The sequence below is a fragment of the Suricata suricatta genome, chromosome 15, assembly GCF_006229205.1.
Source record: "Suricata suricatta isolate VVHF042 chromosome 15, meerkat_22Aug2017_6uvM2_HiC, whole genome shotgun sequence".
In the NCBI taxonomy this organism is placed as follows: domain Eukaryota; kingdom Metazoa; phylum Chordata; class Mammalia; order Carnivora; family Herpestidae; genus Suricata; species Suricata suricatta.
This window is the reverse complement of record NC_043714.1, coordinates 49,638,441-49,777,101: the sequence shown is the minus strand read 5'-3', so window position 1 is coordinate 49,777,101 and position 138,661 is coordinate 49,638,441. Positions and strand designations below refer to the sequence as shown.

At 36.4% G+C, this 138,661-nt stretch overlaps 1 protein-coding gene, 1 long non-coding RNA gene and 1 pseudogene across 2 annotated transcripts; all 3 read left to right on the top strand.

Moving 5' to 3' along the window:
- Positions 1-18,272: 18,272 nt before the first annotated feature.
- On the top strand, positions 18,273-63,567 carry EIF3E (eukaryotic translation initiation factor 3 subunit E). The gene is made up of 13 exons (XM_029923475.1): positions 18,273-18,388; positions 22,561-22,675; positions 24,077-24,194; positions 26,466-26,508; positions 27,958-28,062; positions 33,440-33,565; positions 34,223-34,347; positions 43,865-43,991; positions 45,062-45,163; positions 46,513-46,622; positions 62,117-62,219; positions 62,508-62,642; positions 63,383-63,567. Exons 1-13 carry the CDS (start codon positions 18,299-18,301, stop codon positions 63,419-63,421), a joined length of 1,338 nt encoding a protein of 445 aa, XP_029779335.1. The 5' UTR covers positions 18,273-18,298; the 3' UTR covers positions 63,422-63,567.
- A 276-nt stretch (positions 63,568-63,843) lies between these two features.
- On the top strand, positions 63,844-64,054 carry LOC115278837 (annotated as a pseudogene).
- Positions 64,055-65,973: 1,919 nt separating this feature from the next.
- LOC115279258 lies at positions 65,974-68,978 on the top strand. Its single transcript, XR_003903310.1, has 3 exons — positions 65,974-66,410; positions 67,856-67,903; positions 68,941-68,978. It is a non-coding gene; the product is annotated as an uncharacterized LOC115279258 (long non-coding RNA).
- Positions 68,979-138,661: the final 69,683 nt, after the last annotated feature.

The following is a 138,661-nucleotide window of genomic DNA, read 5'->3' as shown; positions in this document are numbered from 1 at the left end:
AAAAAAAAAAAAAAAAAAGAATGAGAGGCCACGAATTCTTGAAGGTGCTCTGCCCCTTAGTGAGTCTCTGCTTCTCTCTTTCCAACACAGAAACAGTCATATATTTTAAATAATAATACTAACAATAATAATAATAAATCTTATAAATACGTATCAGTAGAAATGACTACAAAATATGTTCAAACATAAAGTGTTACAATAAACTACTATACAGTTAAGAAAGCTGTTCTAAGGGGGAATCAGAGAATAGTTACGATAAAACTGATGATCAAAACATGTGAAATGTCTTAAGCTATTTGAGAGGATTTATTTTGAGGAAAAGAAGGGCAGATATATTTTCTCCTTAGGGTACTGTTTTTTCCACTTTCTTTCTTCTTTGCTTTTCCTTTCTCATCTTTCTTTCTTCCCTCCTTTCATTTCTTCCTTTTTTTTTTCCTTTTTCTGGTTGAGAGAGAGAGCAAACATGAGTTGAGGTGGAGAGAGGCAAGAAAGAGAGAGACAATCTTCAGCAGGCTCCACACTCAGTGCAGAGCCCTATGGGCCGAAATCAAGAGTCAGATTCTCAACTGACTGAGCCACCCAGGCACCCCTTTTTTTCTTTCTTGTAGAAGTTTTCATTTCTTCATATTCACAAAACAAAAACTCCATGAGTTTAAATGTACCTTTTACTTGAAACATCAACTTTCTAAGGAAATACAAAAGTTTAACAAATCTATAATAATGAATGTTATCTATATCAATGAAAACAAAATAGTGGCTTGTTTTTCAAATAAATTTGGCTATAAACTAGAGTTATTTTTCCATTAAAAAATAAGACTATTTTAACTAAACAAAGTAAAATAGTTTCCAAAATGACCAGTGCCTAAGTTTGCTAACAAAATGCAAAGCAATCTGCTTCAGAGCAACAGTAATAAATAAATTATGACTACTAGTGTTAATTGAAATTTGCTAAATTTATTTTGCTAAGGCAGTTATGTAGTTCCTAGCACTTTTTGTTTCTTTTTACATTTTTAAGTGTACACCTTGGTGAATTTTTACATGTTACAGCCATGATCCGCCAACTAGGTCAGGATAGGGAAGACTTAAAAGACAATGTTTCTTTCAATCTTAGGTATATAAACCTCCTCTGTGGATGCTGTTAAAAATGTAGATTCCTAGGCCACACTCCCAGAGGTTCATATCCATAGGTCTGGGAGAGAGACCTTGAGGTTGAATATTAAATAAGCACCTCCATTTGGAGAAACTCTACCCTTGAAGAAAGCTGAACTGGACTCAGAACTCTAGAAGTTTCATCCATCTCAACTTGAAAGATAATTTTACTAGGAAATCTAGGTGGTTTTCTACTGAGTAAGAGTATATAGGACTTTCAGTATCTCTGTGTAGTCTTAAGTTTTCAGCATTTTTTGAATTCTTTGAGTCAGCTGCCCATATAAAGTCTCCACTAGTCCATGGCAAAATGAAAATTACAAAGTCCCTACTGAGATTTTCATAACGTTAAACGCGCATAAAGGATTGTCTTTTATTTTGAGATTACATTCTTCTTACAATCAGGACTTTGAAATGTCATTTATTTTATGAAATAATTCTAACAGTAAAAGAGTAGAGTTTATTTTTAATTTAGAAGAAGAGTTAGACACTCTGTCTCCAAATTTCAAAAATGTGGGCTACCTAGCCTTTATGTCTGCCTTCTGAAATTTGAACTGATTGCCACCAGGGGAAGCAGAGTGCCACAGCCAGTACAACTCTAACTTTAAGTGGGGGATTTTTCTCTGCCAGAGTGTGTCAAATTTGACGGAAAATGTTCTACTGTTCCAAAAAACGACATTAGCATCTTTTCTCTCATTAAAAAAGTAAGATATGATCTCTGTAGAAAATTTTCAAAGACTGGGGGCAGAGAGAGGGGAACCCACCCAAACTATTGTTAATACATTGATTTGCTTTTTCTAATGTTTTTCTACATACAATTTTTAAAAAAGAATATATGTGTAAATATTATTGATCCTGCCATTACCACCACCTCCTATTTTTCTTCAGCATCTTCTAATGCCATCAAAAATCCTTCCTGTACTCCTTGTCTGGAGAGTACTCTATGTTATAAAAGTATCATAATTTATTTTATTACTCCACATTTAAATTTTTAAACAGGAGTTGTTTCTACTTTTTTAAAAATGCAACTATCACTCTGATTAACTTTTTGGTACATATTTTAATACTTCATTTTTAAAGATTTCTTTAAGATAGATTATTAAAGGGGCACCTGGGTGGCTCAGTCGGTTAAGCATCCGACTTCAGCTCAGGTCACAATCTCACGGTTTGTGGGTTCGAGCCCTGTGTCAGGCTCTGTGATAGCAGCTCAGAGCTTGGAGCCTGCTTGGGATTCTGTGTCTCTCTCTCTCTCTTCTGCCCCTCCCCAGTCGTACTCTGTATCTCTCTCAAAAATAAATAACCATAAAAAAGAAAAAAAAAGATAGATTATTAAAAGATATTGATATGGAAGGTATAGGCATTTTTAAAGACTTTTTTTAAACATTTTTATTGATTTTTGAAAGACAGAGAGAGACAGAGCACAAGTGGGGGAGGGGCAGAGAGAGGAGACACAAATCTGAAGCAGGCTTCAGGCTCTGAGCTATCAGCACAGAGCCTGATGTGGGGCTCGAACCCATGAACCATGAGATCATGACCTGCGCCAAAGTCGGACGCTCAACTGACTGAGTCACCCAGGCGCCCCTAAAGACTTTTGATATATGTTTCCATTCAATTATGTATTGTTATATAATAAAATAACTGCAAGTAGGTGGCTTAAAGAAACAAGCACTTCTTATTTCTGTACATAATATTGACTGGGATCACTCGTGTGATTGCGTTCAGCTGAAAGCTCAGGTGAGGGGGCAATATCTGAGATGACCTCAACTCATGTGTTTGGCACCTTAGCTGGGATAGTGGGAATTGTTGGGGTCTGGCGTGGCCTCTCTCTTTCTACATCATCTCTCATCATTCAGTTGTGTAGCCTGAACTTATATGGCAACTAGATTCCATGAAAGTGAAAGTGGAGGTTCCCAGGCTTCTTAAGACCTAGACCTAGAAGTCAAGACAAGTCATCATTGCACCAGCCCAGATTTAGGGAGAAGAGAAATCAATTCCAGTTTTTAATGGGAAAACTACAAAATGACATTTCAGAAGGGCAAGTGAGATTGGAGGTGTTGTGTGGCCAGCTCTGGAAACAATTGACAGTGTTATTATTTTGTAAAGCATCAGTTTATTATAAAAAGTGTAAACAAAACACTCCTCTGTCAGATTGGTATGAATTAAAAGGTGTCAGCAAGGATGTATATCAGTAGTAACTCCCGTATATTCCTGCTATGGGTATAATCTTGAATGCCCACTCTAGAAAACAACCTGGCATTAATTGTCAAAGGCCAGAGGAATATACTCTGAAGAAATGGGTGCACTGTTATAAGAAGATTTGTAGCAGCGTTATTCATAGTTCATTACAGCCCCAGACTGAAAACAACCCTATAGTTCATTGACTTTAAAACAGATTTAAGAAGGTGTAGAATATTATAGAGCAAGGAAAAGGAAAAACTATACAATCAGCAACATGGATGGATCCTTCCTATGTAATGTTGAGTATAAAATACAAGTCATAAAAAGATTTGTAGAATTTGATTTCATTTATATAAAGTTCAAAAACAAGCAACTGTAAATTATTTTAGGGATATATTTATAAATGAATATAATTCTAAAGAGCAGAAAAGTATTCACCATATTAAAGCCGAAGTATGAGTTTGGCCTGGTAAGGGGGAAGGAGGATGGAGAGGAGGATCCAGGCAGAGGAAATAGAATGACTAGGTGCTAGGAAGGAGTTGGCTGAATTTGAGAAACTTAAAGGAAATCAGTGAGCAAAAGGAACAGGAATTTAGAGGCCATTTTAAGGATTTTCAGACTTCCTGCTAAAAACAATGAAAAGTGACTGAGTAGTTTTTCTAAGTTCACTTATCTACTTTGAGAGAGGGAGAGAGATCATGCCTGAGGGCAAGTGGGGGAGGGACAGGGAGAGAGAGAGGGAGAGAATCCCAAGCAGGCTCTGTGCTGTCAGTGTACAGTCAGATGTGGGGCTTGATCTGACCTCGAGGAATGTGAGATCATGACCTGAGCCAAAATCAAGAGTCAGACATTAGACTGATTGAGCTGCCCAGGCGCCCTTGCTATTGAGTGGTTTTAAGCAGAGGACAAGCTGATCAGATTTTCATTTTCAAGGATTAATTTTGTCTGATGTATGTAAAACAAATTAGAGAAGGGCAAGTGTGGATACAGGACTATAGTTAGGAATCTATTTTAAATTGCTTTAGTGAGAGACTATATGGCTTCAAGTGGTGCAGTGACCCCACTAGGCCTGGAAGGTAGAATCAGTAAAACTTGATGACTGGGGAGCTTTGAAAACAGAGGAGGTTAGCATGACCCCTGTTTTCTGGCATGATCAACAAGGTGCCATTGATGAAGAAAGAGAACTCTAGTGGAAAGCTAGATATTGATTTTAGATTCCTGGGAGATATACAAGTGAAGATGTTACCCAAGTAGCAAATAAATGATCTGAAAGTCAGAAGACATATCTGAGCTGGGAAGAAAAAAATTTTTTTTCTTTAAACATACCAGGGCAGTAAATGAAATAGGACAAAGCTAGTACCAAGTAGCAAGTAAAACGACTCAGAAAGGACAGGTAGAAGCAAGAAGCAGTGATGTGAGGCACACAAAGGTAAGATGTGGTCCCTAGTTTACTGCCAACTGGAAGTGACAGACACTTTAACATATCACATGTATCTTACCTGGTCAATGACAAGAAGTACAAGATGCTGTAAGATCCAAGAGGAGGGCAGTGAAATCTGGAAAGTCATATAAGAATTAGCCAGAAGAGAAATGGCCGGAAAGGGGTTCCAAGGAGAAGCAATAAGATGCACAAAAGCACCTAGCATGAGACAATGAGACAATGTAGTCCGTGTGTGATGGCAAGCAGGCCAGTAGTCATTAAGCCACAGGGCTGGAAGGTTGCACAACAGGTTAGACAAGAGAAAGAAAAAGTCCCCAGTTATGGAGGGTTTTGCATGCACTGCCAAGGAGTTGGAACAGGGGAGTGACATGGTCCTATGTGCTCGTTAGGGAGATTACTTAAACCAAGCGTGGAGGTTGAGGACAAAGATGAACCCAGCATAACTGGCTAGCGAAGAAATAAGCTGCTAAACTTACACGGAGTGGTGACACGGTAACGAGGAAGCACAAATTTAGGACAGCTCTTTAATTCAAAGAAGGTCATATCTGGTTAGTCTCAGCTCTCTCTCAGCTTTAGATGCGTTTGACTGGAATTCGGGAGAGATGGTGGAAGCTCAGGTTTTAAGTTTTTGAAATCCTACAAAACTAACAAGCAAAAGCAAGCAAACAACCACAAAACAGAGTAACTACGTGGGGAAGCCAAAAGGCCTCAGTAAACCTGACAGCAAAGCTAGGGCACCCAAAATACAGCCGGGTGAGCCAAATCCCCAATAGTCAGATTCTCAAGGTCAGTGCGGGAGGAAAAAGGAAGCCAGCAGCCTGAGACTTTGAAAAATCAGACGCCCTGCGATAGCCTAAAGCAGGTGAGCTCAGGTGCCGACAGGTGCCGCCGCCACCGCGAGCGCGCAGCCCCTCCGGGCTCAGCAGCCGGGGGCGCGCGCAGCCGGATCGGCGCTCCAGCCCGCGGAACCGCAGGGGCCAGAGCAGGAGGGCTCCCTGGCACTCGCAAACCTGTGACTTGCCGCGGTGCACTGATCTGGGGCCGGGCCCCACACTGAGGAAAAGCTGCTGCGCGGAGAATAAATCTCAGCAGAGATTTTCCGAAAGAAAAGGTCCACGGGGGAGGAAATGGGGCCAGAGAATTCCAGACAGCAAGCCACAGGGTTTTGACCGTTCTGCAAGAACAGCCCAAGAGGAAGCATGCTGAAGTCCGAAAAGCTTTTCTCCACCAGCCTTACTGTGAATGTTCAGGAAAAATAACTTCCCTTAGAAATGAACATGAGGAGAGTATCGAGGGAAAATCCCATGCAAAAATATTATAAGAAAAAGGAATAAGGCGAAAACTAACATTCCTACGGATAAAGAAGATGTGCCCACAAAACAGCTCAAAACTGTAACCCACCATTTCAAAAAAAAAAGCCTAAAAGACACTAAGAAAATGATTCAAGATGTGAAACAGCATAGTCAATCAGAATTAGGAAAGCTCAACACTGAGGTGACAGAAGTTAGAAAAGAATTAGACAATCTATAAATTTAAAAAGTATTATGTTAATGCCTTAAAAATAAAGTGAAAAAGAATTTTTTAATTAAAAAAACAAATTATTTTAAAAATCAAAAAGAAATGAAGAGATAAAAAAAAAAAAAGGCAACCGCGAAGCTAGTACACAGATCTTTTCCAGCAGCTCACAGACCAGGAGCTCTGGGTTTTACCTGCTGCTGCTTTACAGCCTTCCTCTGAGCCATCTTTGGAACTTGTAGCCCCACTCAAGTCTTGTCACGTAACAGGCACAGAACACTTTGTTAAACAAATGGATCTTAATGCCTGTAACAATTCCCTCATTCCTGATCTCCAGGACTCAGAGAAGCTTTCAAAATAAAAATATCACTAGCCTAGCTCCCTCCTTTCATGACATGGAGTTAATTTCCCACTGTCACATAAGAGAATAAAAAGGGGAGATCTCCCTTTTAGAGGTCAAATTCCAGGAATCAAGGCATTTTCACATTCTTTCTTTATTATTATTATTATTTTTTTTAATGTTTTTTATTTTTGAGAGACAGAAAGAGACACCATGAGCAGGTAGGGTCAGAGAGAGAGGGAGACACAGAATCCAAAGCAGGCTTCAGGCTCTGAGCTGTCAGCACAGAGCCTGACGTGGGGCTTGAACCCACAAACTATGAGATCATGACCTGAGCCAAAGTTGGAGGCTCAACCGACTGAGCCACCTAGGTGCCCCTATTATTATTTTTTTAATGTTTACTTATTTTTGAGAGAAAGAGCACCAGTGAGAGAGGGGCAGAGAGAGACGGGGACGGAGGATCCAAAGCAGGCTGTGGGCTGACAGCAAGCCTTATGCTGGGAGGCCTGAATTCACAAACCCTGAGATCATGACCTGAGCCAAAGTTGGATGCCACCCAGGCACGCCACATTCTTTCCTTTTTCAATAGTTCTTTATGTCTATATGTATACGTCTATATGTGTATATATATACATGTGTACACACACACACACACATACACATACACACACACACCCCAGGATATAGAAGTAAGCTTTTTCTTATCATATAAGAAATTTTTAGGACGCAAATGTATTTGGCCTAAATAAAACAGATTAATTCATTCAAAGATTCATTCAGCAAATAGTTCCTAAGCAACAAATAGTTATCAAGCAGTAATGAAAAAGACCACAGATTAGGTTCCTGCCTTCATGAAATTACCTTGAGGTGAGAAAGACTTTAACCAGTAAACAAATGAACAAGGCCATTACAGACTGTGATAAGCGTTGGCAGGGAAATAAACAAGGTGTTGAAATGTTGGGGGAAGGTACTCTAAATAGCAAAGTCAGGTAAGACTTCGCTAACCACATCCATCGTCTCTTACTGTCTGGTTAGTTTGATACTGTTGAAATATTTAAATGCCTTCCCATGAATCCACTTGTTATTTCCCTTTGGGACTACCTACAGGTCTTTCCCCGTCCCTCTTTTCTTTATTTCTTCCAAAAGGTACACGGGTATAGACATAAATATGCCTCATTCCTGACCTTGTAGAACTCACAGTTTAGTGGAAGGGACAGACATGTAAACAAATCAAGTAAATACGATATGACAAAGGGTATACCACAAGAATGAACAGTGTTACTGTTCTCTTCCTTAACTCTTCTGCCTTGGGGCGCTGGAGTGCCTGGAAAACTGTGTTTTTTTGTTTGGGTTCCAGGCTGAAAATGCTGCCTGGCTCCCTACACCATCTCAATATTTACTTTTTATTTTTTGGCTAGATCAGCAGTAACTGGACTTGCATGCAATACGAGCTTAATTTCTTCATAGCCAGTAGATCCTAACATTGGCTTGAGATATATAACTCAAAGTAACATGGAAACTGATTTAAAAATTACTTATTTGAAGAGCCTATATTTTTTACCTCAAAATTTTCAAATAAATGCTAAATAGGATTCTTAGCCAGATAATTGAAGCTGGTTGTCATCACATAAGAGAATGTGTTCAAATAACAATTGTCATTATCAGAAGCCTGTATTGAATTTCGGTACATGTTTCTATCGGTAAGTATGTTAACCAACCACACTGGTCCAGTAATCAGGCAATAAGGGTTTATTTGAACTGCAAGAATTTTTAAAGACAGATAACACCAGCGCAGAATATTCTAAAAGACACACTGAATTAGAAGTATTTGAGCAGATACACAGGTTTAACTATGTTCTGAAGTGGCTAACACTTTATATTAGCTATCAACTCTTTTAGATTCATCACAATTCTTTCAGATTCCTCTGAGATACTCCCAACTACCGGTAATTGCTACTTTCCCCCCAAGAACGGGGTAGCCACATGCCAGGTCCTGGTGTTGGAGACAGATGAGAAAGAGCAGTGATGGCTCCCTTTGGCGAATATTCTTCAGTGCGCTTCTCACAAGATCTCAGAGTAGAATAGAATTAGCTGTCAATCCTGGCTTTATATGAGGTGGTAAGTGAAGAAAGAAGGGGATTTAAGTCCTCCAAAGGCACCTTCTCTCTCTGTGATACTTTAATGAGGATGACAGCAGGACCGAGGCTTCTGGAAGTTCTCACACAGGCATTAAGTAGCATCAGTACATAAGGAGTTATAAGGGGTCCCTCCAGTGCAAGAGAATAAGATCAGGAAAAAGTCATCTTCTGAAGACACACACTCTAAGAAGTAATAATTATTTGGGGGGGAGAAAAAAAAAGACTTAAAAAACACCTGAATGTAAGTTATGTCTGCACTTTCAGTCTAAAGAAATTACTCCATTAAATGCCTCCTGTTCATTTCTATCATTGCACTTACCACACTAAAGTATAATTGTTGGTTTATGTATCTGTCCCTTTTACTTAACTGTGAAACAACATTTTAGTTTTTTTTCTTCACAATCTAGCACTGTATCTAGCACAAAATAGGAACTGACCGAATGTGTGTTGAGTAAATGAACTGAAAATATAACTAAAGAAGGCAGACATTAAAATGCAATAGACATTTGCATGCAGTATGTAAAACGGTAACTGGATTACAAATGTTTAGTGTTATTTATAAATATGTAAGAGAGCTATTAAATCAGGAGACGTGAGCATTCTAAAAACTGTGTCTTCTGTAGTAGTGATAGGATTTCATTAAACTATTCCAAAATATGGCTGAATTTCTTTCAAGAACACATAGGTCTGGATATCCAGACACTATGTGTATTCATTCATTTCCATAGTATCTATTGAGTAATTGTTATGTGCCAGGAATTGGGACTGTAAGGACAGATATCATAGTCCTTATACTCAAGATCTGGATAGTATAGTAGGAGGAAAACAACGTGTAGAAAAAAAGAAAAAGGGGGATAAGAATGTTACAGGCCGAGATAAATGTCGTTCAGTCAAGAGGGGTAGAAAGAGGGATTAATTATTTCAGATATACTCTGCCAGTGGAAAACACAGACTATGGAAGATGATGCTTCATTTGAGTCTTAAAAAGTGAAAAGGTGGTCAATGGGATGGGAGGGGGCAGAAGGGCAGTTTAGTCTGAATGACCTGTTGGAGAGCAAGTGAAAAAAGAATAAATACATGGTTCCACAGATATTTTATTTAATTTTTTAAAATGTTTATTTATTTTTGAGAGAGAGAGAGTGTGAGGAGAAAGGCAGAGAGAGAGGGAGACACAGAATCTGAAGCAGGCTCCAGCTGTCAGCACAGAGCCCGACGCGGGGCTCGAACTCACAGACAGTGAGATCATGACCTGAGCCGAAGTTAGACACTTAACTGACTGAGCCACCCAGGCACCCCAGTTTCACATATATTTTAGAAAAAAATTTTTTTGCTTCTGTAAAATATTCTATTGGAATCTTGGTAGGGATTGCATTGAACCTATAGATGGCTTTGGCAGTATTGCTACTTTAACAACATTAATTCTTTTACTCCATCAATGTGAGATACTTTTCCATGTATTTGTGTCTTTCATCAGTGTCTTGTAGTTTGCAGAGTAGTGACTTTTCAAATCCTTGGTTAAATTTATTCCTGAGTATTTTGTTTTTGATGCTATTGTAAATGGGATTGATTTCTTTCTTTTTCAGAAAATTTGTTGTTAGTGTATAGAAAAACTACTGATTGTTATATGTTGATTTTGTATTTTGCAACTTTACTGAATTCATTGATTAGACCTAATAGTTTGTGGTTGAGTGTGCAGGATTTCATCTGCAAATAGAGACAATATTACTTCTTCCTTTCCAATTCTGATACATTTTTTAAAAAGTTTTTACTTGCTAGAGAGAGTGAGGAGAGAGAGAGAGAGAGGAAGCCTGAGCAGGGGAGAGGGGCAGAGGAAGAGAGAGAGAATCTTAAGCAGGTTCTACACTCAGTGCAGAGCCCGATGCAGGGCTTGATCCCACAACCCCAGGATCATGATCTGAGTTGAAATCAAGAGTTGGACACTCAACCGACTGAGCCACCCAGATGCCCCATAATTCTCATACGTTTTATTTCTTTTTCTCCCTTGATTACTCTAGTTAGGACTTCCAGGACTGTGTTGAATAGGAGTGGGTGAGAGCAGACACACTTGTCTTGTTCCTGATCTTAGAGGAAAATCTTTCAGCCTTTTACTTCTGAGTATGATGTTATCTTATGTTGATACATGCTCCTTCTATGCCTAATTTTATCATAAGTGGATGTTGAACTTTTCAAATAATTTCAAGAAAAAAAACCTTAAACACCTATATATATGTACATATACATACATACATATATATATGTAATAGACACTTTTTCTGTTTGTTGAGATGATCATACAACTCTTTTCTTTCATTCTATGAGCATGATGTATCACCTTGACTGATCTGCATATATTGGATCATCTTTTCATCTGAGAGATAAATTCCACTGACCATAGTGGGATCCTTTTAATGTGCTACTGAATTAGATTTGCTAGTGTTTTATTCAGTTTTTGCATCCATATTTACTTGGGAAATTGGCCTATAGTTTTTTTTTTTTCTAGTGGCATCATTATCTGATTTTCAGGATAATTAATGCTAGCCTCATAAAATGTTTGGGAGTGCTCCTTTCTCTTTGAGTTGGAGCAGAGTTGGTATTAATTCTTATTTAAATAATAAAGAGTAAAATCCACCAGTAAAGCCATTTGGTCCTGGGCTTCTTTTTGTTGGGAGAATTTTGATTAGTGATTCAATCTTCTTATGAGTAATTCATCTATTCAGATTTTCTGTTTCTTCTTGATTCGTTTTTGGTGGGTTGTATATTTCTAAGAAATTTTCCATTTCTTGGAGATTGTCTTTCATTAATGACTGATTTGGATCCTCTGTCTTTGTTCCTTGGTTTGGCTAGCTAAATATTTGTCAATTTTGTTTATCTTTTCATAGAACCAACTCTTAGTTTGGTTAATCTTTGTTTTTCTATTCTTGATTGCATTTATTTCCACCCTGCTCTTTATTATTTTCTTCTACTAACTTTGGGTTCCATTTGTTCTTTTTCTAGTTTCTTAAGGTGTAGAGTTAGGTTGTTATATTGTTTATTTGGGATTTTTCTTACTTCTTAATGTAGAGAAACAGTAAATGTGGTGGTCTATTTGAGCAAGCTTAGCATGGAAAAGTATAAGACTCTGGAGAGATAAGTTTCTAAAGAACTTTATATATAATATGCTAAGAAGTTTTGACTTTCACTATATGAAATAGGAAGTACAGAATGTATTGGTTTGCTAGGGCTGCCATAACAAAGTGCCACAGGTTGAGTGACTTAAACAACAGTCTAGAAGTCCAAGATCAAGGTGTTAGCAGAGTTGTTTCTTCTCAAGACCTCTCCCTTGATTGTAAATGGCTCTCTCTCTTCTCCCTGTGTCTTCACCTAGTCTTTCCTCTGTACATGCATGTGTCTAAATCTCTTCTTCATATTTGGATACCAGTCATATTTGATTAGGGCTCACCTAATGACCTCACTTTTACTTAATCATCCCCTTTTAAGACCCTATCTCCAAATATTGTTACATTCTAAGGTACTATGGGTTAGGACTTCACATATGAATTTTGGGAATTGAGGGCACAATTCAATTCATAACAAAGTTAGTTATATATTTAAGTCATCTGGATGGCAGAACGGAGGACAGGTTAGATGACTGTAGGACCAGGGACAGTGAGAGACTTTGAAAGACGATTGCAGTAGTCTATATGAGAGATGATCAGAGCCTGAACTAGAAAGGCAGAGGAAGAGGATGTGTCAAAGGGAGATGTTAAAAGAGTTAATCAGGAAGACTAACCTGCATGATAGAATTTAAACTTAGCATAGTCCTCAGTACCCCTGACATTTTAGCCCTGATCCCTCAATGCAGACTAATGTTCTGCCACTCAACATTATACATGGCACCCTCTAGGCATAAAGACTTTCTCAGTGTCTTTGATCACACTATGCTTTTTCTCAAGGCCAAGTCTGTGTTTCTGCTCAGCCCTCATTCTTTCCTCCTTTCTTAGCCAGCTGAACATCTATATATTCTGGTAGAGGTAGTCAAATGTTACCTTCCCCGTGAAGACTCAAATTCCTCTGGCAGCAAATCATTTCTTGCCCTGGACTCCCAACAGCACTCCAAATAGACTTTCTCACACTGTGCAACAATTATTTTATATTTTACATGCTTGTTACCACAGATAAACTGTAAGCTCCCGGTGGGCTGAGATTGCTTTCCTTTATTTGTTTCCATAGAACCTCACCTGGTGGTCAGCCAATGGAAAGTATTCAATCAATATCTAATAAATGAATGAGAATCAAATACCACTGAGTACGAGGTGAGGCTTTGCCTGTTCTTCTTTTGTGGAAGAACTAAAAACTAGGAAGATACTAAAGCAAGAAATTCAGATATTCCATCTTTGGAGCTAAATCTCTCATATAAAAAGAAACAAGATATTTTCACAAACCAGCAAGGAAAAATCCAGGGGAAAAGCCAGGCAAATCAGCAGAGTTTCCAATCTGTCACCACTTTAATCCAACTTGTATATCACTTCTAGTTTAATTTTAAAGGACAAACCATCACTGTCTTTATGTCTTTAATTTAATTTAATTTTTTATTTAAGAACTTAATGAGTGGCTCTCATTGCCTAGCTGATCAAATCCAAACTTCCCAGTCTGGTTTTGAAGAACTTCCACAGCCTGGCTGCATTTCACCCATCTATCCATATAACTGTCAGAATTATCTCCCTGAAACACATATAGGATTATTCACTCTCATTTTCAAAAATAGTTTAAAGTTCCTTATGACCTCAGACAAATTTCAAATTCCTCATATAAGCTTTCTTACTATTTGACCCTCATCTTTCTTTTTTGGCATATTCTCCCCTAGTCTTTGATCTTCAAGCACCTTCCCAAGCTGTCTTTCTCAAATGCTTCTTCCATTTTCCTAGTTTTGTGTTTCTACAATGGCCAAATTGTTCCTGAACCACCTGCAAAGCCCTCTCCTGTATTTGTTGTAAAAGTCAGCAGTCCCAATACAAAAGACAACCAACCCACCAACATTTCTCCATTTTCTCTACTCCCATTGAGAATCAATCCCTGGGGCCAGCCTAACTGGGACCCTTGCTTTCCTCATATTCCCTACAGTTTCTGACTAATGCTCTATCCTTCCATGACAGTCATATACATAAATATTGTATCATGTCAATCAGCATACACACATTGTAAAACACCTTCCCTAGACTCCATATCTACAGCTCTATTTCATTGCTTCCCTTTCTAGTAAAATTGCTCAAAAGATGTTTATATATGTTGTTTTACTTCTTCTCCTTCCATCTTTTGATCCCAATGTGGGGCTTCACACCATGACTTTGAGATCATGACCTGAGATGAAATCATGAGTCAGATGCTTAACTGAATGAGCCACCCAGGCATCCCAATAGTCTACATATTTTGAAAGCCAAAGGGTAATCCTCAGTTGTCTCCTTGAATTAGCAGCACCATTGGACATACTGCTCTTTGCTGCATGGGCCACTCTTCTCCTTTGGTGCCTGGCACACCACTTTCTCTTCTCTTCTTCTCTTTGCCATCTCCTAGCCCATCCTTCTCCAGCTTCTTTACTTGATCTATGTTGTCCCAACTTCTACACATTGAAGTGCCTAAGATTTAATCTTCCTCATGGCTTTTCCAAATGTACTCACACTCTGATATCATTCAGTAAATGTTTCTAAATTTCAACAATAAGTTGACAAGATCTAGTTTTCTGTCTCCAGCTTTTACCTATCTCCTGAATTCCAGATTCATATACACTACTGCCTAATCAGTACTTCAATTTAGATGTCTAATAGGCGTCTAAAACATAATTTGTTCAAAGCTAAATTCTTGTCTTCTCTCCTCTAAAACACGCATTTATCACCCTTTATTTTAGGAGATGGCCTCTCAGTTCTTCTAGACCTTGGAGTCATCTCTGGCCCTTTTCTTTCTCATTCAATCCATTAGCAAATTTTGATAGCTCTGCATTTAAAGTATATTCAGAATTTTGTTACTGTGCACAACTTTTTCAATGCTATCACTAAGCTGCCTTCATCTTTTGCTTGAATCATTTCAGTAGTCTATTAATTGGCTTCTCTGTGCATATGCTTGTTGCTCCCACCTCCCAACCTTTGAAGTGGTCATTTTAAAGCATAATTGTGATTATGCAACCTCTTTGCTCAAAACTCTCCAATACCTTCCCATCTCATTCAGAACAAAACTCAAAGTCTTGCCTGTGGCTTCCCAGACATTGTCATCTGTCCCACAGCACCCTCTCTGAACTCATCTTCTATCATACTTCCTTTTGCTCAATCAGCTTCTGAATTTCTAGTCTCTTTGCTATTTCTCAAGGACAACCAACTGCAGTTTTGATTCAGTACCTTTATACTTAATATTCTTTTACCTGGAATTTTCCTTCTTTAGAGAACCACAGGTTCCCTACTTCCTTCAGATCTATTTTCACATTCTAATTTATCAGAGAGGTCTTCCCTGACAACTTTATATCAATTAGAAGCCTTTCCTCACCATTCTCTAACTTCTACCTTTAACATTGTTCTTCAGAGCATTCATCACCACTGGACAAAGTATTTTATCTGCTTTTATCCAATCTCCTTCCCCTTGAATGTATGCTTCTTTAGAGAAAATTGTCAGTTTTTATAGTCCCAGGATATAGAACAGTGCTTTAGCACATTGTAAGTATTAAATTTATACAGAATGAACAAATAAATAACTGTCACCGATTAGATTGAAAGCTCCTATTTACCTTTACTGATAATATACTCCCCCTAATACCTAGCTGAGTACCTACCATGTGGTAAAAGTTCAAAATATTAGGCTGAATTGCATCTTATTTCTCTCTGCTTCTCAAAAATGCCCTATGTTCCTTAATGGCAACATTACCTTATACTACCTGATTGCTTCCTTTCTCTGTCCCCAGCTCACTTCCGCTAGAAGCTTTGATTGCTATTTCTTTAACTTCCTCTTTTTCCTGTCTATATTCTATTACAACTTTAGTCTCTGGGCTTCCAGAAAACTTTGTGCCCAAATTATAAATTAAGTTTTATCATAGGTATGTATGTACAGGACAAAGCATTGTATATATAGGGTTCAGTACTGTCCATGGTTTCAGGCGTCCATTGGGAGTCCTGGGATGTATCCACTCTACATGCATGGTAAGCAGTAACAACCATACCAACTGATCCAGAATAGTATCTCAACTTGCAGACTACACATTAGCACTTGGATGTCTAATAGGGATCTTATTCTGTCTGAAACAGAATTCCTGATTTTAGAACCCATACCTATTCCTTTACCATTCTGCCCCCATATACTAGTCACCAGTGAGTACCCAGTTTCTTATACCCAGAGTCTAGGAATCAGTTTTTTAAATTGAAATTTTATTCTGAGATAGTAGCTTCACAGGCACTGTAAGAAATAATACAAGGAGATTCAGTGTATCCTTTACTTAGTTTTCCCCAGTGTTAATATGCTGCAAAATTATAGTAGTCTGGCAGTTCCTCAAGTGATTACCCATAGTCACCACATATCCCTGCAATTCCATCTCTGGGTATATAACAAAAAAACTGAAAACATATGTCCACACAAAAACTTGTACATGAATGTTAATAGCAGCAATATTCATAGTGGTCAAAAGGTAGAAACAACCCAAATGTTCATTAGTGAATAAATAGATAAATCATATGTGGTATAGCAGTATAATAGAATATTATTTGGCCATAAAAAAGAAATGAAGTACTAGTCATGCTACAGCTTGGATGAACTTTGAAAATATTATGCAAAGTGACAAAAAGCTACATATTATATGATTCCATTCATATGAAAGTCCTGAAGAGAGAAATCTATAGAGACAGAAAACTGTTGCTTCAGGCCAGGGTTAGAGTGAATAAGAGGAGATGAAGATGAGGTCAGTGTAAGATAAAGAGGTTTGGATAGTCTTAAGCATATTTACATTTTAAAAGTCACTCTGGCTGCTTTGTCAAAATAAATCATAGTTGAAAAGAGGGCATGCAAGCTAATTAGTGAAGAAGCTACCCCAAAATCAAAGCAAGACATTGATGGTATTTGGACTAGGGATGTGACTTTGGAGGTGGTGTGAACTGATTAAATCTGGATATGCTTCAAAGGTTTGAACCAAAGTGTTTGTTGGTAAATTCAATGTAGAATGTAAGAGAAAGACCAAAGTCAAAGGTGAATCTGACGGGTCTGAGCAACTGAACAGACGGAACGAGCATTCACTGAGATGGGGAAGACTGCAAAACAAGCAGGTTTTGATGAGCTACATGGGAGACTTTTGTTCTGGACATGTTAATATTGAGTTGTTGTGTAGCCAGCTAAATATATGTGAGTCTGTGATTAACTAACAGTCTGTGTTGGAGCTATAATTTGGGAGTTGTCAAGGTATAGATTGCAGGTAAAGCCATTATGTTGAACGATATCAACTAGGGGATTAGCAGAGAAAAGCTCCAAGATCCCCGGGAATCCAAAATGAAGAGGCCTGAAAGATGAAAACGGACTAGCAAAGGAGACTTAAGAATAAAATCCACATTCCTTACCTTAATCATGACCTGGCACTTTTCAGCATCTTAAAAAAATTTTTGTGTGTTTTTAAAATTTATTTTTGAGACACCGAGAGAGACAGTGTGAGTAGGGGAGGGTCAGAGAGAGAGAGAGAGGGAGACAAAGAATCTGAAAAAGGCTTCAGGCTCGGAGCTGTCAGAACAGACTCCGACGTGGGGCTCGAACCCACGAACCCTGAGATCATGACCTGAGCTGAAGCCAGACGCTTAACCGACTGAGCCACCCAGGCGCCCCTCAGCGTCTTTTACCTCACTGTCTAGTCACACAGGATATTTAGCTTTTGGAATGTGCCAAGTCCTTTCCTGTCTCATGGCCTTTGTGTTTGCTAAGCCTTCCACCAGGCATAGTTTTAACCGTTTTCCATTTTAGTGGCTTCCTTCTGTCAGTACAAAATTGTTACCCTGAGTTTTCTCTACCTTCTCCCCGCCCCCTCAGTTAAACAGGCTCAGCCCGATCACCCCCACTAAATTATGGCTCTTACTATAAACTAAAATTATTTCACTAGTTTCCTGTCTAGAAACCCGTCTCACCTTTAACACACGATTACAAAATGATCAATATATGCCAAATGAAACCTCAGGTCTATTCCTTCTTGTATGCAACTTCCCAGAGAGCAAGGTCTTCATTATCTTGTCCTCTGCTGCATCACAATGTAATCGACAATCCCTCAGCAATCAGTTCTAAATTTTCAATATTTATTAGCGGAATGCATTGCAGGATACCTACAAACTTCCAAACCGAAGACATTATGCACGCCGCTCCGCCCAGCCTCAGAGTTGCCTACAGGAGAGGGGAATCCACACGCCTGCGCTATTATTCTCCGACCCCTTCGGGCTGAACTCCTCCCCTTTCCCTCTGACTTGTTGAACTGCTGCTCATGCGCAAACTGGGGCCTGTCTGTTCGTTTGTCGGCGCTATCAATAAAGTTTTAGTGAGTACAGCCTTTTCCTTGGCAAGATGGCGGAATACGATTTGACCACTCGCATCGCGCACTTTTTGGATCGGCATCTAGTCTTTCCTTTGCTCGAATTTCTCTCCGTAAAAGAGGTGAGGGGGGGCTTTGACCGCGAGGAATGCGTGGGAACGCGTGATATGCTGGGGAAGGCCGGAAGGCGGTGGCCCTAGCCTTAGGCCTGACACGTGTGAGGCTGCCGCGAGTTTGGTTCAGAGTCGGGCAGTAAGGATCTGCTGGTAGATTAGCGTCGTCTTAGTTGATTAGCATCGCATAAGTCGGTTGTGACTAGAGGTGAAATGACAGTAGGCAACTTTGGGGGAGAAAGAGGTCTCTGCTTCACTTCTTGAGGTGACGGCGCCGGAGGGACTTCCGCGTCAGATCCTCTCGGAAGTTGAGCGTTCGCCAGTGTCGCTGTAGTAACGCTTTCTTCCGAAAGCAAATTCGAGTTAGAGATTTTGATTTTTCTTTCAGAAACTGTGGGAAGGGTGTGCTTTGCTTTGTGTTTTTGTTTGCTGAAACTTTGGAATAATTTTCTTACCCTTAAGTGAAATACCAAGTACTTTAATTTCCATAAAGTTGTAATTTTTCCCATTGAGTTTTCTTGGTCTTTCGGGAAGTGGCCACTTCTAGAAGCCTGGCGTATTTTGTCAGATGGGGACGCCCACAGTCTTCCACCCTCCCCCCCCCCCAAATTGCACAGTTTTTACTTAAAAATGTTTTTTTTCCCCCAGTGTATACAGACTTCGAGTAATTTGAACGTTAACATTCATTTAACTACTCAAGATATCTTGAATTCATCTGTGATTTTGGTACCTTATTTCAAAATGTCTCAAACCTAAAATTTTGAAATACTGGGCTTAGTTATACCTTCGATTTGTTGGGAACCTTTCAGTGATTATAATAAAGTAATATGATTCGAATATTGGCCAGAAAAGTAGATGAATTCTGTATGTGAAAGCAGATGACAACATAAACCTACTTAGGGAACTCAGATTTGGGGAGTAGGTTTGTGTGTCCCAGCAGCAATAGAATAAAATCCCTTCAGATAAACATCATATTGTTTGATGACTTTTCAGATCTTCCTGGTAGTTAAGGTTCCTTAGGTATACTCAAATTCACCTAATCTTTTCCTAAATACATAACACAACTCAAAAGTTGTGAAATTAGGGAACAGCACAGTTCCCTTATGGGGGATTGTTAGACAAATTACATGACATAATGCATATAAAGTATTTAGACTTGAGGGACAAAGTAAGTATTCCTGAATATTTTGTATTAGGAGGTTAGGCCATCCTGTATGAGAGAAGAGTGAGGCAGCCAGTTGGGGTTTTGAGGAGTGAGGTAAGGACTAGAAATGGGGACTGAGAAAACTGACCAAAGCACAAGAAATGGTAAGTGTGGATGGCCCAACTGAGATTGAAAATTAGACATTTTTAAGAGCTGATGACCACCATTCTCAGATGGAGAGGAGCATTAGAAGATCACTGAAGTAGTGTAAACATGTTTGGAGGTAGGCTTGTAAATATATGTCATTTAGAGATGGATTGCTGATCAGAGAAAAATCACAAATGTCATTGAATAGCATTATTGCCTGCTTTGGAAACATTTTGCTAACATCCTTAGCCAGAATATAGAAAACAGAGGACTTTTTTTTTCTTCCAGATTAGGGATTGACACCAAATTGAATTTGGTTGGAGAAAATGGGTGGAATCAATGATAGTACTACTACTGAGGAAATCTTTGAAATAGCTAAAAAATGGTATCGAAACTAATGTGATGACGAGAAAGGGTAATCTAAAACTTAGAGCAGATAGTACAATGGGATGATGATGCATTTGAATGGTATTGGCAGCCAACATGGTGAATTTAAGTTGGAAGTCTTAGAGGTGAGGTACTAAATGAAAGTTAATGAAATTGTAAGGCTTGAGGTGTTGTGTTTTTTTTTTTAAATGTTTATTTATTTTTGAGAAGCCAGCGGGAACAGGAGAGGGAGAGAAAGGGTGGGGACAGAGCATCCAAAGCAGGCTCTGTGCTGACAGCGGAAGCCTGATGTGGTGCTCACATTGAGGATCTGTGAAATTATGACTTGAGCTGAACTCATACACTTAACCGACTGAACCACCCAGGCACCCCACGCATTGCGTTTTTAAAGAATCTTCAGTGTGGATGTTGGATTTGTGGAAGATGACAGCAGGAAGAGATATCAAAAGAACATTTTCAATCTGTTAAAAGTTGGAGCTGTTTTCAAGAATTGATAGACCAGGGATTGGCAAACTATAGCCTGTGAAGCAAATACATCCCTTTCTGCCTGTTTTATATGGTCTGTAAGTTAAAAATAATTGTAACAGATAAATATTGGCAAACATTTTCAGTTATAGAACACTAACTTTGTACCTCAATTAAGTGAAACAGTTCCTACCCAAAAAGACTATCATTCTCATTAGTAGATCTCTTAAAAAATTGTAGTTTGTTAATTTTTTACTTTGAAAAGAAATTGTGGAAACTCTTATAGTACTTCTATAGCATATCCTAGATATTTGCTTCTTGGCTTTAAATATTGGCTAAATGTTATCTACCCTTTAAATATTGGCTAAAGTATTATCTACCCTTTACAGAGTAATTGTGAGTATAAGGCAGAATTTAGAGAAGGTGATATAAGTGGATATAGATTTAAGAAGCAAGTAAGTTCTGGTGGCAGAGGAGGAATGCTTTGAAACTACAATAAATAGCGATGATACAAATTAAAAGCTGTTAATGGGGTGGCAAGAAGAGGTTGACATGCTAGGGAAAGATGTTTTCACTGAAGATTAAGTTCTCAATTTTTTTTTTTAAATGTTTTATTTGTTTTTGAGAGAGAGACCGTGAGCAGGGGAGGGGCAGAGAAAGGGAGACACAGAATCTGAAGCAGGCTCCAGGCTCTGAGCTGTCAGCACAGAGCCCGATGCGGGACTCAAACCCATGAACTGCGAGATCATGACCTGAGCCGAAGTCAGACGCTCAACTGACTGAGCCACCCACGTGCCCCAGTCCTCAATTTTTTTAAGTAAACTTTTTATCAGGTATAACATTTCATACAGAAAAGTGCCAAATATAAATGTCTTTTTTCAGAGTGAACCCACTATATGATTTACTTCATTCAACATTGTGAGAGTCATCCAGGTTGTTAGAATAACTGTAGTTATTTGATCCCCAGTGCTGAGTATTAATTTTTTATAGAATATACTACAGTTTATCCATTCTAATGTTGATAAACTTGGTTATTCCAACGAATACTGCTGTGAACATTCTTGGAAATGTCTTTGAATATATTCACCCATTTCTCTTGGGTATCAAGGAGCAGAATTATGTCTGATTTTAGGAGATAAAAACAGTTTTCCTAAGTGGTTGTACTTCTGCCAGGAGAGTAAGTGTTCTGTTACTCCACTTTTACACCGACACTAGTTTGCCAGTTTTTTGTTTGTGTGTGTGCATGCGTGCATGTGTGTTTTAATGTGGCTTTAACTTGCATTTTCTGTTTGATTAATGAAGTTGAGAACTGTTTTTGGTGTTGGGCCATCTGGTTATACGTTTATAAGGTGGCTATTAAAATTTTCAGCCATTTTCAATTGAATTATTTCTCATATTCTGTAGGAGTTCTTTGTATAGTTTGGAAGTTTCAGTTTTGATCTCATGGCTATACCATTTCACAGGCAGTGAAATGTGGACTCTTCCTATGTTTTTTCTTTCCTTGACAAAATTAAATTTTGTACGCAAATCTTTTGCTGAACCCTTATCTTGATGTTTACTTAAAAAAATTTTTTTTTAATTTTGATTACCGTCTCCTTGAATACTGTTGTATAGGATCCTTACATATAGTGCTCATTGCACTAAACTTCATGTTTTTGTGAGTTTGTGTCTGTTTGATCCCTATACTATGGATTAAATTATTTCTTGAATTCCTTGCAAAGCAAAAACCCGATATAACATGGTTGACTTAGAATGTGTGCTAGTTCTGTTTTAGTGATGTGGATCGGGAAGGATTATGAAGGAGTCAAATGATTTAGTGAAAAAAAATATGTGGGGGTAGAGGAGAACCCACCTCATGGATAGATAGGTAGGCATTATGTGGATGTGAGTGATAACTAAGAAGGTAAAAAATTTGAGTTGATTACTGGTGGTAGCAAGGAAAGCACTATATATGCTTATCAGTAGAGTTGATATGTATATTTAATATTTATTTGGGGGAACTTCAACATATTCATTAGAAAGTAATTTTCTCTTGCAGATCTATAATGAAAAAGAATTATTACAAGGGAAATTGGATCTTCTTAGTGATACCAACATGGTAGACTTTGCTATGGATGTATACAAAAATCTTTATTCTGATGATATTCCACATGGTAAGTTTTGTCATTTGGAACTACAGCTTGTCTTGTGAACTGAGGATGTATGTGTTAAAGTTTTGTGATTTATAAAAGAGTTTTAGCTAAGAGCCTTTAATAACTATTTCAGGTTATTATGGTTTAAAAGTTCTTTGGATGAAAGGTAATGTGAAGGTTACATGTCATCTACAGTATATTATTTTCTCACCACAAAAGGTGTGAGACTACTTTAAAACATGGTCTTTAACTATCTTCAGTTTATAGTATGTATCATCAAAATTGTGTTTATGAATGAGATTGTCTCCTTGAGATTATCTGAGAATGTGGCTGTTTTTGGTTTGCTAACTTTTTCAGTTAGCATCTGTGTGCCTTAGAGATTTGTTTTTTCATCTTGAAGCATCCAGGTATAGCTATGGTTCTCATAAATATTGTTCCCAGTCCCCACATTCATCAGTTCACCTGGGAGAGCTTGTTAGAAATGCAAATTTTGAGGTCATACCTCAGATCTACTTAATCAGAAACTGTTAGCTGAGGCCCAGTACTCAAATTCGAGAACAGCTGTGTTATGGTATTTTCCACATTGTTTTCTATGGTAATAGATGTTCCTTTAAGAAAAAGTTTTCCCATAAGTTTAAAAAATACTGTATTTTGGTGGTCGTGGTATTTTAAAAGATTCTAAGAATGCATTTAGTAGATAAATACAATTTACTTTGTTTACATTAACATCTCCATAATTTAATCACAGATCCCTTTCTATTTTTGAGAAACACTGTTCTAGTAATATTTTTTAATGTATAACAGATTATTACACTAAACATAATTACCTTTTAAACTTATATTACAGTGAATGACAGTAGCTGTTTAAATTTTAGTTTGTAATGAAAAGGTTAACTATTTCATAGTAAAAGTTTAAAACATGCCTGTAGTGTAGGTTATGTTCAAGTGTTCTGTGGCTCTTCATGATGCAATAAAAAGAAACTAGAATTAGGTTCCATAGATTACAAAACTAGGTTTATAGTGAAAAGAATTCCATTCAACCTAATTGAAAATCTGTAGTAATATATAAACCCCTCTGAGTCTCTGTTCAGGAAATCTGGATATAATCACCTCAGAAAATTCAATGAGAACAAGTAAAACACTAGGAGTGAAGTATTTGAAATGTGGGATTAGATCATTGGTTCTCAGCAGCCCCCCCAACCCCCCCCCCCCAGCTGTATTTGTATATTGTTCAGTTTTCCTTAAGAGTAAGAAAAGGGCTTCCTCTTTATGGATCTGGGAGACTTGGGGTGGGTGGCATGTGGATATATTGAGGGTAAAGAAATCTATGTATAACTTAAATAAATTGAAATTTTCCCAGAGACATCCTCATGGTGAGCAATATAGTTAAACATTATAGTACTCCTTTGCTTTTTTAATTAGCTTTGAGAGAAAAAAGAACCACAGTTGTTGCACAACTGAAACAGCTTCAGGCAGAAACGGAACCAATTGTGAAGATGTTTGAAGATCCAGAAACTACAAGGCAAATGCAGTCAACCAGGTAACCTCCTTCAGTTTGAGTTCTAAAAATACTCTTTTCTGGATTAATACAAATATTAATTCAAATTTTATTTAATATCCTATCATAAAAGGTCAGTGTTTGATTACTTTATCTGTTTATTTTCATTTATCCTTATTGTGTAGGGACCAGGAATACCTTACTAATATTAATACTAATGTTTTTGTTAACTTCTTTACCAGTTCCCCAAATCTGATTATGCTACAGCAGTTCTACCGTCTTGCCCTCTTCCTGTGGGACATTTGGCAATGTCTGGTGACATTTTTCATTGTCACAATTGGAGGGGTGCTTCTGACACCTAGCAAGGAGAGGCCAGGGATGCTGCTAAATACCCTACAAAGCATCAGACAGTACCCAAGCCCCCAGTAAAGAATTATCCAACCCAAAAATGTCAGTAGTACTCAGGTTGACACACTTGTGCCTGGGCAGTACCTAGAGGGAAATCTTAGCTCACTTTATCATTTGGCTACATTCTTTCATATCCTTCCAACTTCATTGCCCAGCCCAAGGAGGGAGGGTGGTGTAGAGCTGATAAGGTTATTTTATTCTTAACTTCTCCTGAACTAGAAATAAACCTATTACTTGGTTTCCAAAGAAACCATATTGCCTCACTCTGACTTAATATATATCATTAATTGAAGCCCTTTGAGTTATTAGAAAATTTTTAAAATAAAATCTCTTACTAAAATTGATTATTGCCATTGTGATAAATCTTAGCTGACAACATATTTACTAGAAGAATTGCTAAAGATTTTGCCATGTTGTATCTTTGGTTTATACACTATGTGGCCAAACCTGATATTTAGAGAGATTAATTCTAAGTTTTCGTTTGTGATTTGGGGAAGTGTTACTAGATAATTTTTAGCAAAGCAGCAAATACTACATGATTATTATACCATATTAATAAGTTTATTTATTTTGAGAGAGAGAAAATGCACATGTCTGCATGCATGCAGTCAGGCTGGGGAGGAGCAGAGAGAGGGGAACAGAAAATTCCAAGTAGGTTCTGAGCTGTCAGCACAGGGCCCAACACAGGGCTCTAACTGATGGACGGTGAGATCATGACCTGAGCCAAAATCAGGAATTGGAATGTCACCCAGTAGCCCCTATACCATATTACCGTGTAGTCTGCTATATTAGTAACATACACTATGTTATGCTACGTATATATATATATATACACACACACATTATATATACACACATACACAGAGATGGCTGTATCTTACAATCTTATATAAATCTTATATATAGTTATCTGTGTGTGTATGTGTATTATATTACTTATACACACTTCTAATGACTAAGATCTTCAGGTTACAGGTAAATGCCCACAAAGGAACAGCTGAAATAATTCAGCTGTTAGGGCACAGTCAAAAATTTAGAATTTAAATTGTAAATTTATTCCAGTCACTTAAATAATAGGAAGTAATGAGATTAGGGCATGAATAAAATGCTAGAAAGAGAGGACTCCTTGCAGTTTAATAGGCATGGCATTGAGATAAATGAAAGAATGGGATTGTTTTAAAAACTTGTCATTAAACTACTTATTTTCAAAGTAATAACCTCTTTCTCCCAATTTCTGTTTTTAAATTTTGTTGAACATTTAATATTGTACTTCTCATACTTTCCCAGAAATATCCAGTGATTACATACCTGAAAGGTACAAGGAGCGTAACACAAAGTTACTCACTGTGATCCATAAGAAGTGTTAAGTTTTTGTTTTTTTTTTTGAAATCCTATGTTCAAATTTTATGCATGGTCATATTCAGTATTATAATGCACCCATGTTCATTTTGGTGATGATATATTCCTTCCCCATTAAATCTTCAAGTAAAATTCTGCTCCAGAAAAACATTCCACAACATTCCCTCTTTTGATAAGTGTAAGAAAGTGTTTTCTATTTTGAAAATGCCCAGAAAGTAGGCCACTATGCTCGTGTGTCACTTGTTCCTTGGTGTCTTTGTCATCATTTTGTCTGTTACCAGCCTGGCAATATCTTAGTTATGCAAAGCTAATTTAAGAAACGTTACATTGGGTTGACACTGAGATGGATAATAATTATATAGAGGATGTAGCATAGATACAGAAATTAAGCATAATTGATTAATTTTGTAATCTTCTGTTTTTTTTAATTGTGGAAGTCTTATTGTTTCTAGTGTTTAAGTGTTCAGTGCGTGGGTAATAATGTTTGGATATGCTCATTTTGTTTTCTATGGCCTATAAAATCAGTAATTTTTGTTTCTAATTTAGAGATGGTCGGATGCTGTTTGACTACCTGGCAGACAAGCATGGTGTAAGTGGTATATAAGAATTTTTCTTCAGGGGCGCCTGGGGGATTCAGTCAGTTAAGTGTCCCAACTCTTGGTTTCAGCTCAGGTCATGATCTCAGTGGTTTGTGGGTTTGAGCCCTGCGTCAAACTCCCTACTGACAGCACAGAGCCTGCTTGGGATTCTCTCTCGCCTTCTCTCTCAAAATAAATAAATAAATAAAACTTTAAAAAATTCTTTAGTCATTCTGTATTAATAAGGCTAATTAAAGAATAGTGCTATAGAGGTTCGTGGTTTAACAAGAGCACAATTTCCAGATTAATTTATTAAATATAATATCTGATATGTTTTTAAAACTTCAGTTTTTAAAAATTGGTGCTGATAAGAAAATGAGATGCTTATACTTCCATTTATTTTTTTATAAATATTATTTTGAGAGAGAGAGTGCGAGTGCAAGTGTGTGTATGAGTGAGGTAGGGAGAGAGGGAGGGAGAGAGAATCCAAAGCAGGTACCATGCTCAGGTCAGCATGGAGCCCAACGTGGGGCTGGAACTCATGACCCTGAGATCATGACCTGAGGCAGTATCAAGAGTTAGAATCAGATGCTCAACCTATTGAGCCACCCAGGTGCCCCACTTAAACTTACTTTTAGATCACAGAAATTCTCAAAACTTTTTATTTTTTCTAGAATACTCAAGTCATAGGTACCATTTATTTTTGATGGATTAACAAATATAGAACTAAGTTTGAATTAGAAATGGCTTTGAGCAGTAGAATTAAGTAATACTTTGGCTGCCTTGTGGAATATAGTAGCTCTTGATTATCAAGGTCTTCATAAATACCCAATAAAGGAATTTTATTGTAGGCTTTTCTAGTCATCTCCCAGTCTTCCTTTGTATTAACTCAAAGTGTAAGGATTTGCATACAATTAATTCTTTAACTTGCATTCAAGTTTTATCTGTCATTTAACAGTTACTTTAATAAGAAGTATGCTGACCACTGTGCAAATTATTTTTTGGTTTCCATATAGAATGTTTGGTGTATTTGATAGTGTTCTAGTTTGGAGTCTTTCTCTTAGATTTGTTTGCTTTCACTTTGCTTGCATTGCTAATTTTAATAGTTGATGTAATTTGGGGGCCAGTTTTCACAGAGAATTGAAGTATTTGTACAGAATCACAAAATCTTATAGGGATGGATATACTTGGTAGTTATCTAAGCTCATTCACCAGCAGAGACTGCAATTCAAACTCAGATTGCAACATATTAACTCTTTGAGACCAGAATTATGAATGCTAAATCCACCAATTCCTACCGTATGTTTTAAGAGTCATAAGTATTTCAGATCGTGGTTTTTGTTTTTGTTTCTTATGACACTTGTTATACATCAGAGAATTGACTTTTGGAGTAAATTATTTGAATTTTAAAACTTGAAGTTAAAAATAAAACTGATGCTCTTCTTTTTTCCTTTTTTTAGTTTAGGCAGGAATATTTAGATACACTCTACAGGTATGCGAAATTCCAATATGAATGTGGGAATTACTCTGGAGCAGCAGAATATCTTTATTTCTTTAGAGTGTTGGTAAGTAAAATTTTTCTTTCAGATTTTGTAGGTTTTACTTGGTTTGTCAAAACATGTCTATAGATTTGAGTCTATATATTAAGTTTTCAAGAATCCTTGGTGAAAGGAAAAAAAAAACTTTTCCTAACAAAGAACAAATAGAGATAGGAAAGCTTATATCAGGACCTCAGAATTTGGAGGAATTTGTCCTTGAAATCCAAAAGTAGGAATCACTAATTTGTTATTTTATGTGTATTGTATGATTTTAGCATTGGCAAAATTCTTACAATCAACTTGTTAAGTTACTGTGCAGCACAGTGAGCAGCACTTTGTGGGTGCTTAATATTTAGCAAATAAATCGGTTTTTCCTAATTTTAATTTGTTATTATATGGTATAAATCTCCCTTGAGTTTGTTTAAACAACTATGGAATTCTGACGATATTTGAAAAAAAATTACTCCTTAATATTTTTTCCATTTACTTGTGTACTTAGCTATTAGAATATAAAACTCAGTGTTTCTGTGTGTGTGTGTGTGTGTGTGTGTGTTAATAATATAGGAGGTAGATGAGTAAATGGTATTTTTAGAGCAAATTTCTAACCATACGACTCCTCTTTGTTATTTTCATTTGGCTGTTTGACATGTTCCTAGATTTGCTACCTTTTTAAAAATTTTTAATGTTTATTCATTTTGAGAGAGAGGGACCAGGGAGAGGCAGAGAGACTCCCCTGCACACTCCATGCTGTCAGCACAGAACCCAGAAGCTGATGTGGGGCTTGAGGAACCATGAGATCATTACCTTAGCCGAAATCAAGAGTTGGACTCTTAACCAACTGAACCACCCAGGTGCCCTTAGATTCAGGGCTTTTGTTTGTGAAAAAGAAGAGTTCCATGAAACCACAGGAAAAAAAATCACTTTTGGATGGAAAGATTTCTTTCTCATTCTGTCTTCTGTGTAGGTAATTGTATTAATAAATGCCTTGTAGAGTTATCAAAATGTCCTTGTTTTAACTTTCTCATTTGAAAAATTACAATTTGTTACTCACTTTGGTTTAATAAGCAAGTACCTAAGTCTCTGATTTCTCTAGTTAATCCTAGGTGGTGGGAAATGATCTCTTAAGACAGGGACTTATTGTTTTCTAACCTTGGAAGAGTCACTTTCTTCTGTCTCTATTTTCTGGTGCCTTTCTTTCTTTTAGCCCCATATGTCTCAAAGAAAAGACTTAAGGCTGCTGTCTTTGGTTGTTTTCCAGGAAATTAAATTTCTTCTTTTGGGAGAGCAGGGAATGGGAAGAGATTGATATTTTATTAATTCAGGTAATTCCTATACTTAAAGTATTTAGATCACTTCATTTTTTAAAACTACCATCTTTCCTTCAAAGAAATAAAGATTTTCATTTTATTTCCAAGTTTGATTTGAAAAAAATATATTTTTCTCTTCTCCCATTTGTGAATATTCTTAATTTACAGCTTAGCTGTGGTTAGCTTGCAAGTGCATTGAAGGTAATCAGTGATGCTAAACTTGTAGTGGCTTATCAGAAAATTCCATCAGTTTTACTTTGAATATTATGAAGGATTTAGGAGAGCAAAAGTTGATTACTTTGGAAATGTAAACAGCTTAAACCAGGATTGTAAAATCAGAAGCCTGATATGATTACAGGTACATGAAAAGAGTTGGTTATTCATATCATTTGTTAATGCTGGGAGTGAAGTTTGAGAATGAAGATTTAGTGTCATGTTAGAGTTCTAGCACAGTAAATTTATTGTTGCTGGTCAGTGAGTGAATGTGCCATTTTGCTAAGACATGGAAACTTAAGGTAACTGCTGGAAATTCAGATATTGAAACTTCTAGCATATCCACCCTTGAAAGCAGGTTGGTATGAAGAGCCAACTGTAATGACATGGACTTGAGCCAGAGTAGTACGCATGAATCTTTGGGGGATTAAAAAACTTGCTATGCTGTTACAAAAAGCTTTTATCCTAACAAATACAACATATTCTAGTCTTAATAGTATATTATGTGTATGTAGTATGATTTTGTAATTAGTCTGAAAATTTCTACAAATGCTAGGTTTATATATGTAAAGGTTTGTGAAGTTTCTATGTTTATTTTTTTAATGTGAAGATCCAAGTTAGTTTCCTAACTTTAAAAAAATCCTGTTAATTTTGAGCTTTTGCATTACCTAACAGGTCTTGTGTTGGAACTCAAATGACATTTGTTAGGTGAGATTACTGTGATTTGAACACAAAATCAATGTTTTACCTTACTGTGATTTGAACACAAAATCAATGTTTTACCTTAAGAGCAGTTAAACTATAGTGATTAGATAGTGTTTAGAAATTAGGTGAAATTTATTTTTAAATTCATGTCTCGTCTGACAAAACACTTGAGAAGCTGGGAGTTGGTTACTTTCTGTTGGCATATTGATAGAGATTAACCAAGCTGAGTTTTTTAAAAAAATGGATAATTTTACGTCTCCCTTTTCTTTAGGCACTACTATAAAATCTATGGATAACGTGAAATCTGGTTAATAGCAAAGATTAAAAATCCTGGTTTTGACTTGGGATGAATAATGTCAATGTTTTATGTGTTATTTACTTTTACTTTTTTGTAATAGCCTTTTTTTTTTTTCATTTCTAAATTCTTGTCTGATGGTTATTCTTTTAAATCTATAGTTAGGGAAACATAAGATGTGAAAGAACCATTGTAACTATGATCTGAGATTAGAATTTGACTCTCCAGGTGACCTATTGTAGGTTGGTGTTGTGTAAATTAAAGCAGTGTGACCTCAGAATCTATCTTAGTTTTTTAAAAATTTGGTGGCTTTTAGGATACCTCAAGGAGTATTTACATGCATCCTGTTTGTATTATAAAAAATGCATTAATTTGAAATAAAATGCTTGGGCAGATTTGGTAGGAATTTTTGAACATTTTTGTTTTCAAAATTATTTTTAAAAAATGAGTAAAAGGTGTTAACTGTATTTTAATTATTTGTTAAAATCTGCTTTCTCTTGTGGCCTCTGATGCTAAAATATAACCCCTCCCCTCATCACTCAGAATTTTAAATTTATCTCCTTTAAGTACATGGCATTTGACTTAAAGGTACTTTTTTTTTGACTTAAGAAAGCTTAAGTAATGATGACTTCGGGAAGCTTTAGGAACTTGACCTCTGTTTTGGGTCTGATGTACCCATTTTAATGATGTTGATGTAAAAGATGTCTGGGGCACCTGGGTGGCTCAGTTGATTAAGTGTCCAACTCTTGATTTTGGCTCAGGTTATGATCTCATGGTTTAGTTCATGAGTTCCATCCCAGTGTTAGGCTCTACACTGATCGCATGGAACTTGCTTCGGATTCTCTGTCTCCCTCTTTTTCTGCCCCTTCCCTGCTCACTTGCATGCTCTCTGTCTCTCAAAAGTGAAAAGACGACCTTTAAAAAAATGTTTCATATTGATTTTCAGGTACATAATTTATCACATTTTAATGCCAGACTGGGGTATGTCTAAAATTGGTTGTGGTTTTGGGAACATAATTAATAGTGTATCTTAAAATTGATGGCATCTTAAATTTGATAAAATATTCAGATTTTTAAAATAAAGGTCAAACATCTTATCTTTTATAAATTGAACAGTGATATTATGGATTTTTGTAAATCAATTGTTAAATTTCACTGAATTTTGACAAGTGCATATAACTTGTACAACTACCACCAAATCAAGATAAAGAATATTTCTCCTAATGCAGAAAGACCTGTTATGCCCCATTGTAGTCATACCTTTCCCTGATTTCATCCGTTGATCTGTTGTCCATCCCTCTAAACTAGTTCTCTTTGTTGTAGAATTTTATGTAAGTGGGATGAAATATGTAAGCTGTGCCTGGCTTACTTTGACTAGCAAGTTTTTGAGTTTCATTTGTGTTACTGTGTGCAAAAGAGGTTGATTCTTGATGCACCTGGGTGGCTCAGTCAGTTGAGCATCTGACACTTGATTTCAGCTCAGGTCATCATCGCAGGGTCCTGGGATCTAGCCCCATGTTGGGTTCTCTGCTGGATGTGGTGCCTGCTTGAGATTCTTTATCATCTGCTACTCTCCCCCGCTCACATGCAAGTGCTCTCTTTCTCTCTTTTTCTTTCTCTCTCTGTCTTAAAAAAAAATCAAAAAAAGAAGTTTGAATTTTTTTTATTGCTGAATAGTATTCCATTCTATGAATATACTATAATTTGGATCACTTTCAGTTTTTATCTTCCTACAAATAAAATTTCCATGAATATTCAAGTATTAGTGGTGTTTTTTTTTTTGTGGACCACATATTCTAATAATAAATGGTGGTTTCATGGATATGTTTCAAAATTTAATTTATGAATTTAGTGTCAATTATAAGTTTGCTAAATGTTACTCAGTATATTTGAGTTAATTATTGCCATCAAAGTCCTTAATAGGTGTTTTGGGTTTGTGACTCTTTTCCATCAGTGGAAAGAAGAGGTAGGGTGCCCTTAGTCTTCTTTTTTTGTAGGTTTAGACTGTGGCATAAATTTACAGCTTTCATGATTAGAAGTATAATTTTGGGGGCGCCTGGGTAGTTAAGGCAGTAAAGCTTCAGTCTCTTGGTTTCCGCTCAGGTCATGATCTTGCCCGCGCCTGCCTCGGCACTGACAGGCACAGAGCCTGCGTGGTATTCTCTCTCCCCCTCTCTCTCTGCCCTCCCTGCTTGCATGCATGCTCGCTCTCTAAATAAATTTAAAAGAACTGTAATCTCGGGGAAATTACAGTTTCCATGTGTCAAGTTCCCCTCTTTAATTAAAATGGATAAAAAATATATATGCCTTTATAATGTTTTTATTAGGATTTTATGAAAATGAACATTTCTTGCTCAGTACATACTCCTTTGATATTGTTATTATACAGTAGACTTGCTTTTCTCTCTTTCTGACCCCTTTCATTTGTGTCATTATTTGGATATTTTTTGTTCTAAAAATAATTTTTTTAAATTGTAAATAAAATTCACAAGCCTTGATTTGCCACACATTCATTCCAGTGATTTTAACAATAGGTTACCTTTGAATCTAACTGGTTTCCAAAGTTTTAGGTGCCTAGAGTTTGATTAGTATATAAATACTGAAATTGGGTTAAACTAGAACACTGGTGCTGTATCCTAGTTTTAAGTTACTCTTTCTGATTCAGACTGAATATCAAATAGCTAAGTATCTTTTGTAAATTAAGTTAAATGGAAGCTGTTTGAATTAGTTTAACCAGTGTGAACCAATGACATAGATAATTATAGTTTGGGGTAGAAAGCTACAGGTCTTTTAGTAGGCTAGATGGATATGTAAACTATAAAATGTACAGCATCTTTTTTTTCCCAGAGTATTCAGAATATAATTATTATGATTGCTTAAACAGGTTCCTGCAACTGATAGAAACGCTTTGAGTTCACTCTGGGGGAAACTGGCCTCTGAGATCTTAATGCAGAATTGGGATGCAGCTATGGAAGACCTTACACGGTTAAAAGAGACCATAGATAATAATGTGAGTTACAATTTTCCGTGGTGATTCTCTGAAATTTCTCTGTGACCGTCATTCTTTCTGATGACGAAAACACTTAAAGGGTGGGGGAGGAAGGAAAACTAAAATGTTCAGATTAGCTTTTATTCATTTGACATTAATATCATAGTGGACTGGCTATAGTGGGTTGACACAGTGAGTTAGTTTCATTGAATCTCCTTGAGAGAAACTATCAAACTTCTTTTTGGCTCTTAGAGAAAACTCAGTTTTCATTTCTCTTATAGCTACTGTGCTTTTTTTATTTGTACGGTGAAAATGGCATAATACTGTTATTGCCACCTTAGTAATAGGTCATCAATAGGACAGTTTTCATCTACAATTATATCTAATAAAACCACTTATTATGGAGTATTTAGTTCAATCTTTGCTTTTACAATGTTTTTTAAATAGCTTCTGTAAAAATGGCTTAGGGGAATTACTGAATCTATCTCTCAGAACAGAGAGATAATTTCTAATGTCGAGATTTGTGCAGAGTAGAGGGTCCAGGGGTTAGGACTTTGATCATAATGGCTCCAGGGTATGCTTCAGAGGGTTCTTATTTTAACTAAAATTCTGAGATCAGCAGTGTTTATTCTTTTGCCTCTTTCTCATATAAAGTGTACTTATTTTTTAACCCTGTAGTCTGTGAGTTCCCCACTTCAGTCTCTTCAGCAGCGAACATGGCTCATCCACTGGTCTCTTTTTGTTTTCTTCAACCACCCAAAAGGACGTGATAACATTATTGATCTCTTCCTTTACCAGCCACAGTAAGTTATTTCACTGTATATTTTGGCTTTAGTCATATGAAATTATAGGATTTTTTTTTAAACTTAAAAATGTACTTCTAACATTTGAATTTGTTTTCAACCTTTTTAAACTTCATGTGGTAGATTTGCTTATTGTAAAAGATTCGATGTAACTCTTTAAATTATTTGAAAAAGGTATACTTTCCATCCATCGAAGTGCTACTTAGTGTGCTTCCTGGGCCAGCAGCATAGACATCATGTAGAATCTTAGGCCTCACCCTAGAAGAACTAAATCAGAACTGCATCTTAACACAATCCCAGGTAATATATTAATTAAAGCTTTAGAATTAGGACCCCTGCCAAATTATATGGAAGAAATCCTTTATATCATTATTGCTCCATTTCCCAGCTTTTGGTGAGAAGAAATTCACTGCTTTATGAACTGGACCATTCTGCTGTTAGCTACAAACCATTTTTTAAATGTAGTTTTGCAACTTTGCTTAGGTGACTTTGAATATTCTCATTTCTTATTTGGTTAGAACACCAGAAAACAATACTACTTTGTGAAAACACTTTAAGCTAAATATCTATGGTTTTATCAAGTATTTAGTTTTTCAGACTCTTTAGTATTTTGCTTGCCCTTCTTAGATAACTATGCCCATTTATCCATAGCCACCTTAAAATAAGGATCTTCAAAATTCTTAAGTTTTATAGGCTATAAGGGCAATATTAGGTACTTGACCTGTACATGTGCTTATATAAATATAGCCCAAGATTGCAATAACAGTTTAGCGTTTGCTTCATGGTCTGCCTTATATTGACTATATTGTTAGCTAAACTTGATATAAACACTCTTGAGCCATAGGTTTTGTTATATGTTAACCTAAATGTAGTTCTGTTATGTTTCACTTGATTTTTGTTTGTTGTCTGTCAAATTACGATTTTAACATTTTCCTCTAAAATGTATATTTATTTTAATTTATAAAAGTAAACCTTAGAAATAAGTGGTGTAATATCCTTCTGATACAAAACATCAGTGAAGATTGAACGCCCTGTTTTTAATTTTTGTAATTTTCAAAGTCTTGAAAATAATATCTGTGGCAATATTTTTGGATAAATTGATGAGATAACCTAAACTGAGTCACATTAATAAATGTGACTTTAATTAATAAATGTACTTTAATAATATACTTTAATTGCTCATTTTAGTAAAATTTTTAAGACTAAAATATTTGAGCTTCTTGAGTGAAATTGTTATCAAAATCAGTAGCACTTTGAATTTAAGAGAAATTAAATTGTTAGTGGTAATACAGATAAAAAATATTCAGCCAACTGAGAAATGCCAGTAAGTTTTTTTTTTGTGGAAAATCAGGGACCCATTTTTAAATGGTGTATATTCTGTTCTCTGCATTAAATGTTCCCCTGAATTTGGTAAAAAGTGTTTTTAACAGAAATAGGACTGTTATATTTTTCTTATTAACATTGCAGTACAAACTCAGTATTACTATATTTTGTCAGTATTTTAATGATGTGATGACCCAGTATGTTAAAACTAAACATGGTAGAAGAGTTTTTGAAACAGGAAATTATGTTTTTCTTTCCTTGAAAAAAAGAAAAAAACAGCTACATGGGAGTAGGTAAGATAAAAGGCTATTTGTGGTCTTGGCCTGCATCCTATTTTAAATATAAATGACAAGAGGTGGAAATTTATATCTTACAGCGTTATATTTATTTTTCTATTTGAGATATTTTATAGTATTTAAGTATGCCTTCTAGGTTCCCATTATTTACTAATGTGCTTATAATAGCCTCATTCTTAGCTGTTATTCCTTAAAGAAATCCTATTTGTGGGATTAAATTGTATATATACAGTTTTAAAAATTATAAATGTATTTGTATATTATTTGCTGTTTGGTGGGTGCCATGATTAATTGTTTGTAATCTGAAAAGTTATATAAATCATAGTCTGTATGTTAAAAGGCTAATGGAAAAGATGGGAAAAAAACAAAGTGCAAAACAACTGTAAATTAAGATCCTACAAGGGTGTAATACTGGTTCTGGCTTTTAGCATAGAAAGCTCAGCAGCTTTACTTGGTAGTATTTTAAAGGTAGATTTATGAAGAACAAAGCTGAACCATCCTCAGATTGATGTGTAAAACCAGAATGCCATCAGTAATTCATAATGAGAAGTGTAAGTGGTAAGAATTCTGACCTTCTAGGTTTAACACATAGGAAGCCATGTAATAAACATAAGATTGCTTAATGAGTACTTGGAATCAGAATGGAAAGTTAATTTTTGTGACTGGACTGTTAATGGCACCACCAGGTTAAGCTGGCCTAGCACATCTATCTTCACAATAGGACTATTCTTGCACTGGGACCAGATCATGAATATATTTGATGTGTATGTCGCTCTAAACATTTGGATGGGCATTTCCTAGATTTGCTCTTTTACTTCTCTTTTCTTGATTCCATTCCAGATCAGTACTTCTCACTATGCTCCTAGCCCCCCACTCCCTCTTCTGATTTAAGTATGTTAATGTCTTATCAAGTTTTATCTGGTAGCTTTCTCTTGCCAGAGATTAAACTGATTAATCTCTCTCTGCTGTGGTGCATTGTTTATGTAATCCTCTCAGGGCAGAGACTCTTGAGAGGTACTGTTTGAGAAGTACTTTTTAGCACAACCATTATATTTTAGATAAGGCTATTTTATTTGTGATACTGACAATTACAATCACATGCAATAATTGAGACACCAATAATGGACAAATCTGGAGTATCTAGAAAAGTGGCTAGTAAATCATTGCGAGAAATTTGGGAATGTTGGTTAGTAAAATAGCTACATACTTATTTTTAATGTTAAACTTATCCATCTTATAGAAAATATATTTTCTGAGAATTTGTTTTTTTAATTTATTTTTAAATGTTTTATTTATTTTTGAGAGAGAGAGAACATGAGCAGGGGAGGGTCAGAGAGAGAAGGAGACACAGAATCTGAAGACAGGCTCCAGGCTCTGAGCTAGCTGTCAGCACAGAGCCTGATGTGGGGCTCAAACCCATAAACCGTGAGATCATGACTTGAGCCAAAGTCGGACGCTCAACTGACTGAGTCACCCAGGCGCCCCAGCATCCTTGTATTATTCCTGACCTTGGGAGGAAAGCTGTTTTTCACCATTGAGTGTGATGTTCGTGTTATCTGTGGTCTTTATGTTGAGGTATGTTTCCTCTAAACCTATTTTGTTAAGGGTTTTCAACATGAATGGATGCTGTACTATGTCAGATGCTTTTCTGCAGGTATTTAAATGATCCTTATGGTTTATATCCTTTCTCATTGATGTAACGTATGATGTTGATTGATTTTCAAATATTGAATTGCCCTTGCATCCAGAAATGAATCCCACTTGATTGTGGTGAATAACTTTTTGTTTTGTTGGATTTGGTTTGCTAATATTTTGTTGAGGATTTTTGCATCTATGATTTATCAGAGAGCTTGGCTTGTAGTTGTCTTTTTTAGTAGAACCTTTATGTGATTTTGGTTACAGGGTAATGCTGGCTTCAAAGGGTGTATTTGGAAGCTGTTTTTCCTGTTCTCTTTTTTGGAATGACTTGAGAAAAATACGTATTAACTTGTTTAAATGTGGTAAAATTTTCACATGTGCAGCCTTCTAGGATTTTTGTTTGTTGGGAATTTTTGATTACTCATTTTCAGTGCTGGTAGTTGGTAAGGTTTGCATGGGTCCCTTGTGATGTGAGCCTAAAGCCACTTTAGGAAACTCCTGCTGCTCTGGAGGGGGTAGGCGCTCCTTGACTGCTAGTCTGCTGTGGGAGGGGATCTACAGCCTCCTGGGAGGGAGTCTGGTGGGCTTGGAGCGGGTGGATTCAGAACGGAGTGGAACAGGTGTTAGGAAGGTTTGTGCGTATCTGCTGTGGGAGGAGACTGGACCCTGGTTGGAGAGGGTGTGTTCACAGGAGAATGTTGGGCCTTGGCACCATGTTAGCCAGCTAGGTGGAGAATGTTAGCGGCACTGGTTCCTTGCAAGGTGTCCACTAGGCTGGGAGACACCAGAGGAAATGGCGCTGCCAGCTCCTTTGTTCCTGGAGAAATCTCCCATGATCCCTTCACCCTCCAGCATAGGTTCTGAGATTAGTAAACAAATCTTCCTTCTGCATACCCCAGGTGTTTTTTCAAATTGCTGCTTTTATGCTGTGTCTCCTAGGGGCTGTTTGTTTTGCTGTCTCTTTGAAGGTGGAGACTCCATTTCCCCTCCCCTCTGGCTCTCCTAGAGCCATACCCACTGGATTTTAAAATTTCAGGTGTTAAATGTAAATGTAACAACTCTTGAAATTCCACCCTTCTGGTTTTCAGAACTAAATATTAGGGGAATTTGTCTTGCCTGTTCACACTCCTGTGCCTGGAGTGCTTGGTGTTAGGGTCCTTTTTTCCCCCTTCTTCACACCCAGGGCATCCCTCCATTTTATGGAGAGTTCCTTAGGTTCCTTTAGCTCCCACCCACATCTCTGCCCTTTCTACCCCACTTTGATGTGGCCTCTTTTCTACATTGAGCTGTGGAGAGTCTGGTCTGCAAGTCCTCAGGTCATATTCTGGGTTATTGACACTGTTTTGGGTATTACCTAGTTGTATCCGTAGGATGAGGTGAGCTTGGGATGGTCCTACTCCCAGAGGAAAAGGAGTTCCCCAGAACTCCTCCTAAAAACAGATTTTTCAAAAAAATTTTAAGGTAAGATAGGTTCATGGTCACAGAAATATAATTAAAATAACAACATAGTCTTAAGACTTATTATGAAGCCATTCTAGATAAATAGGTTTAATTCTTCATTTCTGTTTCCATATTTCATATATTAAAAAGACTACATTTTGCCATTTAAGATGTAATAAGTTTAGAAAAATATACATTTTGTAGATTGTCGTTTCTGGGCACAATACAGTGGAACTAGAAATGATTCTGAGTTTTAAAAATAATCAAAGAAGAGAATAAATGTTAATAACCATGAAACTCTGTCAAAGCAATGCTCAGACAAATTCATAGCTTTGAGTACTTACTCAGCTTTTAAAACCTTGATTGAAAGTACAGAAAGACACAAAAAAGGAGATAAAATAAAATGATCAACATATAATGTTGAAATTATATTAATATTAAAACTGATCATTTCATTTCAAGAATGGATAAAGAAGTAGAATTGAAAATGGGTTTGTATGACTAATGATACAATACAAATTATGAGGAACACTGTATATACTTGCATGATACATTCCAAAACCTGAAATGCTCCAGGTAACACACATGTAACCTTATCAGATCCGTTAAGGAAGGAATTTTGATATGGTTTTGTTTTGTTTTGTCTTTCAGTGATTCCACTAAGAGGAATATGGGTTGTGATGGATTGCTGGTCATTTTGGTACATTTTAAAGTTTATGTGTATATAGGGACATAGTCTTCTGTCTTTGTGAGGCAAATAGGACAGTGTTGGAATATCTAGTAAGAGCTTCACACCCCTTCAAAGAGCCAAATTAATATAAATATAGAGGAGCCATTGGATGTTGATTAAAAAAGAAAGTTGACCAGGCACCTGAGTGTCTCTGTCAGTTAAGCATCCAACGCCAGCTCAAGCCATGTTCTCATAGCTTATGAGTTCAAGCCCTGCATTGGGCTCTGTGCTGACAGCTTAGAGGCTGGAGCCTACTTCAGATTCTGTGTCTCTCTCTCTCTCTCTGCCCCTCCCCCCTGGCCTTCACTTACGCATTCTCACTCTCTCTCTGTCTCTCTCTCTTAAAAATAAGTAAACATTAAAAAAAGGTCGACATTAGAATTCTCTTTGAATATTACTGTTCCAAGTGAATGGCCCTCAAACTTTTTGGTCTTGAAAACCTTTCATACTATGAAGAGTTGTTGAGTATAATTTTCTTTTTTATTGGCTAAGTGTATTGATATATACAATATGAGATATTAAAACAATTAAAAAATAGAGTTGATAATTGACAAGTAGTAAATTGATTATAGTTGATTGATTTTTTAAATAACTTAAAAAGAATTTAATGAGAATAGTAACATTGCTTTATATTTTTTCAGGCTTTTCAGTTGCTGGCAAGTTAGATTTTTATATCTACTTTCATCCTTGATGTTACTTTGTTAAGAAAACCTAGCCTCTAATGTGTATTTGGAAAAGAGCCATTTTAATAGCCTTTTCAGATAATTGTGAATATTCTTTTTTGCTGATCTAACAAAACTCAACAAGTAGTAGTATTTTAAAGGTTATTTATAATGTGGAATCTGAAACCATATTCAGTTTTTTTGATTCTAAACTATACTGGTATTCTAAGATATAGTGGCCAATTTTGCCCTTTAATGGATCTTGTACCCATGCTTGACTTTATAATGTCATCATTGGTTGTTTGGGAAATCTTGGATCAGTGAGTTATGCAGGTATTCCAAATATGTTGACATACAATGTTTTTTAAAAAAATCACTCATTTATGTCACCTCTAAACCTATTAGAAAAAGCTTAAAGTATTGGGAAGTAGTCAAGCTCTTGGTGACAGATATTTTCCAAAATTCTACATTTTTGGGAAAGTTCTAATTTCATCTTTTGTTTTTCTGAAAAATTAGGCTCACTTTATTTTCTAGAAAGTGTCTGCCAAATACCCAATTCTGAAAAGCTTTGTTATCTGTTATTCATTGTTTCAAGTAAAAATAGTGTTCTGTGAGGAACACAGTTAAGCATACAATCAGTTGTCCTAAAGGTAACTGTGACACCGTAGTATGCGGCAGAAGAGCATTATGCATACTTCCTTTTAGTCATACAAAATATTAAAAAGATTAGTATGCAGGGGTTGAATTTTTTAAAATTAACAATCTGTATTGCCTAATTTAGGACCTAGTTGAAACTGGCTTTTTTTTTTTTTAGCTGCAAGAATGTGGTAGTGAAAGAGAAATGACTACTAGTATAGCATGATGCCAGTATCTTGATTTGCCCTAAAGTACTCACAAAAGATTTCATTTATTTGTTTACAATTTAGTGACATACTTCACCTTTGAATAGCTTAGTAATGGCAAAGTTTTAGTGTGGTGGTGTTGTTTTTGAACTCAGGGCAAGATTGAAATTTTTCTGAGAAATTGCCCTCAATCATCATTGTCAAGCCTTGGATGGTTCTGGAAAATAACTTTTACTGTAGCTTGTTACTGTTTTCTAATTCACCCTAATATTACAAAGCAAAATAAAATTCATATGAAAAACTATATTGCAATATTTTGTCACTTTGATGACAACTAACACAGCATGAATAACAAGTAATGTCCAAAATTTTAAAAAGTAATGTCCAGTGGCTTTATATGTTTGCCTTTTTTTCACATGTTAAAACAAGAAGGGAGACCTTTATTCCCACACAAATTTGTAGCAGATATATTTTTCAAGCTCAAATTGCAATTCCATGAAGTGCATGCAATTCCATTGTAAGTACGAAGGAAATTAATTTCCACTTCATTTCCAGTTCCATTTCAAATTCATTGTGCTATTGAATTAAAAATGATTTATCTGCAATGTAATGATATACTAAAGGGCAATATCATAAGAATTTAATAGAATTCCATAATGCCTTCCAGGTGATAAATATGCTAAATTATAATCATTTCTGTCAGTTGATACCAGTATTTGGTAGTATAGATTCATGAAAAATATTTATAAAGACTGAATATGTAAAATTCCATTACAGAACAACATTAACAGATAAACATTTGCAACAAATTTTAATGTAGGGATCTTTAACTTTGAATGCAATTAAGCAAAGTTATCCCCAAAAGAATTTCTGTTCTCGTTGGTAGATGCCTTATAGAAACTACTCAACAGTTAATATTTTGACTTTTACCAATGACATATTTTGGAAGCTTATTTTCTTTTCGTATAAGAACCTGTACAGTATTCTCAATTGTGCATCCTGGCCTGCAAAACCTAAAATATTTATTATCTGGCCTTTACAAAAGTTTTGCTCACCTTTACTATATACTCTCAAAAAAAGTGAGATAGGATTTCCCAAGAAGTTATCCTTCGTTAAAAACAACGAAGCCATATATGGCGATATAAAGTGATATAAAGCTAGGATAAATAAAAATAAATATATGTAACATCTTACAGAATAAACTTACAGTTTTTTTAAAGTCGTATGGATAAGTTTATGGTGAGTTCCAGAAATGTTCACCAAAATGATTTACTTGTAAACCGATACTCTGATAAACAGGCATCCTGTGCTTGTGCATGAGATCTCTGGCAGGAGAGTATTGAGACAAACAATTGTTCCCAGCAAAGACTGCAGTGTAAAAATTTCCGACTAAATTCAGGCTTAATTTAGCAGGTGATGAAGCTTTTAATTAATATTGTTTAACTTTTCCTAGAAATTGTTTTATTCTTGAGTGAATGTTGATTGTTTTATATACCCTGCCTTGATTAGAGGGGATTTAAGGTGGGACTAAGTATTATTGTTAGATTATTATTACCAGATTCTAAGGTCCTGTAAGGAGTTCAAACAACATTTTATGGGGAATCTACAATGTGATGAGATACAAAGATTTATTAATATAGTCTGGAGGAATTTGGGAGGTAAGGTGTCTGATTGGGGGAACAGTCCATGTGGAGTGGGCTTTAAGAAGTGAGAAATACAGAAAGCAGTAAATGATGGTCTGGTGGGAGATGGAACTGGTTGGATACTTTGGGGTTTATATATTTAGCCAAGAGGAATGGACTTTATTGACATATTTCCAAACTTGGTATAGTGCCTGACACTCAGAGGTACTTTTGAGTGAAAATTAGGGAGCTATTTAAGGAAATTAAGCAGGAGGAATACAGGATAAATGCCAAATGAGAGAGGGTGGCCAGCTGCTGATCATCAGAATAGCAGGATTTGTTAAATATTAGCCTGGGCCCTGTTGACATTTGTCTGACATCTAATCCTTCCTTTCTAATTCCCAGTGCTGCCAATTTAACCAAAGCCTTATAATACTGTAACAGTTTCCTTCTCCCTATAGTTTCTAGTGTTTCATCCTCTGAATTGTTAACTTGTTTAAGTGCCTCATTTTCTGATTATGAAGACTGATTGGAACATAGAAGGTTTTCGCACATTTTTTCCAAAAGGTAAATGCCTGAGAGTCAGCTTAGCGATCTTTTGAAACAGACTGACACGGTGTAGAGGGGCCTTCCAAAATCCTTTTACTCAACAGCAGTAATAGGATTATTTACCTCTGAATTGAGTCTTCCATGTCACTTCAAACTGTGGAGTACAAGCTGGTGTCCTCCTCTGACTTCTGTGGGTTGTTTTTTTTTTTTTCATTTCTTGGAGGAGATGGTCCTTTATTTTAATAATCATTCTTAATTGGTTGCATTCTTAGGTTATTGAAATAGCACATCTAATGGGCTGTTCAAGTGTTTTTTATTTTTTAATCACATGGTAAATTATAGCTCTAGAGAAACTGGGTAAGTTATTAATAAATAACTTATAAAAATATTAAAGTTATTTGTATTTTTACCTTAGGTATCTTAATGCAATACAGACAATGTGCCCGCATATTCTGCGCTATTTGACGACCGCTGTCATAACAAACAAAGACGTTCGAAAACGCCGACAGGTGCTAAAAGATCTGGTTAAAGTTATTCAACAGGTAAAAACTGAAGTCCTTTTTAAAAAATGTTTATTTATTTTGAGAGGAAAAAAGACAATGCATGTGTGTGTGTGTGCATGCGAGCAGAAGAAGGGCAGGGAGAGAGCGAGAGAAAATCCCCATCCCCTGTGCTGGGAGGGAGCATGGAGCATGAGACTCCATGCTCAGTGCAGAGCCTAACGTGGAGGAACTGGATCTCACAACCCAGAGCTCATGACCATAGCCAAAATCAAGAGTCAGACACTTAACTCATTGAGCCACCCAGGTGCCCCCCAAAACTACAATCTTTACTGAGTTTTAAAACTCTAAACTAGATCTAACATCTGTTTTTAAAGTCAGATTCTTCTTAAGGTAAAATGTTTTAAAAACAGGAGAAAGGTTACATGAAGTATAGAGAGGAACCCAGGATAGTCAAATGGGCATTTACTGTCTTTAATTCCAGGATATACTTATGTCAGATGTAGTAGGAATGATTACTACCCTCTTGTAGGTGGGTACTTAATATACATTGTATTTCTTTATTACAGAGTGAAGGAGATTTTACACCTGGCATTGTTGGGAGATCTCTTACCTACATAATTGCAGAGTAGTGATCTCTACATAGAATATGGTATTAATAGTCCCCAAGTTATACAAAAGCTGCAGCCCAATAGGTTGACTTTTAGTGAATTTCTCAATAATAGCTATAGCTTAGAAAAATAACTTGAATACTGTTTTGACCTAAGGATAAATTAATTACAAAAAGACAAATTCAGCAGGTTATGAATGAATGCCCTTATACTGGAGGATGTTATTGACTAAAGGAGACTTTTGGCAATAGAGGAACTTGAAAGCATTTGGAATGGTTCTAGCATGAGAATATAGAGAACTCAGTCTGGGAGACATTATAAGCTTAAAGTAGGGTCTAAAATCGGGATATGAACAATTGCTTTGGGAAGATGATACTAGGTAATTTGCTAGAAATTAATGATAAAGTAGGAGAGACCAGGAAGATTGGTATATTCTAGGGGCAATATACCACCCAACAGTGTTGAATCAGATCCAACTTGACCTTTGACATAATTTTACAGGAGTCTTACACATACAAAGACCCAATTACGGAATTTGTTGAATGCTTATATGTTAACTTTGACTTTGATGGGGCTCAGAAAAAGCTGAGGGAATGTGAATCAGTAAGTATGAATTTTTACTTATAAATTAATAATATTTAATGTTTGGACATTGTAAAAGTTAACCTTGCAGTGTTTTGTTAAAGTAATTATATTAGAAATATATATTAATCTTAAAATGACTGATTCTTTAGAAATGTGCTGGGATGTAGACATTTTTAATGTTGCCATACTTGTATATCTTTTGTTAGTACAGTTAAAACATTGGCGGCATTAAAAATTCATACATATACCCATAATTCTATGTCTTATTCTAGGGTTTTTTTCATATCTTATTCTATATTAGTGAATATGCGAAGTATTTCCTATGTGTGTGTAAGATTGTATAGAATTAGACATTCTAACTGAGATTCTTAATTTGTTTCATAAGTGGGCCTATCTTTAGCATTTTTCACATGATGATGGTACTGAACGTTTACGATAAACCAGTCAAGCTATAGAGATGTGAATTTTATCACAACAGTGATCTGTTGATTGGTGGAAACTAAAGTAACTTCAAGCAACTGAATTAGATTTATTGGCTTTTTTTAATGTTTAAGAAAGTTTTAAGAAATTAAACTAAGAACTTACCTGTTACATGCATTTACCAAATCCATAAGTTATTAGTTGTCAGTTTCATTTTTGAACCCAAATATTAACACAAAATAAAAAGTTTGTGAAGGATTAAAGTATTTTTTCTCTAAGGAAAAAATTATCCTGTAAATATAACTTCAGGGGTGATTTTCACACATTGGACAAAATATAAAATAGACTCTAGTGTGATAATTTGTATTCATGTAGTTATACGCGTGTTAATATGTTTCAGTATGTACCAGCACACTAAGTAGCTGTTTAGGACTGGCTGAGCCCTAGGGGCACTTGGTTATTACTGTGAAGTTAAAATACTCTCTTTTAATTATGATACCATCTGTGGAATAGGAGCCACCCCTTGAATTTTTCTCCTTTTTAGATTTCCAGGTCTATTTACTTATTAAAGTATGCATATTTTTAGTCTGTTCAAAATTATTTTAAATAACTAGAAGAGGTATGTTATCTACACAGCATTTATGTAGGATAATGGACAGGGGCAAAGCCACTTTGTCACAAGGTCGCTCAAGTCAATAGAACAAGGAAACATTGTAGTGCTTAAATTAAGGTTTTTTTTCATACAGTATTCATTTAATTCTAGTTTAATTGTTGGAGGCTTGAGCATAGTATTCTAGAAAGTGCTGTGGTATATAACTTGTGATATTAAGTGAGAGAATTGCAGTAACTGGAACAATGAGTAGAGCACACAGGAAGTATTTTGGATCACATTTTTGAAAATTGCTTTTCAGTGTGGTTAATTTTTTTGTTATACTTTAAACACATAGGTGCTTGTGAATGACTTCTTCTTGGTGGCGTGTCTTGAGGATTTCATTGAAAATGCTCGTCTCTTCATATTTGAGACTTTTTGTCGCATCCACCAGTGTATCAGCATTAAGTAAGAACACCCTGATTTGATTTGTATTTTCTACTTTTAAATTCTTGGAAATTTCCATTTACTGTAAAATTACACTTAATAGAATTGCAGTTAATTGGATTTTTATTTTATTTCCCTTTGCTTTAGAAGAAAAAGAAAACAGTCTGATAATGATTTATTAAAAATCCTAACTTTTGTTTTAATTATGGGATGCTACCGATTCAGAAATATTTTCTTTGGCTTGTGTGTGTGTGGCATAGCATGATTTTTTAAAATGATCCTTTCAAGGCAGTATTATGATTGTTGGGTACCTTTTTAAAAAAGTGCTGTTTTACTCTTAATATAGGGAGAAAAGAGAAATAGCTTTTTAGAATGGTTTCAACAGGAGTTCGAATAAGGAAGAGGTTAGCCCTTAGTGATTCAAAAATACTGTTGAAAGACTACATTTGGTAATCATTTCAGTTGATTGAGTTTGTTCTATTTAATTATATATTTGAATTCTCATATAGTAAACTATGACATCTAAAATGTTGAAACATGGAAAGTATGGTGAATTTCAGTTCACATTTCCTTTGTTGTGTGAGAAAATTATTGGGGGGAAAATTGTGAAACTTATATAACCTATTAGAAACTAATTTTACATATTAGAATTTGAAAAATAATTAGCACCCTTTGGCCACAGATGAAATCAAACAGTAAATATGCTTCATAAAAGTTTAAAAAATTACTTTAATGTTTGCCTCTTTGGAATTGTGTGTAGACCAAAGTTTTTCTTCAGTGTCATTTGTTTTTGCTGAGGCATCCGTACTTGTTTGCCTAATTTTACTGGGTGGTTATTGAAGTGGTTTTTCAGAGTTACAAGTAGGGTATAATCCTGGTGCTTTTCCTATGGGAATTAAAGCCTTGACCAGTTTTATTAGTAATTTACTATAGCTAGCAGACATATAATTTAAAATACCTGATTCTCTTAAAGAATGCATGCAAATTCCTAATATGTCATTGGTTCTGAAATAAAGAGATGAATAATATGTGGGATGCTGGTGGACGATAGGTAACGGAATTCTCGCACTGTCCTTTTTTTTTTTTAAGATTTATAATTCAGTCTTATGAAAGAGGGATGCTAATAATATTTTGGTTTTCTCTATTGACCTTCCCACATTTCTCATTAGTATATGGTCAATTGGGGTTTTGCTTTGTCTAGAACTATATTTATCTTTATTATGAGTCTTTTGAAAGCAAATTCTCCTTTTTGTATTTTTAGTACCTAGTATGGTGACTACAGTGTAGATGGTCAGTAAATACTTGTTATTAAGTGAGTAGATTTCTTTGCCTTAGTGAATTTATGTTTTTGTCCATGATCATGCTTTTTCACTGAGGTACCACGAGTAAGAAGGTTCATTCCAGCTCTAGCTTGTTCCCTTTATTAACTTGGTTACCTTGTATTCATTATTTTGCTTTTTGAGATTTGGTTTACCATGCTTAACAGTAAAATAAAGTATTTGTCCTGTGTACTCAAGAGAAAGTTGCAGCTCAGAGGAGAATATAATAGTGGAAATGCATCATCTACAAGCTTTTATGTGATTTTTATCATTACGTCTCAGTGTAGTTTTGATGTTTTTCTTTGTGCTAGTTTTTTTGTAATTTTAGACAAAGTCTAAAGCATTTTCAGACTAAAGTTCAAGTGGCTTTCTAAAGTCTGGGAATCTTTTTTATAGTGATAGTATTTCCTTTCTATTTCAGTTGTTTAAATGCTTTTGGCTATGTGTGGAATGTTTTATAACTCAGGTGATTTGAATACTTACATTAATGGATTTTTTCAAATATTAAGGAATTTTAGAGTTGGAAGAAATCTTGGTGAGCTTCTGATCCAACAGTGCAGTTACTGAATCATCAACAGTAGGAATATTTTTCTGCAGTGGTGGAAATGTTTTGCTATCTATATTGTTCAGTATTGTTCAGTATTTTAATTTTTTTAAGAGAGCAGAAGATGGGCAGAGGGAGAGAGAGAATCTCAAGTAGGCTCCATGCCCAGCACAGAGCTGATATGGGGCTTGATTTCACAACCCTCAGACCATGACCTGAGCCGAAAATCACTTAGCCACCCAAGCACCCCCCATTTGTGGCTTTTGAATACTTTATTGTGGGCTTAGGTTTCAAGTTCTAGAACCATGGTGTATGTGTTAGAACTTGTTTTCAGATGTGGCATTATATACATATTTGTGTGTATATATGAGACGAATCAAAGTCTCTTAATGTTTTTTTAGCTTGTACCTCTGTTCAGCTTTCTTCCTGATTGCCAGAGCACATCTGTGGGATCCAAATACTTCTGGAAACACAGTCTCCTCCCCACCGCCCAATCCAATATAACTCCTTTGTTTTCTAATGGTTTTGTAGCTCCTCACAGCTAGGAAACTTAAGGGTCAGAGACACTAAGCTCTGTAGTTCTTATTTAATGACAGAGCCTGAACTAATAGGTCTCTGACATTCATTGTATTATACCTCACTATAAATTCTTTTTTTTTTCATTGTGCACAGTTGATATTTTTAGAAATATCAGATTTAGACTAATTTGTCATTAGTCTTTTCACTAAAAGATAAAGATGGAAACAATAAGTCACTGTTTAACTTTGTGTCTCAGAATCATTATAGAGTTTTATTTTATTTTACAAATACTGATTCCCCGAAGCCTCTTCAGAGTTTTTGTGTCAGGTTTTCTGGGTATGTTCTGCTATGATGTGTAACAGAGCTACTACACTGTACCTTCAAAGTGGTTATTCACCAAAGTGCATCCAGGGTGGAGAACCACTGCATCAAGTTGCCAATTTTTTAGGTACACATTTACAGCTTGTTAAAGTAATGGAGTGAAAAATCAATGATTTAGTATTTTTCATATATAAGACATTAGGAAGATAGAGGAAGAGCAGAAAATATAGCTACAGGTGAAAAAGAAATACTTGTCCTAGAGCAACAGTGGGATCTCTGTAAGGTTCATTGGCAGGGTGGGGGGGGTGTGTCCAGTAGGACTGAGTCTAGGGGTTAGGTTTTTCATTTTTTAAAGCTGCTGTAATGAGTTAGGAATATGGCTTAAAATAATGTTAAGCATTTAAATTGGGCTTTTATAAGTACAGAAAACATCATAATGCAGACCCTAAGGATTTGAAATCCGCGGTAATGATGAACAGAGCTTAATGTTTACCTTTAAATAGTACATGGAAAAAACTCATTGTTCTGTAATCCAGGTTTGTTTGTTTGTTTGTTTGTGTTAAGAGAGGATGTGAGTGAATGAGGGGCAGAGGGAGAGGGAGAGAGAGAATCCCACAAGGGGCAGAGAGAGAGGGGGAGAGTGTGGAGCCTGAAACCGGACTCAAGCTCACCTGATGTGGGGTTCAAACTCAGGAACCAGGAGCTCATGCCCTGAGCCAAAGTCAGATGCTTTACCGACCAAGTTACTCAGATGCCCATGTAATACAGGTTTTTAAGACCTAGGTATACTCAAAATCATCTGGAGGATTTAAAACAACATTAACTTAAACTTCAAGAAGTATAGATTATTTTTGCTTTAGTGCAGACCTTCTAAACCCGAATCTCTGGGATCAAAGCTTGGGAATCTGGTTTTAAAGCTTGCCAGGTGCAGTCAGCCTTCGAGGGAAACATTGCTCTGAATTAGTGACTTGTAGTTCTGACAGCACATTAGAATCAAGTGGGAAGCTTTTAAAAAGAAATAAACAAAAAGTATGGTTTTTTTAAGCTTCTCTAAGTAATTCTGATGTAAAACCCTTTGTTAATTAATTATGCTTTTGATTTTGGGATGGTTATAGATTCACATCTATTAACCATTCCTATAATTTTGTTACTTCAAGAATATGCAGAAACTTTTTTAAAAGGTAATGTTCAACTCTCCAGAGAGGATAAATACACTAGGTGTCATGATTATGATGTAATTAGTTAATAGCAGTATAACTAGTACAGGTCCTCAAAGAAGAAAATATTGCAAATGTGAATGAGTGCCTCCTGTGGCCAAACACTGTTTAGAAGGTAGTGAGCACACCGTTAGGGCTTTAAATCCAGAGGAAGAAGCATATTAAATAAAGAAAAAAATTACAAGTTATGATAGGTGTTTTGAAGAAAAATACAGAGTAATGAGAATGACGTGGACATAATTTATAAATTGTGTGTTGGAAAATCCCAGAGTAATTTAGATTGTAGCTTCAGTGAACCCTGTTAACTCTCTAAATGGAATATTTTTAAGCTGCAAAGTAGACTTTTCCCCCCACTGTATACTAATTAAGACAAATTATTCCATTCACAAGTTTGTGCTGACCTATCTCTCTGCCTTTAATTAATCTAAAATTATTTAACATTCTGTCTTTTTGGAGGGTACAAGGGGAAAGATTCATCTCTGGCCTCCTTTCTGTCCAACAGTAGACACATTTTAAATCCTCAAGAGAATAGTACCTATTATAAAACCAGTGGTTGTTTATTAAACAACTCTTTTCATTTGTGATTTGGAACATTCTCAGTTGATAGGTTTCTTGATAAGTACATGTGATAGTCATATCTTTATAAAAATGCATATTAAGAATGTTTTTATCAGTTTATATGCAACCTTATAGATTTGGAGGATAAGTTACCAATCTGTTTACCATGAAGTATGCAACATCTGTCATAAAAGATTACTGTGGTCAGATTTACTCTAGTATAGCTGAATAGTTTATGAGATATGGTGTGTGTCTGAAATTTAAAAGCTGTTCTAGAATAATTCTTGGATCAGTTTTCAATTGTAGATAAAAATAAAGTATGGAAATGTGTGTGATAAACATGTTGGAGCATTATTAATGTAATTGTCCTGTAGAGAGTTAGTTTGGCTTTTCACAAAAGAAGATATTTGCCAACGACTCTTGCACTTCTTTAAATGGTGGAGCCATTCTACTTTGTTTACTAAGTAACATTTTAGATCTTAATACTTTTCTTAAAGTTCTTATTAATGTGTAGCAGTTAATATTCATAATTTTATTTCCTGATACTAAAGAAAAATGTAGAAAGGTGTTTTTCCAGATGGAGATAAAATAGTTTCAAAAGCCTTTTTGTATTTCTGTGTTAACTATTAAGTAATACATGACATACCTTGGAGATACTGGGGTTTGGTTCCAGGTCACTGTAATAAAGTGAATATCACAATAAAGCTGTTCAAATAGGGGCATCTAGTCAGTTGGTTAAGCATCTGACTCTTGAATCTCTATGTTGGGCTCAGCACTGCATGTGGAGCTTATTTGGGGTAAAAGCTAGTCGATTCATGAAATTTTTTGTTCCCCAGTACATATAGTCTGTTGTCCGTCAAGTGTGCAATATAGCATTATGTCTAAAGAATGTACATACCTTAATTTAAAAATATTACTAATGGGGGACCTGGGTGGCTCATTCGGTTGAGCGTTTGACTCTTGATTTCGGCTTGAACCATGACCTAACAGTGAATGGGATCAAGCCCACATCAGGCTCCATGCAGACAGCTTGAGACTCTCTCTCTCTGCCCCTTTCTTGGCTTACTAAAATATGCTAACCATCATCTGAGCTTTCTTAGGGAGTCATAATCTTTTTTGCTAGTGGAGGATCTTGTCTCAATTTTAAGTGCCCCTGACTGATCAGGGTGGTTGTTGATAAAGATTGGGGTAGCTGCTGCAATTTCTTAAAATAAGACAAGTTTTCCATATGATATTGACTCTTCCTTCCACAAACAGTTTCTCTGTAGCATGTGATGCTGTTTGACAGCATTTTACCCACAGTAGAACTTCTTTCCAAATGAGGAGTCTGTTCTCTCATACCTTGCCCCTGCGCTATCAATTAAGTTTATGTAATATTCTAAATCCTTTGTTGTCGGTTGCAGTAGTCTTCAACAGTAGATTCCATCTCAAGAAACCACTTTCTCTGCTCATCCATAAGAAGCAAGTTCTTATCTGTTAAAGTTTTATTGCGAGATTACAGCAATTCAGTCACATCCTCAGGCTCCACTTCTCATTCTAGTTTTCTTGCTGTTTCCACTTCATTTGCAGTTACTTCCTCCATGTAAGTCTAGAATTTTTTAAAAATCATCTATGAGGCTTGGAATTAACTTCTTCCAAACTCCTGTTAATGTTTATATTTTGACCTCTTCCCATGAATCACAAATATTCTTAAAGGCATCTTTTTTTTTTTAATTTTTTTAATGTTTGTTAATTTTTGAGAGACAAAGACACAAGCTGGGAAGGGTCAGAGAAAGAGGGAGACACTGAATCCGAAGCAGGCTCCAGGCTCGCTCGAGCACAGAGCCTGAAGTGGGGCTTGACCTCAAACTGTGAGGTCATGACCTGAGTTGAAATCAGATGCTCAACTGACTGAGCCACCCAAGCGCCCCTCTTAATGGTATCTCAATGGTGAATCCTTCATAGAAGGTTTTCACTTTACTTTGTCCAGATTCATCAGAAGAATCACGTGTATGACAGTTACAGCCCTAGGAATTTTTTTTTTTTTGTATTTAAAAAATTTTTTTTATGGTTTTATTTTTGATAGGCAGACAGAGATAGTGCGAGCAGGGGAGGGTCAGAGAGAGAGGGAGACACAGAATCTGAAGCAGGCTCCAGGCTGTGAGCTAGCTGTCAGCACAGAGCCTGATGCGGGGCTCGAACCCACAAACTGTGACATCATGACCTGAGCTGAAGCCGGACGCTTAACCAACTGAGCCACCCAGGCGCCCCGCCCCTAGGAATTTCTTAAATATTAACTCTTGAAATTATTCCTTGATATGTGGACTTCAGAACGGATGATGTGTTAGGCACGAAAACAACATGAATCTCATTGCACGTCCATCAGAGCTCTTGGGTGATGAGGTGCATTGTCAGTGAGCCAGTAATATTTTGAAAGGAATCTTTTTTTTCCTGAGCAGTAGATCTCAACAGTGCGTTTAAAAATATTCAGTAGACTATTTTGTAAACAGATGTGCTGTCATCCAGGCTTAGTTGTTCCATTTATAGAGCAGAGGCAGAATAGATTTAGCAAAATTCCTAAGAACCCTAAGATTTTTGGGATTGTAAATGAACCATTGGTTTCAAGTTTAAAGTCACCAGCTGCATTAGTCCCTAACAAGAGGGTCAATCTGTCCTTTGAGGCTTTGAATCCAGGCACTGGCGACTCCTTTCTAGCTGTGTAAGTCTGAGGTAGCGGCTTCTTCCAATGTACGGCTGTTTGGTCTACAGTGAAAATCTGTTGTTTGGTGTAGCTACCTTCATTAGTGATCTTAGCTAGGTCTTCTGGGTAACTTGCTGCAGCTTCTACATTAGCACTTGCTGTTTGGGTACTTCTGTGTTCCGGAAATACCTTCCTTTCTTAAACTTCATGACCAACTTCCAGTAGTTTCAAACTTTTCTTCGTGGCCTTTCTTACTTCTGTCAGCCTTCATAGAACTGATAGGGAATGTTGTACCTGTTTTGACATTTTTTCCAGACCACTAAAATTTTCTATCAGCAGTAAGGCTTTTAAGGATTCTTATCATTCCTGTATTAACTGGAGTAGCACTTTTAATTTCCTACAAGAACTTCTCCTTTACATTCAACTTGGGTAACTGGCATAAGAGGCCTAGCTTTCAGGCTGTGTCAGCTTTTGACATGCCATCCCCACTAAATTTAATCATTTCTAGCTTTTGATTTAAACTAAGACCTGCGACTCCTCCTTTTACTTGAACACTTAGAGGGCATTGTAGGGTTGGTTATTAATTGGCCTATTTTCTGTATTGTTGTGTCCCAGGGAATAGGGGGGGCCCAGGGAATGAGAACTGGGGAACAGCCTTCGGGGGAGCAGTCAGAACACACACATTTATTTATGGATTATGTTTGCTGTCTTACATGAGTTTTCTTTGTGCTTCAAAGCTGTAACACATCAATTATCACTGATTACAGATCACTGTAACCAATAAAACAATAATGAAAAAGTTTGAAATAATGTGAGAAGCACCAAAATGTGACACAAAGACATAAAGAGAGCAAATGCTGTTGGGAAAATGTAACTAGTAGACTTGCTCTTTGCAGGGTTGCCACAGACCTTCAATTAAAAAAAAAAAAAAAATATATATATATATATATAGTATCTGTAAAAGCTTGGTAAAATGAAATTCAGGTAGAGGTATGTATGCCTGTATTCTTATTTTTGACCAAGGAAATATTGGAAAATTCAGTCAGAATTTTTGTTGTCACACAGCCTTAGGCATTTCTCAGTTTTCTCCTATTTTCTTTCTCCTATTTCCTTCCAGTTTTACAGGTAAGCAATTTATTCTTAATATTTATTCTTTAATTCTTTTTCATACCTTTGTAAAAGACTGGAGTACTTTGGATATAATAAATAGTTGGCCACAGTTTTCAGAGAAAAGCAGGACGTCATAGGTTAAGTTAATAGTATTTGAAATACATAAAATTAATTAAAAACTTGAAAGAAAATTGACCAAGAGTTCGTGAAACACTAATTCATTGATGTGTCTCATGTTTGGAGGTAGGACCACTGGTCTTAATTACTGCCCAGAAACAAGGAAAGTGTGTGGTTTTGTGCTAGAAGCATGAACATGTTTAATGAAACAGAACTGAGGATGAAATACTTATTTTCACTTTTTCTTTTGAAATAGGACTTAGGATCCTATGTATTTCTCTTTCTTTGTCACTGAAGAAATTGTTAACATTTTGCTGGAGTCAGAGTTACTAATAAGTTATAGTACTGGATTTTGTATTTTATTTAAAAGTTCCTTCTCAAAATAGGTTTATATGCTGTGTTTTCTTCTAAGACTTTTATGGCTTTAATTTTTCTATTTAAATCCACCTAGGATTTATACTTGGGAATAGAGAATAAGGAAGACTCTACCCTTTCCTCTAAATGGCCAGTCAACATGATTTATTGAAAAATTATCTTTTCTTCCCCTATTTTGAAATGCCACCCATATCACATTTTAAATTCTCATTTGTATATGGGACTTTTTCTTAACTCTTTAATCTGTTATAATTACCTTTGGGTTCCTGAACAAGCACCAAATTGTTTCAAATAGATTTGTTTGTAATGTGTTTTAGTATTCATTGTACTCTGAGGAGTTCATAATTGTCATTTTCCTCCCATTTGCTTAGTTGTTTTTCTTAGTGTCTTTAGCACTAATTCCACCTCAAACTGTTTGCCAGTTTATAAATCTCTTCACAAGACTAATTATTCTATCAGCTATATCTATGGGAGAAAGATCTGGACTTCTTGCTCTCTATGCCTATTGCACATTTGTGTCCCTTTGTCCTTTGTTCTGGGCATTCCATTAGTCTGTCTCCTTGACAGAGCTCCAGTTTCATTGTATGACTGTCATATTTTGGTAAAGCATGTCCTTCAATAGCTTTATAAGGAAGGCTGCTTAAAGGTAAAATTCACATATGTAAAAATGTCCATTTTATTCTCATATTTCACTAATGGTAATATTAGTCATGGTATTCTAGGTTGAAAACTACTTTATTCCAGAATTTTGAAGACATTGTTATATCGCCTTTTAGCTTTCTGCTCTAAAAGTCAGAAGCTATTTTTATCCCTGATCTTTTATATATAGGTGTTTTGTTTGCCTCTCTAGCAATTTGAAAGATTATTTTTCTTTGCTCCCATTGCTCTGAAATTTCACAGTGATAAATCTTAAGTTATAGTATAGGTTTATTTTAATTCTTTATACTAGACCCTTTTAATTTGGAAACTCATGCTCCAGTTCTGGGAATTTTTTTTTGAATTATTTCTTCAATGATTTATTTTCTTTTATATTCACTCTATTCTTTCTGGAACTACTGTGGTTTAGGTATTGGACCTCCTGGACTAGACTTCTATTTTTTATTTTTTATCTTTTGTCTCCAATTTCCATCCCTTTGCTTTGTCTTCTATACTCTGGGAGATTTTCTCAACATCTACTTCCAGATCTGGAGTTTAAAAACAAATCCATGTTGTCACATCTTTCAGTTCTTGTTTTATGGATGTAGTATCACAATAGTTTTTAATTTTTCAAAGGATATTGCTAGCCTTTTAGTGTTTTTATTGATCTATAATTGATATGTATAACATTAGTTTCGACATCATGGACAACATAATATACAAATAAGGATTCAATTAGTGTGAAGTGATTACTACAGTAAGTCTAGTTACCATCCATCACCACACATAGCTGCAAAAATTTTGGGGGGTGATGGGAATTTTTAAGGTTTGCTCTCTTGGAAACATTACATCTCATGACTTATTTAATTACTAGAAATTGTGCCATTTGACCCCTTCAACCAATTCACCTGTCCCTCCACCCACCACCACCTCTAGCAGCCACCAGTCTGTTTTCTATATATAGGGCTTGGTTTTTTGGTTTCCTGTTGTTTTGTTTAAGATTCCAGGGGTGCCTGGGTAGCTCAGTTGGTTGAGTATCTGAATCCTGATTTCGACTCAGGTCATGATCCCAGGGTTGTGGAATTGAGCCCCACGTTGGGGTCCATGCTGAGCATGGAGTGTACCTCATATTCTTTCTCTCCCTCTGCCTCTTTCCCTGGCTTGCAATCTCTCTCTCTCTCTCTCTTTACAGTAAAAAAATAATATCTACATATTAGTGAGGTCATCCAGTATTTGTCTTTCTCTCTTATTTCACTTAGCATGATGCCCTTAAGGTCATATATGCTGCTGCAAATGGCAAGATTTTTTTTTATGGCTAATATTTCATATATATATATATATATATATATATGGTATCTCCCACTTTCTTTATCCACTCACCTATCAGTGGCTACTTAAATTGCTTCCATATCGTGGCTGCTGTAAATTAGCTGCAGTGAACATAGGTATACATAAATCTTTTTGAGTTACTGTTTTTATTTCCTTTGGATAAAATGCAGAAGTAGAATTACTGGCTCATGTGGTAGTTCTGTTTTTAATTGTTTGAGGAGTCTTTATGCTATTTTCCATCCTGACTGGACCAGTTTACATTTCCACCAACATTGTGCAAGTCTTCTTTTTTCTCCCCATCCTTGCCAGCACTTGTCATTTCTTGTCTTTTTGATAATAGCCATTCTAAATGTGAGATGATATCTCATTGTAATTTTGATTTGCATGACCTGTACCTGTTGACCATCTGTAGGTCTTCTTTGGGAAAATGTCTGTTCAGGTCCTCTGCCCATTCTTTAGTTAAATTATTTGTTTGGGGTTTTTTGTTGTTGTTGTTGTTCTGTTTTGTTTGTTATGTTTTTGCTGTTCAGTGATAGGAGTTCCTTATATATTTTGGATGTTAACTGCACAGCTGTACCATTTACAGTATCTTCTCCCGTTTGGGAGCTTGCCCTTGCATTTTGTTATACAGACTTCTTAGTTTGAGATCGTCCCACTTGTTTATTTTTGCTTCTGTTGTCTTTACTTTTGGTATCAGATCAAAAAAATCATTGCCGAGGCTGATGTCAAGGAGCTTACCACCTGTGTGTTAAGGAGGAGTGTATAGTTTCAGGTCTCAGGTTCAGTCTTTAATACATGTTGAGTTAATTTTGTTTATGATGTAAGAGAGTGGTCCATGTTCAATCTTTTGCACACGGTTGTCTGTTTTCCCCAGCATCATATATTAAAGAATATATAATCAAACAATATATTAAAGGGATATTTACACAAAATAGTTATATGTCAGCTTTAAGCTGCCCATAGATGAGGTTAAGAGTTTCTATACAATCTGAATAATCTGGAAATTATTTTTGTGTTAATCTAGCTCAAATAGCTACTTTTCCCAGAAATTCTGCATTTTGATACATTTTGTCTTTTAGTGTATTTAGATAAACTGAGTTAATGTAAATAACACAAGGTAAGCATGGTGTAGGATAGATTACAGCAACTTTTTTGTTTTTTATGCATTAATAGGATTTATAAGTTTTATTTTTTAATCTTTTACTATTTTTGCATAAAATCAGTGGACTGTCGGAGTATTGTCAGTTTGAGGATTTTTATCAAGTCATTTAATTTCTTTTACTCTGTATATGTTCCCATTACTTAAAAGACACTGGACTGTTGCCACATTCTTTATTTCACTCTCAGAGTGATTGGTAGCCTGGATAACTTGAGATGCCATCAATAATTTATTAATACTTCTTGGACCCTATTTAGGTTTTTTTTGACTCGATTTAATACATGAAGGATCAGCAAGCACAATGCAAAGCAGTAAATCCCCCAAGTTGGATTGTGGATCAGAGCTTGCAGATATTTGTGGGTCTTGATGCATGTTGCCATATTGCCCTAGCCATGTTGGAATATGAGCTTAGAATATGGGTATAAAGGAAGGAAGGAAGGTAGAACTCCAAAAATTTCACTTGGAGTTATTATACAGAGTAGACTTTTCTCTCTTTTATGTTAAAATCTAACCTTAAATTTTCTTAAAAAAGATGTCCCTAAATCTCCAGCCTACAATAGTAAACTCTTGTGCATCTCACATAGCTCTTTCTTACTTTTTTCATCTTTACACTTAAAACAGTTTATATATTTTGGGAATGAAGGTATTGTCCTTTACTCCCCAACCCCTGGCTTAAACTTTATAAAAGTGGGGAACAGACTGTATTTTGTTGTTGCATCTAACAGTTCATATTTTGTTGAATGAATGCCAAGGGAGGAAGTTAATTGGTCTGGTTTGGCTCGCATGTTGTGTTCATGGGCGAGAATAATGGGAACTTGGAAAGTTAGGTTTTAGTTAAATTGTAGAGAACCATGAATGAGATATTTAGAAGTTTGCATTTTACTGTTCTGGTAGAAGGATTAGAAGGATTATGTTAAAGTTTTGAAGGGAATTTGGGAATAAACTGGTTAGTTGGTAATTATGTAAAATAGATTAAGGGGAGACTGAAGAGGTGGATGAGTTAAAAAACTAGGAAATAGTAATAGAGCTTGAACTAGAGAAGTGACTAGTATAGGAGTTGGACAGTAAATTTTTATTAATTGTCTCCTGTAAACTGGGCATTCTGCTAATTGCTAGGTAGATAGCAGTGAACAAAACTTTGGTACATGCTCTTTGGTTGCAAATACAGTGTATCATGAAAGCTGGTCCTCAACAAAAGAAAGTTACAGCTATTATGACTGCTCCAAAGAAAATAGAGGGGCTATGAAATCAAACAGATATATTCTAGTTTACAGAGCTGTCTTGGAAGGCTTATTTAGCTGAGACCCATGTAACTGCTACTTAAGAGAAGAAGATGGATGAGCCTTTTAAGCAAAAGGCACAGTATATGCAAAAGTTCTGAAGTGGTTAAAAACCTGGCAGATGTACTGAATAGCGGTTTAGTATGATGGAGGCGGGGTGGGGAGGAGTCTTTCAAGATGAGAGTAGAATGGTTAGATAAGAGGCAGTGGTTCAAGAGAGAATTACAGATCTTCGCAGTTAGACGTGGCAGCAAGAAGAGGAATCTACTAGAGAACCTAGGCTTCAAGACCATGTTTCATTATAACTTTAGTTACTTAAACAGCCTCATAGACAGGTTGTATATTATAATTCAAAAACACCTTTATAATACCAGCTTTACATAATTCATAGGTTACTGAGAATAATTCTCCTGTTTAAAATAGGATATAGTCATCTTAAACATTGAAATTTTAATATATTTAGTTTCTTTTGTACTTTACAAAGTGAAATGCTTTCACCTCACTTTAGATATATTTGGGGGGATGCAAGAGGCTCACAAAAGGTGAATTGCTATAGGAGGTGATAAAATAATGAGTATGTTTTGGAAAATCTGTTCTTTACATTTAGAGTTGAGCTTAAGTAAGAGTAGCAGACATTTGCTTACTGTAACAGTGCAAAGACAATGAAATTTAAACGTTTCTAAGATAAGTCAAGCATCAGCAGGAAACACAGGAGTTTATGGGAAACCACAGGAAACACCAGCTGCAGGAATTTTTACTAGTCAAAAACATGCCTGCTTGTTTAAGTAAATTGACGCAGTTCCCGATTTTTAGTAGCTTAAGTAAAATTAGGGTTATTAGAGAACAGTGATAAAGAGAATAAAATGAAACCCATGAAATTGAAATAATAGTCATGGATTAACTGTTTTTTCTGCTTGCTGATAGTGTTATATTTACAGCAAAATTGATCACAAAAACATAGAGAACAAAATTTTGCTACATAAATCCAGGGAGTTTTATGGTTGTTTGCTCAGTTTCATCATCAAGATGTTAACTCCAAGCATATTTTAAGGATAATATTTTTTAGGTTTGTTTATTTATTTATTTTGAGAGAGAGACATAGCAACCTGGGGAGGGACAGAGAGAGAGTCCCAAGCAGTCTCCCAACTGTCAGCACAGAGCTCTACATGAGGCTCAAACTCCCAAACTGTGAGATTGTGGCCTGAGCCAAAACCAACAAACAGCCAGATGCTTAACTGACTGAGCTACCCAGGCTCACCTTAAGGGTAAATTGTAAATGGTTATATCTTCATAGATTTATTTTTTAAATATTTTATAATAACCTAACAATTTTTACATTAAAAAAATTTTTTATGTTAATTTTTAGAGAGATAGAGATAGAGCGCAAGCAGAGGAGAGGTAGAGAGGGAGACACACAATCTGAAACAGGCCCAAGCTCTGAACTGTCAGCACAGACACAAGACTCGAACTCAGAATGGCAAGATCATGACCTGAGCTGAAGTTGGATACTTAACCCATTGAGCCACCCAGGCACCCCGTTAATTTTTATCTTTTGAATGAACTTCTTTTAACTCTTTTTCAGTAAATGCATAAAATAAGGATAGCATAGATAATACTATTCTCATAAGGGTATTTTTATAAATTCGATTATTTGTGTTGGAAACTCTGGAATTACATAATTATTTATTGCCAGTGTCTTGAAATCAGATCAAGAATTTTCGTTTATAATATTCTAAGGAAAACTGTAATATTGGTTCTAGTTCTTTTCTTCAAACCAGTGATAACATTAGAGGGCTAGTCCTGATAAATTGAACCATATAATGGTCTCTTTTTAACCTTGATCATCTCCGTAGCTCCCTCCTTTCTCTTTGTCTCTTTGTCCTGTCTTCCTCCCTCTTCTACCTTTCTCATTTTTTGTGTATGTGTATCTTTCTATTTCCTCTGAAATTCATTGGCCATTTATTGGCCATTGAGTTTTAGTTACTTCATTATATTATACTTACCACTGATGTTTCTTGTAGTAGGTTTAATTTGTATAATCATTATAAATCACAGAACCTTTTTCTAAGAGCATTACTAATTGAGCACCTGCAAGAAGCCAAAAGGATTTCTATAAATGTGAAATGCAACTCCCTCCCCTCAGGGGTCTTAGAGTCTGGTTGGTGAAATGGGATACATCATACACAGTTCTAGATAATAGCACAAACATGAATAGTGTAGTTCTTAAGTCATAGTATTTAAGAGAAGGTGATCCATAAATACCTGAAAGTCTATGCAGAGTGTGGTTCAGACTGTGGACATGAAACCAGGGTGTTAGACTCCATTAACTTTGTTTTTACTTTTTTCATTAGCATGTTGGCAGATAAACTGAACATGACTCCAGAAGAAGCTGAAAGATGGATCGTAAATTTGATTAGAAATGCAAGACTGGATGCCAAGATTGATTCTAAATTAGTGAGTATTATGTTAGTTATGCTACATCTTGGTATAAGTTTGCTGAATATTTTATATTTTTTTGGAAATTTTTCATTAGGACCTTTTATTCTTTTCTTTTAGAATTTTTGCTTTTGTTTTAAGGCAACAGCAACCACCTGTTTTTTTTGTTGCAAGAATTATATTATCATCTCTGTACAGTGCATGAAAATGTGTGTAGGTCAGGTAGTGGTGCGATACCATGCTGATAACTTACTGAGATACTCAGTTGTAGTATTACAGGATCAACATCCCTCTGTCTCATTTTAGGGCCATGTGGTTATGGGTAACAATGCTGTCTCACCCTATCAGCAAGTGATTGAAAAGACCAAAAGCCTTTCATTTAGAAGCCAGATGTTGGCCATGAATATTGAGAAGAAACTTAATCAGAATAGTAGGTCTGAGGTAAGAACCACATATTTTCTATTCTGTCTTGAATATTACATTATTACTTCTTACATGTGTGGTTTAGTATTGATCTTTGAAATTTTGATTTTATCTGATAACTCATATTTAACTATGTCAGAAAAAATATATATCCCCTCTTTTGGTAAAGATCATACATACTAGGTATTAAAGAAATTTGAACAGCCTTGTAATTTTGGAATCCCAAACCAGCTTTAATGCTTCTTAGCCATTGTGAATATGGTAACTGGAGGGTAGGAAGTTATTATTTTTAGGAAATGCAACTGCTTCCTAAAATAGACGGAACATTCAGACATCTCATGTGATTGAAATTTTAACAAAAGATTTGTATCCTTTGAGTAGTTCTTTCAAAGGAGAGAAGGAAGAATTGGGGAAATTATTGTTCATGACTGTTCCAGCCAAGTCTAGAATAACTCAACCTAAAAAAATAACTTCTATATGATGTTATTTTCTGTATGCTTAAAGACCAGTTTGTATTGACTTCTGTTACAATATTGGTGGTACTGTCATTATACTTTATAATTGGTCAAAAACTTTCAGATGGTATTTTGATATTTTGTTGTTATAAGTGGCACAATTTAGAAATTGCAGAGGTTATTAAAATCTTAGAGAGTGGTTTGGCCAGAAGTACTGAAAGGAAATGCAGTATCACTTTCTAAGTTAGGTTTTTCAGAAAGTACTTTCTTCTAACCCTGTCAATTTCTCTTTGCGTGTTTTAGGCTCCTAACTGGGCAACTCAGGACTCTGGCTTTTACTGAAGAAGTGTATAAAGACAAGATGAAAAAACTATAAGGATGAAATAATAAAATCATTATATAAAGGATGACATACATTTTAGAAACAACATTGTGTATACATTTGGGGGAATTTGAATAAAATTGACTGTGTTTCAATTTATCTTGCATATTTCCTTGTGTATAGACGTGTGTATTCTTTTTACTTTCCATTTAGAATAATTATAGATTCACAGAAAGTTTTGAAAATAGTACAGAGAAGTCTCTTGTAGCCTAAACCTATTTCACCCCAGTTTTTCATCTGTGTTACTAGGATACATTACCACAATGTGTAAATAACTCTATGCCATTTTATCATTTGTGTAAATTTGTATAACCCTAAGTGCAGTCAAGATCAATAACTACCTTCTTTTCTCTAACATCATGGTATGTGAGGTTGATTATTCCTTGTCACGTCTTCTCACAAGACTTTGAGGATAAAGCCATTCCTGGCCAAGAAACAAAAGCAGAATTGCCCCATTCCCAAGTGGATTCAGATGAAACTAGTAATAAAATGAGGCACAACTCCAAGAGGAGGTGTTGGAGAACCAGGCTGGGTCTATAAGGGGCTGTACATGGCATAGCACACATATTTATGCTGCATCAAGGTCATGTGCTTGTATCCTATCACTCTATAAACATCACTACTAACTGAAAAATAGTTTTATCAGGGAAATGACTTTTCTGTTACTAGGCTTCTGCACCACTGGGTTGGTGAGAACTTTTATTTGAAAAAAATAACATAAAGAACTATCATTATCATGAACTTCTCCCTCATGCTATTTCCTTCATGTTTATACTTAACCTCTACCACCTCTAACCCCTGGAAACCACTAATCTGTCCTCCATCTCTATAATTTTTTCATTATGAGAATATTCTAGAAATGGAGTTCTGCAACATATACAAGGATAAAAGATATGTGCATATTGGTTTTTTATTTGGTGTCTGATCAGGTCACCCTCAGCCTGCAGTTAAGTTTAAAGAATTTGGCCCATGTGCTGTGATTTCAGACCCTTGGTTTATTAGTTCTAAACTGTAGCCCAAAGGTGCTCAAATGAGCGGGAGGATTGTTGGTTACGATAATTCAGATGCTAATTTTTTATTTATCTATTGCCAGTGGATCATCTCTAGTACAAAATGGACCAAGTTTCTAAAATACCAAAAAGTGGCATATCAGGAACTAGATTGAAAACAGGCTGTTCTTATTTTGTGTAGAGGAGCTAATTCCGTGAAACAGAAGTACAAATCTATAAAAACTAGAGATAGTTACACAAAACTATGTAGAACTGCATATCCTACTCAAGTTATACAGAAATGTGAAGGATGTTAAGATGCCTGTTTACCTCTTCACAAGTGACCCAAGGGCAAAAAGCAACATTAGTGACTTTTTATCTTAAGACTGTAGCTCAACCAAACCACATTAATGGCAAGGATTTCTAGGTGATTACGCAGCAGCTAAATGCAAGCCTAACAGTTACTTAATGTGCTTTAGTGGACCAGTAAAAAAACAACTCAGGAAAGATAAGAAGCTAAAATTAAGCATTTACTATGTATCAGGCACTTTCACATTTATGTCTTTAGAGAAGGAAAACTAACATTTGAGTGCCTGGAAACACTGAAATTTTGGTGCTAATATTTGTATATTATTGATGAGGAAACAGATACTCAAAGTCACACCTAGTAAATATTCAAGCAGCTAATTGAAAACAAACTTTTTCAGTTATACCCCACTGCCCTTTGTTACATCATTATTCCCTTAAATTTACAAAGGGAAAGGAGGATCTTGATCCACAACACTGTTCAAGTCTCTTGGCACCATTATCTTCAAATGAGAGTAAAGGATGTTCTATTTTTTCTACCAGTATAATCATTGGATCCTAGTGACCCCACACACACACAAAAAATCTATTTGGAACAGACAAAACTTTGATGAACAACATCTCTTTGATTTTTTTTTCTATTTATGGTTTGCTCCTTCAAGGTTATCCATTATATGAATAATTAATGTTCACTTTTCCTACCACTTTTTGCTTTTCACATATTGCTGCCCTTTGAACTTGAAAGGTGATGCCACTATAGATTACTAGTATCAATCAGAAAAAAAACTATAATGGCCATTTTTACACATTACCAACATTTGTTCATTGTTAAAATGCATTTTTTGAAGCTTGCATAAAATAATTATCTGGTTCTGAATTTAACCTTAACAGGTAAACTGTCCCAGTAAAGATGTTGAGCCCAAGCTATGCACTGATTAACTTTCTTTTTTTGTGCCCTGTACTTTTATTCGTTTGTACTTAATAGACCCTCCTATGTGTCAGCAACTTTTACAGACACTGAGAACACATTAAAGAACAAGAGTTCATGAAGCTTATATTAAGTAAGTAGTTGCTTGTGTATTTTTAAAAAAAGTTTGTATTCACAAGCATATGTGTTTATGCCTTTTAAAATATATACAAGTTAAATACATAAAATATATAAATATTAAAAATAAAAACCAATGCTCTTTTACAGTGTCTCCTACCTGCTACTCTTAAGAAATAGGATGGTCTTAGTAACTGAAGAGCTTGTGGGCCTCTCATTAATTGTATTTTCCTCAGCTCTGGAGAAGCAACACTACCATGACTTGTGTTTTGTGTTGTGTTCCTTTGTTTTTCTATATGGTTTTATTGTACACACATAGACCTGCACACACACATACCTAAGAATGTTTTTGCATGTTTTTGACATGTACTTAATTGAAATCATACTTTGAAATCTATTGCTTACTTTTCCAGCACTGAGGTTCATCTGTATGGATATATTCATGTTGGTGTATCAGCCATAATCCATTCTTTTTCACTGCTTTGTAGTATTCTATTATCTGAATATTCCATTTAATTCATTCTGTGTGTTGATGAGCACATTGTGTTCCGAGGTTCTTATTTTATCTAGAGTATTCAGAACCAGTCTGACAATTGTTACTTTTAACTGGTGAGTTAAATCCATTTCCTTTTATTATGATTACTAATCTATACGAGTTTATTGCTACCATCTTATTTATGGACTTTCTATTTGTCTCATTTTGGTGTTTTTACCCCACCCCATTTCTTCCCTTCTTATGGTTTGATTTTTCTCACTTTAGTTGGGCAACTAAACATTTTATTTCTACTGATCATCTTAGACATTTTAATGTGTTTTCTAACTTCATGTCCTAAAATTATCTCTACCCCTTCCCAACAATATCAGGAAGATTTTACTGCAGTGATCTTCCTCCCCAGCAACTAAACATTTTATTTCTACTGATCATCTTAGACATTTTAATGTGTTTTCTAACTTCATGTCCTAAAATTATCTCTACCCCTTCCCAACAATATCAGGAAGATTTTACTGCAGTGATCTTCCTCCCCACTTTGTGTCCATATTCTGTTCTTTTTATTGTACTTTACAAATTAAACATTATTTTATACAATAATGCCTTTTTCTTGTTCATTCTTTTTGTAATGAGACTTTAGTTGGGTTGCTTTTCGGATCTCTTCATTAGTGTTCTACAATTTCACTATGATGTGTCTAAGTGTGAACTTTATATTGGTTGAGATTCTTGGTCTTCTGATTCTGAAATGGCTTTTGTCTTGCATTAGTTCTAGAAAATTATTTTTTTAGATAATTCTTCCTGGTTCATCAGGTTTTTCTTTGTTTTTGAGTTCCCCAAGGAAACCTCCCCATTTTTTATCTCTGTCACCTATGCTCCATTGCATTTTGCATAATTTCCTCAGATCTTTCCAGTTAATGACTGGAAAAAAGATCTTAAACCTCCATTTAGTTTCTTCTTTCAATGATTTTTTCTTCATCTTTGATGGTTTCTTTTTTACCATTTTTCAATGTCAACTTGTATTCTTTAAACTTATTTTATTTTTGTTTTGAATCCATCTACTCCTATGCCACCATGGTTCTTGCCCGGGCTAGTATCCATCATCTGGTGAATACAGTATCTTCTGAATTATTCTCCAAATAACTATGCTTGACCCCCATTTCTACCTGTTTTCCAAATTATAGTTACCTTTTCAAAAATCTGAGCATTTTTCTTCCCTGATTAAAATTCTTCCATGGCTCCCTATTGTTCTTAACCTAAGGACTGAATTCTTGGGGCCCCTGGGTGGCTCAGTTGGTTAAGCCTCCGGCTTCGGCTCAGGTCATGATCTCATGGTTTGTGGGTTTGAGCCCCGCGTCGGGCTCTGTGCTGACAGCTAGCTCAGAGCCTGGAGCCTGCTTCAGATTCTGTGTCTCCCTCTCTCTGACCCTCCCCTGCTCACACTGTCTCTACCTCTCAAAAATAAATAACCATAAATTTTTTTTTAAAAAGACTGAATTCTTTTAACATGGCTCTAATTATCTGCTATTTTCTTGCTGTGTCAACCTCATGTCATGCCACCCTCCAGCCCCACTGGCCTCCTCTCAGACCTTCAAGCTATGTTGACTGCTGCAGAGTAAGAAAAATACTTCACATCATGATCCAATACTATAAAAAAATAAATACTTATTTTTGATTGATGGAAGTTTTATGAAACAATACCCACCCTTAGTATATATAATGATTTCTAACTTGTTGTTGTTCTAATAGTTATTATGTACCATAAGTTGATTTCATAATCCACCAGTTGGATTGTGGACATTTGAAAAGTACTGCTCTAAAGAACAATAATCCTTCCTATGCTTTGATTTTTGCAATATTGTTCCCTCTGCCTGGGAATGAATTTTCTCTTCCTTTAACCCCCACTTTGCATGCACACATGCATTTATAGTTTGTATTTTATTTATCCTCCAGAACTCAAATATCAAGGAAAACTTGACATTTCCTTTCTGTAGGAAACTTTTTCTTACCTCTAGACTAGGCTAGATATAGTCTTGTATTATTTACCCCACTTGGAATTATACTATTATTACTTTATAAATTTTGTAATTACTTGATTAATGTCTTATACTGTCATTTGCATTTGTTTATGGATATCTGTCTTATTCATTACTGAATCCCTAATGCTTGGCCCCATATTAGGCCCTTGAGAAGTTATTGAATAAATGGAACAAATGAATGAATGAATCCTGTTCAGAATGGCATAATGGAAAAAAAATGTGGACTTAATGAAAAATAAATAAACGTACCTATCCAAAATCTTTAATTTTCATCCTATCGAGTAATCTCAAACAAAATCACAGATTTCCTATTCATTGATTTCCTAATCTAATGGCAATATTAGCTGCTTTGCATGCCTGGTTACTGGAGATAAGAAACAAACAAACAAAAGACGGTCACATCCTTTTTTTGTTTTTTGTTTTAGTTTTCATGAATATACAGTTGATGTCTGTGACAGACACACAAACATACTATATAGTAAGTGCTATTTTGTGTGAAAACAGGGAGTGTTTCTATAAGATTTTTTTTTAATGGTTAAGGTCAATTGAAGACTTGCAAAAATCATTACTAACTGCAATTTATGAAATGCTTCAAAACTTCTCTTTCTCTTAGGGTTGGCTCTTTCTCGGCAATGATGGAAATAAAAAGAGAGACAGATATACATGACCTCAGACGTTTTCCTTCCTCTCTACTACCCAATGATTAGGAAAACCACTGGACAGCAGATAAATCTATTGATTTCCAAATTCACAATATTGTGAACTCATGTTCTTTGCCTGCCTACTGTTGATCCTCACATATGACCAGTTTGGTTTTTGTTTTTTTTTTTTTTTCCAGCTGGTAGATGTGTAGACCAAGAAAGGGATACAGGTATCTTCCAAGTATCCTAAAGAGGTCATGTGGGAAGTAAATCTTTCTGGTTCTGGTACCACTGCTAACCCAGGAGCAATTGAAAACCCAAATTGGATTCACCTCCACAGTAAAAAGGTCAGAAGTAAAATACTAAGCATAAAGACCATCAGTAAGAAAAGTAATCAAGGCCAGAGCCAAACTATCTGCTAGAGTGAAATGTTTAAAACTTTCTTGAGGCTTTATTTGGATTCTTAGAAAATAGCCTGCTTTTAAACTGTTTTGTGTGTTTTTTATGCATAATTTACTCCCATGCATTTTAAATTCTCTCAAAGATCAAGCCATCCTCTGGAAAAGTGTTAATTTTCTGGAGAGGTAGCACAAACACTGTTATATTTTGTTAATTGTTCATTTCATGTATTTAATAAACTGTTTGACTCTTAGAATCTGCAAGAAATAACATTAACCTAAGGCATCTCCTATTTTGGTTCTGAGACTCTGACTTTTGTGCTGACTTCCATTTAGTCTGTTGGGATTGGGAGAACAATGCCAGACTGATTCATTTGTTTTTAAGTGTTGTGAGGACAATTGAGGGGTAAAGAGAAGTTACTGTTTTGAACTGGGAAGCAGCTTGGGCACTTAGGCACAACTCCACTAAGGCAACTCAGTGAATAAACTAAGTGTGCGTATATGTGTAAGTCTGATTGCTTACAGGTATACATCTAATATCCCATGTTGATCAGTGATAGACCCCAGCTGTTTGAAGACCAGAGACATGGTTTATTCAGAGAGGCATGGAAGGAAAACTGGTTCACATGAAGACATTTAAACAAGACTTGAAATCTGGCAGCTCTCCTAGGGGAATAAAATACTATTGGATTACACTTATTTATGGACCTTTATTCTTTTTCATTGCCCTTTAAGCACAATAACCATGATACATGTTCATCTTTGTACTCCCCAAACAGTAGGCATGAAAATAGATATTGTAGAGATTTACTCACTCCTTCACTACCCATTCATTCATTCAGGTACACAGGGGATGTTTAGGAAATACTGAAGCAGCAGTCTAGTAGAGAGGGCATTGCTGTGAGTCTCTGTGGTAGATATCCTTTGGGATTATGCAGTTTTTCACTTCATTTTAAAGACAAATGGTCTGCATAAAGAGGAAGCCCATGATTAGCTTTGTATCTTTGTTCGGTTAGCTAATCGGGGCAGAACTGTTGGTCCATCTGTGCATAAGCCAGTTAGTGTTTCTCCATTCTTAGCCACAGATTGCACCTTGAACCTTTGCCAGCTGTTTCCTAAGTGCATGCCATTGGATGTGAGGGAGACCTGAAAAGAGTACAGATAGATCAGCTTAAAATCATCACAGCTTTTAAAAACAAAACAAACAAAGCATAAAGCATGAATCTCATAATGGTAGATCAGAAGTTTTATCTTATATTCAAAGGTCAGCTGCCATATGTGTGGCAGTGTAATCACTACATGATAGGAACAGAAGTTAAGAAGCTGTGACAAAAAAAGTATTAGAACTCTTATTATCCTTTTTTATTTAAAATGTTAAATATCTGCTGACAAGTTAGTATAACTAGTCCTAGAAAAAGTTGGGCAGAATGTGGATGGTCTCATTGGTTCAGAAATTGCCCAGTGCTCTACATAACCAGTATGCCTCCGAAATTCGTAGATGATGTGATTAGACTACATTCTTGGTTATCTGGTAATAACTCCCTTTCTGTGGTACTTGGGGCCTTGTTCTTTGAAGATTTGTAGAACTCAAATGAGGTTTCGCCTATAATCAATAAAAATTTATCTTATTTGCTTCATATTTTCACTTTTACTTAACAGTCATGCACATTATTTCAAGTGAATCTCTAAACAACTTTGTAAGTTAAACATTATTCCTTGGGTTTACCATCTGGTCACCTGGCAAACTCCTTGTCTGACATTAGCGACTTACGGAACTCAGGGAAGAATAGTTCACTATAAAAAACTGACTAAAAAAAGGATAGCCCCATACTGACAAAATTATCACTTTTATAAGATGCTACATTCTCTTATTAGGAAAGAGAATCAATTTTAAGTGAAATTATCATTCACCAAAATTTTTAAAAATTACTGAAAGTTTGATCACTTCTAGAGCATCTAAAGAAAATAAAAGTGAAAGAACTCTTTGGCATCTCTGGATATTTGAACAGACAAGGAAGAACTGTAGGGTTTTTTTTTTTTCTTCTTCTTCTCTTTCTTTTTTTTTTTTTAAGCTAAATTATCCTAAGAACACTCTGCTCCAACATAGGAATGCCAGTGGAATAAGAGATGGTAACACAAGATGCACCAGGAGACTCGAGGTTTTGTGTGTTTGAAACTTATATTCTAGTATAATGACTAAATTGTAGAGAAGCAAAACTAATGTGTGTGTGTGTTTTTAAATTTGCCCAATGTTTTTTTGGTTCTGTCTTCTAGGAGCAGACAAACTTCTGTTTTTTTGTTTGTTTGCTTGTTTGTTTTTAAAGGTCACTTCAATTTTTAGAACAGTATAAGAGAATGAAAATTAAAAAGTTATACTACATTAGAACAATATATTTGCTCAACATAGAAATGCCAAAGGCTCATAAAGGTATACAGTGATATGCAGTGTTTTCTTTCACATAATTTATTTAAATTGGCAGGACTTTTTTTTTGTCTTTTAACTTTTAATTTCACTATAAACAAAAGTGAAATAAATACAATGGTTGTTATCAACTGAATGCCAGATGAAATCTCAGTATTTAAAAAAATATAGATCTCTTCTTATAAACTTGCTTTTGATTTTAATTCAAGAATAATTATGCTGGATTCTGATGTATGACTGGACCAAAAAAACAACATGTGGTTGTGTGTTTTGGCATATGTTCTTCCAGCTTTTTCAGTGATTGACATGATAACCAATAAAGGGAATTTAGATTCAAAGTCCTTTTTCTGTACAATATTCTAATCATCACCAAAGAATAATTCTAACACCTATTGGTTACTTTTACTTGAAGACGTTATGTGTATACACATGTCAATGACTTTATTTTTTTAAGGTTTTTTTTTTTTTTTTGAGAGAGCGTGGAGGAGGGACAAAGAGAGAGGAAGAGACAGAATACCAAGGAGGCCCCACACTGCCAGCTCAGAGCCCAGCAGGGGGCTCAACCCCCCCGGAACCGTGAGATCATGACCTGAGCAGAGGTCAGGAGTCACACGCTTAACCAACTGAACCACCCAGGCGCCTCACATATCAATGGCTTTAAGTGGTGGAGAATATGGATATGGAATTCAGAGCAGATACCTGCATAATATCATGCTTCTTTCCAGCTCCACAGTTGTTAACAAAAAAAATTTGGGGTAAGTAAGAATGAAATAAGTAAAAATATAATGTTTTTGTAACAGATTTATTTCCATCATTCATATTTATAGCATGCCCCTGAGAGTGGACTTAAGCTTATAAACCATAGTTTTAAGAAAAGTCTAGATTTTACTATCAAATAGAGAAGTGAGTGTTATGCAATCAACGAAACACTGTTGTGCAATAATTAAAGAATTTTTAAACTGAAGATTAAATTGGAATGTTGTTATAAACATAAGGGAAATGGCCAACATTTTTCTTTGTATCAAAAGAAAAGTCATTTCTAAAAATAAGCACCCTTTTTGTGATGACCCTTTAAAATAGTTTTAAGTGATTTCAATCACAGATGAGCTTTTGAGTCTGTAGCACTTTGCTGTAAGTGGTTTGCTCTTTGATCCCATAGCCTTTAATCAGGTGTGTGTCTAAAAGAAAGCATCAGCATAGCGATATCACCAGCCAGATTCTCCACTTCTCTCTAAAGTGAAAATGGCAAGACTAAAACAATTTGCTGGGTCCTGAGAGGTTTCCTTTAGTATATATAATTAAGAAGGTATTGGTTAAAGCCATTCCTCCTTGCTAAATTTTATTTTATTAAACTGAGGCACATATGGATCTTTCTAAAATTACCAAATTAAAAAAATCACCTTGATGGAAAAAAAGGTTTTTTTATCTTTCAAGTTTCATTTTACTTTCTCAGAAATCAGATGTAAATAAAAGGAAGGATTGAGAATGTTAGCTAATCTTTTAAATGTTATTAACCTTTAGTGTGCAATTCCTTTATCACGGGAAATTGATTTAGTGTAATCGAAATGTTCCAGTTTTCTTTGCTTAGACTGCCTTGGATATTGCCTTCAGAAATGCGAAAACCAAAGAATTACTGTATACTCTCTATTCCACCTCCTATCCCCACTCAAATCCATACTTCTTATCATTACTGATTTTGTCACTTAAACCCCAAACCTTCATATTTTCTTCCTTGTCCTTTTGCTCTCCTATCTAAACAATTTCCCTCTTAATAATAACTTAGTGGTTAAGAGCTAGGTTTGAATCCTTTGCCAGTTAATAAATTTTTTTATGGCCTCAGGCAAGTTACTTAACCTCTCTAAAGGCTTTTTTCTAGTAGTATTTTGTGGGTTTATGGGATTAAGTGGAACAATTCATGTACACAACATAGTGCCTCCACTCAATACATGTTAGCTACCACTCATTCTTCCCCTCTTTTTTTAAATAATAATTAAATATTTGTTATTTTGAGGGGCGCCTGGGTGGCTCAGTCGGTTAAGCCTCCGACTTCGGCTCAGGTCAGATCTCACATTCGTGGGTTCGAGCCCCGCGTCAGGCTCTGTGCTGACAGTTAGCTCAGAGCCTGAAGCCTGCTTCCGGTTCTGTGTCTCCTTCTCTCTCTGCCCCTCTGTCTCTCTCTGTATCAAAAATAAATAAAACATTAAAAAAATTAAAAAAAATATTTGTTATTTTGAGAGAGTGTATGTGAGAATGTGCAGGAAGGGCAGAGAGAGGGAAGAGAGAAGCTCAAGCAGGCTCCACACTATGATCATGACCTGAGTCAAAATAAAAAGTGAAAGGCTTAAAACAGAGCCACCAAGGTACCCCTTATTCTTACCCTCTTGGTCCTTCCTTTCCTTCCCCTCCCTTACATCCTCTCCCCATCCTTCTTTTTTCTTGCTTCCCTATGTCTCTCTGCCTTTCTTCCTCCTCTTGGAGTGAATGCTTAGCACAGGGTAGACGCTCAACAAAATGGTAGCCTTCATTGTTGTCTCCATGAATCAAGCCTTCATTATTTCCTCTTGGAAAACTGAATTTAGTTCATTGGTCCTCATTCCCTATTTATGTGTATCCTTCACAGAAAAGTTCTATATCTTTAATGTGAATTTGTGAAAGTACAAGTTTTAAATCAAATCATGCATTTAGGATTGGAAAGTGAAATATTGTAAAAGCCACTGATAATAACTATTATGCTTTTGCTTTCTGATTGTATTCTGTCTTCATATAGATCCTTCCTATAGTCACTTGTCTTCATATAGACTTGTTTTGAAGATTTTAAAATTACTTTGAGAACATATATAGACTGTTTTGCTTAAAAAGACTACTATGTGCCAGGCGGTGTGGCTTAAGTGCTTTGCATACATTATCCTATTTAATTCTCAGTAACCTATGAGGTGTTTAGTATTATTACCACCTATTTTACAAAGAAGGAATCAAGCAGAGTTATGTTCAAGGTCATACAGCTATAAATAGTAGAGAATACTTTGAACCTAGATGGTCTGATTCCAAAGTCTATGCTCCTAAACTAGTTTATACTGCCCTCTGTTTCTAGGAATAATTAAATAATTTAGCAAAGTGTGTCGTTAATTTAGAATTTTCTGGGTACTTGAGTTAAAATGAAGAACAGCTTCTGGAAATTCACCTTTTAAAAGGGAAAGTAAGTTATTTTCTAATAAGTAGTACTGAACAATAAATCTGAAAATAAATTTACCATTGACATTTCATCTTTTTTGTGGCTAGTCAATGAGGTTTTCTCATTTGTTAATTGTCTGAAAAAAGGAAATATATCTGAAGGATGACATCTGAATTGAAGGGACAAAATCATGACCTATGAAAAATAGCTGAAGAATCTGGAGATATTTAGCCTCGAGAAGACCCAGGGGGAATGAAAACTTTTCAAATATTTGAAGGGCTTGCATGTGAAGGAAGGATTAGATATACTCTGTGTGGCCCAAAAGGATAGAGTTAGGACCATTTGTTGGACTCAATTAGACGAGAGCTTTCTAACAATTAAAACTGTCGCACCATGGAAAATCACATTCTGAAAAATAGTGGCAAGACCTTCACCAATTAAAATTTAACTGCTTGTATTCACCTTCTAGCTCAAAGATCTCACACTTTCAGGGAAAGGAAAGGTAGCTGCTTTTTTGCAAAAAATGATATCTGAGACTTTCAATTGTGCTCACTTGGCCTCTGAGTTGATGTGAAAAGGATGATTTTTCTAAAAAGTCAGATTATAAACTTAATATATAAAAAAATGGGACTCTATAAAACCAGAAAGCTACTCCTAATCCCACCATCCAAGGATAATAATTTGACATATTAGTAGCATCTATATTTTATGATTATACAAGGCTTGAATACAGCAAAGTATAAAGAGAAAAATATAAGAAAAGACAAAAGTTAAAAAAATCCTTAATTTTCTACATAATACCATTTCCATTTTGATGTATTTTTCATCTAGTCCTTTATTTTTTACTACTTTTATATCTAATTTACTTTATAATTTATAACAAAACTTATAGTTTACAAAGTTTTGTAAAGGCCATTCTTTTCACATAGCATTATATATAGACATTATATTATTATTTCAATATCTCAAGTACATAGTTTTTAATGAGGACTATGGCTCTATCTTAAGAGTATACCCTGATATATTTAACCAATTTCCTATTTATAAATAATTTTGTGATAGCAATTGTTTGTTAGCATAATAACACTGCCGTGAAAATCTTTGTGTATTATTTGTTATTAAAATGCTAATTGTGTTCTTAGGTTAGATTTCTAGAGGTTGAATTAATAATTCCCCCAAGGCTCTTGATAGAACAAACCAAACTGACCTCTGAAAACCTTATATCAATTTATTAGTAAGTGAGATTAAACTTTCATTTTTAATGGTTTAGTGAATTATAGTTGGTAGATTATGATGGTAATTTTAATTTCAATTTGTATTTCTTTAAATATAATTGATATTCCATATTGATTTTATATGTATAATGGCCACATACAATATTTCTTTAGCATACCTGTTCCTCTTTTTTTCCATTTTTCAGTTGCATGGTTATTTATGAATTGATTCATAGGAAACTTTGTATTAAAGACATAAAACCTTTTGTATGATTTTTGTTTTATGTTAAGCGTATTTATGTATTTTTAAGATTCTGTAGTTTTAATTTGTATGTAATCATACTTTATGTGCTTTTTCTTTTTTGAGAGGGAGAGAGAGACAGAGTGTGAGTGGACGAAGAGCAGAGAGAGGGGGACACAGAATCTGAAACAGGCTCCAGGCTCCAAGCTGTCAGCACAGAACCTGACTCAGGGCTCGAAGCCAAGAACCATGAGATCATGACCTGAGCTGAAGTCAGATACTTAACCAACTGAGCCACCCAGGTGCCCCAAACTTTTCAGTTTTTGTGAAGCAAAAACATTAGGAGGTATACACACACAGATACAATCTTATGTGATTGTAGAAGCTAGTAAGCAGTGTCTATAAGGCTGCTGCCTTTGTGTTTGATCATGGAGCTTGATGTCCACAGGGAAAGGTAGTGAGAAGGCAAGATCAGGGGTACAATGGGAAGAGCAAGGACGATGTGCAGTTACAATCATGGAGCTAAGCCCCTGGGAGGATGGAGTGATACCAGTGCCTGTTCATATGGCCTCTGCCATTGGTGGTATGGTGTGAGTATCTGCCTTTGGTCATGAGGCCAAACACACAGCAGTCAGAGCAGCTGAAGGAGGATTCAGGGGAAGGCTGAGTGTTGCCTGCCTGGCTACACCCAGAGATGAAACTAGGTCAGTGACCATGTGTATAAGCTACAAAATGGCTGCTGCTTCACTTCTACTCTCCAAGTATCCTGCAAGAATCTCTCTTGTCCCCTCCTGTGAGAAATAAAGGAAAGTCGACACATTACAAAACTATCACACACTGATATTTTTTTCTAGTTTAAATTAACTTGGGAAGAAATGATACCTTTGTAAATTTTAGCCTGTCCATTCAGGATGATGGTACATTTCTACATTTAAATCTGATTTTATGTAGGGAACGTGCTATAATTTTGTCATGTGAGCCCCACATAATTTCCAGTAGAATTATTCTATGTTTCTTATTTCTAGAGCAAATGGAATCTTTTCAATTATTTTTTTCAGCTGATTGTAAAGAAAATGATTTTAGCATATTTATCTTTTCTGATGCTTTGCTGAAAACCTACCAATTTTAGAACTTTGTAAAGTTGATATTCACCAGTTTTCTAAGCATATAATTGTATTATCTACAAATAATAGCATTTAACACTGCTAACTCAATTTTTCTTTGCCTTGTCATTGTTCTGAAATCCCTGATTGATGCAATGTTAACCAACAGATGGTGTGTATTCTTTTAGTTTCCTTATTTTACCATATATATTTTTAATCTGAACAGCTACTTCTATTTTTCTAATTTGTTAATTTCTAAAATCAGTAATTTGTGGGGTTCCTGAGTGGCCTAGCCAGTTGAGCATCTGACTTTGGCTCATGTCATGATTGTACAGCTTGTGGGTTCGAGCCCTGTGTTGGGCTCTGTGCTGACAGTTCAGAGCCTAGAGCCTGCTTCAGATTCTGTGTCCCTCTCTCTGCCCTCCCCACCCCAACTCTCTCAAATATAAAAAAAAAAAGTTTTTTTAATTGTAAATTTGTGTGGAATGTCATTTGACATCTACTGACATGTGGTAGAATATATTAATAAATTTCTCAAAAGTGAACTATCTGCAATCTTGGAATAAATTCTTCACTGTCCCTAAATATTACTAATAATTTATTATTTTAAAAATATTCATTTCTAAGTAAAATTGGCCCAGTTTTTTTATTTAGGTCTCAGTTTCAGAGTAATGTTAATTTCATGAAATTAGTTCAACTATTTTTACTTAAAAATTCTGTGACAGTTTTTATAGTATAAGAAGTATCTAGTTTTAAAAACTGTGAAAGACCATCAGTAAAATTGGTGCCAAACGTTTTTGTGGTAGTTTTTTTTTTAATTAACATTTTATTTGAGGTAAATGATACATATGGTAAAATGCACAGACCTAAAATGTATAGCCCACTAAAATTTTATACATATACAGACACACACATACATACCTCTGTAACCACAACCCAAATCAAAATATAAATATTTCCAACATCCCAGTGAAAACTCCTTCAAAACTAATCAATGATTTTCTGACTTAAAAATAATTTTTATATCCTTTTTTTATCTTGGGAGTAGTCTCAGCGATCACCTGTCCTTATTTTTGTGTTAGTTTGCCAAGGCTGCTATAACAAAATACCACAGACTGGGAGGTGGCTTAAGCAACAGAAATTTATTTTCTCACCATTCTGGAGGCTGGGATCGAGACATAAGCAGGTTTAGTTCCTTGAGAGGTTTCTCTCCTTGGCTTGAAGTGGCTGTCTTCTCACTATGTCTTTACATGGTATTTCTTCTGTGGGTACACATCCCTGCTGTCTCTTCGTGTGTCCAAATTTCTGCTTCTTATAAGGACACAACTCAGATTGGATTAGGGCCCATCCCCAGGGCTTTATTTCTAACTCGATCACCTCTTTAAAGGCTGTATCTCTCTCTCAATACAGTCAAATTCTGAAGTACTTGGTTGGGGTTAAGACGCCAACCAAGCAGCCATCTGACAATTTCTAACATCTTTCTTGTATTTGGGGAATTTTGTACTCCAGGAGTCCACACCTTTAAAAGCTAGAATCCAGAAACTCTCAAACATGTTCCAGAGCTTCTGCAGATGCCTACAGTTGTGCTGCGCAGCTTTGGAAGATGACATTCACATCAATTCTGTTAAGAATGATTCCTTGCAGAGTTTTGTTGTGTTCAACTTCTCTAGTATATGACTTAGGTTCATTATTTCCCATCACTTTGAAACTACTTTCGCAAAGAAGCAGGGGTTCCAGAAACACATTCCGATGCTCATGGGAACAGAATTCTCCAACTTCCAGATACAGAATACTGTGAAAATAATGCCCAGTCTGACCAGGTTTAGTGTCTATTCTGCTCTATGGCTGCTGAAATAGCAGCTCCACAAATACCATTTAGCAGAATAACAGGAGCATCATTTATCTGCATAGGCTCTAAATTGGAGTGATTGCTCATATATGAAATTCACTGACCACATAATTTACAAATTAATTTTTGCTTGGGCTCTTTGGAGTGAATTCTTTTGTTGACATCTATAAACAGGTACATTAGTTTATTCAGGTTTTTACTTTTTAGGAAAAGAGAAGAGAACAGAAGTGAAGAGAGGAGAGGAGAGGAGAAGACAGGGGAAGGGTGGGAAGGGGAGGAGAGAAGAGAAGAAGGAAGGAAGGAAGGAAGGAAGGAAGGAAGGAAGGAAGGAAGGAAGGAAGGAAGGAAAGAAGGAAGAAAGAAGGGAGGGAAGGAAGGAAGGAAAAGAAGGAAGGAAAGAGAGAAGGAGGAAGAGAAGAAAAGGAAGAAAGAAAAAAAAGAAGGATTTCTTGGTGTTGTTTTATAAAATATAGCACATATCCAAACAAGAAAAAGGATAAAAAATTGCATGTGTGCAGACTTAGACCAGTAATAAAACATTTCTATGTATTCCTCACCCAGGCCAAAAAACAGACCAGATACTTTCCATGGTCCTGGCTATCTGCACCTCTCCTTGTTCAGACATTTGTGTTAGCCCCATCCCCTTGCATCTCTTTAATGTTTTTATACCAGCATATGCACCACTAAAGGATTTATTGTTAGGTTGTGCCCTTTGGTGATTCATTCATATGAATGAATCACACTATATATTTTTTTTCTATGACTGCTTTCCTTTTCCTCAACACCGTATTTTTGAGATTTGTCCATGTGGATACAACTAACTTTACCAATAACTCATTCCATGCATGGTCCATCATGATCCTTTTTGTAAATATCCCACAACTTATTTATTTCACCAGTGATGGACATTTAAGTCATTTTCAAGTTTTTGTTATTGCTACAACATCATTATAAATATTTTTATACATGTCTTCTGGTGTACCTTATAGAACATCCAGTGGGCTTATAATTTTTGTGTATGTTCTTATTTACTAGATAATACCAAAAATTTTCCTGATTGTATTAATTTTTAATTTTACTAGCAATAGATAAAAGTTGTTTTTGTTCTATGTTCTCATGAGCACTTGTTATTGTCAGAAGTTTAAATTTGTACCAGCATAGTGAGTATCAACAGTATCTCACTGGTATTTTACTTTGCATTTCCCTGATTTATCGATTAGATTCATATCTTTTGTTGTATGTATATTTTCATTTATGCTTCTATGGATTTCATTTTTTCCCCTCCAGTTTTCTATTAGGTTCTTTTTAAAATTGAAGTATAATATTCTTTATATATTATTGATATATGATCCTTTGTTGGTTATATATTTTGCAGATATCTACCTTTCACTTTCTATAGGGAGTCTTTTGATACACAAGTTCTTCATTTTAGTAGTCATATTAATCAATCTGTTCCTCTGATTTGTCCTGTGTTTTATTTAAGAAATGCTTTTGAGTACCTGGTTGGCTCAGTTGGTTGAGTGATCAGCTCTTGATTTCAGCTCAGGTCCTGATTGCACAACTGCAGTACTAAGTCCCACTAGGTGTGGAGCCTACTCAAGATTCTCTCTTTCCCTCTGCCCCTCCCCCACTCATTCTCTCCTTTCTCTCTCTGAAATCCTTTCTTGCCTTGAGGTCATAAAATATCCTTCTATACTGTTTTCTAAAACTTTTATAGTGTTGCTTTTCACATGCTTTTCATCCATCTGGATTGAGTTTTGTATATGATGTGAGGTATGGATGCTCTGGAACACTACCCTTGTCATATAGCAAATGCCCATATGAAGATCTTTGGTTTCTAAGGTCTTTACTCTCTTAACATTCTAGTATTGATTTCTGACTTAATCATATAGTTAGAGAAGAAGATCTGTGAGTACAGCCCTTTCAAATTGGTTAAGAATTGCTTTATGTATGTGGTTACCTTTGATAAAATGCTTCATGTGTGCATGATAAAAAAAAGTTCCTTCTATAATAGTTGGGTGCATTTTCTAGACTAAGAAGAATCTTATTAATTGTGTTATTCAAATTGTCTGCATCCTTAATTTTTTTTTTTTACTACATCTTCCAGTTACTGAGAGAGTTGTGTTAAAATCTTCCACTATTATGGCAGAATAGTCTATCTTTCCTTGAAGTCTATTAATTGTTTCTTTATATGTTTTGAGGCCATAATATTAGGAGTATACACATCTATAGCTGTTAACTTTTCTTTTAATGAGCATGTAATAAACCTCTTTATTTTAATAATGCTTTTTATTGCAAAATCTATTGTGTCTGATATTGATATAGTAGTAAAATGAACACAGTTTTCTTTTGGTCAGTATTTCCTAGGACCTTTTTTCAACTTTTTCCTTTTAAAGTTTTTATAGTCTTATGATTTAGATGCAGATTTTTCTTTTTAAATGTATTCTGATGATCTTTGATTTTAATTAGTGCATTTAGTCCACTTAAATTTATTTTAATTACTGTATGTCAATACAATTACCATACTTGTGTGTGTATAAATATATATGATATGTAAACATATGCTATATCTGTTCATATAAATATATACATTTTAAATGATTACACAAACATATTTGGATATGTAGTTCTATGAATTTATTTTGTGTTTTCTTATAATTTTATTTTTTCTATATTTCTCTCTCTCTTTTCTTGGCTTTTCTTCCCCCCCAACTGTCATTTTTCTCTGTTATTTTGGATTAGTCTTAACAGCTGCCATATCTATTCAAGTAATAAAAGAGATATTATTCCAAGGATTATCTTAGAAATTGTAGCATGAATTTTGCATTATCAAGATCTAAATTTAATTTTTAAAAATCTTTACAACCCACCTGAACAATACATAAACCCTAGCACAGTTGAAGTCATCTGCTCCCCATTTGTATCCTACTATTGTCATGTGTTTTAATTTTTTTAAATTGTATTTATTTTTGAGAGAGAGAGAGAGAGAGAGAACATTATCAGGGACGGGGCAGAGAGAGAGGGAGACAGAATCTGAAGCAGGTTCCAGACTCCGCGCTGTCAGCACAGTGTCCTGATGTGGGGCTTGAACCCATGAACAAGGGAGACCATGACCTAAGCTGAAGTCAGTTGCCTATCCACCTGAGCCACCCAGGCGCACCTTATTTTAATTTTAACTTATTCTTGTTTTTATTTCAATCCAGAAAAACGTTAGTGTTGTTGTTTTATACTATCAAGATTTGATTGAATTTGTCCATAAAACCCTTTCCTCTTGTACTTTCCACCACAGTTCCCATTCCATGTGACTAAAGGACATATTTTGGAATTTCGTTAAATATTTTTTCTAGTGAATTATAATTAACACAGTGTTACATTAGCTTCAGGCATACAATATAATGATTTAACAACTCTATACATTTCTTGTTGCTTGTTGTGGTAAGTATACTCCCATCCTCCTGCCCACCTCTCCTCTGTATTTATGAGTCTGTTTTGGGTGCCTTGGTGGCTCAGTCAGCTAAGCATCCAACTTTGGCTCAAGTCATGATCTCACGGTTTATGAGTCCGAGCCCCATGTTGGGCTCTGTGCTGACAGCTCAGAACCTTGGAAACTTCTTCGGGTTCTGTGTCTCCCTCACTCTCTGTCTCTCCTTGCTTGTGCTCTGTCTCTCTCTCTAAAATAAAATAAATAAACATTGAAAAAAATGTCTTTAAAAAGTCTATGTTTTTTTTTTTGGTTTGTCTCTTTTCTTCATGTATTTTGTTTCTTGAATTCCAAATATGAGTGAAAAATATGGTATTTGTCTTTCTGAGTTATTTCACTTTCTGAGTTATTTCACCTTCTAGGTCCAACCATGTTGTTGCAAATGGCAAGATTTTATTCATTTGTTCTGGCTGAGTAATAGTCTACCACATATACATAAATGCACACACACATATACTAAATATATATGTGCTATACACACACACACATATGTATACACATACCACATCTTTATCCATTTGTCTGTGGGTGAACACTTGGGTTGCTTCCATATCTTGATTATTGCAAATAATGCTAGAATAAACATGCAGGTGGATATATCTTTTTGAATTAGTGTTTTTGAATTCTTTGGGAAAATACTTCGCAGTGGAATTACTGGATCATATGGTAATTCTATTTTTATATTTTGAGAAACCTCTATATTGTTTTCCAGAGTGGCTGCACAATGTGCACTCCCATCAACAGTGCATGAGGAGGGCTCCTTTTTCTTTACATCCTCACCAACACTTGTTATTCTTTTTGTTTTTTATTTTATTCTTTTTTTTTTAATTTAGAGAGAGAAAGAGCAGGAAGTGGAGAGGGGCAGCATGAAAGAGAGAGAATCCCAAGCAGGCTCCACACTCAGCATCGAGTCTGATACAGGGCTCTATCCCATAACCCTGGGACTATAACCCAAGCTGAAATCAAGAGTCAGTTGCTCAACCAACTGAGCCACGCAGGCACCCCTGATTTCAGTTATGCTGACTGGTGTGAGATGGTATCTCATCGTGGTTTTTGATTTGCATTTCCCTGATAATGAGTGGTGTTGAGCACTTTTTCATGTGTTTGTTGACCAGCTGTATGCTGTCTTTGGAAAAATGCTTATTCAGGTCCTCTGCCCATTGTTTAATTGGATGATTTGGTTTTTTTTATATGTGTGCTGAGTTCTATAAGTTCTTCATATATTTTTGATATTAACCCCTTCTTGGGTGTATCACTTGCAAATATTTTCTCCCATTCAGTAGGTTGTCTTGTTGATGGTTCCTTCACCATGCAAAAGCTGTTTTATTTTAGTGTAGTCCCAATAATTTATTTTTACTTTTGTTTCTTTTGTCTGTAGAGACACAGCTTGAAAACTATTGTGATGGCCATATTCAAATAAATTACTGCCTCTGTTTTCTTCTAGGAGTTTTATGGTTTCTGGTCTCACATTTAGGACTTTAATCCATTTTGAGCTTATTTTTGTGTATGTGTGAAAAAGCAGTCCAGTTTCATACTTTTGCATGTAGTTATTTAGTTTCCTTACCACCATTTTGTTAAAGAGACTGTCTTTTCCCTATTGTATATTCTTGTCTTCTTTTTCATAGGTTAATTGATCATTTAAGTGTGGGTTTAAGTCTGGGCTCTCTACTTGATGTATGTCAGTTAGTAATATTTTATTGGTAGCAAACTCATTGTTTTTCTTTTTCTATGAAGACATTTTAATTTTACCTCCATTTTAAATGACTTTTTGGGTATAGTCTTTCCGGGTATAGAATTCTGATAGTTCCCTTTCCTTTGACAAAATTGAACATATCATTTCATAGACTTCTGGGTTCCATTGTTGCTATGAAAAGTCTGCTGTCAGTCTAGGATTTGATCCTTTGAAGATCTTTTATCTTTATCTGTTAGGCTTCCCTGGAGAGCTCTTTATCTTTGATGTTCTGTAGTGTTATGATGTCTAGGTGTGATTTTCTTTTTCTTTTTTTTTTATGATTTAAAAAATATTTATTTACTTTTGGAGAGAGAGACAGAGTGTGAGTGGGGGAGGGACAGAAAGAAAAGGAGACACAGAATCTGAAGCAGGCTCCAGGTTTTGAGCTGTCAGCACAGAGCCTGACTTGGGGCTCAAACTCACACCTCACGAGATCATGACCTGAGCTTAAGTCAGACACTCAACCGACTAAGCCACTCAGGTGCCCCTGATATTTTTCTTTTAGTCTTACTTAAGATTCACTGAACTATTTGAACCAGTAGAAGATAAAAGAAGATGACATTCATCAGTTTTTGGAAAAATTTTCTGCCAATATCTATGTTTTTCTCTATACTTAATGTGATTTTTTTCTAAATGTTTCTACATTTCTGCCATATCTCTATCAAAATAGTTCATTAATAACTTAATGCTGCTTGATAAATCAGCCCACAACTTTGTGGCTTAAAGCAACAGTAATCATTGGGGCACCTGAGTGACTCAGTCTGTTAAGTGTCCGACTTGCTCAGGTCATGATTTCACAGTTCATAGGCTTGACTCCCACATCGGACTCTGTGAGGCCAGCTTGGAGCCTGGAGCCTACTTCGGATTCTGTGTCTCCCTCTCTCTTTGCCCCTCACCCACTTATGCTCTCTCTCTCTCTCTCTGTCACTCTCTCAAAAATAAACAAACAAACAAAAAAAAATCAGCAATCATTTATGTCTCATAGTTTCTATAGGTCACATTCAGAGTAAGCTTAGTTAGTTCTTACTCAGGGTCATTCATGATATTAAAGTTTTATGTTGGATGGGACTCTAGTTATCTGAATGCTTGAGGTGGGGGTGGAGAATACATCTTGAGGTGTCAACTTGGTGCCAGCAGTGGGCTAGGAGCCTTAGTTCTTCTCTACATTGATTACTCCACAGGCTGCTTGAGTGTGTCCTCATGGCTGGCAGCCACATTTGTTCAGATTTTTTTTCTTATAAAGGTAGGAGACATGACTTTCAAGCTCTTTTTATGTCAGAGCAGAAACTGGAAGTGCTGACTTTGTCTTTTAAACTATTTTGAATTTTTATTCTCTCTATTCTGTTTTGGATTTTAAGATCTCTTCTTATTTTCCTTTATCATCTTTAATAGCATATAATAATGGTTTCATAACTGTAGTAAGGTTTCTTACCATTTTCTTTTCCCTCTGAGCAAATTGTTTATAAGTTTCTTTTTCTTTCTAAAGTTTTCTTTTACTCTTTGCTTTGTCTTTCTTTTTGAGGGTTATTTTCTATTCTTTTGGATATTTTAAAAAATTTATTTTGATTGCCATATAAATGACAGATGAAACTGTAAAAATAGATGAAACTGCCTTGCAACAGAATGAAAACAGAGTGCAGCCCTGGAAAACTCCAAAATTTAATAGGTAGAGAAGGAAATTTATTATTTCTATAGTTTCTTAAATTAAATGTTAGTTCATTTACCTCTTTCATTGTTTTCTTTTCTTTGTTTTAATAATAAAAGTTTAGACAAATTTGACATATTCCACAAACTCCAAAAAAATAGGAGAATCACTAGTGTTTGAATAATTGAGGTGTTTTTGCTTAAATTTCCATTATTTTATAAATCTATTGCTTTGCAATTTAAAATTAGCGTGTTACAATTTTTTTTAATAGAACTTCTTTATATACATTTTTTGGCTTAGTAGAGGTCAGTATATTAATTTTACTTAGGTGCTTTTCAAAGTATATGAAGTGTTTGCAGAGTACATCACTAATTTAATTACTAATTAATTATTCAACTCTATGTTTTTATTTGTTTTTCCTATATTTTTAAAATAGTTTTTAAACAATGTTTGTTTATTTATTTTGAGGGAGAGAGCGTGAGCATGGAAGGGGCAGAGAGAGAGAGAGAGAGAGAGTCCCAGGCAGGCTCCACATTGCCGTATAGAGCCTGACACAGGGCTTGAACCCAGGAACCATGAGATCATGACCTGAACCAAAACCAAAAGTTGGACGTTTAACTGACCGAGTCACCCAGGTGCCCCTTGTTTTTTCTATGTGGTAGACTTAATGTGTAGTAGCATGTTGAAATTTTCTGTGTAAAGTGTATTTCTAAATATTTCACATATACTCTAATGACTCATTTAATATTTTGATGCTGTGTAATTTGATACACAGATTATTATTATACAGCTGTTATGGGTTTTTAAAACATATTATTATATACATGTATATCTCTTATTCCACTTAATGCTTTGTCCCTTGAATTTCCTTTTTATGAAATTAATGTTTAACACCTGTTTTATTTGTGTTGCCTAGGGTATCTTTTACTTTTAAACCAGTCTGTTATTTTTTAGTTGCTTCTCTTATCTGAAGTATTTCCCTTCAATTTAACATGATCTGACATTCTTTATCTTTATTATTATTTTTATTTTTTGACACTTTTTATCTTTAACTTTTTAAACATTTATTCATTTTTGAGAGACAGAGTGTGAGTAGGAGAGAGGCAGAGAGAAAGGAAGACACAGAATCTGAAGCAGGGCCCAGGCTCTGAGCTGTCAGCACAGAGCCCAAGACACAGAGTTGAACTCATGGACTGCAAGATCTTGACCTGAGCTGAAGTCAGATGCTTAACGGACTGAGCCACCCAGGCACCCCAGGTTCTATTTTTCTGTTGTTGGGTATTAGGTTGTTCCTTTTGTTGTAATTGTTTCAAGTAATATTTCAATGAACTTTTCTGTGTTTTGATTTAGGGTAGATTCTCAGAAGTGGAATTAATGAGTCAGAGTACACAAACAGTTAGAATAATATGTAATTCCACTTTTTATTAAGCTTTTTCTCCCATCAGTGTCTGAGACTAAATTTAAACAAATATATGAGAGCTTATATGTATCCCAAAGTATCATTCCCCTTAAAGTGGACATTCTGCACAGATAATTGGTTATGTAACCTGCTACAAAAACTGAAACTCCTTTATATGAGTTGCCTTGAAAGCCTAAAGCACAACTTTTTAGTGATTTTCATGTGGTAATCCTAACTTTTGAGAATAGATTTGATTTTTAGAACAAGGGTTTTTCAAATTCATGTCTCATGACAGAAAAATAAGCTGGATAATATTGTCTTTAATAAAAGTTTTAGTATATATCTGCTTAGATAAAGTAGGATTTCAACTTACATCTGTCCGACCTCTAAGCCCATGTATTTAACCGCTAGACTTACAGTCAACAGACAAAAAGTTACGATGGGTGTGGTGCGGGGTGCCAAGGACAGAAGAGGGGCCAAGAGCGACCTTCTTGTGGTTCTTATGCTGCTGAGTCCTGCTGACACTCAATATTGTTCTTCCAGTTATACTCTTTTAAACATGTTATGGTACTTTACAAAACTCCATATTGTTATTTGGTAGTAATTAAATACACCGACTTACGGTGTGTCATTTCATTAAAAGCAGAAGGCATTAATTCTTTTTATCTTTAAATTGCTATGCATTTAGTATTGATCAGTTAGTATCTGCTCTAATGAATATTTAATTTTATATTGATAGCAAACTCATTTTAGATAGGCTGACATTATAATTTACTATCTAAGCTGGAATATATGATTGCCTTAACTTTATATAGTGTATTAGAGAAGTGGTTTTACAGGGAAGGGTATAGGTGCTTTGAGGATATTTGAAATGGGATAAGATGATAGAAAAATTAATCTGATTTTAGAAAACTTCAAGGTGAATTTCTATTTGTGAAAAAATATTATTTAAAAAATGGAAAATTAATAAATATTCTTTAAAAAATCTCTTTTATTCCACCACCCCTATTTTATTAAGTCAGATTTTGATAATTACAGCAGCCATAGCTTAAAATATAGATTAATCCACTTGAATCCAGTACAATGGTAGGATGGCTTTAAACATTTTATAAACAGCATTAATTTGTCCTAGACTTATAGAAATAACAATCGTAAATTTTGGGATTCCAGAAAAAAGATGGGCATTATGCATTTTCAACTCATTTACCTTGGCATTTGAATGTTAATAGCTTAGATGGTTGAATCATTTTATAAGCCCTATTTCCCCTATTTTGTTTTTTGTAAGTCAATGTGAGTATATAAATCAATCATAAGTTTTATTTTTTTTATTTTTAATGTTTTATTTATTTTTGAGAGAGAGAGAGAGAGAGAGAGAGACAGCAAGCGAGCATGAGCAGGGGAGGGTCAGAGAAGGAGAAAGACACAGAATCTCAAGACAGGCTCCAGGCTCTGAGCTATCAGCACAGAGCCCGATGCAGAGCTTGAACCCACAAACTGTGAGATCATGAGCTGAGCTGAAGTCGGACGCTCAACTGACTGAGCTACCTAGGTGCCCCAATTATAAATTTTAGAGGACATCTGGAAAACATTTGTTATCTCCTGAAATAACTTTATTTTAAATTCAGGATCACATGAACCATAGTAACTTCTTTTGATTAAGAAAAATTAATAATCCGGACATTTAGTATGTTATTCTGAAAATGTCAATAACTATTTGAAATATAAAGACACATCTAGAAAGATTTGTTTGGGGGAAATGAAAACCTACCATTTACTCATTTGAAGTGGTTGTTGAGTTTTCCAGATAAAGTGTATTCTAATAATTACATGTTTTTAAGTTAATGTAGTGATATGACATGAGGCATGATGAGACAGTTTAGAGTTAGGAAAATCAAAAGAGCGCTATTCAAACATAAATCTTACTTCTAATTGGCTAAGTCTTACTGATAGACACTGTCTTGTTTGCTATAGATTGGGATTTCTATAGAATCAGAATCTTTGGGGATTCTTGCTTTAAATGCATCCAGTTTGAACTCATCATTCTAATTGACAATCTTTAGCAAAACTTACCAAGAAAAGAGAGGAAAATCCAAATTACCAATATTAGGAATGAAAGGAGAAGTACATCTAGAGACTCTAAAGAAATTAGAAAGATTAAAAAAAACCTATGAATATCTCTCTGCTTATAAATTCTATAACAGAAGAAATTTACAGATTCCTCAACACAAATCACCAAAACTCACTAAAAAAAATAGACTGAATTGCCCTATATCTATAAAAGAAATTAAATGTGTATGTTAAATTATCTTCCAACAACAACAACAAAAAAAACTAGTTCCACTGGCAAATTATCCAAAACATTTAAGGAGGAAGTCATATGAATTCTATACAAACTGTTTCAGAAGATAAAAGAAGAAAAAACACTTCCTAACTCTTTTTATGAGGTCACCGTTATTCTGATACCAAAAGTGGACAAAGGCATATAAGAAAACAACACAAGAGACCAATATATCTCATGAACACAAACATAAAAATATGTTTTCAGATTAAATTCAGCAATATATAAAAGGATTATATATCATGACCAAGGGAGATTATCCCAGGAATGTAAGGCCAGTTCAACATGCAATAATCAATTGATATAATTCACAATATTAGCAGATTGAAGAAGAAAAACCACAAATCCTTTAAGTAGGTACAGAAAAAGCACTTGAAAAAATTCAACAATAATTTCTGTTAAAAATTAACAGCAAAGTAGGAATGGAAGGAAACTTTCTTAACTTGATAAAGAGTATATACAAGAACTATAGCTAACATCATAATGGTAGAACTATAATGTTACCAACAACTCAGGATGTCTCCTCTCATCAGTGCTGTTTAACACTGTTCTGGAAGTCTTTGCCAGTGCGATACAGTAAAAAAAAAAAAAAAAAAAGCATACAGGCTGGAAAGGAAGAAATAAATTATCTTTATTTAAATGAGTTTATCAAGGTTGCAGATATAATTTAATAAATAAAAATCAATTTTACTTTTATATAGAACAATAAACAATTGGAAATTGAAGTTTTTAAAAACTACATTTTAGAAAAATGAAAAATAAATATTTTTAGAAAAAATAAAAACTGTTCACTTTACAGTCATATTAAAAACTATGAAATATTTAGTTACAAACCTAGCAAAATATATGTAGGACCTTTATGTGAAATACTATAAATTACTGGTAAAAGAAGTAAACAACAAAAGAAAAAGACTTAAAAAAATGAAGTCTGTAAAAGAAGTAAAAAAAAAAACATTGGCAAAAGTAAAAAAAAGACATAAATAAATACTGTGTTTATAGATTGAAATATTCAATATTTTAAGGTGTTAATTCTTCCTAAACTGATTTACAGATTCAGTGAAGTTTCCAGTCTAAATCCTAAGGGGATGTTTTGTAGATAATGGTAAGATGATTCTAAGATACATAATGAAAAGGCAGGGGACTTAGAAGAACCAAACACTTTTGGAAGAAAAAAGAAAAAAACAAAGTTGGAAAATGGACGCTATGTGATTTGCTGATTTGCTTCAGTGATAAAAGCAGTGTGGTATTCATGAAAGGGAAGATACATAGATCAATGGAACAAAATAAAGAGTCTAGAAACAGACCCCTATGCATGTGACAGAGTGATTTTGGACAAAGATGTGAAGACAACTTAATGGAGAAAGGACAGTCCTTTCAAAAATTCATGCCATAGAAATTAAATATTGATATGCAAAAATAATGTACCTTGACCTAAACTCCACATTTTATACCAATTTTACCTTCAAATGTATCATAGACATAAATGTAAATGGAAACACTATAAACATTTTGGAAGAAAACATAGAAAATCTTTGTGACCTTGAGTTAGGGCAAGAATTCTTAGATACAATATCAAAATCATAATCCTTATTGTAAGAAACTAAAAATAAAAACAGAAGCCATAGACTTGGAGAAAATCTCCAGGAACTTGGATCCAAACTATATAATGAAAACTCAAAAGTAAGAAAAGAAATAGTCCAATTAAAAAATAGACCAAAGATTTGAACAGACAGTTCATTAGGGAGGTATGCAGATGGTGGATAGGTACATGAAAATATGCTCAACACCCTTGATCATTAGGGATATGCAGCTGAAAACTACAACATGATACCATTGCTCATTGATTAGAATGGCTAAAATCAAAGAGTGATCATTCCATGTGTACAGGACTATGTGGAACAATGGGAACTCTGAGTTTGCTTGTGAAAGGGCAAACTGGTACTTTGGAAAGCAGTTTAGCAGTTTTTACAAAGTTTAACACATTTACATTACAACCCTGCAACTCAAGTCATATGCATTTAACTCAGTGAAATAAAAAAATCTATGCTACATAAAAACCTGTATATGAACATTATAGCAGCTTTATTCCCAATATCAAATCATAAAAGTAACCCAAATGTCCCTCAATAGGAATGGATAAACAAACTATGGTATATCCATACAATGAAATGGTACTCATCCATAAAAAGGAATGTATTATTGGTACATGTACACAACTTGGATTAATCTGAAAAGCATTATGCTAAGTGAAAGAAGCAAAATTCAAAGGCTAGACACCACAAAATTCCATTTATATGCAGTCAAATGCTCTACCACTGAGCTATACCCCCATAATTCCATTTATATGATATTCTGAAAGTTAAACTATAGGGAAAGGGTACAGATAAATGGTAGATAGGCACTAAGAGTAGGCGGAAAGCTTGACTCCAAAGAGGTAATCCAGTGGATTTGAGGAGGAGGTGGTTAATGGAACTGTTTTGTATCTTGTTTGCGGTGATCATTACCTAACTCTTGGATTTGTCAAAACTCATAGCATGGGATACTGGAAGGAGATAATTCTCTGCTTGTAAATTAAAGTAAAAATATGCATTCATTTCTTGATTTTTTAACTTGTGCCATCCCCTGATCATTTTCGTGCATGGTAAATTTTTTAACTTCTTTCTGGCTGATTCAGAAAAGAGTTTCTCAAAAACAGAGTTTAAAAATTGCTTCGTATTTATATAAGCAAAATGATGACTAAACGCCACTTTGGGGACTAAGATTTAGCTGCATACAGTCAGTCTTAATAAAAATATAAAGTTTAAACTGTTACTTAATTAAACTATGTTACAAACTATAAAAATAATATTGATTTATGATTATAGTCATATGCTCTGAATAATGGTTTTAAAAGCTTTGTATGGTATAGCTTTCACTAATCAGAGCCATCAACTGACAGAGAACAGAGAAGGATCCAAAGGATCCAACTGGTAACTTCCACTGTCAGGAAATGCTGGGAGCCATTTCTGAAGTAAGGCAGATTTGCAAGGCCTCTCACCATCAGATGGCAACCAGTGTCTACACCCACTCACCCCCCACTCAATTTCTGCTTGAGCACCAACGCCCAAGGTGCCTGCCTGACTGATATCAGGAGTGACTTGCCTTCTTATGCTAAAAAATATGTGAATTTTACCTGGTGAAAAAACTTGTTATAGGAGTTTCTTCTTTTGTGATTATAGGAGCAAATGTTACATTTCCTGAGAAAACCTGTTTTTCTTATGCTGGAAAACAGGCTATTGACCCCTGCTCACAAATGAACTAACTTTTGCCTTTCCTATGCTAAAAAAAAATCACCTTGTATTTGAATAATAAAGATCCGTTCCTTCCTCATGTGATTAACATCTAGTCACCTATTGATAAAGATTATGCATGAGTCTTCCACCTATCTATGTTCTGGAGAATTTTTACATACCAAAGAATTTGTTATCAGAAATTATTGTCTAAGGCAATTGCCACTTCTGTTTTGTACCCCATACATTATTTCAGTCAGTAAAGCTGACTCTTGGGTCAGTGCAGAGTTGCCTGCCTGGTGATCAGAAAGAAAGCCAAGGTTTGCTCACTCTCTCTCTCTTTCTCTCTTGCCGACACCGTCCATCCTTCAGGGTAATCCTGGACCTGCTGGAGCTGGACTCCTGCGAGGAAACAAGCAAGAAGAAGTGAATCATCCAAGGGGCTAATGGAGAAGAAAATGTCTTGATATTCATCAGTCTTTCTGAGCAGGACTGATGGTCACACTCACTTGTTCTTCCTGTGCTACAACCAATCACTTATGGCAACACAGAGAGCAGAATAGAATGGATAACAAAGTTCACACAATACTGTGTCCAATACTATGACTCCATAACAGCGCCAACCTCTTTTCCCTGGACATCACTGTAAGTGAAATATTGAACTTTACAGGTTTTATTTTCCATCACATCCTATGATGAGAGGCATTAAAAATAAGAAATTAGGATTTAAGATAGAAAAGCATCAATGTCAAAGGCCTGGTAAAATCTACAGAGGGACAGCGGGATGTTATTGCAGATCATCGATTTTGAGGTAAGGCATATTTAGGTTCAAATTTCAGCCTGTCACTTATTAGATAATTACGTAATTAGGCAAGTTACTTAACATCTTTGAGCCTCAGTTTCCTTGATTTTAAATTGGAAATATAGTACTCATCAGAATGAATTGTTGTGAGAATTGATGAGATGATTTAGAGGGCTTCATTTAGTATTTTGCACAGTGAAGGTACTCAGCAAGTAATAGTTGTTACTATTAGGATTTTTTTTAAGAGAAAGAGAGAGAGGGCAGGGTGCATGTGAGTGAGGGGCAGAGAGAGAGAGAGAGAGAGACAGACAGACAGACAGAAGTGGAGCTCACCTGGGGCTTGTGTTTTGCCCAAAGCAGGGCTTGTGCTTCTGCTCACTGGAAGTGTGACTTGTGCTCACCGGAATGGGACATGAGCTCATGCAAAGTGGGGTTCCAGCTCACCTGATGTGGGATTCGAACTCACCAGATGTGGGACTGGAACTGACCAACTTGGAGATCATGACCTGATCCAAAGTCAGATGCTTAACAACTAAGCCACCCAGGCCCCTGTGATTATGTCTTTGTAAATCAGCATGAAATAACTAAACTATAATTAAGTTTTAGTTATCCCTTCTATTCTAATACCCATTAGTGTATGACTTTGGGCACATTATATAATTTCTCTGTTCTTAATTTTCTCATCTATAGGATGAACATTAGCATAATAGGACCTATTTCATTGTATTGCTATGAGGATTAAATGATTCAATTCTTCTAAAACTCTTAGTACAGTGCCTTACACATAGTACACAGTAAGCATTAACTCCTACTATTATTATGCTATTGTTATTAATCTCAACCAAGGATTAACATGTACTAACTGAGAAAATATTGGTAAGCTCTACTGAATATCCAAACTGCATTGTATTGAGTCTAAGTTCTTAGAACTATTTAGAATATTTGATTAATTGATGGAAGTGTTCATTAGTAATTCAGTAACTAAATATGTCTGACCTCAACATGTATGATGTGTCAGGATAGACAATGAACTGATGAGGAAGAATCAGGAAGAACAATATTCATATATTGAGAAAACTAAGTTCATGGGGAGAAAAAAATCTCTCCTCAGCTGGAACAAAGACATAGAGACAGAAGTGGAGCAAGGTACATGTGGAAAATCAAATGTCCACCAGCAGTGGAACAGATACAAGAAGCTGCAATATAGTAAAGTAATACAATGGAGTACTATACAGCAGAGAAAATTAATTATACCTATCATGTGAATGAATCTCATAAACAGAATATGGCATGAGATAAGCAAGTTTCAAAATAAAAACCACTGATATTCTATTTATATAAAATGTAAAGACAGGAAAAGCTAAATTAAATTGTTAAGGGATAACATATGTAAGTGATGAAACAATTAATAATGATTACCACAAAAGTTAGGATAATGGTTATATCAGGGAAAGGCAAGGGAAGGTCTCCTGAAATATTAATGTTCTATCATTTTGTAATGCATGTATGTGCGTGTATGTGGGGCCTTGGTATGTGCTTTACAATAGTCTACTTAAAAGTGTATGTATGCTTTACACATCCTTCTTTATGGATGACATATTTCACAATAAAAAGTAAAATCACTTGAAAGTAAGAGTGGATGGGGTCAGGAAGTCAGCCAGCCCAGTCAGAAGATATTGTATGTTGTGGAGTAGCAGGAATTAAAACAAATTAGGTGATATTCAATCCATTTCTTTTTGAGGTCTAAATGACATCCAATTGGTTGCTTTTTCCCCATTCTGTAAGCTTAAAAATCTCACCTTCCTCAATATATAGAAACAAATCATGGAAGTCATCAAGCAGAGTCAAGGGGTCACAAGAGAGGGTATTGAGACCTCCAAGAGGAATGTTACCTCTGACACCTAGCTAGCTGGGCTGGGGTATCAGGCACAAGGCAGAAGTGAGGCGTTGATAGCCAGGAGTTCTCTGTGGATATTCAGGGCTTCCTCCTCACAATTGAGGCCCTTATTCCTGTTGACAAATGACACCCCACTGAAAGAGATGATGGAATTCATTCTGCTATCAAGGGTACGACTGAAGCAGAGTCTGGTAAGTCCTCAGTAGGGAAATGGAAGAGATCAAGTGAGGATAAACCAAAGGAATGTACCTTTACTAGGAAGATCAGAAAGAGATATAGGCTGATATATGTGCAAGTTCAGACACTTGGAGTTTATCTCTTGTGTCCGAAATCTGCCCCAGACATTCCATTACTCATTGCTCTTTTTCTTTTAATCCTGCTGTCAAGGAAATAAGCTGTAAACTGAGCAGGTGGGAACTAAAATCAATAAGTTTAACATTGTATTTAAATGCCTCTAGACTTTAGCCAGCAAGGAAAAGTTCATTCTGAGCCCCTTTTTATCTTTTAATGGTAAGCCAGCTAAGACCTGGATATTTGGAGGTATTTCTGTGTTATTTGGGTTCAATTGAAATCTCTCTCTCACTCTCTTGCTCACTCTCTTTCTCACTGAAATTATTCTAGAACAAGCTAAATGTCCAAGACTTAAATATGAGGAATAGTAAGATACCATAGCAGACACTATGCTAGACACTTCACATAATTCCTCAACAACCTTAAAGAATGTTGTTTCTAGATAAGAAAACTAAGGCTATGTGAGGTTAAATAATTAGACCAAGAATATAGAGTGAAGCTAGGATACCAACTCAGTTCTGCCTAATGGGTGATAACTAGTTTCTTAAGAAGAAGAAAAGGATCCTAAGAGGAATGTTCTCAGAGCTGTTGAGAGAGATGGGAGGGTAGTTCCCAGAGGGAGTGGTGGATCTAAGGGAAGGATAGGAAGACTAGGAGTTGAGGCTGTTTACTGGTACGCATAACATGGCAGCAGCTTCCTAAGGGAAAGGAAAAGACAGAGCCATTGTGGGTCCCCAAATTGGAAAGGATCAGCATAGTATATTTGGACCTAGTCCTCTAAGACATCAGTTATGACACCATTTATGCCTCCACACTGCCATTGAAATTTGGGCAATCACTTCCCCAACTGAAACGTATCATAATATATTGAAGTTGAAAAAATAAGTGAGTATAGCTAGACCCATAATAGCCTGGTACATGGAAGGAGGGAAGATACCAGTGTCAAGCTATGTGCTTAGTGTTTATATATCTTCATTTCTTTTATTTCATAAGATAAAAATAATTACAAATAAAAGTGCTAACATTTTCTTCCTACACATCATTGGATTATCTTGGTGTCCTAAAGCATACAATCAAGACACCGGGGGTCCCCTGACCAGGAGATGCTTTCCAGAAGATGACAGAGTGATTCTGAGTCTAGTGTCAGGGACTTAAGCTGAATGGAACACAGGGAAGGCTAGGAGAGAGATTCCAGCTGGAGATCTTGACTTCAGCTGGTGGTCAGCCACATTATATATATCAAGAAAGGCATTTAGTTAGATATAATTTGAGGGTGGACAGTAGTTAGGAGAAGGAGATGCCATATGGAGTCTGAACAAGAGCTCTCCTTCAAAAATGATCTCTAATTTTTAAATATAAAAAAACCTTTGTTTTATGTGAGTGGCTTATGATGGACATCATAAAGCCCCCAATAAGTGAAGTGAGCTGGCTATACTTGGACACTCAGCCTTTTTGTTGCCTCATCTTGATGAGAAACATGTTTCTACTCTCAGTAATAACATGCATGAAGGTATGTGACATGTGCCACTCAGTTTCCATGCAAGGCAGCAATTGGGAGTGAGGGGAAGATGTGAACTGGAAGATGTTATAAGTCATATCAAGGGGGCAGTGGTTACTCATGCCCAGTTGGTGACTGCAGTGTGGGATTTAGGCTCACTGTGGCTGCATTTCTTATTTTTCAAAATAGGCTAGAAGTCAGGCTTTTGAGTAAAACTCTCCTGGAGGGAGTGAGAGAAAAAGGAAGAGGGAGAGGGAAAAGGAGAGGGAGAGGGAGAGGCAGGAGAGAGGGAGAGGGTGTTTGAGTTTTTTTAAAACAGTGTAATGGTCACAGAATACCTTCAGCCTAAATTGGTCCTGCAGGCAACTGGATTGCAACCTTGGACTTGTTCCAGTGCTGGAAACCTGGGCTTGCAAATGATTTTCTCTTAAGCCTCTAGGTAATTGACTGGCTCTGGCTTTCTCAGGGAAGCCTTCCTGGCCGGATTGGCTCTCCCAATTGTGCTTTCTTTAGTCCTCTGTCTACTTCCATCCTTCCTTTCCACACACTTTCTTGGTAATTACATGTTTGATGCCTTTCTTTCCTGCTACTCTGTAAGTTCATGAAAGAAGGAGCCATTTCTGTGTTCATCATTGGGTTCTCTGAAATCTTACTGGCTGAAGGGGAGTTGTGTGCAGAAGGTTGACTGGAGAGTGTACCTGGGAGCACCAGGTGGGTAATGGGACAGTGTTTGGCTGGGAGAGAGATAGCAAACGACTTTTTATAGCCATATATGGTTTATAATAAATAATTTATGTTATTAATGTAACATAAAGATATGAAAATGGGTGTTTGAAATTATATTAAATTCATATTATTTTCTTTTATATAAATGCTATTATTTAAACCAAAACAATATAACTAGATAACAATGGCAATTAATAATTAATAATAGGACTAATTGAAAAACCGTATGTGTGAGGAAAAGTTAGCAATATTTTGATAATATTTCTTTTCTCTGATATTATGGTTTATTATAACTCTTATCTTATTAGATATTAAGCAATTTAAGGCTATATTAGTGTATATTTGTAAGATTCATACTCGTTAAACAGATGTTACCTATATCTAAAAAAAATAACTATGAGGATTTTCTTTCTGTCTTATGATACAGAGGGGTAATTTTACTCTTTCAGTTTCCTTTTCCAATAATACTTCTCTGAACTGCCTACAAACTTTTCTTTAGGGCATACTTTTTTTCTTTTATGTAGTGGTAAAAGTAAATACAGTCAAACGTAAAAGTCTCTTTGACTTGTAGCTCTGCTCTTAATAAGCCTGCATCACATTGATTCCTGATATCAATCTAACGTGATGATCTAAATATTTTCAACAAAAGCATCTGAGTATTTAGTACTTTGGATTTTACTCCAAAGTAACACCAGGTTTTTAGACTTGCAAGAATTTGTTTCTAGCTCTCTCAAAATGTCCATTCAGTTTGAATCCACAGACAGATTTTGATAGACCGGCTGCCTGTCAATCAGGTAACCATTTAGAAGTTAATCATGTAAGTTGCCCATATTTAAATTGTCTATAATCTTAAAACACTCTGAATCATGTCGCCATAACTTAAACCTCTCTTTCTTGGGGAAAAGGATTTTAAAGCATACAGGTTGTTTGAACTTGTGAAATTAAAGTTGGATTCCAAATAAGGTACAGCTTTAGTAAAGAAATGAGAAAGTCCTGTTTAATTTGGCTGCCATTTTCTGAGTTCTAAAGCAGTCTTATTTCCAAAATATGATTCTTTTTTTATTGTATGAATTTTATTGCAATCTATGTGGAACATTGAACAATACCTGTGCAGCCACTTCATATTTTTGTAGGATCCTTATAACCTCTTCAAAGATCATCAAACAGTTTCAGAGAAACAGTATATACATTTCTGTTTTACTGTAGTCATTTTTCCATTCTCACTCTCAATGCATTTGCAAATTAGAGGACACTCTTCTTGTGCCATGCTTTGAAAATTGATTTTATGGCAACCTAATATTTTAATGTGGCTGGCAACAATGACATCCGTCTTGTAGGTACATGTCTAAAGAGGCAATCTTCCATTTCTATAAAGTCCTAAATCTCATTAAGTGCTTTTGCATATTACACATTTTACACATTTTCAAAAGTGACCAATGTTTTCATTATGAAAGCTTCAATATTATAGGTAAGTAAATCACACTTTTTTTTTATTAGTGTTATGTACAAGGTGTGTAGAACATTTAGCAGGTAAGATCTTCTCATGTTCTTTGATAAGAAGTTATAGGTTCAGGAGTTCAAGCTCTGCATCGGGCTCTGAATACCTGGGTGGTTCAGTTGGTTGAGCATCCAATTTAGGCTCAAGTTGTGATCTCCTGGTTTTTGAGTTCGAGCCCTGCATCAGGTTCGCTGCTGTCAGTGCAAAGCCTGCTTTGGATCCTCTGTCCCTCTCTCTCTGCCCTTTCTAGAATTTTCTAAAATTTATATTTGTACAGTATATTTGCTGATAGATGAGCAAAATCTTTCTATGTGAACAAGATAACAATAGTCTTTGTATTTTCTGAAATTTCATTAAAATCTTCTTAGGAATAAAGAACACAATTTATTTATATATATATATATATTTTACATTTATTTATCTTTAAGAGACAGAGAGAGACATAGGATTAACAGGGAGGGGCAGAGAGAGAAACAGACACAAAATCTGAAGAGCAGGTTCTGGGCTCTGAGCTAGCAGTCAGCACAGAGCCTGATGCAGGGCTTGAACCCACAAACCGTGAGATCATGACCTGAGCTGAAGTCGGATGCTCAACCAACTGAGCCACCCAGGCACCCCATCAAGAACATAATTTAAAACTCCATTGTTCAGGGGTTCAAGCTCCACATGGGGCTTTGTGGTGACAGCTTAGAGCCTGCAGCCTGCTTCTGATTCTGTCTCCCTCTCTCTGGCTCTCCCCCGTTCACACTCTGTGTGTGTTAAAAATTTTTTTAAAAAATAAAATTAAAAAAACTCCAGTGTTCAAATCAAAATGCCTAGAGGTCACAGGGGACATCTTTTGGTTTCTGCCATGATTCAGTTTATCACTTACACTATAGAAAGTATGATCATTGGTAAGATCTGACAGAATCTGATTGCTGGTTGCCAGAGAGTGGTTGGGGGTGGAGTGGGGTAGTGAAATGGCTGAAGAGTCAAGAGTCACAAACTTTAGTTACAAAATAAGTGTCATGGGATGTAATGTACAGCATGATGACTGTAATTAATAATAATAGAGTAGAGTATTCTCTATTGGCCATTTGAAAGTTGCTAACAGAGTAAATCTTAAGGGTCCTCATCACAAGAAAAAACATTTTCGTAATTATGTATGGTATGGTGGTAGTGGGGATTTCTTAATCATTGATTGAATGGCCATCATTTCCGATAAGGTATTAGTGTATTCTGGGGAGATGAAGAAACGATTGATTTAGACGTGGTTGCCTGTTTTACCCCTAACTTGTAAAAGTTTTCGTATGTGCTGCCACCTTCCCTTCCCCACCATGCACAACCCCAAATTCTTCTTTGCTTGTCGCACCAATATTATACCAACAGTGTTCTCTGTTTCGGTTTGGCCATGTATTTAGTATTTAATAAAGTGCTTCTAGCAGTCTGAAAGACCAAGTCTTGAGCTGTATCTCATACTGGGAGACTCGAAAGCAACATTTCATCTTCAACTGCTTAATTGAGTTCATTCTAATTTCTAGACAACTGTTCAATTTTCCTACATGCTGCCTGAATAGGAAGCTGTACTAAACAAAAGGGAGGCCCTGACAGGAAATTGCAGTGAGCCCTGGATTCACTTATCACAGCACAATGAAAATAAATAAAAGCCACCTCCTCCCTTCTGTTGGTCCATTTCCCCTTTTGGATGAGCAAATGGGAATCATCTTTAGGGCATTATGTATTCACTGAGGGGCTGTGACCTTAATCCATAAAGCCCTATAGAGTTTATGCTTTGATTTCTTAAAGCCCATCTCCTCCTATACAGTGTTGCAGACAATCAAAATTTCCCTGCAATGTGCTTGCTAACAGTTCACAATTTTAGTAGACCTAAGACTGAGCCATCTGGTAAATAGGGTTTGGCACGGAGATACCCCTTAAGGTGATCTGACCACACCACACAGTTTGCCTGGAAACCTCCCATCTTGCAATAAAGCTGAGCCAGTTTTTAGAATTCTCCTTGGATTATTGGAGAATAGAATAAGTAACAAAAATATGATTGTTGATCCACTGCAGTAAAGTCTCCACAGAGAAGTTACATGTGTTTCTAAATAGTGGTATTTAGAGGTTTCTTGTTATTAAAAGGACATGAGTAAAGTTTAAATTCAATTGGAGGTATAAGGAAACAAACAAATATTTTTGGAGAACCTACCATGTATTAGGAAATAAATATTTTCTTGTTTGACCCTCACAACTCTATGATGTAGATATCATCATTCCTAGTCTACAAATAAGAAACTGGCTTAGTGATGTCAAGTAACCTTTCCAAAGGCCGATGGATAGTGAGGTGTAGACTTGGGATTCAAATTCAAGTGCACAGGCTCCAGGCTCTAGGTCTTTACAACTTCTAACCCAAATAATAATCTCTTTCTGATCATCCTCTCATCCCAGCTGTAACTCATTTCTTCTGTATCCTCTTTACTTTTCATACATGGTCCACCAGCTTGTTGTATTTTTATAATTTCTCCTCTTGATATTCTCTTTAAATTCTTTTTATAATTACTGTGTTTTTATTTCCCTTTCTCATCTCCAACAGCTTAAGTCACTGTCCTCTTTCCTAGAGCAATGTATTAATGTCCTAACTGGTTTCATATCTATTCTCTCTCATAAGTCTGTTCTCCACACACAAGCCTGAAAAGGGAACAGTTTCCTTCTTATGTAAAGGAAATCACTAAATGATACCATTCAGTTGCTCAAAATTCTGTGATGTGCTCACATGACAGCCAGAGTCAGATTCCCTTTTGTGATGGCTGACAAGGTACTGTGATCTGGCCTCCACCCTCCTCTCTCATCATGCCTCCTGCCACTTCTCCCCAGGCTCCTCTCACTGCAGTCACACTGGTCTCCTGCAGGGCTTGTACACCAAGCCCATTCCCGCTTTCTCACTTGCTGCTCCTTCGTCTGCCTCCTGGTCTTTTCCTGTTCACTTTTTGACTTTGTTTAGGTCTCTGATCAAACATTCTCTGAGAAGAGAATGGACTCTCTTTCCTTGATTCTGTTTCTAAAATATCTGCCAACTAGTTCCACTGCAATGCCTTACCCTAGAATTTGTCATTCATTACCTAGATTTATCTTGGTTTTGAACATGAATTTATTCTCTTTTGTTTCTTTTCCCTGCCACTTAAATATAGGCTCTATGGTAACAGGGACCCTTTCTGGTCTTGTTTATCACTGCATCCCAGAGTCTGTAGGACATGCTGTAGGAGATACTCAGGAGCTATTTGTTGAGTGAGTTAAGATATACTTTCACAAATGCCTCAATAATATTCAAGGTAATCTTAGCACATTGCTTTTCTAATCTCTGAATTATTTCTTCACTACTTTTAAAAAGTATTTTTAAATTTATGTTTATTTTTGAGAGAGAGAGAGAGAGAGAGAGAGAGCAAGTGGGGGAAGGGCAGAGAGAGAGAGGGAGACACAGAATCTGAAGTAGGCTCCAGGCTCGGAGCTGTTAGCACCGAGCCTGATTCAGGGCTTGAATCCACAAACCATGAGATCATGACCTGAGCTGAAGTCAGATGCCCAACCGATTGAGCCACCCAGGAACCCCTCTTCACTACTCTCATTTTTTTGTGTTTTTCAGTTAAACCCCTATTTTAGCAACTAATCGCTTATTGCCTTATGATGTATTTTATATTATTTAAATAACTTTATACAATATTGCTGTAGTTTGTGCATTTCAGTTTTTATCTTGTGGATAAGCACCATGGTAGCTTAAGCATAATCTGTATTAATCTTAGTATTTCATATAGAAACACAGTCCATTAATACCACATAGTAGGAAATCATGGATGCTTTGCTATTTGGTGATTGATTTAATGAGATATTAAATACCTACTATATACTAGACAATATTCTCAGTGCTTTGTCAAAATTATTTCTTTTATCCTGATGACAACAAGCTGAAGTGGGAATTCTTAGTCTCATTTTGCACATTAGAAAAATATGGTTCATAAAGAAATGACTTGGTGTATTAAGGTTGAACACATAAGAAAAAGTGAAGTGAGTCTTAAACATAGATAGTGACTTTAAAACAAGTGCTTTTTCCACTAGAGACTATAGCTATGTAGTAAATCTCTGTTAATATATAGATTCATTCATAAAGTACAATGACTCTCAAATCATACTGAGCTGACTTATTTACTATGGGGTAAGAGGAATGTGCTGAGTTGAGTATGGTACTTTTGATTATTATGTTTATGCTCTGTGCTTCCAGGGTTATGTAAAGAAGGACTGAAAAGGCAACTGGATCTACTCAACAGAAAATTTAAAATCATAGAACAAGCAGGTGCGCAAGTCAGGTACAATTGTGATTCAATTCTCATTATTTGGGTTCCATATTACTCGGGACCCTAGACACTATGTTGCTTTCCCCTTTCCTTCCCGTGACCATTATCCTTTATCAGACCTGTAGCCCCAAAATGAGAAGCTCTAATTAGAATTGAGAAATTCAATATGGAGCCGGAGAGAAAAAGGATCAATCACTGGCTAGCCACATTCCAATTCTCCACAGCTGTCCAACCTGGCTATAGACCTGACATCTTTACAAGCATGACATCATACAAGGTGCCTAGAACACCAAAAATACAGAACCCTTGCCTAAGCTGGGGAGTGGCACACAGCAGATATTTGATGATCTGGTGGAACTTGACTTTTCATGAAATCTGATTTTTTTTTTTTTGGCTGAACTTTTCTATTTAAGCTGAACTGTGTAAATGCTATTATAAATCAGTGACTCTCCATGGTTTAATATGCTTAAGAATCACCAAGGTATTCTGTGTGAAAAAGGAGATTCTAGGGTCATCACTGCCAGAAATTCTAATGTAGTAGACCTTGGGTGGAGCTTGGGAACTCGAATCTTAAATAAGTTCCTCTGATGATTCTGATAACACATTATCCATAGAGATATATCAGTCTAAAACATCTTTCCCCCTAAGTTGTGTTTTATATTTCTAAATAAGATATTCTTTCTCACAGGAGAATGGAAGACAATTGAATATGTTATTGTGTTAATATTAGAGACTCAATTCCAAAATGGTAATCAGCCAAGAGATTTCTCTTGTAATAATTTATTTGAGTCTTTTTTTTTGGGTCTTCTATGGCTTTTAATGCACTGTCAATCTTTTAAATTAGACATCAGCCAAGAGTTAGCTCACAATCTATATTACTAAGTATTAAAAGCTGGCCCAGGATTCTGGCAAGAAGGAATAAGCTGTATACAGTGAGGCCTGACAACCACAATGGTGTGAAGTGTTTAGATCACCTTGGGGGGAATCTTGGCACTAATGTCAATCCCTATTCCCAGAAGGTTCCGCTAGTGTCAGACAGTGGGAAACTATGAGCAGACACACAGTAAGAGGGGTTTGCTGTTCTACATACATGCTACATCTTGTGGGAATTTTTATATTGCTTTCACTACACGAAGTTGCAGAAAGTGATATATGTCACAGACCTTGCTCTATTTACCCCGTAAGGTATGAATTGAAGCGGGCATGTATGTTATTAATATGATAGACTATGAAAAGCACCACACAAAGGATATGAACAAAGTGCTCAGACACTGTGAAGAGCAGAGAGGCTGACATTTGAGCTAGACTGAAGGGTCTAAGCAGCCTTTTACCAGACAGAGATAGAACGAAAGCCCTTCTATAGAGAAGAGCTGCCTTAGGATAAGACAAAATAACAACTAACACTTATGGAGAACCTATTATTTGCTAGACACTGATATAAACCCTTGTGTTTTATTTGATTTAATTCTCAAAACCCTTTATGTAATGGGTGCTGTTATTCTCAATGTACAGATGAGGGGACCCAGCTGTGTGCCTATGTGTGGAATCTCCTGGGTAGCAGGAACATGTCAGGAGTGGCAAATGGCATAGTGTGACCAGAATCAACAGAGAAGGTCTCAGAGGTAGGCTGAGCCGGGTGATGAAGTACCTTCATGAGATGGTGATGAAGTACTTTACATGGAGGGGTTTGTTCTTGTTTTTAAAATTAGTGTTTCTTACTACACAGTAATATCTGTATCTACTTTTGAAATCTGCAAACAGCAAACAATGAAAAGAAAATTTGGCCCCACAGGTCCTCGGTTCCACAGCCCCTCTCCCAGGAAAGAACCATGAGTACTAACTTCTTGTGTATCTTCGTAGAAATAGTCTATGTAGAAGTTTCTTCTTTCTTCTTCCCTTGCCGAACACACAGGCACATGCTCTACGAACTTGTGTCTTAAGATTGTCCCATATCAGCACACTTGGCACATTCAGAGCCTTCTCATTCTTTTCTCCAGCTCCATGTTTTCCAGTTATGTGGTTGAACCATGGTTTATTTCACCAGTCCACTAATGATAGACAGTAAATGTGTTGCCAGTCCATACACAGGACTGAGTTGAAGATTCTCATCTTTGAAAATGTGCAAGTATTACTTACAGGAGATCCTCCTAGAGGCAGCATTTCTGTGCCCCCAGGAAAGAATTTAAACAGTGAAATGGCACAAGCAAGTTGGCCTTTGAAAGCCACCAGTCTGGCAGCTGTGTGGGGCTGTATGTGTGGGGCTGTGTGGAGGACGGAGTGGAGCTGTGAGGAGGTGTGCGGGGTGTGTGGGAGGTATGTGGAGCTGTGTGGAGTTGTGTGAAGGTGTGTGGAAGATGGAGTGCAGGGAGGAGTGTGCAGAAATGAGCAGACTGCTTGGGAGTCTCTGGCATTTCCTCAGGAGGGAGCTGCTGGCAGTTCAGAAAGTGGATGATTGGATTGGAGCCGTTTCTAGAGGGAATAACAGAGAGAGCCTTTGCTCTCTGTCTGCTCTCCTTTTCTCCTTTGTGCTTCCTGTTTCCCACTGGGTTCTTTTGAGCAGATAGGTAGCACCTGTGAGCAGAAAGTGTGCCAACTTTACTTTGAGGGTCAAGCTATATGTTTTTAGTATTTTGAAATCAACAGTGACAGAGAATTTAGAGAGCCAATGAGCAGTAGGGAGAAGTGAGGGGAAGACCCTTTTCAGAAATGTTCCAAAGTGACAGCTGGGTTACCTTAGTGGTGGCCTGTGTGCTCAGTTCTACCAGTGCATGGTGGACGGAGTTGGGCACCTCTATATCTTTTCATTGCTGTCTTTTCTTTTTCTTTTTGTATACCCCTTGCATTCGAGGGTAACTACCCTACCCTCATTAAGCCCCATGACTTCTTTCATTCTTTGCCTGGTCATAATCTTAATTACCCCCGCTTAAAAAAGCTTAACCTACTTAAAGGAGAAATAACAAACTAATCCCAGTTTGACAACACATGTACCTTGCATCTGGCATTAGGAGCAGCAGGGGTTCTGGGGCGGCTATCACTGCGCAGCCTCAGAGTGAAAAATGTGGAGATGGGAAGGCTCACAGCCGCAGCCACGGGCATGCGTGGGGTCAGTCTGGGGAATGCACTCACTCACTCCAAGCCAGACCTCCCGAGACCTCCACGGCCCATGTGGCCCAGGGCAGGCAACCTTCTGTAACCCAGAAAAGAAGCAGAACTCCTCCTGGTATGGTTGCAAGTCAATTAGAATTTGAGAAACACAAAACTGAAAGCCAAAGAGGATTGGCTGCCAGTCACACAGAGAGTGTGCCCTTCTGCTAGGGCGGCCTGCTCCTGATAGGAAAGCCAATGTTTATTATGTTCTGGTGAAAAAAAGCCCTAAGTGTTACCGCTCACACCCCTGTGGCCCAGAGGGAGACCCAGGGCCGCGCACGCCCAGGCTGCACACGGCAGGCAGGCGGGTTTGACTTTGGCGTTGGGAGACCCAAGTTGCTGTTTATTGGGGGGAGGGTGAAAGGTGGGGGGAGCGGGGCTGGGGAGGGAGTGGATTCTGCAATTTGGCAATCTGCTAGGCAAATGGTGCTCACAATATGCTCTGGGCCTCCCAATGTTTCCATCTTAATTACTGTTCTGTTTTCCTGGGGGAAGAAGAAAGAAAAAGGGAAATTATGACTAGGATCTTTCAGGTTGTGAAGCATTATGTTTTTTTTAAAGTGAAGACACTGACTTTATTCAACACATTTCTTTTTCTTCCTGGGGACATTGAAATTCAGAACAGGTGAAGGAGCAAGGATATGGAAGAGGTAAAAAAAAAAAAAGGGGGAGAAGACAGAAGATGAGGTAGGTTCTCACTTTACTTCCTGCTTACATGCCTGGAAAATTGCTCTAAGGCAGAGGTCTCCAAATAAGGTAGATTTCAGGTGTGTCAAAATACTGATCGTTTCAGCTCGCAGGTGACAGGACAGGGTCAAACGGGGCCTCGGCTGCCTTTCCCATGTAGCCCAAGTCACTTTCAAATATAATTGTTTTCTACATGGACCAACATGTGAAATATTTGAAGAAAATTAAAAATACTGTGTTAGAACCTAACAGTTTCAACTTCTTGGATAGAAACACAATGTGGCTGTTTGGCCTCATTAAACCTCTACTTTGTGTGTGTGTGTGTGTGTTTTGGGTGTGTGTATGTGTGTGTGTATACAAATATATGTGTGTGTACATATTCACACGTGTATATATGTGTGTCTACATATAGATCTATTTCTTTATATCTATCCAGAAATTAAGTTAATCAAGCATTGTGACTAATAGCATATGCTTTGGAGAATAGCAGATTTGATTTGAAACTCAGCTTCACCACTTTCTTACTGTGTGACCTTGAACAGGTTACTAAATCCTTCTGAACCTTAGTTTCTTGAGGGATAAATATCTACCTTTTACATTCATGACCCTGAGCAAGTCACTTAAACTCTGCTCTTCAGTGTCTTCAGCTGCAAATGGGATAATAATAGTTCCTACCTCATGATTTTGCTGAAAGGATGAATATGTTAACTGATATATTAGTATATATATATATATATAGAGAGAGAGAGAGAGTATAATATTTTATATATAATATATATAAATTACTTAGAACACTGGCATGGTACCTGGTAAACTATGAAACTGTGAGTTCTCATTATCATTAATCATCATCATCATCATCATGTAAAGTGTTTAGCACAGGGGCTTATATACATGATAGCTATCATCATCACCATCATCATTATTATAGTTAGCACTAGGGAAGAGAAGTAGTTTTTTTTCTCACTACTGAAAACCAAAAAGTGTGCAGCTCTGACAGTGTGAGAGCAGCTGCTGAGAATGCAGAAGCTAAGACTCTGGCTGGGGCAAGTGTAAAGTATGTAATACAAGTCGCCCTTACAGCCTAGAGGATGAGCTCCGATGTGGGATTCATACTTAGTCAGAAGTCTCTCCTCTTTACTCCTTTCTTCCCAGTCTACATTATAGTTCTATCTTTGTTAAAGCACTTATCCATTAATTTTGCCAAACAAAGCGGGGGATATTTGTGTTCTTTGGAGCCCTTGCATGCCTGTTGCCAAATCAGAGTCCACTGCCAAGGAAGCATTGAGTGGGGGCTTGCTGGTCTCACCTTAGTGTTCCCACCCAGCTGCTCTCCGCACTGGGGAGGAAGGAAGCAGTGTGAGCAGTCAGCAAAAGATGGGGGCAGGGTGGTAAACTGTTATTAGAAACAGAAAAGAATGGCTACAAATTGAGCTTTTAGACAGGAAATTAAAGAAGCAATCAAGACTGAGTACAGGTGGGAACCCACAGCCCCAGAGGTCTAGAGGCAGAAATATTGTTCAGAAGTGTGGCAGATTGACCCTTTGTGGACTTCCTGTTGCTACCTGTAATCTGCTCATGGGGTCAGTCTACATGGTCTCTAGGAATCACAGCAGAGAGGTGCCACTTGCTGAGGAATAAAGCAGGAATGGTCTTCTTGCTTTCTCCTTCTTTCCTCCTGTGCATTCTCAATAGGCAGGTAGCTGTCAGAAGGAAAGCACAAGTCAGAACTTGAATATTCCATCTGGAATTCTTTCCAAAGGTCTCAGGGCAGCAGCCCTGCCCACTGGCTGGCATAGCTATGTGGGCTTCAGACAGACCTGAGCTGAAGTCCTAGCTCTTCTCTGCAACTGAGAAGTTCTTAATTTCTCTAGCCCTTGGGACCCATATCTGACAGAGTTCAAGCCAGTTGCATACCCTACACTGTGCCTGAATAAGTTAATGTATAAAGAACTCAACATAGTACTGCATCACAGGTGCTTAATAAATGGTAACTGTCTTTATTCTATCATTATCATTAACATTAATGTCACACATGTGTTATTCTTCAGTAGGTCTCCCTCCTGTACCTCTGAGAAAAAATCTTTTTCCTTTTTTCACTCACATCTGCTCGCAGCTTCCTGCTGGCCTTTCTTGACTTCATACCTGGACACTGCAGTTGATTTTGCTTTTGATCTGGGTTTTTCTTGTATGCACATGTTTACTCTTTGTGATAGTTCCTGGACCCTGAGGTCTCCTTGAGCTACCCTGATGAGGAATGGGGTTAGGAGAGAACTCACAGTCTCAGATCTCATCTCCTGCTTTGATTCCTCTACAGTTCTTTTTCCTGCCACATCAAATATGACTGAAGAATCTTATAAACTACAGGCACACTCATGGGGCACTTGCTTGGGGTAGGAAAAGGGAAACAATCCCTCCCCGTGGAATGATCTCTGAGAGGGAAGGTGGCAGGGAGGCCGGGTTACACGTCAGGGGAAAATGCTGTGAAATCTTACTGTCAGGAGGTTAGCACTGGCAGTTATTTTGGTTTCTGGTTTTGAAACTGCTGTGCAGTTGAGCTACTGAGAGTTTGGATTGCTGTTTGTTGATGCATGGGGATCATAAGCCCAATCAAGTTTCCCCCAAACCTTCTCCCTGGCACTGTTTCAAAGAAAAATTAAGAAAAAAATGCCACTAGTGTCTTCTCACTCTGAAGCCTTTGTAGCTTCTCGAATTATCATTCTGGAAAGGACTCTGGTCCAGTATGTCATAAGAAAATCCAAATGAAGCATATACAAATAATTCCTGGTGGGCTGGCAAGAGGGATGACATTAGATGCTACAGATGGAAATGCTGGCTCAGAAGGACTGAGCTTTAGTCTGAACAGTACCCTCTTGATGGCTGTGGACAGAGTCTCCATAGGTCAGAATGAGGATGATGTGTTTCATCCTCTTAATTAGCATGTGAGGCAGGCATTGGGATAAAGAGTGACTGCAATCTCGGGACTCCACGCCTTACAAATCTAGCAGATGTTTGCAGTAGGAAGTTTGGTTAACTATGAAGAGAAATAGAGAAAGAGTTTTAACTCAGGGTGAGGACTCAATTTTTGAAGACTGGCTAAATGAAGGATACTCTAGGCCCATGTGTTTTAGACACCCCTTTTTATTTGCTCCTGAACCCAGTTTCAAGTGATATTATCTGAGAGTTTGTTGATGGCTGACAGTGTAATTATACTTGTCTTCTTGGCCCCACCTGAGTTGTTCCCTCTCTCCCATCCCCTATGTCTAATGAGTTCTTGTCACTAAGTTCAATTTCTGGAATTATCTAGCCCATAAAGGTCTGCAAAGTTCACTGTGTCCTGGACATATCTAGTTAAAGAATCATAACTAAATTCATATTCACTGTGTCACAGAGTGGCACTGAGGTCTGCATCTCCAGACTAGAGGGGGTAAAATGAGGCAATGCAGAGATAAAGGGATTTTTGTCTTCCCAAAGACAATTTCCTATTTAACTTACACACTGTAACCTTGATGGCCAAGCTAAAGACAATCTATTTTTCTCTGGTTTTTTTCCCTAACAAGAGACTTATTTGTTCATTCATTCATTCATTCACTCATTCATTCATTTGTTCATTCAACAAGTGTTTAGTGAGCATCACTATATGCTAGGGATATAGTAGTGAACAAAGTCAACTTTGTGCTTTCTTGGAGTTATATAGTCTACTAGCAGACAATAGACCAAAGCCAATAAGTATATAATGCCAGTGGAGATAAGTGCTATGGGGGTGGGGAAAAGCAGGCTATTTAACAGAAGACTAGTTTGGAAGGCAAACTACTTGAATAGAGAGAAAATAGAACATTAACACTCCAGGAATCCCTCATCCTGTACAGTCTTCCTACTTGAACCTCAGGCATTCTTAAATGATGTTAGTGGGCATTCAGCAGAAAACACAAAGCTGTTTACCTTTGTGCGGACCTGGAGATATTGGTGCATGTCTTAAAGAAAGAACCATGAAGTGTGTCAGATTTGACTGCCCATGCAGACCAGCACTTACCTCAGAGTGGGGCTGGGCACAGATAGGCAGAAATAGGTAGTGCTGAGCTTGATACCTCCAATTTAGTTCTTTTTGGGCTTTAAATCTATATATTTTTTGTGGTTAAAAAAACACATGACATAAATTTGCTTTGTTGCCCTCTTAACGATTTTTAAGTGTACGGAACAGTATTGTTAACCCTATGCCCACTGTTGTACAGCAAATCTCTAGAGCTTTTTCAAAGTCTTGCATGACTGAGGCTCCATTGAACAGTGAAACCCCATTTCCCCCTCCCCCAACCCCTGGCGACCACCACTACTTTCTGTTTCTGTGAATTTGATTATGTTAGATACCTCGTATGAGTGGAATCATACCAGATTTGTCCTTTTGTGACTGGCTATTTCACTTAGCATAATGTCCTCAAGGTTCAACCATGCTGTAGCAAATAACACGATTTCCTTCTTTTTCAAGGCTGAATACTCTTTTATTGTATCTTACACCACATTTTCTTTATCTATTCATCCATCAATAGACATTCAGTTTGCTTCTACATTTTGGCTATTGTAGATGGTGCTGCAATGAATATGTGTGAGTAAATATCTTTTCAAGACCCTGTTTTTAATTCTTTTCGATACCAATTTAGCCACTCTTGAATTACTCTGTGATGTGTTGCCCTGACCGAAATGCATGAATCACTCTCCCTGTAATTTTGCAGTGATTCTCTGGTTCCTCCAAACCCCTGCCCTACGCACCTGCTATCTCCCAGGCTCTGGGGACTCAGAGGAGGATAATAATAAAAGCTAATACTTCTGTGGTATGAGGCATTCTTTCAAGCTAACCTTGTGGGGCAACTCCATTTCAGGGAGAACGCTGAGGCAGATATGAGAATGGGGTTTGGTCTCAGGCAGTCTGGCCACAGAAGCTTGTCACCCTCTTGTAACTGAACGATTTCCCCTTTGCCTTTCAAGTGTTCAGAGTCTGGCAGGATAGGGCTGACAAACAAGGAAATGATGACGTCCAGCAGTGCAGGAATTGCCGCAGCATAGTTAGCTGCTCAAACAATTTGTTTTGGGAACACAGAGTAAGAAGCATTGAACTCCCATGAAGTTGGGCAAGATGTTTTTAGAGACAGAGACATTTGGGTTGAATCCTGATGGATGGGTGGAAGGACCAAATGAACAAGCAGGCATTTAAAGCACATTCCATGTAAAATAAAACCCATGCTTTTGCACCTTTTGGGCAAACCTTTACCAAGTGTCTGCTGTTCAAAAGCTGTGTATGTGCTAGACCCGATTGTCAGTATTTTATGTATTATTCATTTCCAACCAAGCACTGAAGGGCAAGTATAATGAGCCTCATTTTATAGATGAGGAAACTGAGCTTCAGAGAGATGAAGTACAGTGCCCAAGAACACACAGCCGAAGTCCAACTCCTGTTTGTTGGGCTCCAAAAGGGTGCTCTGAAGTATCAAGGGAGGTCAATGATGTGGAAGTCAAGCCCCTCACCCCTGCAAGCCCCCGAGGATGCCGTTGTCCAGGCAAACGTGTGGTGTTAGCTGCTCCAACGTGGTCCACTGACAGATAAACCTGACTGGGGTACACAGCAGAAAAGGAAAGGTTAAGAAAAAGGGCAAAGTAGCAAGATCTTTCTTTAAAGGGAAGAAAGCCTGGCCTCCCCCCCCCCCCCAGCCTGGCGGTGGGGCTCTGTGGTCCAGCGGGTGTTCGGTTGCCTTGCAGCTGCTCTTCGCCTGTTCTAAGGTTGCAGCGCAAGACCGTTCACCTGACACTATTGAGAAGCGGAGCGAGGGAAACAGTGGCTTATCACAAGGCACCGGAGGTCTCTGTTTCTGGCCGGGTTCTACCGTGCACTTGGCACTCAGAGAGCACTTGTAGATGGACTGCCAAAATGCCATTTTTTTTTTTTAATCCAAGGTAGGGTCAGATTTTCTCTCCATCCATCCTTCTCCCCCTCCCCCAAGGTAGTAATCGCATCACAGGGAAACCTGAGCTCGCTTGTTTTTTGCTGCCAGCTCCTATTTGCCTGGAAAATACATTTGCTGGCGAAGACTCCGGGAGGAGCTGCATCCTGATTTATTGCTCTTTCCCTGAGAAGTTTTCGCTTCTGAGAATTCTATTGTGTCAGAGCTGGGATGGGATTTAAGTCTTGCTCTGAAGGGACTGAGTGTTGGTAATGGGATTAATAAAGGGCATATTCTGGCCCCTCCAAGCACTTTGATGTGGCAATTTATTAAAGAGAACAGAGAAGGGATAGTCCTTAAGTTACTTTGCTTGCTTGTGGACCTTTAAATACTACTATGATTACAATGATGGGCAAACTTAGAGGTTCCAGGCTGTCTCACTGGTCCTGCCTGGAATTCTGGAGTACACCCCCAACTTCTAACTCCCTCATACACACAGTGGCAAGATGCCCTTGACCAAGAGAAAGAAGATGAATAGGTGAAGTTTTGTTTTATAAATTTTTATTCATTTTTGAGAGAGTGAACATGAGCAGAGGAGGGGTAGAGAGAGAGGGACAGAAGATCCAAAGCAGGCTCTGTGCTGACAAGCATCCAGCCTGATGTGGGGCTCAAACTCACGAAGCCTGAGATCATGATCTGAGCTTAAGTCAGAGGCTCAACCGACTGAGCCACCCGAGCACCCTGAGAAATAGGTATGTTTTGTGTTCAGTGGCAAACATCCTTAGTGACACAGGTGCTCTGTGTTAAATAGGTGATTGTAATTTGGGAGAGTTGGTGGTGGTGAAAAAGGGGCAAAGGGCTGGGAGAGAATGAGAAAGAGAATGGTGAACCACAGAGGGAATACAAGGCTCATGTCACAACCTCCTTTGTTTTCTCTGCCACCAAAATCCTTTATAGGACTGCTCTGCAAAATGCAAATACACTGGATATGTTCATACAGACAAGCACCTTTCTCTGGGCTAAAATGGTTGGGGAGTATTTTTAATGGAACTTAAATTTGTTTTTACTTTGCTGTTCTAAGAGGAATCAAAATACAGTATTTTCTGTTTTGTGAGACAGTCATGTAGTTGAATGCTTGGCAGCATTGGCCCCAGGATGAGTTTCTTTTTGTAGCTACCCTCAAGGGTTTGAAGAGGAAGGCTTTTTGTCATTTCTCCAGTCCAGAGCCTGTATGTTGGCAGATATGAAAGGAAAAGGACATTTTTGATAAGATGCAGAAGGATGAAACAGAGATTATTGTGATTTTAATTGTGAAAATAATCAAGTTCCTTTAAACAACAGAATACAAAGTTATAAGCAGTCAGGATCATCATTTCTCAATGTGTGGGGGTAGTTTTATGCATTCTTAGTGGGGTTGGTGTTCACTCTTGAATTCTAACTTACTTGCAAAATGTCATTTTTCATCTTTTTACTAAGCTGAGGAGCTGAATAATTTGATATACAGTTGTGCCGAAATACTTCCATAGAGTGGGGTAAAAAGATCACAATGCAACTAGTTTAAAGAAAGAAAAAGGGAGAATCTGGAAAAGATCAAGTCAATTATGACCCCTTGCTACACATTGCTCATCATGATGCTTAAAGCTAGAGGAGATGGTCTCGGCTTTAATATGTGGAGACCTCAGGGAATACAGAGGCAGTCATGTTTCAAGTGGACTTCTGTGGACAGTAAAGCGTGCTTGGAAGCACTCCTGGTGAGATCCTGAGACATTCTTAAGATCTCTGAGGTCAAGGGCAATATCTCTGTTGTTTGTCCCTCTATCCAGGACACCTAACAAAGACTTTTTACCCAGTAAGTACTCAATAAATAATTGTTGAATAAACTGGAAGAATATGAAAAAGGAGACCTCTACTGGGTTAAGTGCTGATGACTCAGCATGAATAGAAGTACCTACTCTGTGGTGTTTCCATTACCACACTATGGGGCCAGTGTTATTCCATAGGATTATTACACAGGTGATCCACTTTTGTTGAGAAACTATGTGTTGACACCAAATAGACAATTCCTTGATCAATTTTCTATGGGGTACAGTCATACATTTCTAATATTTCCACTATCATTCTCACTTTATTAATGCATTTTCCTATTTTTGAAATATTTTTTATTAAATGTTTATTTAATTTTGAGAGGCAGAGACAGAATATGAGTGGAGGAGGGGCAGAGAAAGAAGGAGATGCAGAATCTGAAGCAGGCTCCAGGCTCTGAGCTGTCAGCACAGAGCCCGACATGGGGCTTGAACCCACAGACCGTGAGATCATGACCTAAGCTGAAGTTGGACGCTTAGCCAACTGAGCCACCCAGGCGCCCCTATTTTTGAAATATTTTATCCTGTGAGGAACTTTGCAATATAATTTGATTCACTAATTAGTTTTGGGGGTTCATAATGAGAATGCCAATTTAGCTTTTCCTTTTTGTAATTTTTTGATCCCTTTTTGATCTCTGTTTTCACTGAGCCTAACTTTCCCAGGTCAGATTGAAGATCTCACATTTTAGCTGCTGCCATTCTTATTTATATTGATTGATTTTACCATTTGTTACAAATGAGATAAGAGCTCACCAGAGCAGGGGTGCCTGATTAGCTCAGTTGGTTAAGCATCTGACTCTTGATTTTGGCTCAGGTCAGAATCTCATGGTTCATGAGTTTGAACCCCGCATGGAGCTCAGCACTGGTAGTGCAGAGCATGCTTCGAATTCTCTCTCTCCCCCTCTGCCACTCTCTCTCTCAAAATAAATAAATAAACTATTTAAAAAATGGGCTCATTAGAGTGTATTTATGTTCTAGCTAATCATTGGCATAGTGCAGGATGGCTCTACTTTCTGGAATTAGTCTCCCTCATTTTTTTTTAAATTTTTTAAAAATGTTTTTATTTATTTTTGAGACAGAGAGAGACAGAGCATGAGAGGGGGAGGGGCAGAGAGAGAAGGAGACACAGAACCAGAAGCAGGCTCCAGGCTCTGAGCTAGCTGTCAGCACAGAGCCCGATGCGGGGCTCAAACCCACAAACGTGAGATCTGACCTGAGCCGAAGTCGGAGGCCTAACCGACTGAGCCACCCAGGCGCCCCCCTCATTTTTTTAATATTCATTTTTATTTTTGAGATAGAGAACAAGTGCGGGAGGTGCAAAGCGAGGGGGAACAGAGAATGTGAAGTGGGCTCCGTGCTGACTGCAGAGAGCCTGATGCGGAGCTTGAACTCAGAAACTGAGAGATCAAAACTTCAGTCAAAGTTGGGTTCTCAACCAACTGAGCCACTCAGGTCTCAGGCTCCCTCATTGTTAACACAGTTCCTTTCACTTGCATCAGGCAAGGTTGGCAGACCAGAGTGTCAATATGTCCTGTTTCTCCCATGAAGCTTGAGGCATCATAAGTTTCAGCCAAATGGACTTCCCACTGGATGTTGCTGTAACTTTTTATTCTTTCCCAACTTGAGGGGTTTTGCTGACAAAATTTTTCTAATCTCTTTAGGTCTCTGTGAAGATGTTTCTGAGACTTCCAATCAGAGGCAAATTTTTAAATATGTTAGCAGTACAGATATAATGTTCTGTTGTTATATGAGGTGCTATGACATATTATGTATTATATGTGTATATTGTGGTATATATACAGATTACATAAGCAACTTTGTCTTATTTTCCATATTTATCTTAAAATTCCTTGAAGGCAGGGTTGTATCACATCTATAGTTATGTTATCTGGGGTTACTTAAAAAGCCCTCTTTGAACCCCTAGCACATAACCTGGAGGAACCATCAGTCTCAATCCCATTGCTTCCCCTCCCATGACTAGTCCACCCTGTTTGCTATCAGGAAGCCTCTGTCCCACCGGCAATGGTCCCTCCATTTTGTGTCTGTGCCCCATCTGTACCTCACTTGGGGTGTGGGAAACTTAGGCACTGGGCATCCCTGGGCCTAGGTTTCTTGGTAGATCATACAGTCAAACCTCTGAGGTCTTGTCAACTCCCAAGTATACTACTTCCCTGAGGTGGTTCCAGGTCCTCACTCCTGCTTCCCATAGAATATACATTTCTCTCTTCTACCCATTCTGGATATTTAAAATAAGCTCTTTCCCAAAAGACACTAAAAAAAGCTGTCTTTTTCAGATGTCTTCTAACTTCTCGGCAAAATTCTTTGCATCAAGGAAATCCTGGCTACCTGCTGGGAATGGTACAGGAAGGGAATAATATAAAGAATAAAAATGAACATTTTTTTTGTGGGAAAATTCTCCCATAGAAAGGCTAAAAGACTGGCTATGAGATGTGAACCTTTATAAAAAATAAAGGACATGTCTGTATCAGGATTGTAGTCAGCTATTCAACAGGATTGACTCAGATCAGACAACTCTAGTGATAGGAAACAGGAGGAAATAAGTATTAGCAGGTGAGCTGCTGGAGATTTGGAAACTAGAAATAGCTAGACATGTCAACAAGAAGAGAGGAAACATCAGGAAGGCTTAGCATAAGGTGGAGGGCATTGGGACTCAGGTTAGGACACTGGCCTTCAGGAGGACTGATGGGACTCAGCTCTGAAGGGATGGGCATCAGGTCAGGCATCACAACAGAGTGATGTTCAGCAAGGAAAAAACATGATAAGGACCTAATCAGAAGAAAGGGATTCAAAGGTTAATCACGTCCTGAAGCAAGGCTGACTTCATTCTGGGCTTCTGAGTTACTGAGCACTTGATTATGATTCCAAAATCCTCAATAGGAGAGAAGAAGATTGGTCCCCAAGCTTGGGGTGGGACTAAACTCCAGCCTACTGCAGAAATCAGAGTTGCCCTAGGGATGGAAGAAAAGAGTGAGTCAGGCAAGCTATTAAAGCAGAATTTTGATGCACAGTGTTTGAAAAGGACACTGGCATAAAAATTAGTTTCACGCACTTCTCTACATATGGATACCGTCAACACTTAACTTTGAGCATATTGACCAAAATAAAAATGCCCTGCTTTTTAAAAATCACCATTTATATTTCCTTCTCAAAAGCTCAATTGCCACAATCCAAAGTGGAACATTTCTCATATGTTGAAAAACATAGTGACAATATTGTTCTGATAATGGTTGTGAGTGAAGTCCTAAGAACAAATAGCACATTTTCTGGGAAGATCAGTAAGCACATCATGGGTGATTGCCAGTTTGCGAGCCATTAGTCAGGAAACACTTGTGTTAGGGGAACTCTGAGACTTTCAGCTGGGCAACAACCATAATTGTTGCAGTGAAAGCACTTGGATGTTTTTCAGTGACTTCACAAGCAAACACATCCAATCTCTTTCCACTTTAATCTGTACCACATTCTGCAACCACAAAAAGTTTTCTTAAACTATTAGTTAAATATATTCTTCCTCTTGCTTGAAAGCTTCCAGTAGATCCTTAATATGCTTCATGTCAAGTCCAAAGCCTTCCTGTCAGAGATCTCCACAACTTGAAATCACTCCACCAATTCAGTCTTTTCTCATTGCTCGCAGCACAGTCTTTGCCTTACTCTGTTCTCGGAAAATGTCAGGCTAATCATTCAAATCTGCCTTCTACTTCTGTTCGTGCTATTCACGACACTGGAGTAAACTCCTTCTGTCTTCGTTTGATACCCAGCTCCTGCCATTTTTAAAGATCAAGCTCTTGTTTCACTTTCTCCATTGGACCCTTTCCAAAAACTTTCTCCCTCTTTCTATTCTCAGTATTGCAGAAACAAATGGTTCATCTACCTAGCATTCGCTCTCCCTTTCTTTTTCCTTAATATAATCCCAGTTTTGTTCTGAGCAGTTCTTTTGGAGCAAGAAGTGATAAAATTCTTGCCAGTGAGACACAAAAAAATGTCTAAGAATTGCTTTTTTGATATAGACATGGCACCACCTTTTCCTCCTAAGTGCTTCTTACATCTTTTTTCCCCCTGCTTTATTGAGATACAACTGATATATCACATCTTGTAAGTAAGGTGTACAATGTGATGATTACATGTACATATTCCAAAATGATTACTGCAGTAAGGTTACTTAACATTACCTCACATAATTATCATTTTTGTGTATGTGTGGTGAGAACAGATAAAATCTACTTTCTTAGCAGCTTTCAGGCATATAGTACAATATAGTCAAACTATAATTGCCAGGCTGTAAGTCCCCAAAGATTATTCATTTAATAACTGGAGGTTTGCTTATTTGATAAACATCTCCCCATTTCCCCACCCCACCTCCTGGCAGCCACAAATTCATCTCTGTGTGTTTGGCTTTTTTAGATTCCATGTGTAAATGATATCATATAGTATATTTCTTTCTCTGACTTATTTCATTTAACATAATGTCATCGAGCTTTGTTGCTGTTGTTGCAAATGGCAGGATTTACTTCTTTCTCATGGCTGGATAATATTCCATTGTATATGTATGTATATATATATATGCACATCACATTTTCATTATTAATTCATTTTCTAATGGAGAGACACTTAGGTTGATTCCATATATTGTGAGTAATGCATTAATGTACATTGAAGTGCATATATATCTTCAAGATGGTAATTTCATATATACCCAGGAGTAGAATTGCTAGATCATGTGGTAGTTATATTTTCAATTATTTGAGGAACCTCAATACTGTTTTCCGTAATGACGGTACCAATTCACATTCCTGTCAGCAGTCCACTGGAGTTCCCTTTACTCCACATCCTTGCCTACAATTATGTCTTTTTCATAATAATCATTCTGACAGGAGTGAGGTGCTATCTCATTGTGGTTTTGATTTGTATTTCCCTGATTAGTGACATTGAGCATCTTTTTATGTATCTTTTGATTGTATGTATTTTTTGGAAAAAAGTCTATTCAGATTCTTTGTTCAGTATTTAATCAAATTATTATTACTTTGCTATTGAGTTGTACGAGTAGTCTTGGTTCCCGTGTCAAATATTAGTTGGCTGTATATATGTAGGTTTATTTCTGGAATCCCCATTCTGTTTCACTGATCTTTGTGTCAGTCTTTATACCGGTATCATACCATGCTAATTGTTATAACTTTGTAGTATAATTTGAAATCAGGAAGTGTGATGCCTCCAGCTTTGTTCTTCTTTCTCAAGATTGCTTTGGCTATTCAGGATCTCCTGTGGTTCCATAGAAATTTTAGAATTGTTTTTTGTATTTCTGTGAAAAATGCGATTGGATTTTGATAGAAATTGCATTGAATCTATAGATGGTTTTGGATAGTATGGATATTTTAACAAAGTTAATATTAATTTTTTGGATTAATAAACAAGAGACCTTTCCATTTATTTGTGTCTTCTATTACTTTCATCAATGTTTTACAGTTTTTAGTGTACTGGTCTTTCACCTCCTGGTTAAATTTATTCTTAAGTATTTTATTGTTTTTGATGCTGTTGTACATGGGATTGTTTTCCTTATTTCTTTTTCAGGTCATTCAATGTTAGTGTATAGAAATATAACTGATTTTTGTATATTGATTTTATAACCTGAAACTAAATTCACTTATTAGTTCTAAAAGATTTTCTTCAGCTTTGTTAAATAAAATTAACACATAAAATGTAAGATATTTAAAGTGTGGATCATGATGATTAGATGTCTGTATATGTATGCTATATGTACATTGTGATAGGATTGCTTCAATCTCTTTCTTTCTTTCTTTCTTTCTTTCTTTCTTCCTTTCTTCCTTTCTTCCTTTCTTCCTTTCTTCCTTTCTTCCTTTCTTTCTTTCTTTCTTTCTTTCTTTCTTTCTTTCTTTCTTTCTTTCTTTCTTTCTTTCTTTCTTTCTTTCTTGATGAGAACATTTAAGTTCTACTTTCTTAGAAAATTTCAACTCTATAATACAGATGTATCAACTGTAGTCACCATATTATTATATATTAGATCCTCAGACCTTATTCATCTTATAGCTTGTACCTTTTATCAACATCTCTCTATTTTTCTTATCCCCAATTCCCTGGGAACCACTTTTTCTCTTTAAGTTTTTTTTTTTTTTGGTAGAACTTTTAGAAATTTCTTTTTATAAGATCATGTCATCTGCATACAGAAAAGATTTTGCTTCTTTCTTTCTGATTTGGATACCTTTTATTTATTTATCTTGCCTAATTGCTCTGATTAGGACTTCCAATACTATGTTGAAAAGCAGTGATGAGAAAGGGCACTCTTTGTCTCATTCCTGATTTTAAAGAAAAAGTTTGCAGCTTTTCACCATTGAGTATGATATTGACTGTGGTTTGTCATATACGGCCTTTATTACAGTCCTTCTGTACTCAGTTTGTTGAGAGTTTTATCATGAAAGGATGTTGAATTTTGTCAAATACTTGTTCTGCATCGTGATATAATCCTATGAGTTTTATCTCTTTCATCTTTCTAGAACATGGACTAGAAGTTGCAGATGAAGCAATCATCTTGTGTTTATAAAAAGATCAAAAGAATGAAAGCTAAATGCTAAGGATGGTGGAGCTTAAAAAGCGAAGTGACTGGGGTGTTGATAACATCATGAAGCTACTGTACAAGCCATGCACTACTTACCTATAGCCATTTTTTTCTTGTATAAGAAAAATAATCCCCTCTTTAGGTAATTCACAGAAGGCTAGTAAATGATATGTGCAGACTAATGATACCTAGTACTCCATATACTTAAAGTTAATAGCATGCCATAAATCAGTTATTTATTCTTTTACCTTTTCATCTTTCCTATTCTTTTCTCTCCAATTAGTTATGTCCTTGTGGATGGATATGATCTTATATGTCTATTAATGTTTCATCATTGTTCTTAGACACTGTTAGAAGCACTAGTTAATAAGTGCAACTAACATGCAAATTCCAATTGCATCAATCAGCCAATAACTACATAATAACGTTGACTATGCATCCAGTGTATACAGAGATTGTATGAGCTGGAGAAGTTTTTGTTTTTAAGTAGTTTTATTGTGATACTAGAAATCAGATTTTTTAAATAGGTTTTTAGTGTATTTATCATTTAGAGTCTTTTCAGTTACATTTCAGTATTTCATTTCATTTTGCTAATAAAATACTTGTACTTTCACAGGCAGTGTTAAAATAGGTATAATAACTAGGTAGTGATAGATAGAGTCAGGCAACCTTACAGGACCTATTTAAACTATGTCTTAGTGTAGTAGATATTATGGGATGAATGAACTAACACCATGAGTATACAGTTCCAATGCATTTCCAATATAAATTAGAAAAAAATGTCCTTTTATTAACTGTGAGAGAAGCCAAGAAGTCAGTTGAGGAAATAAAAATACCTGAAACACCTGGGTGTTGGATGAATTATTTATATGAAGTTGAATTCACTAAAATGATGAAAATAAGTGATAGAGAGGAAATAGCCAGCGAGGTACTAAGGTAATTGATTAATGAAAAAGCTTGATTAAGAGCTAAATAACAATAAAAAGTAAAGTCAGTAAGAAATATTGTCAGATGATTAAGTGTTGGAGTCAAGTATTGCTATTAAAATATTATTTTGATTTTGATTTTATAAATTTTGATTTTATAATTTTGATTTTATCACTTAATAATTATTTAGAAAAGTAATTTTAGATTTCTAAGTCAATGGGTTTCTTTTAGTTTGTCTTTATTTTTCATTTTGAATTTCACTATATTTTGGCTCCATAATGTGGCCTATTTGATTCCATTTTGTAGAACTTACTGAGGATTTCTTTGTGGCCTAATATATGGTCGGTTTTTCCAGGGTTCCATTGCTGTTTTATAAAGAATGTACAGTTTTGGTTTGGGGGTCTGGAGTTTGATATGTAGCTCTTGAATTCATCTTACTAATTATATTATTCAGGTGGTGAGGAAATCAAACCCATAGTTTAATTCATTTTGTGTTAACTCAGAATAATCTGTGCATGCTGTTATATAGTTTGTGGTGTTAAAGGGAATTTGAAATGTTAGAGAATTTGAGGGATTAACAATGTAAATCCAACTTTAAAAGATACTATGTTTGTTATTTTAAGCTGAAAGTTGTTAATAAAATTTGCCTAAACTCTAAAAGACAATTGAAATATTTAAAAGAATTTGAGATAAACTAAAAAGAGTTCTATAAATGCTAAGGAGGATTTGATTACAAGCACTGTGCACCTCTCTGATCAAGCACTTGAAAGAAAATAAGATACACTAATTTAAGATGCAGTTTAGGGGCATCTGGGTGGCTCAGTTGGTTAAGTGTCCACATCAGCTCAGGTCATGATCTCGCAGTTTGTGAGTTCAAGCCCTTTTCTGGGCTCTGGGCTGACAGCTCAGAGCCTGGAACCTGATTCAGATTCTGTGTCTCCTCTCTCTGCTCCTCCCCTGCTCATGCGCATGTGTGCTCTCTCTCTCTCTTTCTCAAAAATAAATAAACATTAAAAATAAATAAATAAATAAATAAAATGCAGTTTATAATGCTTAGGGAACTCAGTTAAATGCATAAATTAAGTGGTTTAAAAATCTGGTCTGTTCTATATTATTTGACCAAACATTAATTAAGATTCTCCTTACAACTATTGTTGTTTTACATAAAACTTACTAGATTTATAGATAGAATAAAAGAAGAATTCAGGTAGATTTAAAACCTTTAGAACATTATATAAAGAAGTTTATTTATTGAGAGAGAGAGAAAGGATGTTAGTGGGGGAGGGGTAGAGAGAGAGGGAGAGAAAGAATCCCAAGCAGGCTTGGCACTGTTAGCCCAAGCAGCACACAGAACTCGATCCCACAAACCATGAAATAATGACCTGAGCTGAAATCAAGAGTTGAACACTCAACTAACTGAGCCACCCAGGCACCACAGGATTATTTTTGTTTTAAATTGGGAAACTTATAATATTGAATGCTTAAATCCCCTATAATTCTAACTAGTATTTTCTGGGTTACAAGTCCCTCTTTGAGAAAAACTGCAATTAATGGAGATCCATTTTTTTTTGAGAGAGAGAAAAAGAGCATGAGTTGGGGAGGGGAAAAGAGAGAGAGAGAGAGAGAGAGAGAGAGAGAGAGAAAATCTTAAGCAGGCTCCATGCCCAGTTCAGTGCCCAACATAGGGCTCAATCTCACAGCCTTGAGATCATGACCCAACCTGAAATCAAGAGTGGGTTAACTGACTGAACCACCCAGGAGCTCTGGAAACCGATATTTTAATAAAAATTCCAGAAAGATGGGAGTTGGGTTGGAATGTCTTTCTAAAGAAGGAAACATAGAAGAAATCTCAAAGACTTAAGGGGGAAATGGTGGCATGAATACATGTATCATAGAATCCTCTCATTCTCAACTGAAATGACCAAAGGAATACAAGAATCATGAAGTTGTACATAAAGTTTAAAAGAAGACTACCTATATCTTATGAACTTTCATGAATTTTTGCTGGGTTCATTGTAGATGGGATCAAATTAAAAGAATATATTAAGGGGTTACAACTGTCCCTTTTTAAGAAAGTAGAATGGTTTCACAAAGCAAATGACAGATATCCTGGAAAAAATTTTAATTTTGAGGGTCCAGGCTGAAAGCAAAGGATTGGGGGGGTTCTAGAATGGGTCAGGGGAATATTTCAGTTAAAGTCTCTTTCACCATCACAGATCAGTGGAGTTTGGAGACAGAATGCCCAATGGCAAGTGTGGGCACACTAGACTTCACCAGAGGCTCCTTCAGGGAGAAACCCAGGCAAGAGCTCATCATGGGGCTAGATTTATTCCAAATAGTGCAAATTAATGGGCACATATTAGAGCTCTGCCCTTGTCTTGACTTTTTCTTTTTTTCCAGCTGAGCCTTTCACACTGAAAATTACTTCCCTACTTCTGTGGTTGCTTTAGGGAGATCCAAGTCCTATCTCATTAGAATTCTAGACAATGGGTGGCACAGAAACTGTCCATACCAGACTCTCTTCAACCTTCTGGTTGCCTATAGAATCTATGTGATTTAATGTAGATCTGAGCACCTAAGAAGGTGGTATATGACTGGCTCCTTTGCACACACAATTTGATAGGATAGTGGAGCTTACTGGGTGTAGAACATGCAACAGCTATGTAACTACTTTAGTACATGCACTAATACAATGAATGTACCATGTGTAGTTGGTTGGAGTAAGTAGGTAGCTGGGCCAAGGGCGTTTGTGGAGAGACTGAGCTGCACTGAGGCATTGATGATTGATGTTGATAACAACTAATGACAAGTTGTCTGTTTTCATTGTAAAATGGATATATATCAAATTCATCCATCTTCTGTCTTAGCAACGCCAGTTTATTCCTGCAGTAAGTTACAAGAGAATAACCATTATTATCTTATGTTAATACTTGTTACCAGGTGCTGCTATTGCCAGAGAAAACAGTTCGCAGGCATTTTACCCAGTGTCTTTGCCATGACCATGTAGCCTGGTTAGGAAAAATTGGTCAGAAAAAACTGTATTTGAAATTGTTATTTGTTCTTTGGCATACAGATCAGTGGCAGCTAAGGGATCCATACATATAAAATCATAACTGAGTGAGCAAGGATCTATTCAGTGTCTGGTTTAAAGTAACAGTGTCGTTTAGTGGGGAGGAGCAAGGGCCAAAGGTCTTTGCCACTGACTAATGTGTGATTTTGCATAGGTTACTCAATTTTCCCAAGTCTGTTTTCTCATCTGGAAATGTGGCAACACCATCTGTGAACTGTGAGAATTAGATGATTAAGTTAGCATAAATCCTCTAACGTAGTACCTGAAACATAAAAGGTGCTCAATGAACACTAGCTATTCCTTAACCATAGTTTATAATATATTCCAGATGATAGTAAAAACTCTTGACTTGTTGATTTTCAACTGCATAGAGACCTCCAAAGTCAGCTGTAAACTGTAGAGAGAGAATAATTCACAAACATCTGAAAACCCTTCTATTTTATTGCCATTCCTCAGTCCTAGTGTATTTAAATACCTATTTACATTTTAGGGTTTAAGGTGGGACATCTCAAAAGCATTGCTTTTTAAGAAAGAGACTGAATTTCATTCCATTAGTTTCTAGTGGCTAGAAGTTATGCCAGGCATTTTGCTATGTTCTACCTATATGAGAAGTGAATATTAAAGTAAGGGGAATTGGGGGATAAAGGATAAGGTAGCAATCAGAATGAGAAAAGTGAGAGCAACAAGATTTCTCTGTTTTAAGTTGGACTGCATAACTGACTTCCTGACATGCACAATTTGGTAGAGTAATGGAGTTTAGTGGGCGTGAAACACCAGCAAACACACCCACCCCCTTCAGCAAGTGCAGTAAAGAGCATGTGTGATATGAAGAGTGGGTTGTTGCGGGGAGCTGTGGGGTGGGAATTAGCGAAAGATTGTAGGTTTCACAACTGATTTTGAAAACAACCCAATGACACTTTGCCTCTTTGCATTTAACAAATTCTTATGCCCATATTAACTTAGTTTATATGTCAGACTCCTGAGTAGTTTGTAAGCTCCTCAAAGGCAGATACCATGTCCCATTTTTCTCTATATACCCATCCCCTAGCATAGGCATATTTTTAAAGTTTATTTTTTTAAAGTTTATAATTTTTTAAGTTTATTTTTTAAATAGTTTTTAAAATTTATTAATTTTTTAAGTTCTAAGTTTTTTAAATTTCTTTTAAGTTTTTAAAAATATTTTTTAAGTTTATTTATTTATTTTGAGAGAGAGAGAGAGAGAGAGAGAGAGAGCACACTAGCAGGGGAGGGACAGAGAGAGAAAGGGAGAGAGAGAATCCCAAGCAGGCTCCACAGTGTTAGTGTGGAGTCTGATGCGGGGCTTAAAGTCACAAACTATGAAATCATGACCTGAGCCAAAATCAAGAGCCAGATGTTTAACTGATTGAGCTACCCAGATGTCCCTCCATAAATATTTGATGGATGAATGAGTAAATAAATGAATGGTCACAACATAAAGTACTCTGAGATTACTGAGCTGAATGCATCCTACAATGCTGAAAAGTTGAGACTGTAACTTCAGTGATACATTGGAAAGAAATGTCACTCATTGTCACAAAGTAGAGATCCACAGTCTTTTTTTTAATGTTTATTTATTTTTAAGAGAGAGAGAGGGGCAGAGCGCAAGCAGGGAAGGGACAGAGAGAGAGAGAGAGGGAGAGAGAGAGAGAGAGAGAGAGAGAGAGAGAGAGAGAGATACAGAATCTGAAACAGGTTCCAGGTTTCTGTGCTGTCTGAGCTGTCAGCACAGGCATGATGTGGGACCTGAACCCACAATCTGTGAGATCATGACCTGAGTTGAAGTTGGATGGTTAAGCAACTGAGCCATGAGGCACCCCAAGATCCACAGTCCTAATTTGGTAAACAATGTGCACATGCATGTATATATTTAAAAATTTAAGTTACTTGCCTGTAGAAATTGGGATATGCCATAAAAATTTGATTTGTATAGTTTCTTTGATTAAATCTTGACTGAGACACCATTTTTCTTGAAAAAAGGAAAGATTTGACCTTAAAAGTTGAAATGCTTACATGAAAAAATTTGGCCAGAACTCAGTGCTTACTGCCTTCTGTGGATGGGGCATATAGTCTGTAATTCCTTATCATTCCCCCCATCATTTTACTCATTTATGTTACCTACTTGATCCTGAATAGCTGCTTGAGTTTGTAACCTCTGTCCCAGATGATAGTCTGGGTGAAAAGGGGCACACAAGGAAGAAGGGGATACTTTCTGTTCCTTCAAAAATATCATGAGAATCTGATTGGATCTGATGAGGAGCTGTTTGCTTGGAGTTGGAGAGAATGCACACCTGCAGAGCAGATGTATTGGGGGGCAAAGCTGATACAACAGTTTGTACAGTGACAAGTGGAAAGGAAAGCAATGGAAGATTCCAAATTACAGTTCATCAGGCTACATAATAGTCCTTTATGGCCAACAAAGACCAATCTTTCAACAGTCAGGGGCTCACAATTAAAGAAGTTGTTTCTGAAGAAGGAAGAGCAGAATAGAGGTAGGCTGAGATTGTATGCAGTCCAAACTACCTCAGACAGCTCTCTGGTTCTAAGAAGTCAGCCAATTCAGTTTACTTTCATTTGGCTTCCACATTCAAAAATGCATACATTGGATGACACAATCTGTTATATTGGATTTACTAATATTTTATAGTGATGCAGCAAAGAGCAGGCCAAGTACCTTAGATACATGAGATTTATGGCCAGTGATTAATCTTGTAAAAATAATGAATTGCCACCGTAAAGGGGGAAAGAACAGACTCTTTCCCAAACAGGAAAGAAAGGAAATCTAACCCACGTATTTGATGGATGAGTATTTTTTAAACAAACAAACAAACAAATAGAAAACATTTGGAATATAAAAAACCTCTTCCTGAACACCCAAAGTCAACATCTTCCAAAACCAACTTGGTGGGTGCAATTGGCAAACAGAGTTGGACCTCTCACCTTAAGAATATTAGCAAATTGCAATGGGTGTGCTCCAAAAGAAATACGATCTTCTTACACCAGGACTTTCCAGAAGGAATGCAGCATCTACAGTTGGCAGGTCCAGTTTGAAAGATGAGGATTCAGGATGCAGTGAACAGCATATTTTTCTTATTATTTTTATGTGTATCTAGGCTTTTGGGAAAAAAATAGAAAAATGTTTCTGAAACTGAAACTCCAATGACTTATAAAAGCCATCCCTTTATATTTTCTCCAGTTTTTACTTATTTATTTGATTTGAAAGGAAAGTATAAAAATAAAATTTATTCTTTTTTTGATTTAGAGGAAAAGCAATTTTGATTTTTTGAGGAGGAGGGCTTTGTAACAGGTTGGGTAAAGCTATTCATACTCATATACATACTGTTATTTTTGGTAGCATTCCTGCTCACTATTATCAGCTTTCAAAATTAAAAAAAAAAAACCCTACCTTTTCTGAAATGATATTACCCAATAGTACATTGCTTTTTTTTTTTTTTAAGATTTATATAAAAATTCAGGGGAGTTTTGCTTCACTGGTTTTTCATGAAAGAAAACATTTCCTTTGCAGATTGGAATTAAAAAATGCAACTATTGGAGTTGTTTTCCTTTTCCTTCCTCTAAAACCAAGAAACATATTTTTCTTTCTGCACTGAGACTATTACTGAACTATCAGATGACCAGTTGGGTCTTGAAACCAAGATATTTATAGTCTGTAAATATTTTTATGGTGGTAGTGGTGAAGAAAGGGGTGGTCTTCCCTATACACACAGACTGCCTTATAATTTTTTTTAACATTTAAAAGTAAAGTACATTTTTTCTGCAAGAGAACAAAGCAATCTAAGTTTCTGCAGGGAGGATTTATGGTGATTTTCTCTTATTGCACTCTCAGATCTGTGAATCTGTGATTATACAGATTGTGGATCAATTTTTGAAGTTCTCTTTCATGTACAGCATAGGTATCAATAATTTTTTTATAAACCTAGACAAAATTATATTTCAAACATAACATTTTTTTTCTGAATCAGTTTTATCTTAGAGCATGTAGTCCTGGAAACAAAGTAACTCAGGAATTTACATTTTAAAATGTTGCTGTTTGTGCATCAAAAGCAATTTATTGATGTATAAGTCATCTATGCTTTGGTAACAAATGATTCGTAAATCTCAGTAACTTAGAAAAACAAAAATGTCTGAGGATTACCGGTGGCTATGTGTTATCCTCTTATTCTGGGATCCAGGATAAAGGAGAAGCTCTTATTTGAAACATGTCTTTTTCAGGCCTAAGGAAGCAAGAGACACTCACCACGGCTCCTAAAGCTTCTCCTTGGATGTGGCATAAGTCACACACGCTTTTTACTAAAGCAAATCACATGGCTAAGACTGATATCAGTGGGGCAGGAAGGTGTATTTCTTCCACAAGAAGTCATTGTAATTTCCATGGCAATGGGTAAGATGAATAATTACCCTAAAGGAAAGAGGAAACAAATAATTGAAAGTCACAATGCAATCTACCAGAATGATCGTGAAGAAGTTCTATAAACCCATCACCAGTCAGTCTAGGGAGCTTCCAGTCTCCATCCATGATTTAAATCAGGACTGCCCAGCCCTGATGAATACATCCAGAGTTCCTTCCTCCTGTTGTTTGAGGTGTACTCAGGATACTAAAAAAAATACATGTCATTATTTGCATAAGCAGAGAAAATTCAGAAGCGTCAAAGTTCTAGAAGAAAAGTACTTTGATATAGTTCACAACTGGAGACTCATGCAAATATTGCTCAATATTCCTAATTTCTTCTACCTCCTCTTATTCTTTTTCTCTTTCCTTCTTTGTCTTCCAACCTCTCTTCTCCCCTTCCCCAAACACATAAATTTTATTTATTATATCTCTCACTTTTTAAAAATTTCTCTTTTCTCCTATTCCCTTTTCTTTTAATTTAATTAACTCATTCCTTCAATTAATAACTATTACTTACTAAATACACCTCAATTTATGAAGTAAGAAAATTCTATTAAGTCTGTCCAAAGTACTTTCTATCTCTGAAATCCTATGATTATTGGTTCTTCAGGGTATGCAGATTTGCAGGAGAGAAAAGGATATACAAAGTTAGATATGATATAAGGTAACATGTTTTAAGTGCCAGAAAAGGGTAATTATAAAGTGTTGTTGAAATTCAGCAGAAGGAGAGTCTTTTTAGGATGGGTTGGCAATAGATCAGTCTTATTATCTGAATTTTTAAATTATTCCCTCTTAAAAAAAAATTCTGTTCTTTTTCATTAGCTGATTCCTTCTCTCTTTGAGATATTTTATTCTTGGTGACTAGACCAGGACTCTGAGACTAATCCTTATATTACCAGGACTCCATTGTTTGCAAGTTACAGAAACCCAATTCAAACTGGCTTAAGCAGAAAAAGGAAATTACACTGCCTTATAAAATGGAAAATTATCAAAACTATAGTCATAGAATATAGGTATTTTTTTAAGTTTATTTATTTATTTTGAGAGAGAGAGAGAGAGAGAGAGAGAGAGAGGGAGGGAGGGAAAGAGAATCCGTCTCAGACTCCACGCTGACAGCATAGAGCCTGACATGGGACTCAAACCCATGAACCATGAGATCATGACCTGAGCCAAAACCAAGAGTAGGACACTTAACCAACTGAGCCACCTAGGTGCTCCAGAATCTAGGTAGTTAAAAGATGTCCTCTAGAATCTATTTCTTTTCCTTGACTTTTTGTTTTCCTTGATGTCGGCTTTATTTGCAGGCATGCTTTTCCCTCATGGCTCCAAGATGGCTTCACAGACTCACTGCCTATCAGTTTCTCAACCTCAGCATTTGCAGCAAAGGCTCTCCTGTCATTGGTCTGACCTGGAAAGCTCTCCTACTCCTGAATCAATTACAGTGGGTAGGGAAATGGGAAGCTTCAAATGGTCAGGCAGAAGTCATGTTACAGCCTGCTCTTGGAGCCTGGAAGAGAGCGAAACTTCCTTGTAAATGTACAGAGCATGTGCCTAACCAAAGAAAATAAGGTTGCTGTTTGGGAGGAAGAGTGAATGGAAAACAGATTTGAAAAAACAGATATCTGCTAAATAGTGCAGGCTTAAGAATGCCTTGTGATAAACATGATGGTGTGGTTACTGATTTTATTCACTATACAGGCATGTATGGATTCAAAGAGAATCTGTTCTTTTTTGCCCAAAACTTTACTGTCCTTAGCCTTTTATGCCTGTTTCACTCACTGTCAATCCTGTTCCCTGCAGATATTGTCAAGCTTGCTTCTTGTCCTTGAAACACATTAAAGCACAGCTGTTTTAGGGTTTGTCTGATTGTAACGATATTTGTAGTCTTTGCGGGTCTCTTTATGTTGTCTATTGTTTCTTGTCCACTGTGACTCTTTTATGTGTGTCTACTTACTTTTTATCTGTGCTGGTTATTGTATTTGAAAAATTATTTGTAGGATTAATGTGAATTCATTTTCCAGGCAAGTTTGGAATTTGCTTCTGTCAGCACCTGTGGGAACTCTCAGTCCAGGACTACCTTAATTCGAATCCAGTGCCCGAGTTGATCACCCAGATGATGTAAATCTGGGATGCAAGAGGTGGTGAGGTCTGGTATACTACTGAACCACCCTGACTCTAAGCTGGGGTCCCAGGTTATTGTGAGGAAACTCTCCTATTTAATTCCTCAACTAATATCTACCTTCAATTTGAATTTCTATTTCTATTTCCACAAGAAACCCTCCCTTTCTGGAGAAAATGGAAATTCACATTTTTATGTTGGGTAAATAGCCTCAGGATGAAAGTGGTTTTTGTGTTCACTTAACATCCTGGGTTCTTTGGCCTGTTATTCCTTACTATCTTGTTAGCTCTTTGTGGCTGTTGGAAAGATGTTTAATATATTCAGCATTTTTTAGTTGTTTTCAGCAGAAGAATTGGTTCAAATAATGTAGCCTGCCATTCCTGGGAACAGTAAGTCTTCTCTCTGAAAATCCTGGTCTGTGCTTCATCATTCCTGATCCTTTCTTTCTGTTGTGTGCTGTCCCAGTTTTCTGCCCTGTTTTTACATTGTGCTCTGCTTATGGATAGACGGGGTTACCATATGTACGTAACTGGACTGGGGTAACCAATCATATATTTTTTGATATGATATCATGGATCAACTTCTCATGATCTTTGGTGAACATCTTTATATCTCTGTCTTGAAATTGATGGTATAAGGTGCTTCTGATTTCCCCAAAATACTGTCATCTTGGTCTATTTAGACTCTTGTGTACTTTTGGGATATCTATCTCTTCAGTTTTAAATTATTTATCTCTACCATCTGAAAGCATGAAAAAAATTACAGTGTGACACAGGTGAGGGGTACCAAATACTCAAATATTTGCCTTTTTAGAATTGTGTTACATATATGTTTGCATACCTATATCCTTTACTTCTTGTCCCCTTAGGAAACGTTTATTAGCCTTGTTATTGTTCTTGGAATCCCCTTAGAGTTGATTCTCGCCCCCCCCCACCCCCAGTTTCTTGTGCTAGTTGGTTCTCTTCTTTTACATACTTTAAATTTTTTTTTGTTCAGGGTTTTTCTCTTTGGACTTTTGCCTCCTTACCCTGGCAATCTCTTCTATTCTTTGGCTTAAATTGTATTCTATGCATACCTGATAATCAAATTTATCTTTAGCTCTGACCTTTGGAAGGTGTTCCAAGTCCATGTCATCACTGATTACCTGCTAGCTCTACCAGGATATTGTCCATTCGTTAAAATTCTGCATTTCTGGGGCACCTGGGTGGCTCAGTTAGTTGAGCTTCTGACTTTGTCTCAAATCATGATCTATCATGAGTTCAACACCTGTGTCAGGCTCTCTGCTGACAGCTCAAAGCCTGGAGCCTGCTTCAGATTCTTTGTCTCCCCCTCTCTCTGCTTCTCCCTTGCTCATTCTCTCTCTCTTTCTCTCTCTCAAAAATAAACATTAAATAAACAAACAAAAAAATAAATAATAAAATTCTGCATTTTCAAAATTGTATTCTTTCTCCTCAAGTCTCTTTTTTTGGATTATATTTTTTGGTAATATGGTTAACATTTATCCAGTTTTCCCAAATAAAAACCCCAGCATCGTTCTTGCCTTCTACCTCTCCCTATTCCTACATTTAAATGATCAATCCTTCCTTTCCATTTCCACCAATATTGCACTGGTCTAGTTTCATACATGTATGTATGTATATACAGATGATACTCATTGTTTATAGATTCTGTGTTTACAAATTTGCCCACTCACTAACATTTATTTGTAACCCCAAAACCACTATTTACGGCACTTTCATATTCCTGGATATGCACAGAGTGGCAAAAAATTTAAATTGCCTGATGTGCATGTTCCCTGCAGAGGTTGAACAAAATGATACTCTGCCTTCTTGTTTCAGCTCTCTGACTATAAACAAGTGTCCTTTTTTGCATTCTATTTAGTACCAGATTTTTTTATATTTTGCGGATTTTTTGTTGGTGATTTTTATAATGGGCCCCAAGCAGATAGTCAAATCTAGTGTTCCCTGGTGTCAGAAGGCAGTAATGTGCCTTATGTAGAAAATACATATGTTAATTAAACTTCATTCAGGTGTGAGTTATAATGCTATTGCTGTGAATTTGATGTTAGTCTATATTGAATAAAAGTCTATATTGAATAAAGTTTCTTTAAACAGAAATAAACATAAAAGAAGGTTGTGGATTGATTGTTTGATAAAATGTGGACAGAGGCCTATAGGAACCTAACACCGATTTTCTCCTAGGAACAATCATTTAGTGTACATGGTGACTTTATAGAACACAATCACCATGAAAATCAACTGTGTGTGTATAAATAGATCATACATAATATAGCCATATACCATATATAATAAAGTATGTATATGATTAACTTCTGAATTGATTTCCCTCTAATGCATTTTCAGTATCCCTGAAATAATTATCTTCCTAAGGTAGAACTGAATTATGTTACACCTCCTACTTAAAAAAAAATCCTCAATTCATATTGAAGATGAAATTCCTTTTTGTTCCCATGCAAGTCAACTTACCTACAATCTGTCTGCAATTCACTTTGCCAGTTTAAACCCTCATCTTCCGTCCCTCTCTCCATGCCCTACCCCATTAGCACATTGATTTAGGAGACAACTATTTCCTTTTATATTTGTTTATTTTCTTTCTATCACTTTTGATTTAAATACTTTTTCTTGCTTCCCTGATAAAATCCTATTCAGCCTTCAAAACCAAGATCATATATCATCTCTGTAAAGATTTTCTTGATACTCACACAACAGCAATTATTACCTTTGTGTTTATTGCCAATTCTATTTATCACTGTTTCAGAGCAACTTACAAACAAGGAAAGGGGGAAGGCTAGAAAAAACTTTGTGTTGTTGAATTATAATGGAGGTGTACATGAACTCACTCATGGTTTTAACTTTGATGCTGAGAAAAACTAGAAGCTATGACATCCCTTGCATTACATAAATCCACACCCAGGTCTTGGTTTCCAAACAGAATTCTCCACTAAATAGAACCAGGGCTTTGGAGAAAAGATTCATTGCAGGGCTGGAACAGAGAAAATATAAGATAAATCTGGAAGTTATGGTTGTGCCTAAAATTGAAAAAATACTTAAAGAATGTTTGGAACATGTGAAAAGGACACAGAACCCAGCTTAAGATTCTCCCACAGGCCAAATCTGGGACAAATTGAGAATCACAATAAATACAGTTAACACAAATAACCCACTGAACAAAATAAGAATCCATGGGTCCATACTGATATCAATCAATTGATCAGGGAGAAGAAAAAGCTTTCTCTTATAATAGATGAACAACTAATACATGTAGAGTAAATAATGCGTTTATAAAGTTGCTCTTTAGCAACTGTCAAGGTGGTAATTGATTTGAACAAGAATCCTTAGATGGATGACAGAAGTAGTGAGTGAAAGTTTGACGGGGGAGAAAGTATTTACAATGGTGACAAAGTGTTTTCCATAAATAAATTGTTAATGTCAAAAGAAAAAAATAATGACTTTTCCATGTAAGATCCTGACACATAATGTCTTAGCCAAGTAATGGGTAATGGAGCAGATCAGTATCATGGTCCCCTTGATATGCTGCCCTGATAAGGTCACAGCACCAATATCATATTATTCCTCCTAAAAAAAGCATAAACAGAATCTAGTTGTGAGGGAGCATCAGACAAATCCAAGCTGAAGGATGTTCAGAAAAATTGACTGTGTTCTTCAAAAATATCTAGGCCATAGATGACAAAAGGAAAACTAAAAAATCATCTCAGATTAAAGAGGACAATGGGGCATGACAGTTAAATGTTGCATGTGATCCTGGATTCCATCCTGGCCTAGTGGACAAGTAGCTGTAAAGGGCATATTAGACTCCTGAGAACATCTGCATAAAGGCTGTGGATGAGATAATGATTAGTATATCAATGTTAATGTTCCTAATTTTGATACCATTGAGGTTATGTAAGTGGATGTTCTTATTCTCAGGAAGTATACCCTGGAGTATTTGGGAATAACAGGCCATATTTAAAACTTACTTATAATTGGTTTAGAAAAAAATACATAAGGCTTTAGAGATGAAATAAATTATAAAACATATGCAGTAAAATTTAAATATTGCCAATACTTAGAAAAGAGTATTTGGGGATTTTAAAATTGCACCAAAATAAAACATATAAAAATAAATACTTCAAGAAACAATCTCTTGTTTATTTATTTACTTTTTATTGTTTATCTCTTCCCAGTAATATGTGTGTGTGTGTGTGTGTGTGTGTGAGTCTGTATAGGCTCCATATGGTCCTGTCTTCCTTTCTCAACACTGTGTCCTCAGCACCCATAATAATGTCAATATATAGGACTTCAATAATTATTTGTTGAGTGAATAATATAACATATGAAGACAAATAACAATAGAACATTTTTCCTTTTTCTTTCTCTTTCTTTTCCTTCCTTCCTTCCTTCCTTCCTTCAGGTATCTTCATGTCCAGTGCAGAACCCAATGCAGGGCTTGAACTCATGACCCTAATATTGGAGGCTTAACAAAGATACCCAGGCACCCCAACAACAGAACACTTTTATGTCTTTAGTTTTGCACTCGCCTGAAATCTTACACAATCTAAAATATTTTTTCAAAAGAGGAAAAGTTCTCAAAGAAATGAGGCATAAAACTAACTCCCGACACTCCCTCTTAGCAGAATATTAGGAAACTTTTCTCCTGGAAATATGACCAATCCTAGTGAGAACAATTAAATAAATTATATTTTGATTTCTTTCAATAATTTATTGATGCCTCAGTCAGTTTACTTATGGTCCATTTTTACTATATGGTAAATCTCAAGTTGACAAACATCACCCAAATGATGAGTTTTAAAAAATCAGCTTTTTAATCTCTCATTTAAAATAAAAGCAAATAGCCAATATTACACTGGATGTTAACTAACTTGAATTTAAGTAAAAACTTGAGAAAAATATAAACAAATAGCCAAGAATTATCAGATATCAGGAAAACACTTAAAGATAAAAGATAAAGACCGAAACTGGAATAAACAAGATCATGTGCTTTAAAGAAAAAGTTAGAGAGGAGTCAAGATGGTGGAGAGGAAGGGAGCTCTGTAAACTTCGTCTGCCACATCTATCGAACAGAGAAGGACATTGCTCTCATCTGCAAGAGCAGAAGGAGAAAATACGGAATCCAGAAAGAAGACAACCTCAAGGATACCTGAGTGAGTGAGTACGAACTGGGGAGATTGGAAAACGGGCCAGCCCGAGATGGGCAGGGGAGGTGGGAGCCCCAGCACAACACAGGGCAAGCACGCGGAGCCCAAGAGACAAAGGGAAGAGACAGAGAGACTGAACACGCTCATAGTACTGTCTCTGGGGAAGAGGTAAAGAACGCTTAACTGCACTTGGAGAGAGAAGCTCACTCCATAGATAACTGCTGGGTAGCCCAAATCCTAAACCCAGGTGGTGCAAGGGAAAGAACAGCTTCCAGGCCTGCACCATCTTGGCAGGGAGTTAGCAGCTGCGGCAGCAGCAGTGTCAGGGGTGCTCACATCAACCTTGGTTTTGGGAGTGGGAGCACGCACCTCATTTCCACGGTGCAACTCGCCCCCAACATTGGCCGTGCAAATCCTGAATCCTGGGTGCCAACAGGGAAAAAATAGCCCCCACCTCTGC

Excerpts from the sequence above, each read along its gene's own strand:
- EIF3E (XM_029923475.1), top strand. The coding sequence starts at position 18,299 with ATGGCGGAATACGATTTGACCACTCGCATCGCGCACTTTTTGGATCGG. Across the intron at positions 24,195-26,465 it reads AGGCAAATGCAGTCAACCAG|AGATGGTCGGATGCTGTTTG; the intron begins GTAACCTCCTTC and ends TTTCTAATTTAG. Across the intron at positions 62,220-62,507 it reads CCAAGATTGATTCTAAATTA|GGCCATGTGGTTATGGGTAA; the intron begins GTGAGTATTATG and ends GTCTCATTTTAG.